The sequence below is a fragment of the Salmo salar genome, chromosome ssa06 (genome assembly GCF_905237065.1).
Source record: "Salmo salar chromosome ssa06, Ssal_v3.1, whole genome shotgun sequence".
NCBI classification, from domain to species: domain Eukaryota; kingdom Metazoa; phylum Chordata; class Actinopteri; order Salmoniformes; family Salmonidae; genus Salmo; species Salmo salar.
The window spans coordinates 43,209,801-43,331,577 of record NC_059447.1 but is presented as its reverse complement, the minus strand read 5'-3'; the positions used below and the strand labels follow the sequence as shown (position 1 = coordinate 43,331,577).

General features: G+C 41.0%; 2 protein-coding genes and 1 pseudogene across 3 annotated transcripts; 2 read left to right on the top strand and 1 right to left on the bottom strand.

The window, feature by feature from the left end:
- Positions 1-5,541: 5,541 nt before the first annotated feature.
- LOC106607504 (zinc finger protein 648) lies at positions 5,542-19,343 on the bottom strand. Of its 2 annotated transcripts, XR_001329216.2 has the most exons (5): positions 18,764-19,343; positions 14,795-15,100; positions 11,918-12,238; positions 10,446-11,613; positions 5,542-8,673 (listed from the first exon to the last, which is right to left on the bottom strand). XR_001329216.2 is itself a non-coding variant. In XM_014204510.2 (4 exons), the coding sequence occupies exons 1-4, from the start codon at positions 19,110-19,112 to the stop codon at positions 11,120-11,122; spliced, it is 1,470 nt and encodes a 489-aa protein (XP_014059985.1). In that variant the 5' UTR covers positions 19,113-19,343; the 3' UTR covers positions 9,484-11,119. The 2 variants fall into 2 exon arrangements, 1 of the variants encoding a protein (XP_014059985.1); XM_014204510.2 differs by lacking the exon at positions 5,542-8,673 and having other exon boundaries at positions 9,484-11,613.
- A 38,287-nt stretch (positions 19,344-57,630) lies between these two features.
- LOC106607416 (perforin-1-like) lies at positions 57,631-62,353 on the top strand (annotated as a pseudogene).
- A 3,002-nt stretch (positions 62,354-65,355) lies between these two features.
- On the top strand, positions 65,356-120,000 carry stx1b (syntaxin 1B). Its single transcript, NM_001141022.1, has 10 exons — positions 65,356-65,533; positions 94,320-94,394; positions 96,718-96,817; positions 101,231-101,305; positions 109,273-109,346; positions 115,690-115,798; positions 117,150-117,223; positions 117,495-117,632; positions 119,125-119,235; positions 119,804-120,000. Exons 1-10 carry the CDS (start codon positions 65,504-65,506, stop codon positions 119,882-119,884), a joined length of 867 nt encoding a protein of 288 aa, NP_001134494.1. The 5' UTR covers positions 65,356-65,503; the 3' UTR covers positions 119,885-120,000.
- Positions 120,001-121,777: the final 1,777 nt, after the last annotated feature.

Below are 121,777 nucleotides of genomic sequence, written 5' to 3'. Positions count from 1 at the left end.
GCCTCCTTCATTCATGCTACCAAACATACCCTCGTAAAACTGACTATCCTACCTATCCTTGACTTTGGCGATGTAATTTACAAAATAGCCTCCAACACTCTACTCAGCAAACTGGATGTAGTCTATCACAGTGCCATCCGTTTTGTCACCAAAGCCCCATATACTACCCACCACTGCGACCTGTATGCTCTCATTGGCTGGCCCTCACTACATATTCGTCGCCAAACCCACTGGCTCCAGGTTATCTATAAGTCTCTGCTAGGTAAAGCCCCGCCTTATCTCAGCTCATTGGCCACGATAACACCCACCCGTAGCATGCGCTCCAGCAGGTATATCTCACTGGTCATCCCCAAAGCCAACACCTCGTTTGGCCGCCTTCCAGTTCTCTGCTGCCAATGACTGGAATGAATTGCAAAAATCACTGAAGCTGGAGACTTATATTTCCCTCACTAACTTTAAACATCAGCCATCCGAGCAGCTAACCGATCGCTGCAGCTGTACTTAGCCCATCTGTAAATAGCCCATCCAATCTACCTACCCCATCCCCATATTGTTTTTATTTACTTTTCTGCTCTTTTGCACACCAGTATTTCTACTTGAACATCATCTGCATCTATCACTCCAGTGTTAATTTGCTAAATTACTTGCTACTATGGCCTATTTATTGCCTTACCTCCTCACGCCATTTGGACACACTGTATATAGCCTTTTTTCTATTGTGTTATTGATTGTATGCTTGTTTATTCCATGTGTTGCTTTGCTTTATCTTGGCCAGGTCGCCGTTGTAAATGAGTACTTGTTCTCAACTAGCCTATCTGGTTAAATAAAAAAAGTTATAATAATTATGTGGACTGTAGGAACCTTCCATCTTCCAGACTGATTCAATGAGCTCATCAATCTTGTCACACTGGCTGTGTAAACACAGTGAGACCTTTACGGTTGTCACTGGCGATCTACTCAGGTCGATGCTGATCCTGAGGATCTCTGGTCGAGGTTAGCCTGAGGTGGGAACCCGGTGAATTAGCAACCAATGAAAAGGCTGAGGCTCTGTCCTCTATTCTGCCAATCAGCCTGGGTGGTGCCTGGGACTGGTGATAAGTTGTTGAAAGGGAAGAAGTCCACTTTGATTGCTGTATATCCCGTCTCTTGTGCTCAAGAAAACCCTTGAGCTGCTCTCCCTCGTAGGAGTCATGTGTGGTAGTCTGTGCCTTGACTCGTAGTCATCGCCGTAATTGTTGAGATATTGTGGCAGGTGAGCTGGTTGGCTCGGACGGACCACAGCTTGGGGATAATCTTCTCTGTTAACTGGCATCCTTGGGCTGTAGCAGTTACTCGATTCAGCTCGAAGGACCATGAAAAATAAGGGTAGGGTTGAAGAGAATCGAAGGACCATGAATGCAATAAGAAATCTTAGGTGTTGGCTTAAGGCCGGTAGCAACCACTACAGAATGTTCGATCAGAACAAGGATGAGGCAGATGTCCAGGTTAGGGGGAGTTTACACACACATCTGACCACTCATGGTTCACATAACTGAGAATCATGTAAAGTGAGAACTGACATTAACTATGGTTCTTTAAATAAAATTCACCTTTATTTAACTAGGCAAGTCCATTAAGAACAAATTCTTATTTACAATGACAGCCTGGGAACAGTGGGTTAACTGCCTTGTTCAGGGGTAGAACAACGGATTATTTTACCTTGTCAGCTCAGGGATTCGATCTAGCAACCTTTCGGTTACTGACCCAACACTCTAACCACTAGGCTACCTGCCGCCCCAATCACCATCGCCAGTACTTACCTGATGGACACTGCCAGTGGTCACCTGACCGTCTCAGCCAGTCCCTCAACAGTTCTCTCCTCTTACAACTGAAAGACGTCTTAGGGGGGGGATAACAGGCACCTGTGCCACCAAGCTGCCCAATAAGTTGATGACATCATCTCAGAGATCGTCATGCAACAGATACTACACCAGAAGTGCCAGAATGAGGTTCTGCGGCGCCAGCTCAACCAGCTCATTGATGCCCGATGTCAGAAGAGGCTTGAGATGCAGCGCCATTCTTAATCAGCTTCAACATTAGTCCCGGTCTCCGATCTGACCCCAGCTGTGGAGACCCTCATAGCTGTGCTACAGCTTTCTCCAGGGCCAGAGCTCACACTGGCGGAGCACCCTACCTCCGTGCTCCATCCGACCCCAGCCGTGCAGATCCAGCCTGTTCCAACAACAGAGAGCAGGTTAGTAGTGGGGCCTACTACACCGGCTCCTGCCATGGAGCTTCAGCTCGCCACTCCCACAGCTGTGCTTCAACCAGCTCCTGTCGCAGAGTCTCAACTGGTTCCCACAGTTGTGCCATCTCCAGTGACAGAGGTTCTGCCGACCCCTCTTCTGGACCCAATATTTATCCTTACCTCCCTGCCTATTTTCGAGCAGGAAGACCGTCAGCTGTCTTCAGGGACGGGGGAGAACCATTCTCATACTCCAACTGACACCTGTGGATGTCAGTTGGTCCATAATGCGGTAGCCCTGTGTGTAGCTGCTCTAGGCACCATGTCCAGCCCTGCCACTCAGACCTCTCTGGTCCCTGTCTGGTGGGATCTGCCTACTCCTACCTTTGACGTCTGGCCTACTGCTGTCCAAAGACATCTCCCTGCTCCTCCCTGGGAGCCCCCTCCAGTCTCTGCTGCAATGGCTCGGTCCGTATCTGCTGTCCTGGCCCTGTAAATCCCTGCCTGGTGGAACCTGCCGGTCTCAGCCCTGGGGTTCTTACTAGCCTCTCCGAACTGTTTCCCGCATGTTTCAGCCTTGGCAGACCCTCCTGACTGAGGTGTTCATTGTCCTGTTGTAGGAGACACCACACCTTTTGCCCTACTAGTTCTTCAGTCTATAGCCCCAGTAGGTCCAGAGTATCTTAGCCCTGAGTTCCCTGATTCCCTAGTGGCTTTACAGTTTCCCGCTATGCTGGGTCCCCAGTTTCCTATCCCAGTAGGCCCAGAGCTTTCTGTCCTGATAGATCTAACATCCCCTATCTCAGTCTGTAGCCCAGTCAGGCCCTAAGTCACTAGTTCTGTCAGACCCCAAGTCTACAGCTCTGGACACTCAGTTTCTCCTGGACCCAAGGTCCAGCTCTCTCCCACCTTTGGGTATTTTTCTCCTTCTCTTTCAGGTGGGCAGCCATCTCCTGTCCTGAGATCTTCGCCTGTTGCTACTGTGGGGATTCAGCTCTGGTCCCAGAGCCCCCTCCATTCGCTGATGTGGTGGTCCAGCCGTCTACTGTCCTGAGATCTCTGTCCATTGCTGCTGTGGAGATCCAGCCGACCACAACTCCTGTACATGGGGCCTCTCCTGTTGTCGATGGGGTGGCCTCGCCATCTGGAGTCCAGAGACCCTCATTGAGCTCTGCTGCTGCGGACCTGTGGTCTCTAGTCCTGAGAGCTTTGTCGAGAACCTGCGGACAAACCTCAACCATCTACCGTGCTGAGACCATCATCGAGCTCTGCTGCTGTGGCCCAACCTCCTGATCGGGTCCCTCTGCCTGGGTCCGGCCTGTCCGGTGGCCACCACCCATTGCTGCTTCGTGGCTCTAGCAGCCCAAGTATCCAGTCCCAGGGTTCTCTGCGATCTCTGCTGCTGCAGCCCTGCGGTCTCCAGTCCTGAGACCCTCTTTGAGCTCTGCCGCTGTGGCCTTGCAGTCTCCAGTCCTGGTGTCCTCAGCTGACACCTTTCCAGGGGTCAATAGGACTCCTGCTCCTCCCCTGGCTATGTTACAAGCCCTCACCATTGAGGTATTCCTGTTGCCTGTTCCTGGGCAAAGGGGGCAGTCATCACCGGATCCACCACCACATCTTGTTGGCTCCCCTCTTCCAGAATTGCTTCACAGCTTGCACCTGCCCCTACAGTATCAATCGCCCTTGTCTGGTGACCTCAAGCACCTTTGTGACGGGGCGGCCAGATGCATCAAAAGACAGGCCTTCTGTTGGACCAGTCGCCCGTCTGATCTACATTTGCCTCTCTGGATGACCACAAGTATTCACGTCATTCCTCTCAGTGACTGTCTGCCCTTGCTGCCCTTTGTTGTTGTTTTCAAATATGTACAACACATTTGGGGGCGGCTGTTAAAACGGCCAGCTTCAGTCAGCTGATTCTAGCCATCCTTTATGGTTAGCTCTAGTCGGGCAGCTTATTCAGACGACCCCCACTTTTGTTAGTGTCTAATTGGTCAAGGTCATGCCAAATACTTATCACCACATCACGTTCAGCCTATCAGCAGCATTAATTCCCAGGACTTCAGTTTCAGTTGGTTTATGACCCAACCACGCTGTGGTCAGAAACGTGCTTTCCCCAACCTGATTAGCATTTTCTATTCTATATCACTCATGCTCATTGTATTGTATTTTATATTATGTATACGTTTCAACCTTACTGTAATGTTTAATTTTAGAGTTTAGGATGCTTAGTCTATTGCCATGTGACTAGGCCTTATGCCTGCTGTAGTGTATAGCCCTTTCTGTTATATATTTACCTGTGCTAGCTTATACATCCATGTCATTCATACTAAAGCAGTGTTATATAGCCTAACTTTTCTTTCTCCACTTTCCTTTCAGAACCATAGTTAATGTCAGTTCTCACTGGACATGATTCTCAGTTATCTGAACCATGCAGTGGTCAGGTGTGTGATTTGTGAATGTGGACTTTTTCTTCCATTAAACTCCCCCTAACCTGGACATCTGCCTCATCCTTGTTCTGACCGGACATTCCGTAGTGGTTGCTACCAGCCTTAAACCAGCACCTAAGATTTCTTATTGCATTCATGGTCCTTCGATTCTCTACAACCCTACCCCTATTTTTCACCTGGGTTCATCATAACCACGTGTGTACACCACCTAACAGTTATGTCCCAGAGCATATATTGGCGTTCCAAACAGGAAGCGATGGGACGGCGCAGAGTTCGCCCAAATATAACAGATTCCTATTTTCTGTCTTCTCTTGTCCTGAGCGGCTTTCACGTGCACCGCCGACCGCTCCGCTTGGATAGAATTCCGACCACTGCCTAGCTCCATTGAATATAAATGCTAAACTCTGCTACGCTTCCTGACTAAACACAATCCCAGAATATTACTTGATTTTCAGGTTTACCATAAGTTGTATGAGAAATTGTCTCCCATCCCACATTTAGATAGTAATTACTTGGAAGTTAAAATCTCATTGGATTACATCCAAGTTTCAATTATCTTTTGAGATTACTTTACCACCCCATGGCAAAATGAATAGAATTGTATGAAATTAGTAATACAATTGCAAAATCTTCTCTCCGTCCCATGGCAAAAATGTGAAGAATTGCAGTGAACTTGCTTTAAACTGCAACATTTTCTCTGTTAAAATGTTTTGCTTGCAAGGTGGGGGGCTCAACAAAATGTCCCCCCAAAAGTGTGTAAATATAAAGACTGGTAGGCCACTGTGGCCCCTCATGAGTTCAGATTTTTTGTGGACTCCACTCCCATCAAAGTTGCCAATCCCTGACCTAAATAATAGGGAAAACAAAAGGTTGAATGTTAACATTTTATTGATTTATTTTTCTTACACTAAGTACCCAGTTATTTTCTAATATGTATAACACAACGTCCCATTGCCTACATAATATAATTATCTTGGCAGAGTTGATTTGGCATGAATGGCATTTCAGAAGTGCTCTCGTTTTTAAGAAATACAGAAACCAAACTACTCTACAATTTGGCAAAATCTAGTTTCAGCATGCCAAATTAAAGGGAATACAGATGTAGGATCTTCATTTGATCACCCTGTTGCAGAACTTTATTGCAATGCAGGACATTTAAAACATGTAAAAAGGCATCTGAAGTTTAATTTCCACTTTGAAATTTGACTTGATTTCCCTTACAAAAAATGTATCAACCCCTACAAAAATGTCCATTTAATTATAATCCACATAATTCTACTTTCCTGTTGCTGCAGCAAACTGGCTCAAATTAATATCTTACGATCTTGTGATCGCTTGTATGTCCTACAATCGATCACATCTTATCAGAATATAATTGAGTGAAGAACTAAAACAATTTAACAATATCACAAATGGAACATAAAATAAATAAAATCCTTATGAATTTATTTTATTTGGATATCAATTTGAAATCTGCACATGTTCCCTGGATTACAAACATAATTCTAATACTTCTAAGAAAAAACAACCAAAATCATGAATTCTAAAAAAGATGTCTACTCCATTTAATTCCTTCTTTCAAAATGTAGCATCACAATTCAGTTGAAATCACTTTAATAATTTTGCACCTCCACGTTTAGTTCAAATGAGGATGAGGCTTTTACTCAGTTCATTACTTCTAAAAGGGAACCATTCAACCACTTTTCAGGAAATAGCCTAAATGAATGTCTAGAAGCGGACACAACATTTCTTTACAATAATGCAATGCTCGATTGAATGCACTTCTTAATGACAAATCTGTGTGCATGCTCTTAGTAGGTTATAACTATATCCCTCTGTTACGTGCATAAGGATAATAGTTGACTCTGTGACGTGTGATATTAAATGTCCTATATTTCTGCAGAGAGCCATCTTTGCCAGGTAACTAAATAACATTTGTGTGGGTCCCATCAATGTTTGCAACCTTACAAACAGGTAACTGCCAAAATAAAGAAAACACCAACAGAAAGTGTCTTAATAGGGTGTTGGACCACCACGACCCAGAACTGCTTCAATGCACCTTGGCATAGATTCTACAAGTGTCTGGAACTCTCAGAGGGTTGAGACACCATTCTTCCATGAGAAATAATTGTTCAATTGGGTTGAGATCTGGTGACTGAGACAGCCATGGCATATGGTTTACATCATTTTCATGCTCTTCAAAACATTAAGTGACCACTCGTGCCCTGTGGATGGGGGCATAACCATGGTAACCAAAATAATGGCCTGCCCAGCATTTTTATACATGACCCTAAGCATGATGGGTTGTGAATTACCTGCTTTCAATATACTTTGTATCCCTCATTTACTCAAGTGTTTCCATTATTGTGGCAGCTATCTGTATGCCCATGTGACAAAGGAAGAGAATATGGCTTAATATTGAACTGTTTTGGTAGGAATCCTTAAGGTTGTGCTAGTTAATGCCAATGAAACACTATTGTCATGCAGACAAACATTAATATTTGTGATAGTATTGTAATAATATTGAGGTAATGGTGTTTCAAATAACCAATTTGCTGTGTTTACTCTTTTCTGATATTCAAAATGAGGTATGGAGGTCTTGTAAAGTAACAGCAAAAATAACAAAGTGCTATAAATTAGAAGAATACGTGTCAGAATAGGCATTTGAAGAAAAGTGGTTTGGTGATTCATTAGCAAAAGCAAAAACAACAAAATGAGGCATTTGAACACAGTCGTCACAACTCTTTCAAGAGGTGTGTTAAGTCTTGATTACACTTGTCGGGCATTAGGAGACAACATCAATGCGAGAGCAAAGTGCTAGATAGGAGAAAGACGGGGTCAGGGTATGGCTAACATTGAAAAGTAAAACAAAGCAGATGTGTCAAGTTTACAGTTCCAATTAATGGAGTTCAGACAAAACAAAAGCTTAAATACTGATACATCACACCAATCTTCTTGAAATTTGCAATTCAGCACTGTTCAAGGTTAGCTTACTGCGGAGCACAAACGTGTTTTGAGTGGTGATGTGTCTACACAACACTGCTTTTAGTGGGAATGAAGTGCACTGTGTGAGTTCTAGATTGGCCTATGCTTTGTCCTATCATCAATCATTCCCACGGGGGGCCAGCACAGAAAAAAAAAAATGTATGAAATGTATGCATTCACTACTGTAAGTCGCTCTGGATAAGAGCGTCTGCTAAATGACTAAAATGTAAATGTAAAAAAAAAATAGCAAGTCATTAATTGCAAGTGTGCAGCACTGGCTGCAGATACAATCAGCAACATACATTTTCTACCACTTAAAGCCTTTAAGGGTTTCTACAATGTTTCAGTCTTAGGCTGTGTTTACATAGGAAAGGCCAATTATATTTTCCCAATAATCAGTTCAGCTCTTTGGCCAATAATGCTCTTTTGCATTAGAAACCAGTGTTAAAACACTTTAAAATCATCAATTTGCACATTGGTTACAACCCTGAAGTCAAGGAGGGAAATTCTCTCTCCATACATTGTATCTTATGAAAATGTGAATACGTTGCATGCAATTTCTTTAAATTGGTAACAGTTGAAGATGCGAGAGGTTGTGTACCAAACCATTTTTAAATTGTGCCCATGTAAACTTTGATGTTGGTTTGACCTGAATAAAAAAAAACATATCTTTTGTAATATATTGTCTTCTCAGATTCCGATAGAAATAGAATTAGAACATATGGTCCTGATGGTTTCTGATACATAGTAATTCATCTACACTTATGTCAAGGACTTACATGAGTTAAAGCACAAGGGAGTGTAAACTAAGATGTAATCTGTGGCTACAATTAAGCAAAATATGAAAAGGTAGCACAGGAGCACAAATTCAGAAGAGCGCTAGTACGACTACTTTAACAGAAAGTCAGTGGGCACGTGAGTACGACTACAATGGATTGGGACGTTGCCGTGGGTTTCCCGCTCTGGTGTAGAAGCCGGACTGATGCCTTGGAAACAGAGCCACAGAAACAACCTTCCCTGAGGAAGACAAAACAAATCCAGTGGATTACGGAAGACATTTGAGTATTTATTTTCATCGATTGTTGTTTGAAGTGCATGTACATCTTCAACAATAGGTTACTGGCTTCGCCGCGAATATGTAACATTACCATGGTCTCAATGGTACTGAGTATTGCTTGCTATTACATTCATGCTTTGTGCTGAGGGATTAACCATCATTTCAGTTATTTTTCAGTTTGTAAACAACTAATTGACCGATGGTAAAATTACTTGAATTCCATTTTGTTCGTTTTGTTTTTTACTGTGAGCTCAATGTGCACATTGCAACATTTCTCTAGAGAGAAATCATATCAAGCCTAAACTGTGCAATATAGTAGGGAGTTGCAGTTTACAACAGGCCAAAATACTACATTGTTTGGCGCAGAAAACGTGGTAATTAACTACTATGACCATAATCCATTGCGTGCCTACTTGTTCCGCCTGTGTGTTTCTTTTACGCCTGCTACGTTAGGTTAGTGTGGGGCAGAGAGAGAAAGAGAGAATGTGCTCTCAAGAGGGATAGAGAGCAGTTGCTTCACGAGGCATCTCTACCTGAAAATACATGATCTAAGTCATTGATAGTTGGTATTCAGCAGTCATAAAAGTATGCGTTATTTACTTTGAAGAACTACTAAAATAGTAATTGTCAGACAGAATGGGCAGCAGCTCTATAGAGATTTGAGATGACTTGGAATTAAATAATAAAGCCATCAAATAAAACAAATGTAATATACACAACTTAAACTAAAGTCGTGAATAAATGGTTAATAAGTGATAAGCAGTATCATGTGACTTTAATTGTTTTATTCTGTGTTACAGCATTCAACCCACAATGCATTTAATGTTGTTTTCTTTAAAACCGAACCCGACCTCAAAAAGGACTTATCGCTCAGCACTACAAGCTGCAGACACATCTACAAGAGACAAAGCACAATCAAAATGGGAAGACACTACGATACTTAAGGAATCTCGCAGAGGGGCTTAAACAGTGTTTGCCTCCCAAGATATCTGTAGAAAAGCAAAGAGCAATCCTGCAAACACAAATCTATACAACCCTGCCCCTCAACCCCCCCACCCATCCCTTATTAGAATGCCCCTCCCTTCAATATTTTATGTTCCAACAAAGTATTCTGTTAGGCATGGCGATATGAGCAGAAACAATATTCCCGATGTCCAATCAGATGCTCCACATCCATTTGACTCATCCGGAGGTCAAACAAAACAAATAAAACAAACCAAAAAGTGTGTTTCATCAATGTGGTATTTCTCTACATCCCATGACACTTGAAAACACAGCCTCCACAATCAGCACAAGGGCGAGATTCCATTCTTTCCCTCACTTTATCTTCATAGACTTGTGTCAGGAATGGTCCTTCTAGGGCAGACATAGATAGGATGTAGAAAAGCCCAAGAGGAACCACTGTGCCATGTCATCGTCACAAAGCTTGTGCTAGTCATCAACTAGAGGTCTGCAGACTTGTGATTCAGGAGTAAATTGCACGATGTTCTGAATTGTTCTGAATCTGTGGTTCTTTATAAAAACTAAAAGGGCTACCAATGTAACAATACCTTTATCAAACGTATATTATTTGACTGTTTAAAGGAGGTATTTATGTTGAGTGAAAAAATAAAAATACTGTCAAGTGAGGACTGTAAATAGTGAATTGCATGAAGAAGGTAAAGAGAAATACCAGGTTCTTTCCACCTGTACAGAGATTCACATTCAGAGGTAAGCAAAACAAAGGTATTACCTCTGCTATTGACTCCAGCAGTCCGTCTCTCTCCCCCTTTACCCTGGGCACATACGCCCTTTGAAATTGAGTCACTGCTTGTAGCACCGGGAAAAAGATGAGACAACGCTTCTGCCACTGAAAGATACAACTCTCACAAATCAGTGTAATGTTTGTTGAAGTTGTAGTCCACAAAAGTCAAGATTATGGACTCCGGTATAGCAAATAACCTTGATGTGAAATAATAAAGCAAAGAGACCAGTTTGATATTCCAAAAATTTAGAAAAGTATATTGCGAAAAGTAAAAAGATCACTTAAAAATGTAACTTCATTGTTTGTTGTGAGCGCCACTGTCCCATGCTATAGAGAATGTACAATGGCGATACATACTAACCACAACTACCAGCGAGATCCAATCCCAAATGATTACAAAGTATTTACCTTGTCGCCACATGTAGGAAATCAAAATGGTGGTAACAATTAAGAAACAGCAGTCAGCAAATCTGTACCTGGAAAAAATGCCACCGATTCCCGACTTAAGGTACTTAAAAGTGAACTCAAATGTATGAACTCGAGAACCGGTGACCATCCTGCTACTGATATGGCTATATGTGAGATATGGACTGATAATCGACTTTGATTCCAATTCTCCTTTTTTTTTTTGCTTCAATCTTCCAATTCCCTTTTCCATCTGCTCAAGACTTTTTCCCAGTGTGTGTTCGTAGGTGCGCCTGTAGCCGGGATGCCTGGGAGAAGCGTTTCCCGCACTCGGAACAGCAGATTGCTGTCGTCTTCGCCAGTGCTGTGCTGATATGAGTCTGCTGGTGAGCTTTCAGGAGCGGCGCTCGGCTGAACTTCTTGCCGCATTCTTTACACTCGTAACCCTTCCTGCCTTTGAGAGGCACGGTCTTCACCTTTGAGTCCAGCGTCGTTGTCCCTTTGTCTTCCTTCTCTTCGTCTTCCTCCTCCTCCTCCTCCTCCTCCTGTGAAACAGCAACCTTTTTCTTGGGAGGAGATGGGCAGGTCTGGTTAGGTGATTCTGTGTTTTGACGGCGCACAGCTGCTCTGCCAGGTGAAGCGTCGGGGAGCAGGGGGATGGTTTCCATGGTGTTCTCGTCTTCCTCTAGGAGCTGAGCGGGGAGTGTGAGGAGCCGGTGAAGCATCGACGGAGACCTGAGGGACTCCTCAACTGAAACACAGACGGAGGGATAGAAATAGAGACAAAGAAAATAGCGAGTGAAATGAAGATTATAGGCAATAAAGGGTGACAGTTTTTAATAATAGGGGAAGGAAATCCAATTGTTCCAAGAGGAAGTGACAATGAAGCTAGAGCCGTCTTGTTTTGTACAAGACTCAGAGAATACACATTAAGGAGAACAGATAGATGAATATAATACAAAATGAAGCATAAAGAGTCATGGGACTTAAGAGTAAGTGTGCACACAACTGGCCATGTCACGTAGGGACATCATTTCAGTAGTTCCCATGCTCACCTGTGGTGCTTATGGTAGCAGGAGGGTCTTGCGGAGTGTCCAAGGTCGAGGAGAGGACCTCCATGTCCTCCAGAGGCATCCACTGGGGGTCTTGCAGGGGGCTGGTGGGGGAGGGCTCCAGGTTTTCACGGATCAGGGCGTTCAGACTGGGGAAGGAGCCCACAATCCCCAGCCCAGATCCCCCGGTCCGCTCCTCACCCCCCTTCCCTGAAGCCAGCTCTTTGATTTGCCACAGGTCGCTGCACCACTTCTGCCCAAAGACCTTGTCCAGGATGGGGACCCAGTCCTGGGCTACGGTCAGGACAGCTTGCTTGTCACTGTCTACACACAGAGGGGGGGAGAGAGCGACAACACTGAGAACAAGACAAATCTGAACTGGAAAACAAATACAATTCATACGGGCTTCTTGTCACTGTCTGCACTGAGAGAGGGGGAGAAAGAGACGAAACAAACTTGAACAAGACAACTGAACTGGAATAAAAGTGCAAAACCTATCCATGATGTGGATACAAACACTGACAAATATTTATAAAAAACAGCACGTGTGCACGTTTGTGTTTGTACATCATTGCACCTGAAGAAGCAGTTAACACATTGTGATTATTTCAATCACTATAGAAGTCATTTCTAATGTCGTACATTTTAATATTGATCAATTTTACAAAAATGCTTACATTACCCAAGACAATATACACATATTAAGTGTTTGAACCAGCTTAATAATATCTAAGCAGTATTACCAGCACAAGTATAAGACTGGACTCTTAGAGTAGAGGGAAACCTATATCTGCTGTACATGGCATGACGCCATATATACTGTAACAGATTGCAGGGCCTTAACTGGAGCAACTATTTGGCACTGACACGGTTAATAGTTAACTATAAGAGGTGAGCTTCAGCTCCCATTTTGACAATTACTAAATAGATCAATTGACCAGTTCAACCGAGACTGGTGTTGTGTGCAAGGCATGGCTTATAACATGGTTATGAAACACATTAACATTTTTATTTAGAAAATGGGGCCTCAGAGCTCTGGTTAGTCCATATTGACTCCTATTCAAAATGTTTTTTTGGTGTGTGTTTTACAGTCTGACTACTTGGCCACAAGCTTATTTTCAGCAGTAGAAATTAAGAACACTTGATTTGTTTCAACTAATACTCGCCAAGTCTTTACTCAGACATAACATGGTCATTATGTGTACTTTCTGGCAATTCAAAGAATTCAACACAATTGGTAACTAACTGGTATGTACCGGCACTTGTTTCAATGTAGAATGACTCCCAAAATAACCTTCATTATTAGGTCATTACCAATTTATCAATCAAGCAAAAAGAGCAGCTTGTAAAATAAAGTGTACCTGAGATTAACAATACCCTTGTATTCATCTTAATATGTTGTGTAAATCCATTCGAATTCAAATCACTTTTTTTTGACCGCACCCCTTTTAATTGAAACAAAACCTTCCACACACACGTTTGCCCATGGACGAAGTGGTCAGAAAGTGCCTTTTTGGACCTGGATGCAAAAGCATTCAGGAGAGAAAGGTCCTCAAAGTTGACCCATTTTTCATACAATGAGACATCCATGTTTTCATCACTGGAAAAGATAAATGGTTGAGCTTGATAGAATTTAAAAGCATAGAAAAACAGGGTTGTCTATTTTATAAGTTCTTGAAAACAAATGTAAAATAAATAAATAAACAAATGTAAAATAAAATATATATACATACACACACACACATATACAAAACAATTATTTTTCTTCATATTAGCATATGTTGTAGCTCAGACCCTACTTTACATTATCTGAGGTTTTTATGTTGTGCCCGCCCCCAGATGCTCTTAAATACAGGTTGGGTGTACTTTCAATCATAGAATTTTTCTATGATTGAAATTATACCCAACCTGTATTTAAGAGCATGTTGTGTTAAGTCATAGAATGGACATATCCCTTCAGATCACTGCAATTTAGCTGCTACACCATTGAAATTTAAATGAAATGTTTTACTTCTAATTAGTACCATAAAAAGGTGGCCACCGGTCCATCCACTGTCGAATGTCAACTTAAAATGGTCATGTCTATTATCTATATTTCAAATTGGTTTCATATGGAGGATTGATAGTATAATTTAAAAACAGATATTCCCATTCATGTCAACATTGTCTGATGTGTGGACCTCCAACCATCTTTGTGGTACCATTTGAATGTAGAAATGTCCATTTTATTCCAGTTATCAGCTAAAACATGACAGCTGATGGTGGGCACACTACAAAAACCTCAGATTATGTAAAATAGGGTCTACGATAGAACACGCGAATATGAAAAACTACGTATTTATAGATAATTGACGTTTAAGGTAAAAAAATATATTTTTTTAAATTACAAATTCAAGACATTTTACAATTGATTGACAACCCTGTTTGTAAGTTTTTAAATGCAACTCAACCGTTTATCTTTTCCAGTGATGAAGACATGGATGCCTCATGGTATTTTCTGAGCACATCTACAACAGGCAAATATGTATAGAAGGTTTCGTTCAAATCAAAAGGGGTGCTGTCAAAAAGTGATTGAATTCAACTGGATTTACCCTGTGGCATTGCAAGATGCAACTTGAAACCATATGAACAGGAACTTACTGGCCTCTCATGAGTAATTTAATGTATAGGCACGGGAGGTGCCGAGCCCTGGCCGTACTGTGGTACTTTCCATCCCTACATTTTCCATAACAAAGCATAACCTCCAGTGCTGTGGGATTTGACTGGTATCATAGCAAGCGTCCCTTTTATGTGTGTGTATGTCACATTTGGGACTGTAAATAAAGCATGCAGTTGATTGTCATGTTGACTAGAACATAATTTTAATGTTAAAACACAGACCATTTGTTGTCTCCGTTTGCTCCCTTTGTCCTCTGACAATTTTGACTGTGACGTTTCTGGATTCCTGCCTAGTGTCCTCTGAGCCGCTGGGAAATGCTGTGTTGTTTTCTGACCCACACCTCCTTGACACCCCACCCTTCCCGTTCTCCCGGTGAGCCACACGGCGTAACTGCTCCTCCAGAGCGCTGTGCTCCCGCTCTTTCTTGGTCATCTCCAGGAGCAGGTCATCGAAACTGGCCTCCACGATTTTGGTCAGCTCGCACACAGCAAACTCCAGCACATGCTCCATGACCATCTTTAGCTGACCTGCAGAGAAGGAAACAGAGACAAAATACTTATAATGAAAGACAGTAGGCTAATTCTGCTAAGGAAATAGATCAGTAAATAATGGAGAGGGAAGTAGAAATAAAAACCTGTTGTGAGTTAAGAGGAAATGATTAGGCATAGATCAATGGCTGGTATGTTTGTAGATAGTGACATTTGAAAGTTGGCACTGATTAAGGTAAAAAAATATATATATATTTGGTAAATCACGTTGCGCACAATGCTCTCATTCTAGGATATTTGTTGAACACAGTAGGCAAAAACAACTTCTCTCCAAAACGACTCTTTTTACTATGTAGATGACTAGGGTTGCAATTATTTGTGTAGAGGATTTAATCAAATAACCCAAAAATGCATTCTACAATGAAATCACAAGCCACACCATTTCCAAACTTTGTTTGGAAAAAAATGGTGTCTCATCCATTTAAAATGTTAAGGTCTATTTTTGGCTCAGCCATTAGAATTGGAAAAATAACAGCCATTGAGTCCTTTTGAATCCAGTCCATCCCTTCTTTATACACATTAGCCTTGACACCCCTTGCTTGTAAAGCATTGTTATCAGAAGCATCAAAAACAGTTTAAATGTGAGGCAGGTTTTATTGGGCATTTCATCCATGGTGGCAATGACAATAAATTAGTTATATTCAATATGAGTGAATTACTATAATTCAATCTCATACTTTTATAGAGCAGTAAAATATTGAAGGGAAACCTTTATAATACTATGAGAAGGCTTCATTGCTCAGATAGCTCGGTCACGTCCCCCTTTGCAATAGGTATACTTTGGGAGCGGTAAACATTCCCCTGACGTAATCAAGGAAGTTCACAGATCCCATAATGGATGAAGCTAAATCAAATTACTACACTTGATATTTTCAAACATATCCAATCACAGAGAGAATACGCTTTTCATTGCATACACTGTAGTGCCAATATCTGAAATGAGCTAGACTACTCTTTCCAAGAATTAACAACTGTGTAATAGAAAGCCCAGGCCTAGCCGACATGCTGAATCATACAATGGCCTACACACACACACACACACGATGACTCTCACCCTCTGTTCTTATTCACAAGTTGTAAATGTAAAACAAGTTGTGCAAAACATGGTGAGAAAACATTTTACATATCCATCACCACACATCGACGGCGTTAGGTCTTAGTTACAGATAAAGCTGAGAAGGAACTGAAGTACTTAGTCATTGATCACGGTTTCATGCACACAATAATAAGATTGTGGATAGTCAGATTAATAGAATAGATTGTTTAAAGATGCACTATGCAGAAATCGCTCCGCCATTTCCTGGGTGCTAAAATTCTAATAGTTAACCTTATTTCAGTTTGTGACAAAACAAGCAAACATAGTGTTGAGAACAATTGTACCATCCCAACTGCTGTGAAAGATATTTTCCATGAAGCTGGTGTACAAAACCGAAAGTAAAAGACGCAAAAACTAAACGTAAGAATGTGAATCATAGAAATAACGCACATTGAACAGATCTACCGCCTCTTAGACTTGACAGATATATAAAACTCACATTTCTATGTGAATTTGGTCAGACCGCCCAAAAAGTTAAATATTGCAGCTTTAAAATGTTTACATGCTTTGCAAGAATAACAATTTCACTAATAATCTTATTTACATGGACATCTGAAATCAGGCTTCTGATGGGACCTTTGATAGATGCAGAAAAATCGGCAATCAAAATAAACATTCTACCACAGTGACCATGTTATTTTTGCGAATAATATTTTGTTCTGAGGTTGGACATAGAACGTGTGTATGTGAAAACTATTTCTAAGATGCATACTTTCAGTTTTTCCAAACTCAATTCACTTGTGCATAAAAGGAGGCTTGCACTACCGGTGCTAGCAAATGAGTAGACTAAATACACTGCTGGAATGCCGATTAAGTTGTTTACATGTCCTAAATATTTTAAAGATTGCTCAGCGTATGCTTACTTCGATTATGACCTTACACCGATTAAGATAAGCAAGGTGTTTACATTATTAATGCCATACTCAGCCTTCTGCCATAATCAGTTTCATATAAAATTATTAGTGTGCATGTAAACATACTTATTGATGTAATTTGACTAAAGTAGGAGTGGGATGGCAACTGCTTTAAAGCTGTGGTGAGCAGCAGAGCACCAAGCTGCTGCAAACAATGACAGCATAGGCCTAGTTGGTTTCTGGCAACCTTAGATCATCTACAATGCCACTTGACAAAGCAAACAGGGTTTTACACACACGGATTTACATAACTAGAAAAGAGAATGGATTACATGCCCAAAACCCTGAGGAAGAAAACAAATCAAGTTGGAAATCAAGTGTGAAAACTGTGTGGAGATTTTGTGCAGTATGGTCTCTACAATTACCCCTTTTTGTTAAAACCACAGGATATAAATAGTAATTGAGCTGAGTCAGAGAGGAAGAAGCCTACTAGCCTAATTGTTATTGTTGCATTGTGTAAGTATGACATCATGCACTGTATGAGGAGCTACCTGTGTGGGTGTCTGAAGGATGAATGTTGCTGCCAGGTTTCATTTACCTACAACATCAAAATGGCCTCCCTGGCCGTCACAACCTAAATATCCTAAAAAGTGGCGAGATACAGCTCCAGCCTCAGCTTTGTCCAAAATGTGCAAATTGAGTTGAAGGTCTGCCAATGGCCTCAGCATTTTGGGGCACGATGACACACAGCTTGCTCAGTGTCTCCTCCACCCGCCATTTAATATCTTACACCCCTCTCCCTAAATGTATCCCCTCTGAGAACTGAGTGGGTGTGGTTTGCGCTTGTGACTCTCATTGGAGAATTATTGGAGGGGGGAAAGGCATCCTATCCTTTGCTGCCACTGCCAAGTAAAGGCTCAACAACAATAACGTCACTGCCTTGCCAACCACTGATAGTCCTCTCATCCCAACCCATCTTCAATTACAGAGAAGAATGTAGGAAGGGATGTATGTTGCAGTAGTCAATAAGTAGGCCTATCATTTTCACTGATAGGAAAAATGAATGGGGATGGATGTGCAGCCTTTCAGTGAACCGTTTGCTTGACACAACTAGTGACAAGGTTGGTGATGTCACTGGTTCTCAACCTACAACTAACTGTACATTGTAACAATCTCAATGGCAACAATGTCAACGCAGATGACAAATTGGCCTCGACACATAATTATTGTTAAGTGTACACTTCGAGACAAAAGACCATTGTAAGCGTTCACAAGGACACATGCCTGAGTCAAATAAAACCCAAGTGAAACAAAGAAACCAAGGTAATAGAACCACATTGAAAACGACCGTTTTTCATATCCTGAAGATTTTACCACACATGTTATTGATTCTCAGTGTGCTGTAGGCTGCTACTGCACGTCATATTTACATATCAACTCTGGTTATTATTATCAAGTTTCTTCTGCTCTATGCGGATACTGTGCTTTGTCCTGTTGTTGTTGACTTCGCCACTATATGTTAACGGAGTGTGTGGATACGTTGTGCCACAGAAACATAAACAAACAGTCAGCGGTCAAACAGACTGTAGGGCTACAGAATGGAGTTATTGCCTTGTTTCAAATGTATAAACATCTAGGTTCCTTGGTAGTAACCTTGCCTAACTAGTAACCTTGCCTAACTCGTAACCTTACCCACTACTCGTCCTTTTTGATCCAGTCTTTGAGTGTTTGCGTGCACGCCGCGCTCTGTGCAGTGGCTGGGGGTGTGTGTCTCGGGCTTTGTTCGATCCGTGGCCGCGTTGTCTTCCATGCCACCGTTGAACGCGGCTCCATTTTCTACCCCATTACATTCAAACTCCAGTGATTGAAGCTTTAACTTAAGTCGTTGGTTTTCTTGTTCTTTGACGGCCGTTTTCATTAACACGGAATTCAAGCTTGACCCAACAGTCTTGGTTATTTCCTGGACTGCGAGTTGCACTACTTGCTCTAGTGCAGATTCCAGCTGACCTTGAAAAAACGAAATGTATACGGCGCCGTTCATGATTTCGTCCGTTTTGGCGGAAGACCTCTTTCATTCTTTCCCCCACACCCCCAAAATATAAAATAGAAGTCAGCGCACAACTGATTTACACAGAGAACTAGCTGCCTCTATCAACGCATCATGTGTGTACACCCCTTGGATGCTACCGTAGTATCACTAGTGCAAACGCAATAACGTTTCCCCGATCTCATTCATAACAATTGTGTTTCCAGTCCGGAGAGGGTATAGGGACACGCCTGCTGCCCACATTTATGTCGTAGGATATGTCGTGCACCTGAGAGCGCAGTGTGTTTAGACGAATCGATTCGGTTAAGTCAATCGTGCTGATAAGCCCTTTTCAGCTAGTTTATGCTGCATGCTGGCAACAACAGCAGCATGCAACTATACTGAACAAAAATATAAACGCAAACATAACAATTGTTAGTGCCATGTTTCATGAGCTGAAATAAAACATCCCAGAAATGTTCCATATGCACAAAAAGCTTATTTCTCTCAAATGTTGTGCACAAAGTTGTTTACAACCCTGTTAGTAAGCATTTCTCCTTTGCCAAGATAATACATCCACCTGACAGGTGTGGCATATAAAGAAGCTGATTAAACAGCATGATAATTAAACAGGTGCACCTTGTGCTGGGGACAATAAAAGGCCACTAAAATGTGCAGTTTTGACACACAACACAATGCCACAGATGTCAAGTTTTGAGGGACTGTGTAATTGGCATGATGACTACAGGAATGTCCACCAGAGCTGTTGCCATAGAATTGAATGTTCATTTCTGTACCATAAGCTGCCTCCAACATCATTTTAGAGAATTTGGCAGTACGTTCAACCAGCCTCACAACCTCAGACATTGTGTAATCATGCCAGCCCAGGACCTCCACATCCGGCTTCTTCACCTATAGGATCGTCTGAGACCAGCCACCCGGACAGCTGATGAAACAGAAGTATTTCTGTCTGGCTGGGCCTGCGTGAGTGGGCCTATGCCCTCTCAGGCCCAACCATGGCTGTGCCCCTCCTCAGTCAGATGAAATCCAGGACCATTAGGGTCTAATGAATGTATTTCAATTGACTGATTTCCTTATATGAGCTGTAACAGTAAAATCGTTGAAATTGTTGCATGTTGCGTTCATATTTTTGTTCAGTATAGTTAAGAAACTAAAAGAAAGTTATGTTTATTTCGATGGGCAAGGAGAAATAACATGTAGAAACGTCACCATCTCCAATTTGGTCCATCCCACTTGATTTTACTTCGAGTAGAAGGATAGCAGCCTACACGACAAATAACTTGTAATATTGGTAGTAACCATTTGGATGCCACCGTCATACAGTCTACACTGCTCAAATGGGAGAGTTTGCATCATAAACCGACAGACAACACAACTACACCGGGCACACTTCGCTCCCGCAGTAAGGAGAGGGAAGTAGCTAGATGGTGTAGCCAATATCAGGCCAGGGTGACGGCTGAACCACATTTATTGTTGTGATTTTCATCGAAAATATACAACGGCAGCATTAACGTCTAATGTTACATTTTTGTAATAAAAAAAAAAAATGACTCCGATATTAAATGAATGATTCAGAACACTCCCACGTGCCAACTTTGGCTGAGTAAAACATTATCCCTGAAGTTTCTAGCCACAAGCAGAAACTAGAAGGGTTCATCAAAACTAAGTACACTCATAACACCTGAAGCATTACGAAGCTTCTATTCGATCAAATAAACCTCACGTTGCAAATAAACCATTCATTTATTTGTTGACCTAATTCCACACTCAATGACCTCCATACAAAACTCCTTGCTTGGTGGGCGAAACAACGAAAAAACGCCACCTGCTGGAAAGGGAGACAGATTTCCCGCCGAGTTGGGCCTCTCTTCTGACTGAACTAACTGAACCAAATGCGTTTGTCTCGGCTCGACTCTGGCTGTGCGACAAACGTCATCAATTTGGGCACCAGGCGTATCCATATAGCCTTTCCCTTTACGGTCGGCCACGTGTGCACGCCATTTTGCTTAAGTAGACTCAGAGACAATCGATGTCTTAATAAACAGTACATACCATGACATTTCCCACTATTGAAAATTGTAGATTTAAAAATATGTAAAAAATGTAATAAAAACAAGTCTACGTTAATGAACTAAAAATAAACAAAAATGTTTTTGTTGTTGATCATAATAAAGTTATACTATTAAAACTATTATTTTCACATTAACCCCTTCTTTACATTGTTTGCTATGCTTGACCGGGGTTCCCCCTCAGCTTTGCAAAAAAAATTTTTTTTACATTTTCTAGAATGCATATATAATAATGCAGACCCAAAGTGGGTCGCGAGGTGTCAGAGTACATTTCTAATTATTTAATTAATTACTGGAATTGATTTTGGCCAAGTGCAACTACACTCTCCCTCTGTTCAGTGCACTCTCTGCTTAGCAGCGATGTCGCTGCTCAGTTTGGCAGCTGCATGACTAGTGGAAGGAGATGCCCGTGTGCTTCGCGGTTTAACAGATATTTTTTCGGCAGTTTTCTTGAAGATCACTCCGCGACCCACACGGGGCAGTGCTGTAGTTCAGCAGCAGATGATGCGCTGTCAGCCACTGGCTTGTAATTCCCACTCGCCATCACTCACCGCTGTCATCGAATGGACTCAAGCTATCCACAAATTCTGACTGAGTTCAATTGTCATTAAACGCAAATACAGCGATGAGTTTCTCTCTCTTGGTTTCATACACACTTTGAGAAATAACGAGGAGCGCCATAATGTGTTTTGTGCAGGGAAGTGCTTAGTAATGAGTCTTTCAAAACGAACAAATTAAAAAGACAGGTCCTGACCAAACATCCATAGCATTTAAAAAAAATACTTTATTTAACAAAGCAAGTTAGTTAAGAACACATTCTTATTTACAATGACTTTCTAGGAACAGTGGGTTAACTGCCTTGTTCAGGGGCAGAACGACAGATTTTTATCTTGTCAGCTGGGGGATTCGATCTAGCCCAACGCTCTAACCACTAGACTACCTGCCGCCCCATGATGGTAAACCCAGGGAGTTCTTTCAGAACAGGGCAGAATACTTCCGGAAGCTGTGCTTTGACAGTGGAAAAGTAAGTCAGCTAGCAAGGCATTGTTGTAATTGTATAACAAGTGATGATAAGCAGAAATAAGGGAGTACTAACTCTCATAGTAGTAGATGTGAGTTTCTCATTCAAACAATCCCCTGGCTTTGTATACAGGTAATAGCTAACATTAGCCAAAGCACGCTATCTAGCTACGGAGAGTGCAACCCTAGTAACAGTACAGATGGAAGATGGAAAGAAAACTGTTGCTGTTAAAATACAAGCAATCATTTTTATTCTGAACTGGAATACACTGAAAAACGCATGATGCTTTTTGAGGCTGACAAACTGACTGAGAAAGCAGTAGATGTTCTGATCCAGTTTGGCACCACATACCTGTGTGAGTCAGGGTTCTCAACTGTCAAAAACTGAGCCCAGAATAGACCTGCTTGTTGAAAACTTCAACCAGTCACACACCTACCATTAGGACTGCGTGTGTGTGTTTTATGGTCTACACCTGTGTGATCAATCAGTTTATTCCAATTCAGAATAAAAATGATTTATTGTATTTTAACAGCAACAGGTCCAACCTAGACACATATTTAATAGTGTTTTAATGGTGAAAAATAAACATGGATAGCTATTTATATGGGTATTTCATTTAATTGTTATTTGTCTATGTTGCATTTGTTAATGGGCATAAGGTCAATGAAATGTAACAATATTTACATATAGTTGCATGTTGTTGTAAACTTGGGTCCCAGGAAAACACAGAATTTCTCATTTGGGTCCCAGGCTTAAAAAGTTTAAGAACCCCTGATATAATGCATTGACACAAACAAAGTAAACATAAATTACTACAGTAGCAAAGTGCACACTGCTGTTTTATTATGACTTAGTGGGATTTGGGAGTCAGCTGTAAGGACTGTCTGCAATTTTGAGCATCGTAGAAGTAATTGTTTTATTAGAAATCTCATAAACTTAGGCTTATTCTGTAAGATCTGGGCAATTTTACTCAGGGCTCCAATAAATAAACGTCATGTATCTTGACCCGGTGTCTGGCCTCTCCTTCAGGAAATCCTCACATCAGCTAAAATGTTATTTTGTCATCTAATGTGTTGATGTCTGGTAGGAGGGAACAGTGTTTGCAGGTGGTTGGCCGATTTATTGAACTACCACATTGTAGTCTCCATGCATGACTTAATGTACATATTACCACAACTAACAATGTCCTTTCTAATGTCCTTTGCAATGTCCTTTGTCTTTTGTGTTGTCTGTTACATTTTATATAAAGTATTGAAATATAGGTCTATCCTTTGACTTACAAATACTTGAAATAGCAATATATTTCATATTTACAGGGACTTTAAATATTGTTATTGTTTAAGCCTACTTTTTCTACCTATGAGAACCAAATAGAGCAGTGGTTAGAGCACTGGGCCAGAAACCGAAAAATTGCTGGATTAAATCCTGAGCTGACAAGGTAAACGTCTGTTGTTCTGCCCCTGAACAAGGCAGTTAACCCACTGTTTCTTGATAGGCTGTCATTGTAAATATGAATTTGTTCTTAACTGGCATGCCTAGTTAAAAAAGGTAAAATAAAAAATAGATAATAGATAATAAATCTAGAAGACTGCTCTTTGTACAGGCCTACTGCCACAAAGTAAGCTGGTCTGGCTAGTCTGTAAGTAAACAAGCCACTTTCCATCTTAAAATAATGTAAAATTGAACTTAATTTATATGCTTTCACATATATATCATAGATGTTATGATAGATAACCTTTAACTTCATTCCTTGTTCCTATGCCTAACACAATAACTCAATAATGCTTTAAATCAGTGAAGAAGATATATGCTTACAGCCTATGTTGCTACGATAATAATATCATTGTATATTATAATTATATAATGTCTACACTTAATGATTCCCTTTTTCTTAGTTGTATTATAGATTCCTCATTACCATTACGGGTTACATGGCATTTAATGTGCTAAACTATGGGGATTTTGTAATTAGCCTAAACGATCTGTGGTTGCGTTACATAACTGCGCGCCGCACCCCCTTAAAACTAAAACATTTCGCGCTCTTCTCTCTACACTACGGTAAAAAAAAAAAAACGACCATTCACAACACAAGCGGAAAACAGGGCAAGGATCATGGTAGGTAGGTCGTTACACTCCCTCGTCTTGGTTTCAATAGGATCTGGCTCCAGCAGATCCCTTCTCACGCCACAGACGCTGTTGACATACTAGGTGAGACAGGATGTCGAATGGTGCACGGGTGGTGAAATTACATTCATCATTAGAAGCTAGTGTACTTGCGCTGCACAGTCAACTGTGGTTAACATAACGTCCTGGACCAGAGCAAATGCGCCGATAGGTATGTGCATAGCACACTAACTAACGCCCTGGAACAAAGCTACAGACTCACTCGATACAGGAGATTGAAACGTTTAGATGTTGCGTGCGCACATACCGTCTGAGACGCATGCGTATTGCAGACCGCACAACCTCAGAACAGACTCTGTAGCTGGATGCTTCTCCTTTAAAGGCGCTGCATGGTCAATCCAACCTCTGCGTTGGCCGTGCAGCATTTATGGTGATATGGCCTCCGCAGAAGTCAGGGCATTTCATACATTCTGTTCTTTGTTGAGCAGAGCTGTTGTCAATGAAGTGTGTGTTTATACAGGACCTCCTGCCCCCACCTACCGTCAACCAATCATGTCAATGCGAAGCTTTACGAGCTATATGGAGCACTCCGCATTGTTATACAAGTTGGGAGGCGCATGGCGATGCAGTACGGTACGGAGCTCAATTTGGCATCTGTATGCCTCTGGAGGCTTCGCAATTGCGTCACACCCTCCATACCGAGCCTCCGACCACATTTTCGGATCAAGAATAATTGGCTTTTAGCCTTTACGAGTTGAGCTGGCCATGTTCAATTACTGTTGACTGCAGAGATATAGGAAGTCGCTCAGTTGCACACGTTTGCTGCGTGCTGGTAGCTGAACTAAATTGCCAACTAAATAGTGTAAACGCACTAGACTAATTAGCTCATGCAGCCACGTCTGTTCAGACTTCCTTTTGTGATACATTGTTGCCGGAAAGCATGTCTACCGCGCGTGGTATTATGACAAAATAACAAGTCACCCTTCATGAGTCAAATCGGTTCGAAGGAGGGGCCAAACTTTCATGCTAGTCTAAGAACAAAATCTTGGTTCTTGCAAAAAGTAGGCATTTCACGTAATATTGAAGTATGTATATTGAAGTATGTGATATTGAAGTTTGTTGGTTTGGCACATTTGAATGAATTTATTTAGGTTTTAAAAGTGTGTGTTCACACTTTTTGCAATTTCAAATAAAATCTAAATGTATTGGTCACATACACGTGTTTAGCAGATATTATTGCTGGTGTATTGAAATGCTTATACATTTATGTGGTAGTAACTGTATGCTCGTTTGCAACGCCAGCATGGTGTGTGCAACACCAGGGTTGTGGGTTCGATTTCCACGGGGGGCCAGTACACAAAAAAATATATATATATGCTTGAAATGAAATGTTTGCATTCACTACTGTAAGTCGCTCTGGATAAGAGCATCTGATAAATGACAAAAAAAAAAAAAAAAGTGGTCGAGGAGAGTTTACAAAGATGATTTATTATCTATTGTGATCTATTATAATTGAGTGACCGCTCTAAGGGCTCAGACACACCAATAGCATTTGCTGGCCTAGAGAACTTAGCACCTCTGAACAAAATTTGCGAACCAAGTGTGTGTAACAGTGTAGGTTCCGTCCCTCTCTTCGCCCCAACCTGGGCTCGAACCAGGGACCCTTGCACACATCAACAACTGACACCCACGAAGCATCGTTACCCATCGCGCCGCAATAGCCTCGGCCCTTGCAACGCAAGGGGAACAACCACTTCAGGTCTCAGAGCGAGTGACGTCAGTGATTGAAACGCTATTAGCGCGCACCACCGCTAACTAACTAACCATTTCACATCGGTTACATGTGCACCGCGCTGAACGATCGGCAGATGAACGCTAGATCCACATCCGGTGCGATGTGTGAGCCTTAACAATGGAAATACATGTCCTCAAAGATGGGAGGAATGCAAGATCAGATGGGACCATTCTAGCCAATGACAGAGCATATACGCGTGTGAACAACAGGCACAACTCCGATATCAAGTTTTTTTGTAGTTGCCAAAATGACGCGTTCATCCACGTATCAGTGAATTCATAACAACATAGCCATTACGAAACTTCTATTTGATAAAATAAGCCTCACGTAGCAAATTAGCAACTACATTTTTTGTTTTGACCGAATTCGATACTCTCATTGACAATACAAACATTTCTCACTTTGTGGTCATATTCTGATAATTTTCTTCTCACTTCATGTACAGATTTTGGGCGTTGTAAACCATCAGCTTTGCCAAATCCTCTCTGGTGTAAATGTGTTAGTAGGTGGACAGAAGAGTGTCCTCCCCAATAGCCACCTTTTATCAAGGATAGTCATGTATATCCTACCTGAGACCTTTGTGAAAGAATTTAGATGTTTTCTCAGAGGAGAAAAGCTGGCATACATTTTAAAACGATATGCTACTTAACCTATCCTTTTATCTATAAAATGTCTTGCACAACTAGCTAAATTAGTTTTATAATTGTACACATTTATTTTGGGATTCCACCCCTGTAAATGTCATTTGCCTGATGACACGTGAGTGAAGAGGAGTGTCATTTCATACAAGTGCATTTTCATCCAGGTTTCTTTTAATCGCCGACTCTCCTCGATTACCTTTGACCTTTTTCAAAAGGAGGCGAGAGATGACGCAGGAGTTGAGCAAACCAATAGAGAAAAGGCCAGGCCATTGTTTTTATCCCTCAACATGCCTTATGTACCATAACTTTCATTCAATCAACTTCACTTTAACATTTTGCCTGCCTGTATACAGTTTGTTTTCAAGAGAAGAAACTGTGTTAGGTTGCAGAGTGCATGTAGGCCTACCCTACACAAAAACATTTGTGCAGATGTGTTTGGCTACTCCCCAGAAATGTCACAGTTTATGTATGATATATATATATATATATATGGTACAGCACCCCCTTAGCTATACATTTGAAAGTGCCTGAGCAATTAACTATCCAATACAGACTATATGGGAGTGGTGTAAACACCAATAATTGTGCAATAGCTTATTTCTTGTTGATTACCAACACTGCAGTGAACTGATAAATAGCTAAATCAATACCAGTGTTGGGGAGTAGTGAACTACATCATTTAACTACTTCTTGCAGTAGCTTGGTCGTAGTTTAACTAAATTCAAATATTGGTAGTGTTTTCACTAACTACTGGAACTACACATTACTTTATTTACAAAAATAAAATAATGGGGGAAGTAGGCAAGAATTTCTTACTTGAAACAGTTTTTATGTTTAGTAGGCAAAATTACACATTCTGTTAACATCTGACTCCAGAGTGATCAGTTATTCCAATTTTTAGTCTATGACATTTCAGATTTAGATATGATAATTTAATCACAAGGTAGTTTGGATGTAGTGAACTACTTTTTCAGAAATAACATTAGTTAAGTAAACTGTATTTTTCTAAGGGTAGCTTTACAAGGTGTCGAATGGCCCATGTTGACTCCAATGCTTCGCACAGTTGTGTCAAGTTGGTTGGATGTCCTTTGGGTGGTGGACCATTCTTGATACGCAGGGTAAACTGTTGAGCATGAAAATCCCAGCAGCTTTGCAGTTCTTGACACACTCAAACTGATGCGCCTGGCACATACTACCATACCCCATTCAAAGGCACTTCAATCTTTTGTCTTGCCCGTTCACCCTCTGAATGGCACAAATACACAATCCATGTCTTAATTGTCTCTAGGCTTAAAAATCCTCTTTAACCTGTCTACTCCCCTTCATTTACACTGATTGAAGTGGATTTAACAAGAGACATCAATAAGGGATCATAGCTTTAGCCAGGATTCACCTTGTCAGTCTATGTCAGGGAAAGAGCGTTTTGTACACTCAGTGTATATTTTCAAAGTAGCTTCCCCAACACTGATCAATACAAACTCGAATATTTTTCAATTCTCCATTATTAACTAGAATGAAACAAGTGTACAATACCTTCAGAAAGTATTCAGACCCCTTCACTTTTTCCACATTTTGTTACATTACAGTCTTATTCTAAAATTTATTAAATGTTGTTTTTCCCTCATGAATCTAAACACAATACCCCATAATGACAAAGCAAAAACAGGTTTAGACATTTTTGCAAATGTATAAAGAAAACAACCAGACGTGATGCTTGGCATTCAGGCCAAAGAGTTGAATCTTGGTTTCATCAGACCAGAGAATCTTGTTTGCCTTTTGGCAAACTCCAAGCGGGCTGTCATGTTCCTTTTACTGAGGAGTGGCTTCCGTATGGCCACTCTACCATAAAGGGATGATTGGTGGAGTGCTGCAGAGATGGTTGTCCATCTGGAATGTTCTCCCATCTCCACAGAGGAACTCTAGAGCTCTTTCAGAGTGACCATCGTGTTCTTGGTCAATTCCCTGACCAAAGCCCTTCTCCCCGATTGCTCAATTTGGCCGGGTGGCCAGCTCTAGGAAGAGTCTTGGTGATTCCAAACTTCTTCCATTTAAGAATGATGGAGGCCACTGTGTTCTTGGGGACCTTCAATGCTGCAGAAATGTTTTGGTACCTTTCCCCAGATCTGTGCCTCAACAAAATCCTGGCTTGGTTTTTGCTCTGACATGCACTGTCAACTATGGGCCCTTATATAGACACGTGTGTGCCTTTCCAAATCATGTCCAATCAATTGAATTTACCACAAGTGGACTCAAAGATGATCAATGGAAACAGGATGTACCTGAGCTCAATTTCGAGTCTCATAGCAAAGGGTCTGAATACTTATGTAAATAAGGTATTTCTGTTAGTTTTTTCAATAGATTTGCTAACATTTCTAAAAACCTGTTTTCGTATTTTGTGTAGATTGCCGAGAAAAACATAATATTTAATTCATTTTAGAATAAGGCTGTAATGCAACAAAAATGTGGAAAAAGTCAAGGGGTTTGAATACTTTCCGAAGGCACTGTATATGACTGACATGCAGTAGTGCTTAACTGTTGAATATGCCATTTGTCTGTACAGAGTAGTCTATAACTTTATACGTTTGTGTAATTTTATTTGATCAAATCTGTCATTTATGAAATTAGGAGACACATCTAATGCAGATCCTATAAATATTCAAATGGTCAACTAGATTTATATTTAATAGCAGATTTTTTTTCAATCAGGCTTGGGGAATGTATCTTTGACATACTATGGCAACTCCCCTGTTTCCTCTTTTAATTAAAAGGTTATTACAGCCCCTCGTGCAATATACTCATTTCCAATCTGGTATCTTTTGTCTCTGTGGTGGACAGATGGTATTTGGCATTAAAAAGTCTCAGGAGGCTCAGTGAGAGCAGTGGAGTGACTGCTAAAAAACAATCTGTGACTCAGTGGAGGTCAGAGGAGGAATACCCATTAATATAGTCAGAACAGGTTTCCTCCTTTATGATAAACCACATATTTTAATTTGATGTTTCCTCGAAAACCCAATTCAAACACTGAGTAACTTTTTTTCATCATGTATTTTAATGTGATTGTAATGTTTTTTTTCCCCACCAGAAGACATGACCCACTTAGTATTTAGTATTTTATTAGGGTCCCCATTAGCTGTTGCCAAGGCAGCAGCTACTCGTCCTGGGGTCCAAACAGAGATAAAAACATGTAAACAAACAAAGCAATGTGCATTATACAAATTTACATTGCTCCATTATAATATTACAATCGCCACATTATTCATGTCTAGATTTAGATCAGGTTTAAGATGTAGCGAATGATTTGTCCCATGTACAATGGTTTTAGTTTTTGATATATTTAGGTATATCATATTACTAGCCACCTATTATAAAACTGACTGCAGCTCTTTGTTAAGGGTTGCAGGGATTTCACTTGCTGTGGTAGCTGATGTGTACAATGTTGAGTCATCAGCGTACATACAGTGAGGGAAAAAAGTATTTGATCGCCTGCTGATTTTGTACGTTTGCCCACTGACAAAGAAATGATCAGTCTAGAATTTTAATGGTAGGTTTATTTGAACAGTGAGAGACAGAATAACAACAAAACAAATCCAGAAAAACGCATGTCAAAAATGTTAGAAATTGATTTGCATTTTAATGTTCAAATAAACCTACCATTAAAATTATAGACTGATAATTTCTTTGTCAGTGGGCAAACGTACAAAATCAGCAGGGGATCAAATACTTTTTTCCCTCACTGTAGACACACAGGCTTTATTCAAGGCTAGTGGTAGGTCATTAGTAAAAAAAAAAAAAAAGAGAACCGTATAGGTCCAAGGCAGCTGCCTTGGCCCTATACGGGTATACCACACTCTACCTGGTTTACGTTAGAGAGGCTACCATTAAAGAAACCCCTCTCTGTTCTATTAGGTAGGTAGCTCTCAATCCCTAATATGGCAGAGGATGTAAATCCATGACGTATACATTTTGTTCAGCAACAGATTATGATCGATAGTATCAAAAGCTGCACTGAATGGTCGGCTGTTTGAACCGGTAAAGGGTGCTTTGCTACACTTATGTACACTTATGTAATATAAGTGCAAAAAATGCAAAAAGACTAAAGGAATAAGATAACATCCGGCTCCGACACTCGACGCATGTGGTCAAAATCTATTACGAATTATAAAGGAAAAACCCAGCCATGAGCTGCCCAATGATGCCAGTCTACCAGACAAACTTAATGCCTTTTAAGCATGCTTCGGCGACAAAACACAGTGCCTTGCATAAACGGATGACTGGGTGATCTTGCTGATGTGAGTAAGCCCTTTAACACTCATAAGGCTGCTGGGCCAAATGAAAAACCAGGGTACGACCTCAGGGCATGAGTAGACCAGCTGGCAGGCGTCTTTATGAACATTTTCCACCTCTCCCAGTCCCAGTGCATAATCCCCACATGCTTCAAGCAGATCACCATCATTCCTGTTCCCAAGAACTCTAAGGTAACCTGCAACAATGAATATCGCCCTATAGCACTCACATCTGTAACAATGAGACGCTTAGAAAGCCTGGTCAGGGCACACATCAACTCCGTCATCCCTAACACCTTAGACCCACTCCAGTTGTCATACCGCCCCCAACAGATTCACAGACTATACAATCTATAACAAACAAACAAAATGCAACATGCAACAATTTTAAAGATTTTACTGAGTTACAGTTCATATAAGGAAATCAGTCAATTTAAATCAATTCATTAGGCCCTAATCTATGGATTTCACATGACTGGGATTACAGTTATGCATCTGTTGGTCACAGATACCTTAAAAAAGGGTAAGGGCATGGATCAGAAAACCAGTCCGTATCTGGTGTGACCACCATTTGTCTCATGCAGTGCAACACATCTCCTTCGCATAGAGTTGATCAGGCTGTTGATTGTGGCCAGTGGAATGTTGTCCCACTCCTCTTCAATGGCTGTGCTAAATTGCTGGATATTGGTTGGAACTGGAACACGCTGTCATACACATCGATCAAGAGCATCCCAAACGTGCGCAATGGGTGACATTTTTGTTGAGTATGCAGGTCATGGAAGAACTGGGACATTTTCAGCTTCCAGGAATTGTTTGCAGACATTGCGACATGGGGTCGTGCATTATAATGCTGAAACATGAGGTGATGGCGGCAGATTAATGGCATGACAATGGGCCTCAGGATCTCATCACACTATCTCTGTGCATTCAAATTGCCATCGATAAAATGCAATTGTGTTCGTTGTCCTTAGCTTATGCCTGCCCTTAACAAAACCCTACCGCCACCATGGGGCACTCTGTTCACAATGTTGACATCAGCAAACTGCTCGCCCTCATGGCGCCATACACATGGTCTGCGGTTGTGAGGCCGGTTGGATGTACTGCCAAATTATCTAAATCGACGTTAGAGGTGGCTTATGATAGAGAAATTAACATTCAATTATCTGGCAACAGCTCTGGTGTACATTCCTGCAGTCAGCATGCCAATTCCACACTCCCTCAAAACTTGACATCTGTGGCATTGTGTTGTGTGAAAAAACTGCACATTTTAGAGTGGACTTTTATTGTCCCCAGCACAAGGTGCACCTGTAATTATCATGTTGTTTAATCCGTTTCTTGATATTCCACACATGTCAGGTGGATGGATTATCTTGGCAAAGGAGAAATGCTCACTACCAGGGATGTAAACAACTTTTGTGCACCAAATTTCTGGGATCTTTTATTTCAGCTCATGAAACCAGCACTTTACGTGTTGCGTTTATATTTTTGTTCAGTAAAGTTGCATGCTGCTGTATTCACCCCCTTGGCATTTTTCTTATTTTGTTGCCTTCCAACCTGGAATTAAAATACATTCTGAGGGGTTTGTATCGTTTGATTTACACAAAATGCCAACCACTTTGAAGATGCAAAATATTTTTTTGTGTGAGATAAACAAGAAATAAGACCAAAAAAACAGAACTTGAGCGTGCATAACTATCCCCCCCAACCCCCCAAAGTCAATACTTTTGTAGCAATTACAGCTGCAAGTCTCTTGGGGTATGTCTCTATAAGCTTGGCACATTTGGCCACTGAAATTTTACCCATTCTTCAAGGCAAAACTGCTCCAGCTCCTTCAAGTTGGATGGGTTCCGCTGGTGTACAGCAATCTTTAAGTCATACAACAGATTCTCAATTGGTTTGAGGTCTGGGCGTTGATTAGACCATTCCAAGACATTTAAATGTTTCCCCTTAAACCGCTCAAGTGTTGCTTTAGCAGTATGCTTAGGGTCATTGTCCCTGCTGGAAGGTGAACCTCCGTCCCAGTCTCAAATCTCTGGAAGACTGAAACAGGTTTCCCTCGAGAATTTCCCTGTATATAGCGCCATCCATCATTCCTTCAATTCTGACCAGCTTCAAAGTCCCTGCCGATGGAAAAACATCCTCACAGCATGATGCTTCCACCACCACCATGCTTCACTGTGGGGATGGTGTCTCGGGGTGATGAGAGGTGTTGGGTTTGCGCCAGACATAGCATTTTCCTAGTTGGCCAAAAAGCTAAATTTTTGTCTGACCAGAGTACCTTCTTCCATATGTTGGGGAGTCTCCAAACGTGAATACCAAACGTGTTTGATTATTTTTTTCTTTAAGCAATGGCTTTTTTCTGGCCACTCTTCATAGCAAAGGGGGTGAATACATATGCACACACACCACTTTTCTTTTTTTTTAAATAATTTTTTGGAACAAGTTATTTTTTTTCATTTCACTTCACCAATTTGGACTATTTTGTGTATGTCCATTACATGAAATCCAAATAAAAATCAATTTAAATTATAGGTTGTAATGCAGCAAAATAGGAAAAACGCCAAGGGGGTGAATACTTTTGCAAGGCACTGTACCTACAGTTGAAATCGGAAGTTTACATACACCTTAGCCAAATACATTTAAACTCAGTTTTTCACAATTCCTGACATTTAATCCCAGTAAAAATTCCCTGTCTTAGGTCAGTTAGGATCACCACTTTATTTTACGAATGTGAAATGTCAGAATAATAGAGAGAATGATTTATTTCAGCTTTTATTTATTTCATCACATTCCCAGTGCCTTTGAATTGTTTAACTTGGGTCAAACATTTCAGGTAGCCTTCCACAAGCTTCCCACAATAAGTTGGGTGAATTTTGGCCCATTCCTTCTGACAGAGCTGGTGTAACGTAGTCAGGTTTGTAGGCCTCCTTGCTCACGCAAGCTTTTTCAGTTCTGCCCAGAAATGTTCTATGGGATTGAGGTCAGGGCTTTGTGATGGCCACTCCAATATCTTGACTTTGTTGTCCTTAAGCCATTTTGCCAAAACTTTGGAAGTATGCTTGGGGTCATTGTCCATTTGGAAGACCCATTTGCAACCAAGCTTTAACTTCCTGACTGATGTCTTGAGATGTTGCTACAATATATCCACAATCTTCCTCCTCATGATGCCATCTATTTTGTGAAGTGCACCAGTCCCTCCTGCAGCAAAGCACCCCCACAACATGATGCTGCCACCCCCGTGCTTCACGGCTGGGATGGTGTTCTTCGACTTGCCAGCCTCCCCCTTATTCCTCCAAACATAATGATGGTCATAATGGACAAACAGTTCTATTTTTGTTTCATCAGACCAGAGGACATTTCTCCCAAAAGTACGATCTTTGTCCCCATGTGCAGTTGCAAACCATAGTCTGGCTTTTTTGTGCTGGTTTTGGAGCAGTGGCTTCTTCCTTGCTGAGCTGCCTTTCAGGTTATGTCGATATAGGACTCGTTTTACTGTGGATATAGATACTTTTGCACCTGTTTCCTCCAGCATGTTCACAAGGTCCCTTGCTGTTGTTCTGGGATTGATTTGCACTTTTCGCACCAAAGTACGTTCATCTCTAGGAGACAGAATGCGTCTCCTTCCTGAGCGCTATGACAGCTGCGCAGTCCCATGGTGTATATACTCGTGTACTATTGTTTGTACAGATGAATGTGGTACCTTCAGGCGTTTGGAAATTGCTCCCAAGGATGAACCAGACTTGTGGAGGTCTACAATTTTTTTTCTGAGGTCTTGGCTGATTTCTTTAGATTTCTTCATGATGTCAAGCAAAGAGGCACTGAGTTTGAAGGTAGTCCTTGAAATACATCCACAGGTACACCTCCAATAGGCTAATTGACATCATTTGAGTCAATCAGAAGCTTCTAAAGCCATGACATAATTTTCAGGAATTTTCCAAGCTGTTTAAAGGCACAGTCAACTTAGTGTATGTAAACTTCTGACCCACTGGAATTGTGATACAGCTCAGCATTCAACACTATTGTCCCCTCCAAGCTCATCACCAAGCTTGGGACCCAGGGACTGAACACCTCCCTCTGCAACTGGATCCTGGACTACCTGATGGCCGCACCCAGCTGGTAAGGGTAGGTAACAACACCTCCGCCACGCTGACCAACAACACTTAGTTGTGTACTTAATGTGTACTTTCCCACCTGTACTCCCTGTTTACCCACGACTGCGTGGCCAACTCCATCATTAAGTTTGCTGATGACACGGCGGTGGTGGGCCTGATTACCGACAGTGATGAGACTGCCTACAGAGAGGAGGTCAGATACCTGGCAGTGTGGTGCCAGGACAGCAATCTCCACCTTAACTTCAGCAAGACCAAGGAGCTGATTGTGGAATGCAGGAAAAAAGTGGGGGTGCACACCACTCACACTAACAGAGTGGAGATGAGAGGGTCAAGCGCTTTAAGTTCCTCTGTGTCCCAACCACTGATATCTTAACATGGTCCTCTCACACCGGCACAGTCATGAAGAAGGCGTGACACCGCCTCTTCACCCTCAGAAGGCTAAAGAGATTTAGCAAGGCCCTTCAGATCTTCAAGAACTTCTACATATGCACCATTGAGAGCATCTTGACTGGCTGCATCATTTCCTGGTATGGCAACTGCACCGCCCTCGACCGCAAGGACCTACAGAGTGTGGTGCGGATGACCCAGCACATCACTGGGGACGAGCTCCGACCCATTCAGGACATACACACCAAGCAGTGTCTGATGAAGGCCTGAAGCATTACCAACAACTCCAGTCACCCCTGTCATAAACTGTTCTCTCTGCTTCCGTCCGGTAGGCGGTACCAAAGTATCAGGTCTCGGACCAACAGGCTCTGAGACAGCTTCTACCCCCATGCAATGAGACGTTTAAACAGATAGACAATTATTTATTTATTTATTTTTTATTTCACCTTTATTTAACCAGGTAGGCAAGTTGAGAACAAGTTCTCATTTACAACTGCGACCTGGCCAAGATAAAGCAAAGCAGTTCGACACATACAACAACACAGAGTTACACATGGAGTAAAACAAACATACAGTCAATAATACAGTAGAAAAATAAGTCTATATACAATGTGAGCAAATGAGGTGAGATAAGGGATGTAAAGGCAAAAAAGGCCAAGGTGGCAAAGTAAATACAATATAGCAAGTAAAACACTGGAATTGAAGATTTGTAGTGGAAGAAAGTGCAAAGTAGAAATAGAAATAATAGGGTGCAAAGGAGCAAAATAAATAAATAAATACAGTAGGGGAACAGGTAATTGTTTGGGCTAAATTATAGATGGGCTATGTACAGGTGCAGTGATATGTGAGCTGCTCTGACAGCTGGTGCTTAAAGCTAGTGAGGGAAATAAGTGTTTCCAGTTTATTTTTTAATTTTTTTCCAGATGCCCACCCCCACCAAGGACTATATGCACTGACTATATGCATACTCACAGGTCTCTACCCACACACACACCTACACTGACACTCTTGCACACACACACACACATTAACACCCACACTCATGTGCCTTCAGAAAGTATTCTGACCCCTTGACTTTTTCCACATTTTGTTGTTTTACAGCCTGAATTTTTATTTTATTTTTATGTAGCTTTTTGTAACTGTCCTACACACAATATCCCATATTGTCAAAGTGGAATGATGTTTTTGAAATGTAACAAATTCATAAAAAATGAAAAGCTTTAATGTATTGAGTCAGTAAGTATTCAACCTCTTTCTTAGGGCAAGCTAAATAAGTTCAGGAGTAACATTTTGCTCAACAAGTCACATAATAAGTTGCATCAACTCTGTGGGCAAAAATTGTGTTGAAACATGATTTTTGATTGAAACCTCATCTCTGTACCCCACACATACAATTATCTGTGAGGTCCCTCAGTCGAGCAGTGAATTTAAAACACAGATTCAACCACAAACACCAGGTAGGTTTTCCAATGCCTCGCAGAAAAGGGCACCTGTTGGTAGATGGGTAAAACTTCAAATAAATTGAATTGAATACATTGAATATCCCTTTGAGAATAGTGAAGTTATTCATTTCACTTTGGATAGTGTCTCAATACACCCAGTGTATAATGGAGGTAATAGGAGAAAACTGAGGATGGATCAACAGAATAAAAATATTCAAAAACGTTTATCCTGTTTGCCATAAGACACTAAAGTAAAACGGCAAGAAGTGTGGCAAAGAAATTAATACAAAGCGTTATGTTTGGGGCAAATCCAACACATTACTGAGTACTACTCTTCATATTTTCAAGCATAGTGGTTGCTGCATCGTGTTATAGGTATGCTTGGCAAGGACGAGGGAGTTTTTTTAGGATAAAAATAAACAGAATAGAGCTAAGCACAGGCAACATCCTAGAGGAAAACCTGGTTCAGTTTGCTTTCCAACAGACACTGGGAGACAAATTCACCTTTCAGCAGGACAATAACCTAAAACCGAAGGCCAAATATACACAGTCAGTTGTGTGACATAATGACGACCATGTGTAATGGGCTATTATAGCACGGCTTCAATCCTTTTGCACATGACCGCTCTACTCGCTTGTTTTGTCCTGTTTTAACCTACTAACCAATTGTAATTGCTTCATTTTCAGATCGGTGCAAATTTCAAAACATATAGTTGTTGTTACTTGGGATTGTACACCTTGGAAACTTTAAAGTCTCCCCCATTGTTTTAAAAAAAAAAGAGTGTTTGATCTGTTATCTGCAGCACAACTGTTTAGGGATCTGTTGTCTTCCCTGTGGCTCAGTTGGTAGAGCATGGTGTTTGCAACGCCAGCATGGTGTGTGCAACGCCAGGGTTGCGGGTTCGATTCCCATGGGTGGCCAGTACAAAAAAAATGCATGAAATTAAATGTATGTAAGTCACTCTGGATAAGAGCGTCTGCTAAATGACTAAAATGTAAATGTTGTGTACCCCTGCTGGCCCTCACAACTGATCTGTCATACACTTAGATGGGAGTGCCCGGCTCCACGTCAGGCCTCTATCACCGGGTCTGTCTCAACCTTCCATTGCCTGTCCCAGAATCCTTACCTAGGTAGTTGTTTGGTCTTGAACTTCAAGAACACATAAGGGATCATTCACAAAAATGAAAGTAATCTATTGTGGCAGTTAGTATATTAATGCTGTAACAACGCATTAGTGTTTAGTAATTGTTCTTTAGTTAACGAATGTTTTATGGACCATCTACGTCCATTTTTCAAGCATTTAAAAAAAAGTTTTATAAATGAGGCACATTCAATGCCTTGAGTGTTTTTCAGAGAGCGTGGAGGCCTGGTCACTGAGATCCATTACTTTGGGTGAAAGCAGAAAACTCGGCAAGTAAGTGAGACATGTGCCTTAATCCTCCAATGCTCATTCAATTAGCCAGCTACTCAATTTACAGTATGTCAAGTACTATGGGCCAGAGTACCACAGAGGTCCTGACCCCCAAATTAGGGGGGATAAAAGGAGGGGTTCAGCCAATGGCTTTGCTCAATATACAGGAGCAACGGCTTAGTTTACAGATAGATGTAGGATCGTAATTTGAGCTAGGTTGCTACAGCAAGAACAAAATTCTGCAGCAACAGGAATTGTATATTGTCATTAAAATGAATCTACATTTTTGGAGGGGTTGATACATTTTTCGTAATGGAAAATCAAGTCTGAAATTTCAAAGTGGAAATTACAAACCTCTACAAGTTTTACATTTCCTGCACTGCAAGAAAGTTGTCTGTAAAAGGGTGAACAAATTAAGATACCTGGATTAACCTGCATGACTCACACAACATGGTGGAATTTTTACCCTCTGTAAATGTAGTGTACATTCATTATGGCAATAAATAAGGAAGAATTAGTGTGTGATAGTCACACACTGCACAGGTATTGGTTTTATGTTACAGCCAACAGTACTTTGCTGCAATGTACTCAGGAAGGTAAATCAAGTATTAAGACTCATTTTTCGATTACAAACTCGAAGATAACAGGGCAAAGATACAGCAAGTTATGTATATTAGGAATGTTGAAAGGCTGCAGGGATTACTCTTTCTACCACACTCCTCTTTACAAGTGGTACCGAGTTCTCATGTCCCAAAATACGACATGTTCTCATTTCTCACCCAATTTGTCATCCCAATTGCAGTGCTATCTTGACAGTTTAGAATGTACTGAGGCCTGTGGGTTTGTAGAGAGCACTGTACTGCACACTGATATGCTGCGGCTTCCATCATTAATCCTTATATTGCCATACCCCAAAAGATCTAACCTCAAATATATGTTGATACAATTTTAAAATCTGATATCTATAGGAAATAACAGTTTCATTCTATTGAAATAAAAATCTATAAATTGAGGTAAATACAAATTTAAGAAAATCAAATGTAGAATAATCATTTATTGTCAGATATAAACAATAATATATTTATTTTGAAGATGATCTTATAAACATTTTTCTTCTACATATACCTCTACTCAGCTTAGTGATACTGTGCTAAAGGATTCGACCAGCAGGTGGTGCAGTTCGAAGGAATTTATTGTTGAAAGTTAATATTGTATGCATCCTGCATACAAAGCTCATTGGAATTGATCACCATGCACTGGATGACAGTGTTTTAGAGCAAAAAGTTACAGGGCGTTTGGGAAGTTTTCTTAGGGAAAGTTTGTTCTCCAACACAGATGCCACTGGAATTCCTTAGTTAATAAGGAGCTGACACACACGCCTGCACAAACACGGCTCTGTCTGTCTGTCTGTCTGTCTGTCTGTCTGTCTGTCTGTCTGTCTGTCTGTCTGTCTGTCTGTCTGTCTGTCTGTCTGTCTGTCTGTCTGTCTGTCTGTCTGTCTGTCTGTCTGTCTGTCTGTCTGTCTGTCTGTCTGTCTGTCTGTCTGTCTGTCTGTCTGTCTGTCTGTCTGTCTCGTCTGTCTGTCTGTCTGTCTGTCTGTCTGTCTGTCTGTCTGTCTGTCTGTCTGTCTGTCTGTCTGTCTGTCTGTCTGTCTGTCTGTCTGTCTGTCTGTCTGTCTGTCTGTCTGTCTGTCTGTCTGTCTGTCTGTCTGTCTGTCTGTCTGTCTGTCTGTCTGTCTCGTCTGTCTGTCTGTCTGTCTGTCTGTCTGTCTGTCTGTCTGTCTGTCTGTCTCGTCTGTCTGTCTGTCTGTCTGTCTGTCTGTCTGTCTGTCTGTCTGTCTGTCTGTCTGTCTGTCTGTCTGTCTGTCTGTCTGTCTGTCTGTCTGTCGACGGGAGTGATGTTTCAAAGTAAAGACCAGGCCTTTTCCTCAAGAGCCTGATCGAACGTCTTCATTGATCCAGACAGACAATGACGTCATTGGCCTTGGCAAGCTCCCTTACTGTACTCTGGGTCTGTTGTTGTACCTGCAGAGAGCCGAAGGGGACATGCACGCTTAATGACAGGGATCTTCTAAACATGTCTGTCTGAGCCTCAGGTCACCTTCACCAGAGACAAACATAATGCCTCCCCAAATAGAGTTGAATAAGGATTCAGTTGTATTAGAAGCCTACATTGCAACACTATTGGAATTGTATTGTATACTGTCTACCTTTGGAAACCTACTTTATAAACCTGAGCTCTTTAATAACTGACAATTGAGCAGTTAAGAGCTCCCATCTGATTAACCCAAGCGAAAAATACATTGAAGTATACTTAAATCATACTAAATTAATATATTTGAATATATTTAAGTAGGTGTGTGATAAATGTACTTAAGGATATTTAAAATGATCTAAATTGGAGCAATTTGAAATACATTTAAAACATTTAATGTCAATTTTATTTTATTAGCATTTTAAGTATATGAAATATACTGCTCAAAAAAATAAAGGGAACACTTAAACAACACATCCTAGATCTGAATGAAAGAAATAATGTTATTAAATACTTTTTTCTTTACATAGTTGAATGTGCCGACAACAAAATTACACAAAAATAATCAATGGAAATCCAATTTATCAACCCATGGAGGTCTGGATTTGGAGTCACACTCAAAATTAAAGTGGAAAACCACACTACAGGCTGATCCAACTTTGATATAATGTCCTTAAAACAAGTCAAAATGAGGCTCAGTAGTGTGTGTGGACTCCACGTGCCTGTATGACCTCCCTACAACGCCTGGGCATGCTCCTGATGAGGTGGCGGATGGTCTCCTGAGGGATCTCCTTCCAGACCTGGACTAAAGCATCCGCCAACTCCTGGACAGTCTGTGGTGCAACGTGGCGTTGGTGGATGGAGCGAGACATGATGTCCCAGATGTGCTCAATTGGATTCAGGTCTGGGGAACGGGCGGGCCAGTCCATAGCATCAATGCCTTCCTCTTGCAGGAACTGCTGACACACTCCAGCCACATGAGGTCTAGCATTGTCTTGCATTAGGAGGAACCCAGGGCCAACCGCACCAGCATATGGTCTCACAAGGGGTCTGAGGATCTCATCTCGGTACCTAATGGCAGTCAGGCTACCTCTGGCGAGCACATGGAGGGCTGTGCGGCCCCCCAAAGAAATGCCACCCCACACCATGACTGACCCACCGCCAAACCGGTCATGCTGGAGGATGTTGCAGGCAGCAGAACGTTCTCCACGGCGTCTCCAGACTCTGTAACGTCTGTCACGTGCTCAGTGTGAACCTGCTTTCATCTGTGAAGAGCACAGGGCGCCAGTGGCGAATTTGCCAATCTTGGTGTTCTCTGGCAAATGCCAAACGTCCTGCACGGTGTTGGGCTGTAAGCACAACCCCCACCTGTGGACGTCGGGCCCTCATACCACCCTCATGGAGTCTGTTTCTGACCGTTTGAGCAGACACATGCACATTTGTGGCCTGCTGGAGGTCATTTTGCAGGGCTCTGGCAGTGCTTCTCCTGCTCCTCCTTGCACAAAGGCGGAGGTAGCGGTCCTGCTGCTGGGTTGTTGCCCTCCCTACGGCCTCCTCCACGTCTCCTGATGTACTGGCATGTCTCCTGGTAGCGCCTCCATGCTCTGGACACTACGCTGACAGACACAGCAAACCTTCTTGCCACAGCTCGCATTGATGTGCCATCCTGGATGAGCTGCACTACCTGAGCCACTTGTGTGGGTTGTAGACTCCGTCTCATGCTACCACTAGAGTGAAAGCACCGCCAGCATTCAAAAGTGACCAAAACATCAGCCAGGAAGCATAGGAACTGAGAAGTGGTCTGTGGTCCCCACCTGCAGAACCACTCCTTTATTGGGGGTGTCTTGCTAATTGCCTATAATTTCCACCTGTTGTCTATTCTATTTGCACAACAGCATGTGAAATTTATTGTCAATCAGTGTTGCTTCCTAAGTGGACAGTTTGATTTCACAGAAGTGTGATTGACTTGGCGTTACATTGTGTTATTTAAGTGTTCCCTTTATTTTTTTGAGCAGTGTATATTTTAAATTATCTAAATTGGAGAGAAAAAAATTGTACTTAAGTATATTGTACTTACCTAGTATATCAGATAAAGAGCAAAATAAATATACATTGAATACACCGTAAGTACATTTTCTGTATATTTCTCATGAATTTGAAGTATATTGAAATTGTATTTGAATTAGAATTCCCGTGTTTCCTTTACAAATAAGGTGTTTTTATGTGTTTCAAGTATTATTTTACAAATAGACTACGCCAACCTGGTTAAATAAAGGTGAAATAAAAAAATTAACAACATTTGATATTGTAATTAGCCATGTAAAGGTTACCTTGGATTGACCAAGGGATCTTCTCAGCCAATATTAACATGTTATTTACAAAGCAGTTCTGGCTGCAGCAGCATTTGTCAGGTATTGCATTTGAAAACTGTGCACCACTGGCATTTCACACTTTAGTTGCTCACATTACGGTGATAAATTAACATTTAAATAAAATGTGTAATGTGTAATATGCCATGTGTAATTAAAAGTACATTATTCAGTTTGAAAATGAACATCAAAACATTTGAATAGGCTAAATATGAGGAAAAATATCACATTTTAAATCAACTTCAGCTGCAGAAAAGGATGCTAGGTAATATGCACATATTTGTGGCACATGTGTTTTTGAAAGTAGACTAAGTATATTTTGTGGACATTTAAGTTAAATATACTTTTTTGAAAATGCACTTAATTATATATTTTTGAAATATGAGTATACTCTCGGGAAGCATGTTCCTCAGCTGTGCATGTTTCCTTATGTTGAATAAACAATCTTATCATTGTCAATTCTCCCTGCACACTTCTGAACAGGAATTCAGAAAGTACTTAAAAACTCATTATTGGCACTGAAACTACAGTGCCTTGCAAAAGTATTCATACCACTTGGATTTCTTCAAATTGTATTGTTACAAAGTGGGATTAAAATGGATTACATTTTTGGTCAACAATCTACACAAATACTCTAATGTCAAAGTGTGTTTTAAAGATTTATAGAAATTAAATAACTAAAACAGTCATTGCGTAAGTATTCACCCCCTTGAATCAATGGATGTTAGAAACACCTTTGACACAGATTACACTGGTTTGTCTTCTTGGGTAAATCTATCTAAGAGCTTTACACACCTGGATTGTGCAATACAGTGCCTTGCGAAAGTATTCGGCCCCCTTGAACTTTGACCTTTTGCCACATTTCAGGCTTCAAACATAAAGATATAAAACTGTAATTTTTTGTGAAGAATCAACAACAAGTGGGACACAATCATGAAGTGGAACGAAATTTATTGGATATTTCAAACTTTAACAAATAAAAAACTGGAAAATTGGGCGTGCAAAATTATTCAGCCCCCTTAAGTTAATACTTTGTAGCGCCACCTTTTGCTGCGATTACAGCTGTAAGTCGCTTGGGGTATGTCTCTATCAGTTTTGCACATCGAGAGACTGAAATCTTTGCCCATTCCTCCTTGCAAAACAGCTCGAGCTCAGTGAGGTTGGATGGAGAGCGTTTGTGAACAGCAGTTTTCAGTTCTTTCCACAGATTCTCGATTGGATTCAGGTCTGGACTTTGACTTGGCCATTCTAACACCTGGATATGTTTATTTGTGAACCATTCCATTGTAGATTTTGCTTTATGTTTTGGATCATTGTCTTGTTGGAAGACAAATCTCCATCCCAGTCTCAGGTCTTTTGCAGACTCCATCAGGTTCTTCCAGAATGGTCCTGTATTTGGCTCCATCCATCTTCCCATCAATTTTAACCATCTTCCCTGCCCCTGCTGAAGAAAAGCAGGCCCAAACCATGATGCTGCCACCACCATGTTTGACAGTGGGGATGGTGTGTTCAGGGTGATGAGCTGTGTTGCTTTTACGCCAAACATAACGTTTTGCATTGTTGCCAAAAAGTTCGATTTTGGTTTCATCTGACCAAAGCACCTTCTTCCACATGTTTGGTGTGTCTCCCAGGTGGCTAGTGGCAAACTTTAAACTACACTTTTTATGGATATCTTTAAGAAATGGCTTTCTTCTTGCCACACTTCCATAAAGGCCAGATTTGTGCAGTATACGACTGATTGTTGTCCTATGGACAGAGTCTCCCACCTCAGCTGTAGATCTCTGCAGTTCATCCAGAGTGATCATGGGCCTCTTGGCTGCATCTCTGATCAGTCTTCTCCTTGTATGAGCTGAAAGTTTAGAGGGACGGCTGGGTCTTCGTAGATTTGCAGTGGTCTGATACTCATTCCATTTCAATATTATCGCTTGCACAGTGCTCCTTGGGATGTTTAAAGCTTGCGAAATCTTTTTGTATCCAAATCCGGCTTTAAACTTCTCCACAACAGTATCTCGGACCTGCCTGGTGTGTTCCTTGTTCTTCATGATGCTCTCTGCACTTTAAACGCACCTCTGAGACTATCACAGAGCAGGTGCATTTATACGGAGACTTGATTACACACAGGTGGATTCTATTTATCATCATTAGTCATTTAGGTCAACATTGGATCATTCAGAGATCCTCACTGAACTTCTGGAGAGAGTTTGCTGCACTGAAAGTAAAGGGGCTGAATAATTTTGCACGGCCAACTTTTCAGTTTTTTATTTGTTAAAAAAGTTAAATATCCAATAAATTTCGTTCGACTTCATAATTGTGTCCCACTTGTTGTTGATTCTTCACAAAAAATTAGTTTTATATCTTTATGTTTGAAGCCTGAAATGTGGCAAAAGGTCGAAAAGTTCAAGGGGGCCGAATACTTTCGCAAGGCACTGTATTAGCACCTTATTGTTTTCATAACTCTTCAAGCTCTGTCAAAATGTTGGGTATCATGGCTAGACAGCAATTTGAAATCTTGCCATAGATTCTCAAGCAGATTTAAGTCAAAGCTGTAACTTGGCCACTCAGGAACATTCACTGTCTTCTTGGTAGCGACCAGTGTAGATTTGGCCTTGTGTTATAGGTTACTGTCCTGCTGAAAGTTGAATTCCTCTCTCAGTGTCTGGTGTAAAGCAGACTGAAGCAGGTTTTCCTCTAGGATTTTGCCTGTGCTTAGCTCCATCACATTTTTTTTTTATCCTGAAAAACTCCCCAGTATTTGCCGATGTAAAGCATACCCATACCATGATGCAGCCACTACCATGCTTGAAAACAAGGAGGCAGTTCCTCAGTGATGTGTTGGATTTGCCCCAAACATAATTATTTGTTTTGCATAATTATTAACTTGACAATGCTTAAAGAGATATTCAATGTCTGATTTGATATTGTTACCCATCTACCAATCAATGCCCTTCTTTATGAGGCTTTGAAAGGCTCCCTGGTCTTTGTAGTTGAATCTGCGCTTGAAATTCAGTACTTGACTGAGGGACCTTATAGATGTTGTATGTACTGTATGGGGAACAGAAGACGTGTTAGTCATTTAAAAATCATGCCAAGCCCTATTATTTTTGTGCATCTAACATATGTGATTTGTTAAGCTAAATTCTTCTCCTGAACTAATTTAGGCTTGCCTAACCAAAGGGGCTGAAAACTAAAATATAGACATTGCATAAGTTATCAAATTTGTATTAATCTTTTTTTTTTTAAATCTTCTACTTTGAGGTAATAGTATTTTGAGTAAATTGTTGACAAAAAAATGACAATGAAATCAATTTTAACCCCACTTTTCAACACAATAAAATGTGAAGAAATCCAAGGGGTATTAATACTTTTACAAGGCACTGTATACTTAGTGTACTTGCAGTGTTTCATTAAAAAAATATGAATGATTCAACTTTAAAACAACTCCAAGTGTATTTTGATGACAATACTAAATGACAACTAAAGTGTTTGAAATGTAAGCACAATTTTAATGAGTGTGTAAGTTTAATGATAATGAACATAAAGTAAACTTAAAGACTGAAAAACAATTAATTTAAAAGTACACATTTAATAAGTGTATTGAAGGTTGATGATGGTATATTTATAGTATACTAAAAGACTGAAAAACAATGATTTAAAGTACACTTTTAACAAGTATATGGAAGGTTTATGATAGTATACCTACATTATACTTAAGTTATAATTTTCTAGTATATCATATATTTGTTGTATATTTAAGTATATTTGCAATATATTAAAATAAAATACAAAAATTGCTTGGGTAGCTATCGCCTCTTACTGGCAGAGGCAGGTTGCTTTACATATGTTCCTGAATCCTTAGAAAATGGATGTGAATGCGTGACCACAAGGTCAAATAATCACATTTGACTCCTTGTCATGCATAGAGGTTACTTTACATATTTAAACATTTGCATAATATTATCTACACAGTTGTCCTGTCAAGGGTGTTACAGAGCCTTCTTTGAAGTTCTACTTTTAGGCCGATTTGTTTTTGCAAGACTGTGAGGCTATTATTGTGATTTCCCTATTTTTGAAGCCAAATATAGTTTAATACTTCAACTTTATTATTTATAATTATTTCAGAGATGTAAAACTCACAACAAACAAATTATTGACCAAATGATACAGCTAATTATCTTGTTTAGAGCTGAGGAGGCTCCCTCCAGCCTATACATACTGTAGCCCTCAAGGAATTGATTTAGCTGTTCCTGTCGTACACTGTACTATAATTAGCTTCAGGCTTCACAGTTACAAAAACTCTGTAGGATGGCCTCCCTCGCATCCAAACATAATTATTTATCGCTGTTACCTACAAACACACCGTAAGCCAATGTGTCTTTAGTACAGTTATGTTGGGGGATTAAGTGCAGTGATGGATACACAAGCAGTACCATCACTGTAGCAGTGTTTTTCTAAATAGGCCCACTCTCTGTGTGAGTGAAAGAACATCGCCTACATACAGTACATTACCAAGCCTCTACCTCTGTTTTAGTTAGAGGATACAAAAAAGGACACAGCCAAAGACTGAGTGGTTTTTTTCTTTTTTCTTTTTCATTATCTCATATGCGCTGGATCATTCTGCTAAATGTAGCGCTGGCATCTCCTGGCTGGCATCAGTTAATCTTGTAACCTCAACAGGGAGAGACAGGGTCATCGCAGCAATCTAAGATCCTCCACATACCCGCGGTTTTGAAAACATTCACCTTTATAACATAACACTTGTAGATATTAGCATTATTAAACCAGAGGGGTTTGGTTAAATGCGGAAGACACTTCATTTCAGGCATTCAGTCGTACAACTGACTGACTTTCCCTTGATTTTGACAGAGAGGTCATGGTCTCATTTTCATATGAGCCCTGTGTAAATACATCAAAACATACAGTATATACAGTGCATTCGGAGAGTATTCAGACCACTTGACTTTTTCCACATTTTGTTACATTACAGCCTTATTCTAAAATTTATTAAGTAGTTTTTTTCCTCATCAATCTACAGACAATACCCCACAATGACAAAGCAAAATCATCAGATCCTCCTCTCCACCCTCTCCGAGTTGGGCATCTCCGGCGCGGCCCACGCTTGGATTGCGTCCTACCTGACAGGTCGCTCCTACCAGGTGGCGTGGCGAGAATCTGTCTCCGCACCATGCGCTCTCACCACTGGTGTCCCCCAGGGCTCTGTTCTAGGCCCTCTCCTATTCTCGCTATACACCAAGTCACTTGGCTCTGTCATATCCTCACATGGTCTCTCCTATCATTGCTATGCAGACGACACACAATTAATCTTCTCCTTTCCCCCTTCTGATAACCAGGCGGCGAATCGCATCTCTGCATGTCTGTCAGACATATCAGTGTGGATGACGGATCACCAGCTCAAGCTGAACCTCGGCAAGACGGAGCTGCTCTTCCTCCCGGGGAAGGACTGCCCGTTCCATGATCTCGCCATCACGGTTGACAACTCCCTTGTGTCCTCCTCCCAGAGTGCTAAGAACCTTGGCGTGATCCTGGACAACACCCTTTCGTTCTCCACTAACATCAAGGCGGTGACCCGATCCTGTAGGTTCATGCTCCACAACATTCGCAGAGTACGACCCTGCCTCACACAGGAAGCGGCGCAGGTCCTAATCCAGGCACTTGTCATCTCCCGTCTGGATTACTGCAACTCGCTGTTGGCTGGGCTCCCTGCCTGTGCCATTAAACCCCTACAACTCATCCAGAACGCCGCAGCCCGTCTGGTGTTCAACCTTCCCAAGTTCTCTCACGTCACCCCGCTCCTCCGCTCTCTCCACTGGCTTCCAGTTGAAGCTCGCATCCGCTACAAGACCATGGTGATTGCCTACGGAGCTGTGAAGGGAACGGCACCTCCATACCTTCAGGCTCTGATCAGGCCCTACACCCAAACAAGGGCACTGCGTTCATCCACCACTGGCCTGCTGGCCCCCCTACCTCTGAGGAAGCACAGTTCCCGCTCAGCTCAGTCAAAACTGTTCGCTGCTCTGGCACCCCAATGGTGGAATAAGCTCCCTCACGACGCCAGGACAGCGGAGTCAATCACCACCTTCCGGAGACACCTGAAACCCCACCTCTTTAAGGAATACCTAGGATAGGATTAAGTAATCCTTCTAACCCCCCCCCTTAAAATATTTAGATGCACTATTGTAAAGTGGTTGTTCCACTGGATATCATAAGGTGAATGCACCATTTTGTACGTCGCTCTGGATAAGAGCGTCTGCTAAATGACTTAAATGTAAATGTAAATGTAAAAACAGGTTTGTAGACATTTTTGCAAATGTGTTAAATAAAAAAACGGAAATATCACATTTACATAAGTATTCAGACCCTTTACTCAGTACTTTGTTGAAGCACCTTTGGTAGCGATTACAACCTTGAGTCTTCTTGGGTATGACGCTACAAGCATGGCACGCCTGTAATTTGGGAGTTTCTCACATTCTTCTCTGCAGATCTTCTGACGCTCTGTCAGGTTGGATGGGGAGCGTCGCTGCACAGTTATTTTCAGGTCTCTCCAGAGATGTTAGATCGGGTTCAAGTCCAGGCTCTGGCTGGGCCACTCAAGGACATTCAGAAACTTGTCCCGAGCGCTCTGGATCAGGTTGTCATCACGGATCTGGCTGTACTTTTCTCTGTTCATCTTTCCCTCAATCCTGACTAGTCTCCCAGTCCCTGCCACTGAAAACATCCCCACAGCATGATGCTGCCACCACCATGCGTCACCGTAGGGATGGTGCCAGGTTTCCTCCAGACTTGATGCTTGGCTTTCAGACCATTCTTGGTCACCTCACTAACCAAGGCCCTTCTCCCTCGATTGCTCAGTTTGGCTGGGCGCCCAGCTCTAAGAAGAGTCTTGGTGGTTCCAAACTTCTTCCATATAAAAAAAATATATATTGTATTTTTTATTTAACCTTTATTTAACCAGGTAGGCCAGCTGAGAACAAGTTCTCATTTACAACTGCAACCTAGCCAAGATAAAGCAAAGCAGTGCGACACAAACACAGAGTTACACATGGGATAAACAAACGTACAGTCAATAACACAATAGAAAAATCTATATACAGTGTGTGCAAATGTAGTAAGATTAGGAAGGTAAGGCAATAAATAGGCCATAATAATAATTACAATTTAGCAATTAAACACTGGAGTGATAGATGTGCAGAAGACGAATGTGCAAGTAGAGATACTGGGGTGCAAACGAAAAAATAATAAAAAATAACAATATGGGGATGAGGTAATTGGGTGGGCTATTTACAGATGGGCTGCTTACAGGTGCATTGATCGGTAAGCTGCTCTGACAGCTGATGCTTAAAGTTAGTGAGGGAGATATAAGACTCCAGCTTAAGAATGATGGAGGCCACTGTGTTCTTGGGGACCTTCAATGCTGCAGAATTTTTTGGTACTCTTCCCCCGATCTCTTCCTTGACACAACCCTGTCTTGAAGCTCTGCGGACAATTTCTTCGACCACATGTCTTGGTTTTTGTTCTGACATGCACTGTCAGCTGTGGGATCTTATATAGACAAGTGTGTGCCTTTCCAAATCAATTGGATTTACCGCAGGTGGACTCTAAATCAAGTTGAAGAAACATCTCAAGGATGCCTAGTTAAATAGAGGTTCAATAATATATGCTCAATGGAAACAGAATGCACCTGAGTCTCATAGCAAAGGTCTGAATACTTATGTAAATAAGGCATTTCTTTTTTTTATTTGTAATACATTTGCAAAAATGTCAAAAAACCTGTTTTCGATTTGTCATTAATGGGTATTGTGTGTAGATTGATGAGGAAAAACATTTCTTTAATCAATTTTAGAATAAGTCTGTAACGTAACAAATTGTGGAAAAAGGGAAGGGGTCTGAATATTTTCTGAATGCACTGTACAACATACAATAATACAAAATTACCAAACATATTAAGAAAAACTGACACATTTATCAGCATAGGTCTCTGATCATTTCTCTGAGCTGACCAAGGGGGACCAGAACATCTCATTTCAGAGATCCTTTATGAGTTGTTCCTCATAAAGGGGGAAAAAATTAAAACCAACTCTATGGAGACTGAAGGGGCCTCCTGTGTCATCCAAGCCGGTGACCGGGTTTGGTCATTTCTAAGTCTAAATTGAATTAATGATGATAGATACAAAGGACATTTCTGCATGAGTGCTTTGTAAATAAAACACAAGAGAATGCTGCTCTCTCCTTACATACAAAGAGGCCCAACCCACTTTTTGATAAGAACATATTGGTGAGTTCTATAAGCATTACCAGTAATAAACCTCAGGGCACAATGGAAAACAACATCTAGCGGTTTAAGTGCAGATGCTGCTGCATACATATAGATAATATCCCCATAATCAAAATTGACAATTTCCTTCCTTCTGTAAAATAAACCAACCTTGAACGTCACCTTCTTCACCAGCTCAGTGACATGTTTTGTTTTTAATTACAGTTCTCTCTCAAACCAGATAAAGACAATTTGTAGGAAGGAACTCGCTCAATTTGTGTAACGTTCAAACTAGTCATTACAAGTTCATTTAAATCTGGGTTATGGGACCTAGAAAAAAAACATGCATTTTGTTTTGTTTGCATTTAGCACTAACTTTAGGTCCAATAGTGACCACTGCAGTGCTAAAAAATCTGATTTCAAATTTGAAAAGGCTTATCCAACTGATGGAGCAATGGAATACAACACTGTATCATCTGCGTACAAATGAATAGATGTTGTTTTTACAGCATTACCAATGTTATTTATATCGTTTGTCAACAGTAGTGGGCCGAGGAAAGGGGCACCCCTTTATGTAATTCTAGGAACTCAGATTTGACCCCCATCTACCTTGATGGCCGGAGTTCTGTCATTGAGATAATTATCAAACCATCGGCAAGCATCAGTACCCAACCCTACCAGGGACGGCTTACTCAACAGAATAACATGGTCTACAGTATCAAAAGCTTTTGACAAGTCTACAAACATGGAGCCCAATTCTTTCTTTCATCTAAGGCATTTGCAATATCGTTTACCGTAGTGGTGCTATGTTCAGGTCTGAATCCGGATTGATTAACATTAAGAACACCATTTACAGACAGATAATAACGTAGCTGTTTGTTGACCAATGATTCTAGGAATTTCGCAAGACAAGGGAGCCTGGAAATGGGTCGATAATTATCGAGATCACTACGATCCCCACCCTTGTGGAGTTGAGTGGCAATACAAAAGCTTCTTTCCACACTTTTGGAATATTTCCTGATACTAAAGTTAAATAAAAAATGTGTGTTACTGAGCCAGCATACGTAAGCAAAGACGGGTCCAAATTGTCAGCCCCTAATGACTTCCTGGTGTCAATAGCTTTTAAGGAAGCAAGAACTTCTGTTTCTGTGAGTTGCCAAAAATAAAAACCCAGATAAAATGCCCTTGCTAATCAAACATGAGATGGACACCACAATTTCCATCTAAATTGGAAATCAAAAGTTTTAGTACATGGCTGAGCATGTCTTTGCCCTCTTTGGCCTCTAGGGGGAGCAGGGCCTGCAGCATTATGACTCAGTGGACTTTTGACTTGAAGGGCCGGAGGAGAGGAGGGATGGAAAGAATGACTGTGACCAAGGAGGCGTGCCAGGGAGCTGTAATGGGACAATATAACACCATTTCACCCACACATACAATTGTCCCAATGGTCAGTTAAGCGTAACATGTTGCAGTGCATTGTGGGTCCAGCTGGCCTGTAACTATACTGTGGAGAGGTGATAAGGGATTAGGCAAGTATGTTGAGGCCCTAATTTGGTGTTTACAATCACTAATTGTTAGCCGGATATAGGGCTTTAAAAAAAAAAAATCTTAAATTTCAGCTCATTCTTTTTGAGCCATTCACATGAGAAGTGTTATTTTCAAGGCAAAGGCAAGGCATTGTTCCGTCTTGCACTGTCACAAATGAACAGTTTTGAATTCTCCCATTCTCATCCCCTTTCTGAAGACGGCAATACAATTCTCCCTCGTCTCCTGGCTTGCTGTCTCATCGTTTTGGAAGAAATCCAACGAGACTAAGGTTTTTTTTTTTTATAGCATCCCATTTCTGCCATGACTATGTGAAATAGTACATCATCATAGCAGTATCAGGGATTTATCTGATCTGAACCCATGTTGAAGAACTAAGAATAAAAGTCTCATTCTGGACTTTTTCATTCAATTCCTGGTGTGTTTCATTGTCTTCGCAGCGTCTCGCGCAGAGTGCTGAGTTGTCAGTAAAGTACTGCAGTGGGCACCAGGCCCTGGCCTTTATTTTGGAATTCTGTGACATTGTTTGATGGCTTGGCTTCCGCCTGAAACTGAAACAGTAAATCTACATGTCTGTCATCAGTCCCCTTACGCCTCCACATCCTGCCGGTTAGACTGAACATAATTTGATCTCTCAGAGGCCTGCGTGCTTACATGTCAAATTCGGATCTCGGTTTAATCTGTAACCAAGTACAATTCCTCACATGAAACATCCTTTACCTTTAATTACAGCACATTTAACAAAAATATGTACGTTTATAAATATACATATTTATTGTAAATCTGCTGAGGTCGTATCTCAAGCCATCTAAGTATCTGTGATTTCCTCTAGCTGCTCAGACGGTTAGAGGATTCTCCTGTGTGAAAAATGTAGCGTTAATTAGTTCCATGACAAGTGCTGTGGTGCATATGTAGTTCGTATTTTGAATTGCTTACAACATTGTGGTCTGAAATTGAATTGAGCTTATATACTGTACATTTGGAAGTCTTTGAGGTCTTCAATCCTCAGTCTTGTATCATCATAGAACCTGACAAGCTTCCCCCCCCCAACTAAAGGGTTGAACAACCCATTTTACTAGGCTACATACGAATAACCACTACTGCAACAGACAGACTACAGTAGACGGACATGGAAACATGGAAACCCACACCCTCGTTCAAACCAGACCAAGCAGACAGTAACATGCAACACTTATTGCAGCATGCTCAGCAAAAACCATGCTGGCAGGCAATTTGTCCGTTGACCAACTTTTTGGGGTGAAGTGAGAAGTAAAGACAAGCAGATGAAGCTTATTTTGACTGAGTTGCTATAAAAAAGAAGGGAACTATGTTCCTCTTTGTGTTATAAGAGAATGTGCCGTCTCGGCAGAGCCATTTAAGAGGTGTGACTTTATCCAACTTTTCTGCTGAGTCATCTATTTGTCTTCTTTCCTTTCAACACCTCTGAGGCTGCTCTGTACACACACACATGCAAATTCTCACACACAGTTACACTCTTACAAATACAGTGAGGGGGAAAAGTATTTGATCCCCTGCTGATTTTGTATGTTTGCCCACTGACAAAGAAATGATCAGTCTATAATTTTAATGGTAGGTTTATTTGAACAGTGAGAGACAGAATAACAACAAAAGAATCCAAAAAAATGCATGTCAAAAATGTTATAAATTGATTTGCATTTTAATGAGGAAAATAAGTATTTGACCCCCTCTCAATCAGAAAGATTTCTGGCTCCCAGGTGTCTTTTATACAGGTAACGAGCTGAGATTAGGAGCACACTCTTAAAGGGAGTGCTCCTAATCTCAGTTTGTTACCTGTGTAAAAGACACCTGTCCACAGAAGCAAGCAATCAGATTCCAAACTCTCCACCATGGCCAAGACCAAAGAGCTCTCCAAGGATGTCAGGCACAAGATTGTAGACCTACACAAGGCTGGAATGGGCTACAAGACCATCGCCAAGCAGCTTGGTGAGAAGGTGACAACAGTTGGTGCGATTATTCGCAAATGGAAGAAACACAGAAGAACTGTCAATCTCCCTTGGCCTGGGGCTCCATGCAAGATCTCACCTCGTGGAGTTGCAATGATCATGAGAATGATGAGGAATCAGCCCAGAACTACACGGGAGGATCTTGTCAATGATCTCAAGGCAGCTGGGACCATAGTCACCAAGAAAACAATTGGTAACACACTACGCCGTGAAGGACTGAAATCCTGCAGCGCCCGCAAGGTCCCCCTGCTCAAGAAAGCACATATACATGCCCATCTGAAGTTTGCCAATGAACATCTGAATGATTCAGAGGACAACTGGGTGAAAGTGTTGTGGTCAGATGAGACCAAAATGGAGCTCTTTGGCATCAACTCAACTCGCCGTGTTTGGAGGAGGAGGAATGCTGCCTATGACCCCAAGAACACCACCCCCACCGTCAAACATGGAGGTGGAAACATTATGCTTTGGCGGTGTTTTTCTGCCAAGGGGACAGGACAACTTCACCGCATCAAAGGGACGATGGACGGGGCCATGTACCGTCAAATCTTGGGTGAGAACCTCCTTCCCTCAGCCAGGGCATTGAAAATGGGTCGTGGATGGGTATTCCAGCATGACAATGACCCAAAACACACGGCCAAGGCAACAAAGGTGTGGCTCAAGAAGAAGCAAATTAAGGTCCTGGAGTGGCCTAGCCAGTCTCCAGACCTTAATCCTTTAGAAAATCTGTGGAGGGAGCTGAAGGTTCGAGTTGCCAAACGTCAGCCTCGAAACCTTAATGACTTGGAGAAGATCTGCAAAGAGGAGTGGGACAAAATCCCTCCTGAGATGTGTGCAAACCTGGTGGCCAACTACAAGAAACGTCTGACCTCTGTGATTGCCAACAAGGGTTTTGCCACCAAGTACTAAGTCATGTTTTGCAGAGGGGTCAAATACTTATTTCCCCCATTAAAATGCAAATAATTTTATATTTTTTCTGGATTTTTTTGTTGTTATTCTGTCTCTCACTGTTCAAATAAACCTACCATTAAAATTATAGACTGATCATTTCTTTGTCAGTGGGCAAACGTACAAAATCAGCAGGGGATCAAATACTTTTTTCCCTCACTGTAGACACACAGGCTTTATTCAAAGCTAGTGGTAGGTCATTAGTAAAAAAAAAAAGAGAACCGTATAGGGCCAAGGCAGCTGTAGTCATTTCTACTACTAGTACAACTAATACTACCACTACTACTTCTACTACTACAACTACACAACTAGGCCTACTAAATAAACAAAACAACCATTTTGGAATCTAACAATAAAACTCCTATCTCTACTGTACCAGCATCACAGCTGCTATAATGAGCCGAGGGAAATGTTATTTCTCTGAAAACAAGTTGTACCCCATCACTAATGGTGCTTTTCCATTGAGACTTACCCCCACACCAGTGGACTGCCAGTGTTTTATGTTAATGTAGCGCTAGTGTTATTTTGGTTCCATCAGGAGTGTGATCCTTAAGACTTGTGGCGAGCAGAATCAACAACTGCATCACACAAGACTGTTGCTTTGTGAGAAGGTGTAAACGTTTGTCCTTTTTTATTTAACCTTTATTTAACTAGGCAAGTCAATTAAGAACAAATTCTTATTTACAATGACGGCCTACCCCGGCCAAACACTAACCCGGACGACGCTGGGCCATTTGTGCACCGCCCTATGGGACTCCCAATCACGGCCGGTTGTGATACAGTCTGGAATCAAACCAGGGTCTGTAGTGATGCCTCTAGCACAGAGATGCAGTGCCTTAGACTGCTGCGCCACTCGGGAGCCAGCTAAAAAGTAACCAGAGCCTTGCCTTGGCTCCAAGATAGAGCAGGTCCGCTGGAGCCATGGCCCAGTGAGACACGGGTGACATCACATGTAGATGGAAACAGAAAAGTCTGAGCCTTTTGGGTAAAACACTGGGGTAAATACTCATTGGGAAATGCACCAGGAGTGAAAATGACTCAAGGAATTATCTGCTGCTCAACAAACCCTGTTTCTGAAATCAATGTTGAGAGCCATATTCAATACATTTTCTGTATGTTAGTTGCGTAATTCATGTAACACATTTATAATAGTAACAGATTATAATAGTAACAGATTTTAATACAAAGTTGTATGACATGTTTGTGTGTGCGTACTAAACAATGTGCTGGAATACATTTGTCATACATACAGGACAATCTGTCTAAAATGTTTACAATATTTACCCAAGTTCACTTCAGACAACATTAAAGTGCCAATATGCAACTTTTTGTGCGACCTGACCAAATTCACATAGAAATGTGCTTTATAGATTTATCATTCTACTTGAAATCAAGTCTAAGAAGCGGTGGATCTGTTCTATATGCACTATTTCTATGCTGTTTTGTTTTTGTTACTTGTTTTGTACATCAGATTCAAACAGCTGAAATAATAATATTTTTGTTTACATTAAATATATTTCACAACGGTTTAGATGGTACAGTGATTCTCTACACTATACCAGCTTATTTTGTCACAAACTGAAATTTGGCGAACTACTAGAGTTTTAGCAACCAGGAAATGGTGGAGCGATAGTGCATAGTGCAATGGATTGGAAAATAACAGTTACTGATGTGCACACTACAAAGGTATCTTGAAAGATGCAACATTAATGTAAATTTGGCACATCTGGTTTTATACTTCTAAGCATTCATTTTTCATCAGATAAAAAACCGAGGGCCTGATCTAACTCTCAATGTTGAGGGCTGGGACTGTCATACAAATATGCAGTTGGAGGGAACAAGACAGAGTGTGTGTCAGAACTATTTTACTGGTCTGTTAATGGGAAATTGTCAAACTAAATAAGGCTAAATAAAGCAGTGAAGTGAACGTTTTTTTTTATTAAGTATGCCTGTCCCTTGTATTTGTGTATGGGTATATTTGGGTGTTAGAGAGGTTGTGAGAAAGTGTGTGTGAGAGAGAGTTTGTGCTTAGTTGGATGTTTGGTTTGTCACAGACTACTCCATAAATTGGTATATCTCTGTTAGCCACTCCCCATTTGACATACTGTATGTTGGAATGTAAAGATACGCATATGTTTACTGTTGTCCTATCCAACGTATTTCACCACAAAATACCAACGTCTCTGTGTAAGGTGAGTACAAATAATTTGATTGCATTCCTCTTGTAGAAAACTCACTATTGTTGTTTCCCTGCCACTCAATGTACATATTTTATGAATCATCACTTGATATAAAGAGCCTGCTGTTCATATTCGAAATGAAGTAACGTTATTCTGAATTTCAGTTCTATTTTCTTCATCTACATGATGGTCATATAGTCACTATTGTGAACCCATGAACTATTGTTAACTCACTTGACTATTTCCAACAGTCAGTAAGAGAACTACTCACAATCCAAAGAATTGAAAGAGCTCGATTGTCCAAAAGGACATACTGCCTAATATAAGGTTTAGTTATTTGGATTCTCAAAGACAGTTCAAATGAGAGAGCCATTCAGTCAGTGGAGTATGAATACTGTAAAAATTGTTGCACGGTATGGAGAAATTGAGAGATAGAAAACAATACTACTACTAAATCGTTATTTATTTTTTAGTAAAAAGTCCTCTTTAGGATATGATGGAGGCTCAGTAAATCAAATAATAATTCATTTGTTCCTCAAATTACTTTTTTTTTTATAAAGATATACTTAATCAAAATTATTCTCTCATATGTACAGCAAAATCTTCCCATTTGTAACAATCGTCTGACAGAGGGGACCAAGATGCAGCGTGGTAAGTGCTCATATTAACTTTAATGACACTTTAAATAAAACAAGAAAACGAAAGCCAACAGTTCTGCCAGGTGAACACACAAGACAGAAAACAACTACCCACAAAACCCCAAAGGAAAACAGGCTGCCTAAGTATGGCTCCCAATCAGTGACAACGATGTACAGCTGTCCCTGATTGAGAGCCATACCAGGCCAAAACAAAGAAATACAAAGCATAGAAAAAAGGACATAGAATGCCCACCCAAATCACACCCTGACCAAACTTAAATAGAGACATAAAAAGGCTCTCTCAGGTCAGGGCGTGACACCAGTAAATGTCAACCAGTTTTCTTTGCTTGGATTTAGATCTGAATCCAAGATGTTTGCATCAATAACTCCTCTTATATACAATGTATGATCTATGTTATATTGTTTTCCAATTCATTAACTTTAGTGACCTTTTCATGGCAATGTGGGAAATACAAATCTTGGAATGCCTGAACGAACTTCCATGTGGATTTCAGTGACCTAAGACGTTTTTTTATTTATTTCTGTCCTTTAATATTACACCCAAATGTAGTAAATATACCCATTGTTGTGATGTTGATGTGACGTCTTTGCCCATTGGGATGGCAATTGCAAAATCTTATAATAACTTTATTTTAAAAATCCCTCATTAAATTCTTTCTGTCTATCCCCTGCCTTTGTCATACCACATTTGTCAATTCTCTCTCTTCCCAGCACCTGCAATGACTGTCAACCTTTTACTCTTCCTCCTCCTCCTCCCTGTGTGTCACGGCTGCCACACTGGCTCCTTCACCGACTGCCAGAAGGCTCCGTTCGTCCCCGGTCACAACCTGGCTGGAGATGGTTTTGACATCGTCAAGATGCAGACCTCCGGCGCCTTTGTGGTGGATGTGCGGAAGTTCATGGTGGGTGGGCACGCCGGTAACTGCACCCTGTGCACCAACACTCTGATGGACAACCAGGTCCAGAAGTTACCGCTCTCCGTACTGGACTGGCGCATAAAGGTGACGTGTCGTCGGAGCCTCAGCAGCCAGATGTACGAGTCGAGCAGCTCCGTTCTGAAGGAGACCGCTAACTCTGCCAACGTCAGCTGGAAGGTTGGCCTGGGCATCAAGGGCATTGCCGGGGTTGCTGTTGGAGGTACACACTCCAAAACTGCCATGTCCGCCAGAGACCACTCCACCAAAGACAAGTTCTCTTTCACCAGCCATGAATTCAAATGCAAATATTAAAACGCGAGTCAAGATTTTGATTTTAGTGCCATAGCATGTAAATTAATGCAGTCTAAAGCAAAAAAAGCCAACAGCAATTTATATAGATTGCATACGGAAAACAACAGTGTTCTCCATGTTGTTGAAGTTGTTTTCATTCCACATACCTCTCTCCCTGTCCTTAGCTTCCGCCTCTGAACCCAACCTCCCCTGAACCAGGAGTTTCAGGACTCCCTAAAAAACCTCCCCAGCACGTACACTCACAAGACCGGCCCTGCCTACAGCCACTTCATCTCCATCTATGGCACCCACTACATCCGCAAGGTGAACTTGGGGGGCCGGGTGCACTCCACCACAGCCATACGCACCTGTGAGATGGCCATGAGCAGCCTCTCCCTCCATTCTGTCAGCAACTGTCTGGGGGTGGAAGCCAGTGGCACCATCAAGGGTGTCACGATCAGCGCCGAGACCAATTACTGCAAGTCCCAGAGCAAAAAACTGAAGACAGGCCATAGCTTCGGAGCCACCTTCTCGGACCGCGTCACCGAAGTGCAGGGCGGCAACGTTGAGGTTGTGGACATCCTCTTCAACCCTGACATTAAGTCTGGCTATAAAACCTGGCTGAAGTCCCTGAAGAAGGTCCCTGGTGGGGTCTCTTACCAGCTCAGCTCCTTGCACTTCCTGGCCAGAGACAACCCCATCCTTAAGGCCAACCTGCGCAATGCCATCAGAGACTACATCCAGAAGTACGCTGTGTCCACCTCCTGCCCTTCTGCTTGCAAGACGGGGAGACGCAACAAAGACTGCATCTGTAAGTGTAGCGGTCACAGGAACGTGGACTCCAACTGCTGCCCCGGTAAACCGGGCGTGGCCAGGATGAATGTGACGGTGGTCCGAGCTACGGGGCTCTGGGGCGACAACTTATCTAAGACAGATGGCTACGTCAAGGTCTTCTACGGAAAGCAAGGCGGTTCCACTCCTGTGATCTGGAACAATGACTTCCCCTACTGGAACTACAGGATTCAGTATGGAACGGTGGATTTGAAAAGTAGACAGTGAGTTTTTTTTCAATTTTTATGTTAAATAGTCATATCCGTCTCTTGAGGGTTACTATGTATAGGCTTCCTGTACAAAGGAATAAGTGGAGCAGCAAGACATATGTTAAGGGTGTTTTGGGCTCTCTGTGTCTTTGTCGGTGGGATCTCCAGGGTAGTTTCCAGTTTGGTAATTATGCTGCCTAATTCTATAAAACCTTGTAAGAGTAAAAAAAAAAAATACATTTAGAAAAAAAATACATTTAGCGAGCATTGTGAATATTTTGTGTATTACCACTGCTCTTACTTAGAGTGCTCTCTCTCATTCACCCACTCTCTGTGTTCCCTAACAGAGCCTTGAACTTTGAGGTGTGGGACCATGACCACAGATGGAACGATGACCTGCTAGGAAAGGGCTCCATAATCCCTCAAAGGGGCATGAACGTCAACCAAAGTTTCAAGTTGAAACACGGTACGATTTATGTGTCCCTGTCTGTGGTTTGCGGCCCCAGCCTTAAAGGAGCCTTCTGTGATCAGTATGCCCCCTCGCCTGGGTCCCAGGGTAGGCTGAGTTATGTCCATGACTGGGACAGAAAGACAGAGATGCTTACCCACCCTCTTCCAGGGTTCTCACAGTAAACGGAACAGGACCGGTGCCCTTCATGTTAAATGAGTTACTTAATTATAATATAATAATATGCCATTTAGCAGATGCTTTTATCCAAAAGGACTTACAGTACAGTGCATATATTTCAGAGTATGTGACCTCCAGCGGGAATCAAACCCACAACCCTCTAACCAATGCTCTTGACATCTGAGCCACATAGGACTATTTACTCCTCTTCACTCCCTGTGGAGCATAAGGCCGCAACAACACATGACAAGCCAGACGGTCCTTTGCAGTTTTCTCTTTGCTTCACCTTTGTTACATGAGGCTAATGGTAAATCAGTTCAAAAATATTCATTAAATCTATAGGTCAACCAATTAGCTTGCGTTGAGAAGCTCGGTCTTTCCTTTCCAAGGCAATAAAATGATTCATTGCTTCAGGGTTGCCACTACATTCGTATCGTTTTTCTTTCTGTCAGAAAACTAAATAATTTCTCAATATTGACCTATTTTTTTTTTTTACAATCTATGTAATGTCTGATACATCCAAATAGTTGGGGTTTCAGTATTACTCGTATAACTGTGACACATGAAAAAAAACTTCTTCGAAGTAATGTGAAAGGAGGGATTTTAGCTCTACTTGAGGCTTGCTTGAAGGGGAACATTACGCAAATGCTTTTGCTGATTCATTACCACCCAGATGAAGTGGGTGAGACCACTGACTCTGGATGCATCACTCTGGATGGTTGCAAATGGCATCCTATTCCATTTATAGTGCATTACCTTAGACCAGGGCCCATAGGGCTCTGGTCAAAAGTAGTGCACTATATAGGGAATAGGGTGCCATTTGGGACCCATCCTCTGCATTAGACGAAGGTAACAGAAATATGACCACATTCCCCAACTGACATGACACTTGGCAACAGCTGAGAAAGCAAATGTGCCTTACATGTCACTTACATTTAGTTTTCACTGTATTTATTCTTTTTTTGGTGTAATTATGTTACTTTCCTTTCACATGTTTAAACTTTGTTAATGAAAATTACATTTGATAATTGAATTTTCTATTTTCTGCTTGTACTGTCATTCAATAAACTGAGTAGGCCTATCATGGTGCCAGGGATTATTTATCTACTGAATAATTAGATACTTTGGGGCTGAATCCTACCTGTGGGCTGAATTTACACGTGTTAACCCAGACTTTCATGTAAACCATGTTATTGGGGTCAATGGTAGACATGAGAATTCAAGTTATTCATGAATATCAAGTTACAGTAGGATTTGGCCCTGTATTCCTTTACAGAGAAACAAAAATATTTCACACATGTACAATCACATGATTTCACATGAAATGTCACGTGAAATCATGTGAAAACATGTTTTTGGAACACTTCACATGTGATCACGTTTTCACATGTGCAGCTTCATGTTATCACATGTTGCTTTACATGTTGCCACATATTATCATATTAACTCCACATAAGATCATGCGTTCACATGAAATTCAAGGGTTGGGTGATGACAGTTTAGAATTCTAATTATAATGGCTGATTATTTGGAAAAGGATAATCACCTCTCAAGATTAATTCCTGGAGTTAAAATGTTTTTATGACTTTTTGAAGGGAGCACTTGTGGTGTATACGACATGTATAATCTCTGACTTACCTACCTCTTGTAACGATCGTCTGAAAGAGGGGACCAAGATGCAGCGTGGTAAGTGGTCATAATTTATTATAAATGACGAAACACTTAAACAAAAACGAAAGCCAACAGTTCTGTCAGGTGAAAAACACAAGATAGAAAACAACTACCCACAAAACCCCAAAGGAAAACAGGCTGCCTAAGTATGGCTCCCAATCAGCGACAACGATGTACAGCTGTCCCTGATTTAGAGCCATACCAGGCCAAAACAAAGAAATACAAAAACATAGAAAAAAGGACATAGAATGCCCACCCAAATCACACCCTGACCAAACCTAAATAGAGACATAAAAAGGATCTCTCAGGTCAGGGCGTGACACCTCTAGATCATGTATTTTTTATTTCAATTGTAGGCCTTAACTCCGAGTCCTTTTCAGCAGGCCTGGTTTTGTGAAGACAGCTGGGAACTTCTAAGAAGTGATAAGAACAGGTTACCCAGATGGCATCAGTTAAAACAAGCAATGTGCACAATGGGATTTCATTACTGTATCTATTTCACACTACTCAGCCAAACTGAGCTGAGCCAAACTGTGCCGAGTCAAGCCGCACTGGGCTGAACTGGTTACGCATCCACCATAGTTACTGTAACGCTGCAGAACAATGTGAAAAGAAATGGTCAGAGCCAGCAGGGTATAGTTCAGGTCAGCCCTATAGTGTGAATCAGGCATACAGTATGTATCATGTAATGACTATCAGGGTCTCCTTCAGGATATACCCCCTTTTCAGTGAGGTGAACCCCCCACTCTATCGGCTGTGTTTTAACCCTGCCTCATCGCTGCTTTTTTTCTTTCTACTCTATGCTAGCTAAATGGAAGACATCAAGGTGGGTTATACAGTACAAGACTGTTGCTTCATCACTGGGCATGCTGCCATTTCCAAGGAAATTAGAGTAGAGCGTGAGTTCATCACAATCATAAAATCCTTATTTGAAATGACTCTGCACCTCGGCCCAATTTATTAGCGATCTTACTGTATATATGACGGCACTGCATGACATAGGTACTGATTAATTGGTAGATAGTATATGTTTATCCTTTTGAATTTCTCCCATTTTAATATTGGTAGCCTGACAACTTCAGTCTAACCTCAGTACCGGTTACTGTACATTGGTTGTAGAGTTAAAACAGAAGTATTACAGATCGTACTGGACCATACCAAGCGACAGGTTGGGTCGTCTGGGCTAGACTAATGATTCCAGTGAATGAGGATATAACGTGCATTATTAGGACATGAAGTCCATACATTTCCTTGGATACAGGCATTGAATAATGTTAGGAGCTATTATTGATTATTCATTACAGTAGGCTATGCTCAAACAGTCAGGGGCCATTCAGGGATACTGTCAATATGGAATGTGAGTGCACAACTCTGATCAATTGAGTCATCATGTGAGGAAATGGAGACAATATTAATGTTGTGTTTAGTAATATGACTCCTCCTGTTGGTTTGGGGGGAAAGGCACCTGAATACAGTATACAACAAGATAACTTTGAATCAAGATGTAAACTTATAAAGCAATCTAACATGGTAGCCTATTCTAATTTAATTAAACAAAAATATCTGAAATGTTGAAACAATTTTGATGGCATTTGCCTCGGGTTATAGGCTATTATAATGCAGGTCTAGATGTATTACAATCTAATAACTGTAAAAAAAAAAATTATATATATATATATATACAACTATGTTAAGGTTTTCAAAATCTAGGCCTGTCAGTAAAACAGTCTGCTGTAGCCTAATATTAAAGCAGAAAGTCAAGTCTGATATTGAGTTCTCTAAATCATTAGGCTACATTGCCTTTTAACCTACAGCTGACTTCTTTCTATTCCAGTCATTATGATGGCGTTTGCAGGATTGTGGTGGACAGCTCATACACAGAGCTCTTGTGCATTGAAGTGGGTGGCTTCCGATAAAAAAAAACGTGTTTAATGGGGGTAACATCACCTCATCCTCTGATTATCTCACTCCCTTCTGCCTGCCACTATAGACCACCCTGAGCCCCTTGTGGAAACCGCTCCTTTGGGAAGGGGGGCTGGGGTTTCCGTTGCCCTACCCAGTCTCTGCTTGTGGACTGAATTTCACCAAATTATTTTAATTCACCTAAAACAAACTACAGTTCACTGTATTGGCATGGGGCGCTGACCGATTACGCGCTGCGGATAGACACCGAAGGGAAAAAAGGGCGGAGGGGGAGGGGTAGCAGGTAAAGTGATAGAGATGAAGACCACGCGTGCGCACAGAGTTCCATCCCTCTGCATCGCTTCTTTTTTCATTCTTTTTTTTTTGCAGCATCAGTACCGCGCTCGTATCGCATTCGTTTGCTGGAGTCGGAGCGCGCTGCGGGGCGACACTGCACCGCCAAGGAGGACGCACAAGCACGGTAGAGGGGGGACTAGAGAAAGGGAAAAAAGACAGAGAAGGTAGCGCACAGGGGAGACTCAGAGCCTACCCCCTCATTTGAATACTGGAAGAAAATATAACATTGTCGGACCTTTAGACATAAGAAGACAACGAGGCGGAACAACCCAGGCGATTATATTTTAGCCAGCACGGCGGGGAAACAATGAAGGATCGTACACAAGAACTACGAAGTGTAAGCTTATATATTTCTACCATTCCTGCCCTCCTCTCTTGGTCCCACTCTCTCCTCCCTTCCGAATCCTCACCGCAATCGGGCGTCAGCGTCTGACATCTCCTTGCTGAGCGCTAGCTCACGGCAAACATAACAAATATGTGCACTGAGGTTTCGGTTCTTACCAAAAATACAGAGGCTGATATCTTTAGGCTATTAATTTATATTTTACGCATTCGAATGTGTCTTCCCATCAGTGTCAATAGCCTAGTGGTGCCCGCATGCGTGCACTGATGATCATACACGTAATGTGAGCATGATAAAAATATGACTTCTCTATTAAAGGTCCGTTAAAATGCATTGATTTGAGAAAATAGTATAGGGCTATTAGCATTGCAGGCAGGCAAGCATATAAAACAAACTCATCTACCATAGATAGTCTACTGCTAGAAATAACCCAAATCAATATAAGCGTATGACTGCTTATTGGATGGACAGCTACCCAGAACAGTGGTAAAATACTGTGGATGAAAGCTATCCTAGCCCATAGTGCGCCTAGCCTAGCAATCCCTGCAAACACTGTTAAGGATTTTTATTCAACCCTTGGTAGAACTAAATATTTGTTCAGAATTGCCTCAGCCCATCGGATGTATCTTTTTCTAGATAGTTGATGGAGAGAGCGTTTTATACGAGTGGGACGGGGCCAACTACGGTGGGGGTGGGGGGTCATATTTTGAGATTGTACATTTTGTTATAACTGGCCTCTATAATAAGGTATAGCTTACATGATTGCTTGTATTAGACCCAAATTCGATCAAGGAGGACAGAATTCTAGCTCTCTCCCAACTATGCGTCTATAGGGTTCAATTGGGTTCGCTTTGGCGACACCATGCTATGGCAGGATCTGCACCAGGGTTTAATTTTTCCCTGCATTGGAAAACCACATTCATACTGGTTTACAACACATTCAGTGACTAGATATATGCCATAAGGATAGCCACTGTCATATATTTGTGCAATTTGTCTGTCTAGGTTTAATTGAAAAACAAATGTCTCCTATCCTCAAGGCAATCAAATCAAAATGAGGCCCCGAAGCATGCATGGCTTTTTTTGGCGTAGCCCAACCTCCAACGTCTGGAGATCAATAAAATATCCGAGGAAACGCCTGGACTCACTGCCGCTCTGCACCTATATCTATAGCGTGTGTGTGTGTGCGTGCGTGCGTGCCTGTGTGTGATTATTATATCAAAATGTGGAGCCAATACAGGCTATACAGGCTGTGAACATTATAGCACATGATTGTGATTGTGCCACCGTTCCTGAGATAGCCCCTGGTCAGCGGATTCACCTTGCATGAATTCTGTGCCTCCTGTGCCTTCCCACTGAAACGCTGAACACAGCAAGATCCATACTCAGTCAGACACTAGGCACTTGCCTCACTGCCCACTGCAGATTCAAGGAGACTAGGCTACAAAAATATCTCGGTTATGATGCTTTCGCGTCCAAACGAACCATAAGAGCGTTTATTAGACGTGCTCATTTTTGTAGATTATCTTGCTCTCTGAGACGGATTTTCGTTCTTTCTTTACCTGTAATTTATGGTTTTGTATCCCCAACCCAAGCCCCTCACGTTCCCGATATAATCTATGCCATCTGCAGTGAAATGGATAAATAATCGCTACCGTCAGTCTAAACTCTATGGAAATAATATTGTTAATGTTATATTATAATGATAGAATATCACGTAATTCTGGCAACAGATGTTATATGATTGGGTAATAATTACGTTTTATGTAATCATCAACATCACAGTGACGTATACGTGGCGCGCTACATCGTCCTACTCTGAGCAAGCCGTGTCTGCACGGGTTTTACCGAATGTGCTACGTGTGATTGAGCGAAAGATTGGCCGGCTATATTTACCATGTCTATACCGACTATTCCCGTGTAAGCCAAAGAATCGGCTGATAGACCTTCGGTTGAGGGTGCGCGCGTGCGTTGCTGCACAATATATGTTCCAATGTTATTGATTATAAACTGGGGTAGGGGTTGCTGAGAAGGGACATAATTGGGGTAGGGGTTGCTGAGAAGGGACACATTCTGGGGGTTGAAAAGGCACAGTTTCTTATTCAAAAACATATTTCTAAGCATTATAGGCTACAGAGATATCACTGGAATTCCTTACTCATAAAATTAATATTGCTCTCTATCATTGACACACACAGACACACACACACACACACACAGACACACACACACACACACACACACACACACGTTATTGATTTCTTCTCCCAAGACCAAAAGCTTTCACTCACTCAATGTCCTTAACATTTCTGTAAATGCACTAGCATTCTGCATGACACAATACATTTATTCAGAGAAAAAATGTGTGGGCTTTTTTTTTTTTTTTATTGGTTTTATGACTGCATTCTTTTTTTTTTTACCACTTATTGGTCCTCTGACCAATCACATCATATATTTTCATATCAGAGCTTTCTCCGAGCTGATATGATTGGTCAAAAGACCAATTAGTGAAATATCAGAATTGGGTTGCCTGTCTAAATGCAGACAGTGTGTCATTTTAGTTGCAAAGTGGATACTCTTCTGGACTGTTTTATGTATAGGCCTATCGCATTGCCAACCTCTCATATTAGTAGTCTATAGAACATTATGTAATTTATACTGTCTTGAATATCAGTACCATTACTTGTGTCCTTGACTGGCAGAGCCATAAATGCAATACATGAATCCAATTTGGACCTACTTGGTAAGGTAGTGACTTTATTTATACAGGTTTATAACATATCCAGTGACATCTTTGTGTCCAATGCAGAATTAGCAAAACATTCTGTTATTCCAGTTACTGTATATTTTCTGTCATTTTGCTTAAAGCTTTGTGTCTCGATTCCCTGTGTTGCTTTATTTAGCCCCACATGTATTTAGCATTCATAGTCATGTATGCCATGACGGAAGTTTATTAAGAGTGAGAAAAACAGCATTCACCGCCCTACCATGCAATGTGTCCCACATAAACAGGGATTTTAGTAAGACACAAGCTGGAACTCCCTGATTGCGTCAGAGGAAATGAGTGTTTGACTTCCGTCTCCGACCTAGACAGCACACCTTTATTTACATTGACAGGCTTTTTCCTGTACTGTAGAGTTCTGTGGTAATGTATATAAAGTGCCTTCAGAAAGTATTCACTCCGCTTTACTTTTTCCACATTTAGTTGTTTTACAGCCTAAATGTAAAATTGATTAAATTTAGATTTTGTGTCACTGATCTACACACAATACCCCATAATGTGAAAGTGGAATTTAGTTTGTAGAACATTTTACATATGTATAAAAAAAAATGAAAAGCTGAAATGTCTTGAGTCAATAAGTATTCCCACATACAATTATCTGTAAGGTCCTTCAATCGAGAAGTGAATTTCAAGCACAGATTCAACCACAAAGGCCAGGGAGGTTTTTCAATGCCTTGCAAAGAAGGGCACCGAATGGTAGTGTAAAAAGAAAAATATCTGAGCTGAATATCCCTTTGAGTATGGTAAATTAATTAATTAGGCTTTGGATGGTGTATCAATACACCCAGTCACTACAAAGATATAGGCGTGTTTCCTAACTCAGTTGCCGGAGAGGAATAAAATGGCTCAGGGATTTCACCATGAGGCCAATGGTGATTTTAAAACAGTTACAGCATTTAATGGTTATGATATGAGAAAAACGAGGATGGATCAAAAACATTGTTGTTACTGTACTCCACAATACTAACCTAAATGACAGAATGAAAAGAAGGAAGCCTGTATAGAATAAAAATATTCAAAAACATGCATAGTTTGCAACAAGGTTGTTAAGTAATACTGCAAAAAATGAAATTAACTTTTTGTCCTGAATTCAAATTCAACACAACACATCACTGAGTACCATTCTTCATATTTTCAAGCATGATGGTGGCTGCATCATGTTATGGGTATGCTTGTCATCGGCAAGGACTACAGAGTTTTTTAGGATAAACATAAACGGAATACAGCTGAGCACAGGCAATATCTTAGAGGAAAACCTGGTTCAGTTTTCTTTCCAACAGACAATGGGAGACAAACCCACCTTTCAGTAGGACAATTACCTAATTTAGCACAAGGCCAAATCTACACTGGAGTTGTTTACCAAGATGACATTGAATGTTCCTGAGTGGCCTAGTTACAATTTTGACTTAAATCGGCTTGACAATCTATAGCAAGACTTGAAAATGGCTTTCTAGCAATGATCAACAACCAACTTGACAGAGCTTGAAGAATTAAAAAAATTATCATGTGCAAATATTGTACAAATCAGGTGTGCAAATATTTTAGAGACCCCAAAAGACTCACACTGTAAGTGGTGTTTCTAACATGTATTGTCTCAGGAGGGTGAATACTTATCTAATTCAGATATATTCATGTTTTATTTTTCATAAATGTTAGAATTTTTCTTCTACTTTGACACTACAGAGTATTTTGTGTAGATCATTAACCAAAAATGACAATCAAATACATTTTAATCCCACTTTTTAATGCACCAAACGCAAAAAGTCAAGGGAGGAGTGAATACTTTTTGAAACATTCACCTGTACTAACAAGTCCCACACATCTCCGTTAGCAACACGGTTAGCTCAGCTTATACACTACCATACTTAAATGTTGCAAAACATTGTTATTGCAATGTAATAACAATGAAACAACTTTAAGATGACATTGTTCATATTTTTATCAATGCTGTTGAGAATTAGGCTGGAATAGGATACATTTATAGCCACCTATTCTGAATCAAAAGCCTTTGTTTTTTAACAATTCATCATCGAAATGGGTACAATCAAACACAGATAGCAGCTGATGAATGAGTGAACCTTCTATAACCTTTTGACCTTTGATAACAAGGGTTAATCAAGGCTCCCTCAGCACAAATGATACTAAAGCTAATAGGGCTAACGTGTTGTAATGATAGTAGAATACACATGATAGCAAAGAACAATTTGCCAGCTGTAATAAAGATTATGCCACATGAAAGTTGCGATATATCTTGGCTCTATTGTGCCTTAAGCTGTCCTTGAGTCATTGAAGGGCATGGCACAAACCACCACTTAAAAAACGCAGAGCAGAACTGTGTACAGGGGAGTGGATATACACGCTGAATTTGGTCAAAGTGGTTTGGTCAAAGTGTATGACTGAATTCTGCTGGATGTATTTCAGAAATGATCGTATTTAGGAAAACAACTGCATGTTAAAATCTGTATGAGGGAAGTTCTGTCTCAATGGCACAGCCTAGCAGTTCTGCTGAACTGAATGCATTTGACATATTTGCATCTGTTTGTAGCGGCTTTTGTAATTTTATTGGCATATTTGAAGTTGAAATGTTCATCTACTTTTATGTTGTCTTTTATTTGAAGTATGCATCTTTTATGGTACACAATTCCATATTAGGACATTTCTGTCAAGTTTCTAGGAGACAGTAATCCTTCCTGACCCTAAAATGTCATCATGCTCACTGCTAAACAAATTATATCAGAGACCACAGTGGCGATTTGCATTTGATGCAGTTAGTAGATGTATAGGCTGTCATTACTGAAAGGATTCTTATCCTAAAGTGGATTTTTTTCAAAAAGGAAGGGGGTCGCAAAATGTGTAGCAGAGCATCTCCATTTGATGGCCCTCCAATAGTCACTCCCCATGAGTGATTACCGCAGCTAGTAATACATTATGTATGAGCACCACCCCTGACTACATGCCACATCAATGTAATAGCAGATTGCACCAGAGAATTCTGGTCGCTCTGTTTTGAGTATTTTCCTTAAGGCATGATGTTTCGTGGATGGAGAATAGATTCCAGGAGAGGTCAAGGATGTGCATTATCTATTCTAAAGATGTGTTTGTATCAAGCGGTGAGTCATAACGGCAGCCATGTTGGAAATGAATAACCCAGGAAAAGCCACAGTTTCCTGGTTTAGCCCTAAAGTCTAGCGCGTCTGTGGTAGAGTGGGGGATGATGGGGGACGGGCGCAGTGTTCTGTGAGGTCATATGCAACCAAGGGCAAAGACAGCCACTATATTTAAAATCACAGTGGTTTTCAGTGGTACACACAATACAAACACAAACCTAGAACTACCGGTAGATAAGTCCTACATTTGATCTATTTCCCAATAAACAATGTTGCGCAGACCCAAGCTGAATGAGTGATGTGTGTTTTGAGTCCTCCTCCACAAAGTCATTTAAGCGGAGGGATCTTCCTTTGCACTCTGTCAACCCAAAACGTAATTAAGCCTGTAACTGTAGTCGTAGAGACACAGAAGTTCAACAATGAAGTAAAAAAAATGCTAATCAGGATTAAATAGCAGGAGGGAATGTGACGCATTTATTGCAGCAAGACGTCTTTCATCTGACCGAGGGATCTGTTTGCCCACTGGTACTTACAGACTGGTACACGTGCCCTTGACGTGGTGGACACATTATACAGTAAAAATAGCCCTCTACGGCATGTTTTAGCATCTATAGTCCTCTCAATGGCAATGAACTGAACAATGGAAGGAAAGTCACTTGAGGTGGACAATAAATAGCCTTTGTTTCGAGTGTAGTATGTATTTTGTGTGGATTGGGTTTGGGGGTATGGTTAAAAGCTGACTAGTCTAGTAGGCCTAGGGTACTCAGGAACAGTCTCTGTCTCTGTCTTTGAGTCTTACTCACCTCACACTGCTGAATCTGTCACATGTTGTTTATCCCCACATATTTGGACTGAAGGATTTTTTTATTAAATAGAAACTACCTCGATGTCTGCCCTGCTTTTTTGATATAGTTAAGTTTACCTCAATACAGCGAGTCATTTCTCCTCGGGGTTATACCTTCAAATGAGTTCTAGAAAGTCCAAAAACCATCTAATAATTCCTACTCCACTTTTACTCAATTGTTTTTACTATGTGCTATATAAAGAATAGCTTGCATTTTTTAAATGTCAACGTAGGGTAAAGAAAGACATGCTGACTGGCCATTCCAGGCCGGACCACTTTCTTCTGTCAACAATTTTAGCCACTAAATTAACACGCTGAACAATCACTTTCACTCTGGTGACCATCCTACTTTTCTGAGGATTCTGTGCCCGACTGTGCCCATACAAGTCAGAGAGGAGCGGGTTGATCAGTCAGATTAGATCAGGTGGCTGTCCAGCGGAATTCTGTTTCTTAGCCTACCTCACATCCCCTTTCACTCAGACTGAGCTAAACAAAGGTGAAGCAGTCGTCACCATCGTCTCAGGATGCCGTACAGTTGGGATTTATTGTGACTCACACTGCTTTAAGTAATAAGATGTTCCAATGACTATCATTCTATCTTTCAAGCTCTGTAGAATCGAAATCTCTTTGATATTGAATGCCCATGATCATTGAAGTCCGTTTTTGTACGTTTTGAAACACGGAATCCGAAGTGTTGGGTATGCCATCTCTTTGCCACAAATTCAGACTTTTATTTAACCCTTTACACTCGTGAAAATGGACCTATATGGATAGGGCTACATTGAAATGTTAATAACGGAAGAAATATGAAAACATATGCATAAGCATGGTAGCAATTGAAACGGTTTGGAAAATGTCATTATGGTGAAATTATTAGACCAAAGTTTAGGACACAACAGTTCCTTTGACACAAGACTGAATCCAAACACTACACTGTGGATTTCATGTGATTTAACATTAAATCCGAAAATACATTCAGTAACATGATAAGAATATTCTTGGAGAATGTGGGGTAGGTGCAACATAAGACAAACACATTACAAGGGTTTGAGTGAGAGAACTAACTGGTGTATTCAAGTGGCCGCACACCTCTTCAAAGTGTGCACAGTTACTAAGTCATTTCAATGCACTTTAATGACTCAAAGAAGAGTCGTCAACTACAAGGTGCTTTTCTAAGCTCTCCTAGCTGTGCCGTTGAGGAGCTAGAGCAAGTACAGTTGTAGGTGTTTTGTTTGGAACACAACCCTGCATCCCAGCCATCACACAATTACTGTTGCTTACACAATCCAAAAACAGACCATTATAAATCACAATCAGGGTCAGGTGGGCATCATTTGAAGCTTGTTCTATTGCCAAGCTAGACTAGATAAGTTATAAAATACTATCTTACCGTGTAGGGCTTTCATAAAGTAATTCAGAGAAACAGACCATACTTTTGGTGCACGTATGCTCTTAGAAAAAAAGGGTTATTCGGTTGTCTCCATTGGAGACCTTTTGAAGATCCCTTTTGGTTCCAGGTAGAACCCTACTGGGTTCCATGGAGAATACTTTCCCCAGAGGGTTCTACATGGAACCCAAAATAGTTCTACATAGAACCAAAAAGGGTTCTACCTGGAACCAAATAGGGTTCTCCTACGGGGATAGCCAAATAACCCTTTTGGAACCTTTTTTTCTAAGAGTGTAGAAAGGACTCATGAGTGCAGTCAGGTGCGTGTTCCACGGCAATTTTATTCTCACAATAGACAAACATAGGCTCATTCTGTTCAGAACAACACAGGGTATAACATCATGTCATCTGGTAACTGTACATCAAACATAGTGATCAAAAACGTTGACATTGTATATGAATTGAGTTTGATGATTATGGAAATGTGAAGTGCACAGGTGTTTGGCTTGCTTGTATGACATCAAAGCGGTATTTATTATAATCCTCAATGTCTCATCTTTCAAAACACACAGAGTCCTTTTAATATAAAGCATTTCCCTTACTCAGACAACAAAACATTCGCAAAACTTTCAATTAGCAGGAGGGATTGGGGCGACTTCTTGTCGCGTGCTGTGCTCAAGTTCAGAACGGCTGTCAGTCAGCGCTGTGAAGATTAGAGCCTGAGCTCTGATGTAATTTATAGCAGGTTACTGTACAGCTACTTTGTTCCAATTTAGGTGCTTATCAGTGCCCAAATCTGCCATTTTCAATCCCGGGTATGACTGTAAAGGACTACGTCACGTGATATGGTTTTAATCTAACGTCTTTAAATGACTCAGCACAATGATAGGACAAAGGAAGGAAAAGAGTTCAGCAGCAACATGTCCCTTAAGGACCACTATGTTGGGGAGATGTTATTGAAGTTTGATTGTCACCTGCTCTCTCAGTTTGCATGATCACCATGTTATCGGTGCGGAATATTATTTCGGAAATTGCTAGTTGGGGAAATTGTCTTGGAAACAATCTAGGAATGTCAGATGGTCTGATTGTGTTGTATGATCTTTTAGAGGTAAAAGTTTTGCCATTTTTTGGGGGCGAGGAGATACAATGTCTTTTTGTGATTGTAAAGGGTAAATGTCAGATCCATTTACTACACTGTGAAGAAATCATACACCCTGATGAGAAACACATTTAAAAGGTGTTCCCAGATATATCAATCCAACCACTAAAGTGAGTGAAATAGTTTTACAACAGAAGGAAAAAACATTATATGATGACCGATTTAGATTGATGTACTGTATATTTGAGATCCTCAAGAACCCATGCCTGCAGGTAGCCTAACTATTGATAAAGCTACAGACGTATGACCCCAACAAGTAATCAATATCTCTCTCTACTACAGTACATTAATAAGTTAAGCACTTAAAGCATTTTGATGGGTGAGAAGCTACTTATGGCTGATGTAAAGTCCTCAGAAAGTTGCAAAGAGGGATGACCCTTCTGTAGTACTACCCTTTACATAGAAACTATACTATAACAATATAGTAATTGCTGACAATTAAAAAATCAAACAACAATTGAATCCTGCATTTAGGGAGGAAATCCAGGTTAGAGAGTACCATTATAACTGTACAATCAAATCCTGATACTAGAAACAGCTTTGCATGTATTTGTCCCATGCTGTCACTTTCATTCCGAATATCCATCCTCCTTTGTGTATCTATTTTTCTAAAAGATGGCATCACTGGTGCTATCGGCACAATGCCCCTCGCATCCTTAAATGACCTAGTTTACCAGTATTGCTGATCTCACATTGGTATGGTGGTAGTAGCAGTAGTTGCACACTTTGAATATCCCACATTACATAATAAGTTGTAGCCGTTGAATTTTAGTCTGGACATAAGTAAGTAAATTACAATGAAACAGCATTCAGATGCAATACTTAAGTGAGTAAGCTCGTTTACATATAGTTCAGACTGTTCTTTTTTGTGTAAGTTGAATATGTAATCGATCACCCCACTTCCTGTTTCATTCATGAGGCAAGGGATGGAAGGAGGGAGGGGAGGTGAAGAAATATGCAGCTCACTGCTCCCTATAATGTCTTCTGCAAGGGGATTTGGCAAGGCAACAGAAAACAATCAATCAATAAGTCAATACAGCTTAATCTTCCTAATTGGGTATTTGCTTTTAACACAAGGAGAAAAAATTGGTAATACTTTACTGTAGGTATCCTTATGTATGCATTCATAAAGCCTTTATAACTATATAACACATTATAACATTTGTCATAAGCTGTTATAAGTCATTTTAAATAATTATAAGTAACGAAATAAGATGTTATAAAATTTGTTATAATGGGTGTCATGTTCTGTTCATCCAGCTGTCATATGCTCTTATGTCACTGTTAATAACAACTGCTATTACACAGTCTGCGTGACAACTTATGTCATATGTTATTACATACTACATAAGAGTCTACATACCAGATGATATTACAGGGTGTTCTCATTTCCCAACCTCTGTGTCACATTATTGAACGGAATGATGGGTGTCATAACCATGTCATATGCCGTTATAGTGTGTACAGACACCTTACGTAACGTGACATTAATTTGAGGTCTTATAAAACAGTTATGAATGTGCTTATACCACAGGATGAGTTGAGAGTATCACAACATTGTACCATTCAAAGGATTAAAAAAAAACATGTGCAAATGGGAGCACAGATGTACTTAGGATTTCTTTTATTTGGAGTTGTACAAATTGGACCACATCAAGATATCAAAAAGGACACATTATAATACCAACAACTTGCCAAACACAACTAAGTAGTTGATGGTGCAATTGCAACATGTAGCTCTCCAGGAACTGTAACGGCTGTCGTAGGAGAGAGAGGACCAAGGCGCAACGGGTTGCGTGCTCATCATTATTATTATTTATTAAAATGTGAACACGGAAAAAACAATAAACAAAGAAATGACAGGAACAGTTTTACAGGCTATAATCACAAGCAATGCAAAATCAACTACCCACAAATCCCCAGGTGAAAACACGCAACTAATATATGACTCCCAATCAGGAACAACTCCCTGATCGGGAGCCACACAGACCACACAGAAATAAACAAACTAGAAAACCAACCTAGAATACAAAACCCAGAACATACACCAAAACCCCGTAATACATAAATAAAACACCCTCTACAATACACATAACCCCCGAACCACATAAAACAAATACCCTCTGCCACGTCCTGACCAACCTACAAATACAAATAACCCCTATACTGGTCAGGACGTGACAGGAATAGATTTGGAGAGCCATGCTTCTCACAATCCAAATATCGCCTGTAGCTAGGTAGCCACAGCTGTAGGGCCATGACATGAGCACAAGCAGCCCCACTGTGCCCCCATTTATGCATAGCTAGATAGTTAGCTAGCTAGCTTGCTAGCTACCGGAGGAATTTCGAATTATAAAGCACATTTTGCAGCACATCACACAATACATTCTCTTTCAGTACACTTTAAACACAATTACTTTTTAATTTCATTGTTTCTCATGTGTTGTTGTTCTGTTGTTAAGTCCCACCCTTCGTCTTCAGATTTCAGCGATATGATTCACTGACACAAGAGCTCTAGCTAAATAACTTTATAGGATCTGCAAACTGTCTTCTTCTTCTTCATGTGGTTTTCCGTCTGACTAGACGCTTTGTTGCGTATTGCTGCTTTTCACAGTTCAGAAAGTGCATTGACCATTTGTTCACAAAAAAAGGAAATGAGGAAAAAAAGAAATTGCACCACCATCTACCCCTACATACATACCACTATCCCCACCACACCTTTCCACTACTTTTGCCCTAACAAATCATACACCAGGCCGTTGGCCTGGGAGGCTGGAACCCCTTCTCTCAAAACCCCCTGTAGTTCTTCTGCACTAAAATCTATGACACCCAAAAAACTTCTCTGCTCCTGCTACTACCAATTCAATGTTCTGGGATTTCCTTTCCATCTGTACGGTACAATTAATGACCACAGCAATAAACGCCACGAAGCCAACCTTACTAACGCAAAAATTGTTTGGGTAACTCTGTACTGGCCTACTACCTAATCCTCTCAGGCTCCCTCACCCTTTGCCCACAATCCTCTACTTTCCTCACTGCCTCAGCATATGACACTTTCTGCACTGCCCTCACCCTGGAAATTTAAAATCAGTCTCACCAGCACAGGACATTTCTGATCCCCAGCTACATGGCCACCCCCACAATTGAAACACTCCACTTTGTCCCATGTCCACCTGCACAATTCTCACACCTCGGAATCTCCCTCCTACATACTGCTGCATCATGACCATAAACTTGGCACCTGAAACACTGTAGTGTGTTCAGAACAAAAGCTCTCATGGGATAACTTTTATACACTAGCATGACTTTATTCGGCAAACACTCTGCATCATAACTCAGAAAAACAGACAAGGTCTCCTCAGTCTCGTGCTCGCTATCGGGTCTGCGTTTTACCAAACGGTGTTCATCGCAGACACAGGGGATCCTCAACTTAAGTAGATCTACCTCAACACTCACGTAGATCACTCCTTTCAGTGGCGCTCTGTTCCGGAGAGCAAAGCAGGACACAGCTATGAAATGCGTAGCACCCTCTCCCTCTGGGCAGCAAACACACAAAAAGTCAACACAAGTCCACTTCTGGATGTTTTGACCGAATTGACAGAACCAAACTCCTTCTTCACCCAGCCTGATACCACAAATAGATCAGCCAAAAGGCATGGATCCACTTTCTCCACGAATTGTACTCCCACTGGGCCAGAGTCATCTTGGGCATTTTTCTGATCATTGGGGTGAGGCTCGGAAGCCTTCACCTCACGTGTTGGCGCATGTTTGTCCTCTTTCCTTCTGTCAGGTTACATTTCTGAGTTCACTATTCGTCGACTGCTCAGGGTTTTAAAAAGCATAACATGTCATTATCTCCTCTGTACTTCACTCAAAGGAGAAAATACTCAGCTTGAATTTCACAGATATTGGTTTGGGTTTGAACCTCGCGCCCTTTTTTCTGCCTGGCGTCATCTCACCATCTGCCATCTTCCAACCTTCTCCACTGCAAAGCGCTGCCTGCAAACATTTCTACAAATTATACAGTATACCTGAAATGTCATGGAGAGATTGGAGACCCAATGAAAAGTTATTTAGAGTTCTTGTGTCAGCGAATCCTGAAATTGGAAGAAGAAGAAGGGTGGGACTAAGTAAAAGAATGGGAGAAGACAGATGTCGGCTCATGTGGCAAATCCAATTACTGTAAAAAGAATGGCCAAAGCCATCAATCACATGACACCATTCATTCCTATGTGAAGACTCAATAGCACATTTGAAGACCAGGAAGCTTGCGAAGATGGTGCCTCATGGAGACATAACATGCGCAGTTTGACCTACTCAGGAAACCTACTCATTGAGTAACACAAGTTGAAGGCTGACCGGGGTACTGCAAGCTGCCATTAGCAACAAAACTATCATTATAACGTCTTCTGTGTGCAATTTTTAAATAATCGGTTCAATGACATACATATGGTGTGTTAGAAGCAATTATTAGTAACATGACTGTCTTCGCAAAAAAGAAATTTTTACACGAAGATTGGCCACGAATATTTACATTTTTTAATCGGCCTTAAACTTCCGTGGTTTCAAGGAGATGGGGCAGTAGTTCTCTCTTGGGCAAATCCAATGATTTATATACACTCTAGATGACTGACAGGGGGCACTGTTTTGAAGCCCCACGCCTCCATCTTGGCAATCCCCCACCATTGTAAAGATATTTTGGAAGCTGTAGAAATGCATTTATTAATGTCTACATTTGGGCAGCTATCTAAGGCACTGTATTTCAGTGCTAGAGGCATCCCTACAGACCCTGATTTGATTCCAGCCTGTATCACAACCGGCCGTGATTGGGAGTCCCATAGAGTGGCACACAATTGGCCCAGAGTCATCCAGGTTAGGTCTTGGCCGGGGTAGGCCGTCATTGTAAATAAGAATTTGTTCTTAACTGACTCTCCTAAATAAAGATAAATAAAACATGTCAAAAATCCATGTCTATTCTATTACAGACTTTTAAATGATATTATGTGAGCTAAACATACAAATTTAAACTGAAAAAATATATGGATTTGTTTCCGTTAAAATAAAATGTTTTGAAAGTTACTAATTTACTGTCCCCACTACAGCAAAATAAATCTTAAATACTTGTAATTTTGTTCTTGAAATATTTAACTGAAATACCTTATGACCAACCGGTGGCTTCAAATTCTCTCATTGGCCAAAACATACACTATACAAAAGTATGTGGACACCCAATGCTGACAGGTATATAAAATTGAGCACACGGCCACGGAACATCCATAGACAAACATTGGCAGTAGCTAATGGTAACAATAGCTAATGACATTAATTCGATTGTGTAAAATAATGTGTATTAAGATGCATTTAAAGTGTGAAAGAGGGTGTTAATGTGCAATGTGCTACAGAGTATGTTTTGTATTTCCACCAGTAGCTAGTGTAGTTAACTAGCTAGTGCTAGCAGATTGCTAGATAGTAAGCTAGTTAGCCATCGGTGGGTCAACGAAATGTTGCAGTTGCAACATCAACTAATTATCTAGCGAGCTAGATACCTGACTAACTAGCCATTGTTACTGTAGCCTGCACATCTTCCTTTTTTCACAGCTGTCACAAATCCTGGTATGCTCCAGAAACCTTTATGTTGTAAAATTCTATTTGCTTCCGTTTTATTAGGACATTTTTCTGTTTTGGCAAGTTGTTGGTATTATAATGTTTCATTTTTATATCTGGAGTGCAGTTTTTCCAAAAATGTACAATCTTAAATACATCTGTGCTCCCATTTGCCACAGTTTCTTGGAGATCCTTTGAATGGTAACGTTTTGTGATTCTCAACTCATCCTGTTGAACAACCACATGCGTAACTGTTTAATAACACCTCAAATGAAGCTCACTTTACTTCAGGTGTCTGTGCCTTCTCTATAACGGCATATGACATGGTTATGACACCCGTCATTCCATTCAATGTAATAATGTGACACAGAGGTTAGTAAATGACATAACACCCTGCAATATCATCTGGTATGTAGACTCTTATGAAGCATGTAATAACATATGACAGAAGTGGTCATGCAGTTGTTATGAACAGTTGACATTAGAGCATATGACAACAGGATGAAGAATAATCTAGGTAGACACTAGTTGTAAGATGGAACACTCCTATAGGTTCCTAGGCTACGTGATGCAAGATATTTTAAAACACGCAATCATAGATTTGTTAAACCCTCCCATCATTCACCATTTTATATATTGATTACATGACTCATTGAATTCTGGGAATTGGTCATGTACAATGCCCCAAAAATGTCTTGGCAGCCTCACGAACCTGTCTCCATTTCTCAGCTGTAATCCCCTGAGGGAGACCACAGACTTGGTTAATCAGTGATGAAGTGAATTTAAGTAAGTCTAAATGTATTTTGGGGGCTTTGCATGCAGTTCAGAGAAGGTCTAAATTGAGTTTGAACTTAGCACCGTGCCACATGTTTCCAAAAACACCTCTGGCAATATTTCTACTCCTCTTATCATACTTGTTGATGACACACAAACTTCTGATAAAAACTGATAGTGATAGTCATTAAGTTTTTATTAATTCATTTAAAGGGGAATTAGAAGATTGTCATTTTGTGTTAGGGTTTTGGAGATATGGCTCAGCCGACACGCAACCTTTCGATTAGCCCTCTTTCATTAGTTACTTTAACCTCTAACCCATTCCACAGTGTAAATTATAAACTGGGTGGTTCGAGCCCTGTATGCTGATTGGCTGACAGCCAAGGTATATCAGACCGTATACCACGGGTATGACAAAACATGTATTTTTACTGCTCTAATTACGTTGGTAACCAGTTTATACTAGCAATAAGGCACCTTGGGGGTTTGTGGTACACTACATGACCAACAGTATGTGGACACATGCTTGTCGAACATCTCATTCCAAAATAATGGGCATTAATACAGAGTTGGTCCCCACTTTGCTGCTATAACAGCCTCCACTCTTCTGGGAAGGCTTTCTACTAGATGTTTGAACATTGCTGCAGGGACTTGATTCCATTCAGCCACAGTATTAGTGAGGTTGGGCACTGATGTTGGGCGATTAGGCCTGGCTTGCAGTTGGCGTTCCAATTTATCCCAAAGGTGTTCAATGGGGATGATGAGGTCAGGACAGTCAAGTTATTCCACACCGATCTCAACAAACCATTTCTGTATGGACCTCGCTTTGTGCACGGGGGCATTGTCATGGTGAAACAGGAAAGGGGCTTCCCCAAACTGTTGCCGCAAAGTTGGAAGTACAGAATCGTCTAGTATTTCATTGTATACAGTAGAGTTAAGATTTCCCTTCACTGGAACTAAGGGGCCTAGCCCGAAACCATGAAAAACAGCCACCGACCATTATTCCTCCTCCACCAAACTTTACAGTTGGCACTGTAGCGTTCACAGGGCAGGTAGCGTTCACCTGGTATCCGCCAAACCCAGATTCGTCCGTCGGACTGCCAGATGGTGAAGCTTGATACACCACTCCAGCCAACGCTTTGCATTGCACATGATGATCTTAGGCTTGTGTGCGGCTGCTCGGCCATGGAAACCCATTTCATGAAGCTCCCAACTAACAGTTATTGTGCTAACATTGCTTCCAGATGCAGTTTGGAATTCTAGGGTGAGTGGTGCCAACCAAGGACAGACAATTTTGATGCTCTATGTGCTTCAGCACTCGCCGGTCCCATTCTGCATAAGAACAGCCATTAGCCATGATATATTGGCCTGTCACGTCCTGACCAGTAAGGGGTTATTTGTTATTATAGTTTGGTCAGGACGTGGCAGGGGATATTTGTTTTATATGGTTCGGGGTGTGTGTTTATGTAGAGGGGTGTTTGATTTATGTATTCCGGGGTTTGGTTTAGTTCTATATTGTATATTTCTATGTCGAGTCTAGGGTGTTTATTTCTATGTTTAGGTATTTGGGATTGGGGCCTTCAATTGGAGGCAGCTGGTTATCGTTGCCTCTGATTGAAGGTCCTATAATTAGGAGTATGTTTGTTTTGGGAATTGTGGGAGGTTGTTCTTTGCACTGCTGTATTTAGCCTGCAAGACTGTTAGTTTGTTTCTTGTTTTGTTTATTTAAGTGTTCACAAATAAAGTTAAGATGAGCACTCGACCCGCTGCGCCTTGGTCCACTTACTACGACGACCGTGACATGGCCATATACCATACCCCCTCAGGCCTTATTACTTAAATATAAGATTAATACATTTCCATTTCTCACTAATTATATTTCTGGATTTTTTGGGGATGCTCAGTGCAGTGCAGTGGATGAGTATCATACAGTGTAAAATACTCTGGGAAGAGCGGTTGATATGACTGTGCATCGTATTGATGAATAAGTGAAGTGCGTCCCGATTCTCCACACTTCTCCCAGCATATGCACTTCCTCTCATGGATTTAAAAGCATTGGAGTGGTGCAAGCGTATACTGGAGGGAGTTTCCACCATGGTGAGTGTGCAAGTGCACACTTCGGGAGAAGGGAGAAGAATCGGGTCGAAACCTGTGTCTCTACTGGAGCCTAGCCTCCCTTTCTCTCTCTGTGAGCCTGTGGGTGCTGCCTGTAGCCCAGGTTTGGCAGCCAGTGCAGCTCGCTCATCACATCCTTAAACTTGTTTGTTACTACACTTAAGACACTCCCGTGAGTTTTTCGCTGAGTCAGTGTGGAAGCCACAGCATCTATTTCTATCTAAACATCCCCTCCTCCATCCTCCATCCATCCCGCGTTCATTATGAGTCATAAAAAAGATGGCTCGCTTCCATTTTCTCCCTTGGCCCCCTTAATGCATCAGAATGACGGCTGATAAAGGAACATAGACACTGACAATCAATGCTTTTCATAGCCCTGAATGTGGAAAAGCGAACATGGATTGACAAAAGATGGACATGAAGTGGATGATGGTTGACCTGTGTATACATTAGGACTCTTTATTTAATCTCTCCCCTCTCCATGCCCTCTACCTCTGCTGCCACCCCTCAACCTCCCCAAGTCTAACCCTAACCCCTATGTACTACATTGGGACATTAGTTAATGTTGTTACCAGGCCCCAAAGACATGGGCAGTAATGGGGGACAGGGTGTCTCTCTCGCTCTCCGATGGCTTCTTCCACTCCCAGCACAGATGGACTAAGGGTTGGGCAAGGCGCTCATGACATTTGTATTCACCCTCACACCTGAGGTCACCTAGGCTTATGTAACTCTCCCTGACAGAGAGTTGTGTGGCGTGGATTCAGAGGGATGGCGTTGGGGGTGGGGTGACATATGGAATGGGCGACCCCTGGTTGGGTCACAATGGCTGTTTGATCCACTGTGCTGGGAGCAATGAGATTTTTTGTAGGTGGTAACAGATGCTGTTTAAACTGCATCATGTGTGTTAGCTAGCTACAGACTCTCTCCTCTTCCCCTCCCCCACCCTTTTCCAATTTCTCTCCCTCCCTCTCTCCATCTCTGTCTCCCTCTCCTTCGCTCTCTCCATGGATCTCACCCTCCCTCTTCCTCCCATCCCCCACTCTCTCTCTGTCTCTCTCTCTCTCTCTCTCTCTCTTGCTCTCCTCTGTCCCCTCCTCCACAGCCGCTCTCTTTTTTCTCTTGACCCTTTCTCTCTATCTCTCTCTCACATTCTGCCTCACTCTATCTCTCTCATCCCATCCCCTCTGCTCCTCCTCCTCCTCCACACTCACCATAGCTCCATCTTTGCCGCAGGGCTTTAGCTGTCAAAGTGCAGTCAGTCAAATTAATCCAATTAATATGCACATAAACACACTCATATACACATGTGTATACATTTGCACAAATAGGTTTATAAGCTGTATGACCAAGCAGCTGCACATACATGGGCCCTATCAATCCATCCATCCTCCCAGCAGCACATTTGTTATAGCATCAGCAGCAGGGATCGCAGCAGTATGCATCCGTCCTCTGTGGTTGAACTGGTACACTGTTTGTTAGCTGTCTGGATGCTACTCACATTATTCCTGGTGGATCCAATGCTGTCCGCAGGCTAGCAGGCGATCACGGATGCTGTTTGCTGCAATATCTCCCATAAAACCTCAACTGCGTCTCAGTTGTTGGTTTTTAAGCTGCTGAATGGATCAAATTTAATATGATTTACTCAATATGATCATTTTACGAGCCTTCAGTTTCAAATGGTTTTCAAGAACGTTGCAAGAATATAATTCTGCATTTCAAATGTGCTTTGGCTGTTTTCTCTAGGGTGTGTGTTTTTAGGAGATAATCAATACTTGTGTGTTTAGGCAATCTCAGAGATCCAGACTAGAGTTTTGTGAATAACACTTCATAAGATACACATCCACACACATCCACATAAATGTACACTTCCAAGGCTACACATACACACACATACACACACACACATAATACTCACATTCTATGCATCCATAATCTCTTCCCCCATCCATCCACTCATCCATCCACTCATCCATCCGCTCACAAAAGCAAAGCAGTGGGACATGTTATATTTTATGTAGACATTTTTACTGCAGGGCCAATGTCATAGCTTCATGTGATTCCATGGACAACAGCATTGTAACTTCCCTTCTCCTCCACCAATAAAACAATATATATAGAGGGAAGCTCCCTGCCACTAGATCCAAAACAGCTGGTTAGGCTGTCAACGGCTTGATGAATAAGCGATAAATGAAATATTTGCTTATGTAATAGCGAGTGAGATGGTGTACATTTTTCAGCGTTTATGTACGGCCCAAATTTGTAGTGTTGTTCTAATGAGGCGAGGATCATTTAGTACACAGAAGTGTTGGAGGTAATTCATTGTACTGTTTTAAAATGTTTTAGTGTACATTTCAGATGATTTGCCTTTAGTATCATTATAGTGCTCCATAAGGGTAACATTGCCTGTAGTATAACATACTGTACAGTACATAGTCCTCTCTCTGGTGTGAGGGATAAGCCTATTGAAGGTTTTTAAATTACTACATTTTCATTGAAGGCTAGCTTTTTCTTTTTTACACGACATCCAGAGATACAACTTTAGAATGCATGCTTCCTTCCTAGCATTGTATCTCCATGAATATAATGAATGAACTACTTAAAAAGGTGTGTTACAGTCTGCGAGCAGATAACCCCACGGCTAGCTTTGTGGTCGTTAAGAGTTTCATTGTGTTGCGAGTCTCTGGCATGCATCTGGACGGGGCTGGCTACTTAAAGGGGGTGAGTGGGACACAGACAGGGCTTCTTCATGTGGGTTACCCAGTTGAAATGCGATGATGTATGTCTTTGGATCACATGCAGAGTACACACACTTTTAACTAGGGCGACTTTTTAGATCCCTAAACAGTTTATAACCGTGTACTGTTCTATATTCTATAGCCAGAATTACTGAGACTCACATGGCAGGTGTATTAGGCCTGCCCTACATTGCTCAGAGCGACACAGCAGCATTTCCCTGTGGTGCCCTCAAGAGGCCTATCTCCCAGATGTGCAATGCTTTATGTGCTGCTCTGAACACTATGAGGTCGCATTCACACCTAGCAATGAATGTGTTTTTGAATGTTCTGGTATATCTGAAGGGAGGGGAATGGTGGAAGTACTGTGCCTCCATTACGTTACTGTCAAGTCCTTTTTGCTGCTTGTTGTAACTCAGAATAGTGTGTACAGTGAAGAGTAGGTTGTCTGGAGTTAGTTTTAGCTATAAGCTCTACATTAGATATAGTCCCTACTTAACATTAGATTAAATATGACTTGGTTCGAGCCCTGATTAGCCAGTCTAGCAATTTAGCCTGTCCAGTGTAACCTGAATGCTAGTGTGATGTTTTGTTTAGTCCAGCTGTTACAACAATTCATTGCCACAAGCAAGTGAGCGGTACACTAGGTAGGTACATTGGTGATGCTAAACTGTGTATGACTGCATTTCTGTGGATTGTTCTGCAACCCCATCTGATTCCACCAACCACGTCCAACCGTATTCAACCATATCTTATCCCACAGCATCTTTTGATGTCTATTCTCTGCTAAATAATTAGCATTTCATTTCCTCAGTGTCTACATTGTACCATTGTTGTCCATATGAATTTTAATACTAGATTCATCTATCTGGTACCAGTTGTAACACAATCTAAAGATTTGAATTCTGATGTTACTGCAGCAAACCTTTCTCAAGCCTTATCTCTGCAGCCCAGACATGTTATGCACTATTGTAGTCACATTCCTATCGTCAGTTGAATTCCACCTAAACCCCATTCCATTAAACATAGTCCTAACAGATTTACCTGCTCATATATGCATCTATTCATACCTACCTACGTACATGCTCTCTCTCCTCACGGATATCTGTTGTCATGGAATGTTTTGCCCCTTGGCCCCTTTTCATTAGTATACACATGCCTCTCATATGGAAGACATGAGCTGTAAACTAGCTTATTTGCCCATTGGCAAGCAAGGGCTAGAGAGGCTGCCATTTCCCCGTCGGGTGAAACCGGATGCAGGTGGAGTGCTGGCAGGGCCTGGGAGGTGTAAAGGAAGAAAACAGCCAAATATAGCTACAGTGAGTAGACAACACACATGGAAATGTAAAAATGCTGACCAGTTCAAGATGAGATAGCTGTAGCCTAGCCGACATAGCTGCAGCTTGTGATGAGGATCCCCTCAGAGGCATCTGGCAACAGAGCTAGCGATGAGTTAGCATTAGCCCCGCTGCTCGTTTCACTACACATTTTAATTCACATGTTGGGTGCTTTCTGTCTGACTTTAGGTAGGCGCCAAAAGTAGTGATTGCAGATTATATCTACCTTGTAGTGACACCAGGGGATGAATGAGGTACATATGCTACTCACATCGTAACATAATACTTCTGCATAACATTTGCCATATTTAATTAATAATTGTTACGGGTTCAAAAAGAGGTGCTGCCTGACTTTGAGTCATGAAGGGCTGCAATGGCTGCTGGTTTTCATTCTTGCTTTTTTAAATCAGTGGCTGATTTAGACCTGTGTTGCTAGGTGTGTGGACTCTCTGGGCAATCAGTGACATTAACTGATCAATTATGGGCAAGGGCAAAATAGAAAACCTGCAGCACTGCAGTCCTAGAGGACTGTTCTACACCCCTGGGTGAAAAGCATGATTGGTATCCTCCTCTTTTCTTGACTAAACACATAGTATAAAGCCACCACGTATGCATGCACACATACTCAAACAATGCATAGTGGTGTAGGGTGATAGCTAGCAAACAAATGTAGCTATTCAAGCGTAGCTATTTATAGCTGTATTGATTTAGAAGGGGTCTGTGTTAGTGTGTAGGTAAGTGTGCTATTGTGATAAGAGATCCAAATTGTAATACAACACTAACACAGACCCCTATTACTCCAAATTGTAATACAACACTGACATTGTGAAATATGAGAAGACATTGCCTCTCTGAAGAGGTCAGTTATTTTTTATTTACATTTTTTTTATTTCACCTTTATTTAACCAGGTAGGCTAGTTGAGAACAAGTTCTCATTTGCAACTGCGATCTGGCCAAGATAAAGCATAGCAATTCGACACATACAACAACACAGAGTTACACATGGAATAAACAAAAACATACAGTCAATAATACAGTAGAACAAAAGAAAACAAAAAGTCTATATACAGTGAGTGCAAATGAGGTAAGTTAAGACAATAAATAGGCCATGGTGGCAAAGTAATTACAATATAGCAATTATCTTGGATATTCTGAATATCTTTGTTGTTACCTGACTCTTTTACAATCAAAGCTACTTGTCATATTAGATTTTTCTACGATCACAATTTATATTTTTAAAGTCCGGAAATATCTATTTCTCACTTAATCTCTGTCACATATCAGGATGAAGGTGCATTTATCCATTTATGTGCACTTGCCTTTTCAAATAAAGCCAACATGCTTTTGTGTGATACTACAACTGTGTGTGTGCTTATGCATATTTGTTTGTGGCTTACCATCTACAGTGCATTCGGAAAGTATTCAGACCCCTTCCCTTTTTCCACATTTTGTTTTGTTATAGCCTTATTCTACATTTTATTAAATAACCATTTTCCCTCATCAATCTACTCAGAATAAGTAAAAACAGGTTTTTAGAAACTGTGGACGCTAAAATGAAAAACAGAAATTCATTATTTACATACGTATTCAGACCCTTTGCTATGAGACTCAAAATGTATCTCTTGTGCATCCTGTTTCCATTGATCATCCTTGAGATGTTTCTACAACTTCATTGGAGTCCACCTGTGGTAAATTCAATTGATTGGACATGATTTGGAAAGGCACACGCCTGTCTATTTAAGGTCCCACAGTTGACAGTACAGGTCAGAGCAAAAACCAAGCCATGAGGTTGAAGTAATTGTCCATACAGCTCCGAGACAGGATTGTGTCGAGGCACAGATCTGGGGAAGGGTACCAAAATATTTCTGAAGCATTGAAGGTTCCCAAGAACGCAGTGGCCTCCATCATTCTAAAATTGAAGAAGTTCGGAACCACCAAGACTCTTCCTAGAGCTGGCCAAACTGAGCAATCGGGGGAGAAGAGCCATGGTCAGCGAGATGACCAAGAACCTGATGGTCACTCTGACAGAGCTCTTGAGATCCTCTGTGGAGATGGAAGAACCTTCCAGAAGGACAACCATCTCCGCAGCACTCCACCAATCAGGCCTTTATGGTAGAGTGGCCAGACAGAAGCCATTCCTCAGTAAATGCACATGACAGTCTGCTTGGAGTTTGCCAAAAGGCACCTAAAGAACTCTCAGGCCATGAGAAACAAGATTCTCTGGTCTGATGAAACCAAGATTGAACTCTTTGACCTGAATGCCAAGCGTTGCTTCTGGAGGAAATCTGGCACCATTCCTATAGTGAAGCATGGTGGTGGCAGCATCATGCTGTGGGGATGTTTCTGGGAGACTAGTCAGGATCGAGGGAAAGATGAACGGAGCAAAGTAAAGAGCGATCCTTGATGAAAACCTGCTCCAGAGCACTCAGGACCTCAGACTGGGTCGAAGGTTCATCTTCCAACAGGACAATGACCCTAAGCACACAGCCAAGACAACAAGTTTCTGAATGTCCTTGAGTGGCCCAGTCAGGCCTGACTTGAGCCCGAACGAACATCTCATCCAACCTGACAGAGCTTGAGAGGATCTGTAGGGATGAATGGGAGTAACTCCCCAAATACAGGTGTGCCAAGCTTGTAGAGGCATACCCAAGAAGACTTAAGGCTGTAATCACTGCCAAAGTTGCTTCAACAAAGTAGTGAGTAAAGAATCTGAATACTTATGTAAATGTAATATTTCAATTTATTTTATATATTTTAAAACATTTCTTAAAACCTGTTTTTCTTTGTCATTATAGGGTATTTTGTGTAGATTGATGAGAGAAAAAATACAATTTAATCAATTTTAGAAGAAGTGTCACGGCTGTCTTCGTCTTCTGACGATATAGCGAAATCGTCGTCTGAAAATGTAGACCAATACGCAGCGGATGTCGTGTTCATCTTTGAATTTAATTAATCGCTCACGTGAACACTATACAAAAACAATAAACAATGACAGTGCAACAGTTTTGCAGGCTATCCTAACACAGTGCAAAAACAATCTCCCACAACAGACAAACACAAACACACCCTCATATATGGGACTCTCAATCAAAGGCAAATAGACAACACCTGCCTTCAATTGAGAGTCCCAACCCCAATGAACCCAAACATAGAAACAGACACACTAGACTCAACATAGAATTACATAAACATAGATCATAAACCAAAACCCGGAAATACTAAATCAAACGCCCTTTTACCAAAACACCACCCCGAACCACATAAAACAAATACCCTCTGCCACGTCCTGACCAAACTAAAATGACAATTAACCCTTATACTGGCCAGGACGTGACAATAAGGCTGTAATGTAACAAAATGTGGAAAAAGTCAAGGGGTCCGAATACTTTCCGAATGCACTGAACAAGAAATGGCACATTTTGTTTAGTTTAAAAACATTCACCTTTTGTGCAATACGTAGGTGTAGGCTAAATGCTTAGAATTTGACATACATTGATACCTCTTACAACATCATGATCTATATCAAATAAGCCCAGCTAAGATTGTGTGCATCTGTGCAGTGTAACAGTCAGGCAGCCATGGAGATGGTGGGCTGGGTAATATGCAGCAGAAGCTAGTTCCATCATTCTATGAATAATACATAGACAATTGACAGAATATTTCAGCTCTGGGAAGGAGGAAATCTGAGCAGTTGATCGTGAACAAACCATTGGGGGTTCCCTGAAAGTAATGGTAAAGCTTTTGGTAGTTTCAACATGGATTAAAATGTTTAATCTGCGTCAGTTATCTTAATTGGAAAGTATCTAGGAATAGGCCACTATCTCTTATCAAATTCATGATTTACTTGCAGCACTGCAGTTATATCGCAAGCATAGTATATTACTATGTCTGCTATATGGTTTTTACTTGCTACTTTACACCTATGAAAACATCTACCACATTATCCAGATTGGTGGTATCTGCATGCCTATTATAATCAATACTTTGATTGATTGTCTGTTGTAACCACACCCTTTTTATCATGTTTCAGGTAAGACTCAAATGCAGACTGTGTTGAAGTAAAAATGTTTATTACAGCAACAGGGGCAGGCAAATGACAGGTCAAGGCAGTCAGGGGTCGATAATCCAGAGTTGTGGGGGAACGGTACAGGACGGCAGGCAGGCTCAGGGTCAGGGGGAGGCAGAGTGATCAGGCAGGCGGGCTCCGAGTCAGGACAGGCAAGGGTCAAAACCAGGAGGGCGAGAAAAAGAGAGACTGGGGAAAAGCAGGAGCTGAGACAAAACGCTGGTTGACTTGACAAACAAGACGAACTGGCAACAGACAAACAGAGAACACGGGTATAAGTACCCAGTGGATAATGGGGAAGATGGGTGACACCTGGAGGGGGGTAGAGACAAGCACAAGGACAGGTGAAACAGATCAGGGTGTGACACTTTTACAATGAAAGCTTGGAGGACAACACAATACATGTATGACCACAGTCACTTGATTGTACACAATCAGTCGTGTTCATATCTTACTCCAACATGCTCCAGTCCAAGGCCTTTTGAATGAAACGGACCACATAGATGAACCACAGTTCCAGATCTGTAGCCTTTGATAAAAACCAAGGGAACCTAAACTGATTCAGGCGAGTCTGTCAGAATCGCTGTTCTCTGTGGAAGCCTGTCGGTTGTTTATTCTGATTGAACATTCTATATATCTTTCTCTTTGATGATCATGTGTAGAGGTGAAACCAATTACTCATTAACCCAAATTTGAGCAACATGTCATTTAATCAAATAATCACAGCATTTTTTTTTGCATAGCTATGGCCATTTAAATGGAGCTGGTACTAAATGCTTCAGAAAATAATTGCTAGAAATTGATACGAATATGATAGGTCATTGATATTGCCTGTGTGAATGTTAGCACAAATGTGAGTCACCGCTCATTAGCCTGAAAGCTACTGTGAAAACTCAACACATTATATTCTCTATTATGTGCTTAAATGGAGCAAAAAAATTAACAAAATGGCATGTCATGACATGTTTTTCAGAAAAGCATTTAAATGACAAAAAATGTATACAACGAGGTAAGAGAAAAAAACATAACAACAGCAAAGTGGCTAAATGGTGCCATGTCCTCCAAGAACTGCAGTGTGTATCAATATCAAAGCTCCTTGCACTGAAGCCATATTAATCCTTTGTCACACACCCCATATACACTAGCGTCACATTACATTGGACAGTGAGTGATCCAACCAGGAACCGTCTCTCATCATACCATACAAGGCAGAGTGGGTGACTGTCATCTGAGGGCACACAGGGCAGGAACATGAACTTGCACAGCCTCGAGGTGGAGCTAGCTAGTTAGAGGTGAGGACTGGAGGGAAATGTTTCAAACCCTAACCAAGGCAAAGCCAGCCCCAACAGCTGGAGACATAGTTAACTGTCCGTTACAATCAGGGAGCCAGCGCTCAAGTTCAACACTCAGCAACTCGACTAGGCCTTCCAACGTATCCAGCCTCTCCCTTGGAGCTATTTTTCCCTCCCATATGCGCCTATGAAAAAACGTTGCTGCTGTATGTTTTGGCATGAGATGCGATTTAGAGGACTTAACTCTCCTGTCTTTTTCTGGCCAGAAGACATACAGGAAGCAATGGAGAGTGAAGGGAAAAGGTTAACTAGAGTGTGCCCAAGTATAGGGCTGCCATTTTGTAGATTTCTCTGTTTGGCAACAGTTATAGATAGCTGTCCACTAGCTGTGTTTATGACTAAGCTGTTCAGCAATGACTGTTCTTCTGTTGTGGACTTCTGTAGAGGTCTTGTCGGTTTGTTGTTTTTCCCCAGGTGAAATGGATTTGTCAACCCTTCTCCCCCTCACAATGTGATTCAACATGGCTACCATTAGGTCACAAAACACTTTAGGGGCTCGTTTCAATCCATATCGCTGAGGTTCAGCGTTATAGTGTAATTGAAATGTATAGGTCATTTCCGATTGAGCCGACATATGTAGCGTTTACTGTGAATGCAGTCTCCGCTAACGCGGGAACATTGCCTTTAAATGTCTATCGCGCTATAGCACAGCTCTTCAGCACTACGGATTAAATAGAGCCCTAGATCTAACTGCCGCTTGCTGTTATTGCTTGTCTGTTTATTGAACATAAATACTATGCCCTTCTCTGGCGCAAATAGGCAAAATACCCATCAAGCTGTTGCCTAAACAGTTCATCAATTTGATCATACACGGTGATCTCTGGCCTATCTATTGCCTTTTTGTTGGGTGTATAATTTCTAGTGCCCCTAATATCAGCAACAGAATGAGCAGTGTGCTGCCCTATGGCAGACGGCCCACGCTCCACCTTGCCAACACTACACACCTCAGGCCCTCTCCATGGGCCTCTGGCAATTCATCAACGCTAAGCGCGACAAGAAGCCGAGGACACGTCTTTATTATTTTAGCGCAAATGTAAGGTGTTCCATCGATTCTCCTGCCATTTTCAACACCTTCGTATACAGCCTCTCTTTCTCACTGTGTCTTAGTCCTTGACCCTGTTGAGGTCAGTTTAAATAGCCCGCATCGCTCTAAGCCGAGGAGGGTTTGTGTAAGACGCTGAGGGTCACTCCCTTCACTCCCTTCAAGGGTCATTCCCTTCATATCATGAACTGTTTGAAGTGACAGCGCAAATATAACACACATATTTCAAAGCCTTTTTTGTGGCTTTATCTAAAATGGCTGCCATGCATGTCACCTAAGCAGTATGGATACAAGGGTTTTCCTTTTTTATTCTCTAACTCTTACCCTTCCATCCTTACTCCTTACCCTTCCAACAGTTAGGAGAGATCTATAGCCAAGTGTCGTACTGTGTTATCTGCGGTTTGCACAGGTCACAAATACACAATCAACAATAAATAGCAATATGCCACTGATGTTGTTTTTCACTTGTTCTGTTTCAGGCTAAGGACAGCGATGATGATGAAGAAGTTGTCCAGGTTGACCGGGATCATTTCATGGATGAGTTCTTTGAACAGGTCAGTGCAACAAAACAACTGTAATACATGCCATTGAATGGCATGAGAAATATCCTAATAACCATTATTACATATATAACTTAACCTGGTAGTTTCTTGTATCCACATGTCTGCAGGTCATATTTAATAAAAGGGGGCAAAATGACTAATTAAGGTCTATGCATAATGCCATAAGGTCATAATTGGCAGTTAACTGTTGGTAAATGCCTTATAAGTGCCATATCTCTAAAGTTAAGGTGTTACTGTTTTACGTGTTACCCATTTACTAGTGTTTCCAAGTGCAGTGTTATTAATGCCATATTATAATGGGGGCCATCCGGCCCCATAATGTAAAAACAAGAAAAGAAAATAGGCCTACTGGCTACATTACCTCCAGGTCATGTTCCCTTCAGCTTTATCTTTCAAAATTGAAAGTGCTTAAGCATAATTTCTTCACACATTCATCCTATGCAACAAGGAACATGCTATGAGAGGAAAAGGAGAAGGGGCAGGATATGCAAATAGAGCAATATTATGTTTGGTGTGTTCAACCACAATAAATTGGAATGATTTGCATACTAATTGACGATCCAATGGCGGGGGAAAGCCAAAATTGAGTGAACTTACTCTTCTTCCTACCATAATAAGACTGCAGTGAATCCATCAACTCTATCAGTGGAGGTATATTTCATACTTGGGAGATGCTGCCAGAACTCTTTATCGCTGAGTGTTAAGTCTTAACGAAGACATTAACATCCTGGATGTCTGACAAGATGTCTACAGAATGTCCCAGCATTTATGGGAGTACAGACAATCTGTGGCTTAACATTTCCAGTAGTTTATTTTTTGTGTAAGACCCCTCCATTTTTTACACAGAGGAATTGTTTTCTCTCTTTGGAAAGGCTTTTAAAGCAAAAACCTTGAACAGATACCCAGTTATCTGCAATACAGCACCATGAATCGCAAACAAAATCCCCAACTCTGGTCCTTGTCTTTTGATAGGCATCTTATCAAGCCTGGAAGACCAGGTAGACACTGTTAATGGGGCCCTGAGGGGCTAGCTGGGATTGAGGACACCTGCCTTTGAAGAGCTCTGCTGCTGCTGCAGGCTGGGTGCAGTCATATAGCCTGGCTTAGCTGTGCTCCTCACTACCTTATGGGCTGTGGCTCAACTCCTCTGTCCTAATGAAAATGAATCTTTACCAGCTTTACAAAGCTTTCCTCTAAAACTATTAAGTGAACACTATAGGGGAAGGGGAATTGGCTCAATCTGGGCTAAACAATGATTCACTATAAAGCATGAGTTTATTCGGTATGCCTTAGCTTCGTTGAGGAAGTAGCTCACAAGCCGTTGTCATTGAACTCTCTGTCCCATAGAAAGAACAATAGGAAGAGCTATTAATAATGGAGAAGAGAATGAATAGGAATGCAGAGCACATAGATGCTCATATCCATACAGTCATTGCAAAAGTATCCGCATATCCACAAACAGTACCAAGAATAGGGGGACTTTGACACATCTGTATCTGCCTTTGACACGTCTGTATTGGGAATTGGATTACACAACCCATTCAGATGGAGAGATGGAATGAATACAGAATGTGTGGTTAGGCTGCTGAGTCTGACTTTGCACAGGATTTCAGGGGATAGTCAGAAGTTCTTGGATATGTATTATCTGCAGGCGCCTCTGCACATTCTGTGGGGTTGGAGGAGTTTGAACACCCACCATTAAAACAGCAACCGTCTTGTATCATACAAATGTTAGATAGAGATATTGATCCCCAACGTGTGACGATATATAGCTAATACTGTAATAAGGTATTACAAATCAAATTGTATTTGTCACATGCAGATGTTATTGCCGGTGTATGTATGTATGTATGTATGTATGTATGTATGTATGTAAACAGGTTTCGCTGTGATGTCTCAGTGTGCAAACCATTTAGACCAAATAACCTTCCTAAATTCCCCCAACGATGGCTAAGAATCAAGCCTCCAAACCCTAAACCAGCAGAGATTATAATTACCAGTCAGTAATTGACTTATGTGGTCTTATGGAGATTCCCCTGCTCTCCCACCCACCAGAAAGTGCTTCCATTGGGTTGTCATGGCAGTCAATGATTGAGTGTGTGAGGTAATCCTGTCCATGATGAGGTTCAGAGGCCTCAGCACTCCCACGCTATACACACATCCTCTCCATGGGTGGCTGTGGTTTGTCAATTCCATAGAAATAGAATTACTAGAACGGAAAAGCCCCTTAGACCATGGCCATTTGACAGTACACTCATTTAAAGAGTATAAGAATTAAGCCCTCATGTATGTTGCCTTCTCACTCCCTGTGCAGGTGGAAGAGATCCGAGTCTGTATAGATAAGCTGTCAGAAGATGTGGAGCAGGTCAAGAAGCAGCATAGCGCCATCCTGGCAGCGCCCAACCCTGATGAAAGTAAGTCTCGGTGGCCACGAGCCACATCCATGAGCCGGAATGGATACTTTTAAGACGGGGCCCCAATTCCATACCAGTTCCATACTGCTTTCCCTCAGTCCTCATGGACTCCATCTTGCAGCACTGACAGGACTGGATAGGTAGAAGTGATATGCCAGAAAATTCAATATTGCTTTCCAGTTTAGTATTGGTGTCAAATCCTTTCAGGTCTGTGTGAGGGGGAGTAAGTAAGGGCCTGAGGATAGCAGAGACAGATTGGTTTAAGTGTGTGTGTGACCCTGGCTATATACCTGTGGGAGATACTCCACCCACGCACTCAGTGAATGTGACCCCACCCACTCATCTCTTACTGAGTCACACCCGGCCCACGCACTCACAACCGGCCAACACACACGACTCAACAAATTAATTTTCAAGGGTGGGACTCTACCCACTGGTTGACGAGGGTTCACCACCACACTCACCGAATACTCAATGAAAAGTGTTTTTGTGTTTATTGTGACAATATTGTCATTATTATGACACATTATAATCTTACTGTCAATGAAGACAACACATACATTTGCCCTAACATGAAATGAAGTTGTTTGGAGGCAGGCTTCAAGAAAAAAGAAGAGCCCTAACTATTACCATGCATAACACTTATGAGTATGGTATAAAACAGACATGAAGATGTGTGTAAATATTTAAATACTATTGTATTTTCTCCAATAATTTGATTGAAATCCAATCCTGTTAACCTTCAACCACTGCTTTTAGGCCCTTATGACACAATCAATCAGTCGAGAACGTACAGTGAAAGACGTTTCAGAAAATGGCCCCTTCATTGTTGCCGTGCTGCTGTAGGGCCGTGCTTGTTGTTAGGAGATGAGTGTAGCATGTTCTTTAGAGTTCACAGTGACCCAGGCTGCTAGTGACTCAACTGGAGTGAATGAATGTTTCATTGCTAATGTTAGGCCTTGTCAGACAACCTCTAGTCTGGGTTAACCCAGAGTTTCAGGGCAGGCAGTGGCACAATACCTACTGTACCGTCATCACGGAATCCTTCTGATTTCACTTCCTTTTCTCACACGTTCACATCCCTTTTATTGCCCAATCACTTTTATTGTAGCTTCTCAATGTGTTTTTGCGTACGATTACTTTTGTCTTATGATTTCAATTTCTACACAAGCATGTTTTATCTTATGTAATGTTGTTGGACTGTTTCTGTCTTTCTGTCTGTCTTTCCTTCCTTTTCCCCCCATTTCCCCTCCTTTTTTTTCTTGTGATGCATGCTTCATGAAGGACTTGCTCCAGGGGACTAGTTGTTGGAGTTCAGTTTTTGTGAGTGAGCTAACTGGTTACTAGTTATCTACCCAGGTGGTTTAACTAGTAAGTATGTGGTTGCTATGCTATGTGTGTGTATGTTGTCTGATTTCTTTATGTGATAAATGTGGGGAATCTGGTCATTTGGAACATTTCTTTGTGACTAAAGCGTCTAAGTAGGAAGATCATTGCTTACATATATTCACATAAACATAATATCTTCAGATTCACTGTTATTATTGATTATATTAAATATTCCAACTCAGACCGTATGTATGTTGTCCCTACAGAATTGCCGGCATATTTCTGTTTCTGTTCTGTTTTTTATTATATTCATGTATGCTAGCTTAATCTTACATTTATGTCCTCAAAATGAACCAAAAGCTTAAATTTGACCTCTCCCTATGTCAAGCCATTCCAAATAATGTTTGGTAGTCAAGCCATTCCAAATAATGTTTAGTAGTCAGTGGATGATACAAAATGCATTCCAGTGTACTTCCTTGAATAATGCATGCTGGGAAGTGTAGTTGCTTACTGAAGAAATCTGTGTAGAAAATTCATCTTCAGTTATCAGTTATCTTCACGCTGTAGCCTGTAGTTATTCAGATTGCACTGTCACACTTTGCTATTTTCAAATGAATTGTGAATCGTACAAGGAACAATCATTCTTGGACTTAGCAACGGAACATGTTTAAATCTCATGCCTCTCTCCAATCATGGCCGAAGGGCATCTCCATAATGTATAGTGAAATCCTGAGGAATCACTCCATTTGACTTAGCACAGAATTCACTTATCACGTCACACACAGGGTGAACACAAGGACAGGGAGGACCCGTTAACAGAAGGCAATACACGGCAGCCAACTTATTTAGTAAGCTATTTAGTTGTAGTCTATATGCAGTTACACTTACACATATAAAATCCCTTATCAGTAAAGGCTTTATAGGAAAGGGCCTTTCAGCTAAGGGTCTTAAAGGTAAGGGTCTTAAAGGTAAGGGTCTTAAAGGTAAAGGTCTTATAGGTAAGGGTTCAGGGGCCAAAAGCTAAATCTTTCAACTGAAATGGCTTTGTGTTGTAGCCAGCTCTTGTGTCTTGAAATATAGATCACGTATGCTAGCCCCAGACAGCAGTACTGACCCACAAGGAGGTGTTGTTATGTGCTGATATGAGTTTCCAGTTCAGTTTCATAGGACCCTTTTTGCTTTCGGATAATCGATAGACAGGTCAAATGCAGAGGCATGGAGTAGCTACAGGACACCTTAAATACACTAACATTTAGACATAATCTCAGAAAAAACAGCACAGTATTCAAAACACAACACAACCCAACAATCAAGGCATCCAGTGTTAGCCTATTAAGTACCAGACAGGAGCTTGTTAGCATCTGATTGGTTTGTTGATAGCACCTAAAATGTGCCCAGTGATTACAGGTTAATTTGCACTAATTGACTCTAAATATACCCCAAACAAATATCACAAAACTACAATGGCTTTCCTTGCTGATACAGTACTTTGAAAGGTAATTGACCTATCTGTGTTGTCTGTATGCAAATGACTGGTTATCCTAATGTTCCTGTAAATATATCATTGACTTACTTGTGATGGACAGAACAGTCCCTACATTTCAATGCATATAATAACGCCGTAGAGCAGTGGTAGAATACTGTATCATTGTAGTAGCTTACTGTTGTAAATTATGAATATCCTTTTCTACCACAAAATTAGATTCTAAATGATATTATTTTAGTGTGTTGAATGATTTATTTTAAACCTTTCCAGCTCTCAATATTGCTAAACTACACTCTTATAAAAAAGGGTTTCAAAACGGTTCTTCAGCTCTCCCCATAGGAGAACCCTTTTGGTTACAGGTAGAACCCTTTTTGGTTACAGGTAGAACCCTTTTGGGTTCAATGTCGAGCCCTCTACATAGAACCAAAATGTTTCTACCTAGAACCAAAAAAGAGTTCTTCAAAGGGTTCTCCTATGGGGACAGCTGAAGAACCCGTTTAGGTTCTAGATAGCACCTTTTTTTCTAAGAGTGTACTTCCTAGCGTCACAGAATTAGATATGTTGTGTCTTTATGATTCATGAAGTACGAGTCTACAAGGCACATGTTTTACGATTAACCAGCGGATGTAGGTGCTGCACTCTTGTGAAAACTCTTATCTTAGGTAAAGCACAAACTATCTTAATGAGCAGACAGCCAAATTACAACGCGAGAGAAACATGCCGGCAATTAACTCATTAGTTATCTATAATCATGGGTAGACGTTATACATTTGTTGTAGATAAACAAATTATGCATATGAGATTTCTATTACCAGTTAATGATGTGTTAGGAGATAGTCCTCTTGTTAGTGGAGTGCTCTGGAAAACAGACTTTTGGACTAGACTAGATGAGAGTGTTGGGATGTTTGCGGAGGTGGTCGAGAGAGAAGGGAGGGATTGAGGGAATTACAGGTGCGAAGGAAGGAGAGGATGATGTAGGAAGTGAAGTATGTGGGTGGGAGGGAGGGAGGGAGGGAGGGAGGGAGGGAGGGAGGGAGGGAGGGAGGGAGGGAGGGAGGGAGGGAGGGAGGAGGAGAGGAAGAGAGGAGAGGAAGAGAGGAGAGATAGAAAGGGCTGAGCTGGTTTCCAGTGACTGAATGAATGGCACTGCAGCGGTAATAAATCAGCCCAAACACTGCAGCTGAGTCCCACACAAACACACTCGCACGCACACAGTGTGCACCGTTTCATGCATGAGTACGTTTTCATATAGACGCAAACACACACACAGGCTTAAACACTGTCACACACACTCATCCACTCCAACCTCCACAATCCCATATTCTTTGTCTAGACAATAAACTGATGAATAAACTGATTTTCACATACAATACCACTTTTCATTCACCCACTAGTATGTTTGCACACTGTTATACATACATGAGAACATTTGCAATATCACTCGCATACAATACACTGACAACCTAAGTTGTTTTATCAGTGGTATTGTGATTGACACAGGTTGGGAATTGTGATAACTGAATATTGTTGCCATAATGGTATAATATGGAACACAATGTTGAGCATGGCATAATTCTGTCTCTCTTTCTGTATCTCAGAGACCAAGCAGGAGTTGGAGGACCTCACAGCTGACATCAAGAAGACAGCCAATAAAGTTCGCTCAAAATTAAAAGGTAATATAAAATGAAAATGGAAAATGTTGTGTGAAACACTGGAAAACACAGTGCCTGAAAAACACCATGCCAACCATTACAGCACGGAGTTAAGTTGTCCACGCTAGATGTTGAACACAAGATTAGAACCTCTTGGCTATGAAGGAAATTATGTCAAACCTACCCTATTTATCTTTTCCATTTTCATACTGAACTCGCTACTTAAACACTTTCTCAGAGCCAGAACACTTGCTTCATTAGATTACCTGACTAGAACACTGATGGTCAGATAAAGCCAATGAAGCCATTTATGTAAAGGCAACACAGCAGACTTCTATAGCGCAAATAAAAACACAAGACAATGTTTAGTCTATCAGCCCCTTAAATCAGAGAGTGTTTGTCCTCAAGGAAGTCCCCATGATTTCAGGCCCATCATCCTAAAACAAAATGGTTACGATGGACAAACATGACGATATTTGCTACGTCTAGTGGCCCCCTGCAATAACGTCAAATGAGCATCTCAGGGACTTTTGTTAATAAGGACAAGAGTCAATTGGGGTCAGAGTATCATCTACAACAATTGTATTTTTAACGAGGGGAGAATTATAGCTAAGAGCAAAGCTGAGGCGGCTAATGTTAACTGGATTGACAGTTAACAATTCAAGCCATGATAGTTCAAGGACATTGCTGCATGAATGTGTGATGGTCGAGCAGTGAATTCATCTATCTGGGAGTTCCATCCAACCATTCGCCCCAACACACATCCCATTCACACTCGCATATGCAAATGCACATGCACACTGAAAACAGCTTTGATGGTAGGTATCGGTCTATAATTGCAATCCCCACAAGGTCTGTCTGTTTTTGACCTTTAAGAACATGGATCTGCTTTTCATGTTTTAATTTTCCATCCGTATCTCGAACATACAGACAAATATTTGCATACGTTGAATATACAGACCATACTGCAGTCTTGCAAGTGTGTGTTTGTTTGAAACGAATCCGTGATATCGTTTGTTAATACAATAGTCTCTCTCATGTGGTAGATTTATAATACAATTGAGTAGGAAGTAAAGATAAAAACAGAGAGCATACAAAAATCTTGGGTACTCTTTGATTCGACGTTATACAGAAAAAAAACTGCAGAATTTCTCAGTTGACTCTCAAATTGTATATTTTTTTACAGTAGCATTACTATACATTTCAACCCTACCCACTGTGAACACATGAATATATGCAAATCATTTAAATCAGCTCGTCAGCTGCCTAGTTATGTGTACAGTAGAGAACAGAGAATATACTTCTGGGGGTTTTGCTGTAGAAAATAGGTTGTCTCTGGTGATCCCCCCAAGGGGCATATTGTAAAAAACAAAGCCGCAATGGAGCTGACATCACTCTTGTCATCCAAACGCCTTCTTCCTCCAGCCTCTGCCCTCAGACTGGCAGCATGCCAGGTCGCATATCAGTTGACGCCTGGATCTAGGTGCAATATGTTGCTTTGCTCACCATTTCCTAATAACTAATAAAGTGAGAATTGAAAAATGTCCTTTAAAAACTGTAATAGGACTTGATGGTGTAGCAATTTCTATGTTAGGCTTTGCGTTCTTCTTAGGAATACCCTCTTGTGCCTCATATGATTCAATAGCATTTTATTGAAAATTGTTATTTTACAATGTAAGAACTACCATTTACAGTTGCTCGCCAGTCTAGTTTGTAAACTAGGAAGCAACCTCTTCAGACTCCCAATACACTGAATAGTGCATTAAACCAGCATCAGTACAGAAAAGGTAATAACATTCAGATGAATTGAATGCTAAGTGCATTATACACTGCGCTCCAAAAATGCAACATTTTCCATCAGACCTCGTGTGAAAGATCGCCTCAGGTTTACAGGCGACCGCTACGCTACGCTACGTTATGCTACTAGTCTGCTTCCTTGTACAGTATGTCATGCGGTAGCTTTGCAGTCCAGGAGAGAGAAGCAGCTCCTGTCTCATCCAGTCAGACAAAGTGTTTAAGCAACAGAACAACAATGGTCAATGACCTTTCAACCAGCCATATAGTGTTGATATTTACTGAAAGACAGGTAAACCCCTTGTTTAAGACCACATTAAGGAGACCCCCCTTGGCCTTATTATGCAAATCAGCTGAGTCATGACACAGTGAAAAATGAAAAGGCAGTAGGCAGCAAGCCAGAGGAAGTGCCTCACCAGGGAGCGCTGCTATACTGTAGCTAGGTAGCCGACCAACCGTAGATCCACCACTATAGATACAGTTGAAGTCGGAAGTTTACATACACCTTAGCCAAATACATTTAAACTCAGTTTTTCACAGTTCCTGACAATTAATCCTAGTAAAAATTCCCTGTCTTAGGTCAGTTAGGATCATCACTTTATTTTAAGAATGTGAAATGTCAGATAGTAGAGAGAATGATTTATTTCAGCTTTTATTTCTTTCATCACATTCCCAGTGGGTCAGAAGTTTACGTACACTCAATTAGTATTTGGTAGCATTGCCTTTAAATTGTTTAACTTGGGTCAAACGTTTCGGGTAGCCTTCCACAACCTTCCCACAATAAGTTGGGTGAATTTTGGCCCATTCCTCCTGACAGAGCTGGTGTAACGGAGTCAGGTTTGTAGGCCTCCTTGCTCGCACACGCGTTTTCAGTTCTGCACACAAATTTTCTACAGGATTGAGGTCAGGGCTTTGTGATGGCCACTCCAATACCTTAACTTTGTTGTCCTTAAGCCATTTTGCCACAACTTTGGAAGTATGCTTGGGGTCATTGTCCATTTGGAAGACCCATTTGCGACCAAGCTTTAACTTCCTGACTGATGTCTTGAGATGTTGCTTCAATATATCCACATAATTTTCCTCCCTCATGATGCCATCTATTTTGTGAAGTGCACCAGTCCCTCCTGCAGTAAAGCACCCCCACAACATGATGCTGCCACCCCCGTGCTTAACGGTTGGGATGGTGTTCTTCAGCTTGCAAGCCTCCCCCTTTTTCCTCCAAACATAACAATGGTCATTATGGCCAAACAGTTCTATTTTTGTTTCATCAGACCAGAGGACATTTCTCCAAAAAGTACGATCTTTGTCCCAATGTGCAGTTGCAAACCGTAGTCTGGCTTTTTTATGGCGGTTTTGGAGCAGTGGCTTCTTCCTTTCTGAGCGGCCTTTCAGGTTATGTCGATATAGGACTCGTTTTACTGTGGATATAGATGCTTTTGTACCTGTTTCCTCCAGCATCTTCACAAGGTCCTTTGCTGTTGTTCTGGGATTGATTTGCACTTTTCACACCAAAGTATGTTCATCTCTAGGAGACAGAACGCGTCTCCATCCTGAGTGGTATAATGGCTGCGTGGTCCCATGGTATTTATACTTGCGTACTATTGTTTGTACAGATGAATGTGATACCTTCAGGCATTTGGAAATTGCTGCCATGCATGAACCAGACTTGTGGAGGTCTACAATTGTTTTTCTGAGGTCTTGGATGATTTCTTTAGATTTTACTTTTGACCCACTGGAACTGTGATAAATAATCTGTCTGTCAACAATTGTTGGAAAAATGACTTGTGTCATGCACAAAGTAGATGTCCTAACTGACTTGCTAAAAAAAACTATAGTTTGTTAACAAGAAATTTGTGGAGTGGTTGAAAAACGAGTTTTAATGACTCCAACCTAAGTGTATGTAAACTTCCAACTTCAACTGTAGATACTCAACTGTACGGTAGATTCTCTAGATTGATCAGGATGTTATGCAACGATAGGGAAACCATCATGGATAGATATTGTATGACCTCACAGATGCTGTGGGTAAATACGCTATAGATTCCCTGCATTATCCACATTACCACAGGTGCACTACCCAAGATACAAGACCGAAGATAGGTCAAGAATACATAACATAAAATCGATCATTTCAGAGGCACAAACTAAAACAAATCATACTTATTATATGTAGTTGATATGAAAATACCTGAAGCACCACGAGGCAAACATCTCAAACATCTCAGTGTCCAACCCACTCGCTGCTGATAGACCACCACTAAGATACTATACAAATGTGCACAAGAGGTCTGATTTTGGGGCATGAATTCAAATACCAGTAGGAATTTTAGACTAATCTCCTTTGAAGTATAAGCTCCCTCTGAAACCAGATAGGAAACCACTCACTCAATGTCGCTGAGTCGCATTCCTCTAACTTCGTTCTTTATTATAGTCCAATAATCTAGAAAACTCCCACTTATCTGGTTGTTTCCTCTAAATTGCATCACAAAAGACTTTGATGCTGAGAGAGAGCTTCCTCTATCAAAGGTAATGAACAGTGATGGGACATTGGCGTCTGGGCACCATGCAGCAGCAACAAAGCATCCAATCAGCAATATGGAAATCTCCTTTGTTATTGATCTAAGGTGGGTTCAAAGTGGGCCTAGCTTATAGAGACACCAGCGGAGCACTGTGTCTTTGACCAGGGCGCACAGTAGTCATAAAGAAAAATTACAGGAAGAGTATGCGCCATATAGTTAGACAATTAATCTGGAATATTTATTTTAATTTTATTTATTTAACCTTTATTTAACTAGGCAAGTCAGTTAAGAACAAATTCTTATTTTACAATGACGGCCTACCCCGGCCAAACCCTCCCCTAACCCGAACGATGCTAGACCAATTGTGCACCGCCCTATGGGACTCCTGATCACGGCCAGTTATGATACAGCCCGGGATCGAATCAGGGTCTGTAGTGACGCCTCTAGCACTGAGATGCAGTGCCTTAAACCGCTGCGCCACTCGGGAGCCTAAAAGAGGTTAAGAGGTGGGAGATATTGTGAGAAGGGGTTGCGCAGTTACATTGACAATCTTATGAAGCTTAATGAAGCCCTTATAAAGCCTACATAGATGATTCACAAATGCAAATGTTATACTATGGGTGACATAATAGGTCCTTACATCTGGTGCTTTCGTTTGACATTCTTTATTGTTCTCTGAAATGCTCTTGGGGAAGGTCACACAGAGAGAGAAAACCAATGTAAAACGATGAATAATCACATACAGTACACAATAGATTATATTGGGAATCACATTATCTCGTAGTTGTGAGAAACCCAACATTTGTCCATAAGTATGTATCAGGAATTACGTTTTTTTTTCAAAAGCTTTTTAAGGACATTACCTCTATTTAAAAGGGGCTTGGCAGAATACCCCAAATGTGTTGTTTTTGATCAATGTTTTATAGTTTTGGGAACATTGCATTTGTTCAAAAGGAGATGGTATGTCATAAGCTGACAATTTGACATCCGAAAATCCTGCTATTTCTCTGTTTTGTCGATCCAAATCAAATGCACCGAGGCATTTTACACCGTTGCATCAAATTTAGAACACAACTGGAAAATAATGTTTGGTTTGTGGTCAGCAATACACTATGGATTCATACTTAGGAAATCTTTTGATTTAAAAAGTGACTGCCCCTAAAAAGCAACTTCTCGTTTTGAAAATGGCCTACAGTGCCTTCAGAAAGTATTCACACCCCTTGAATTTTTCCACATTTTGTTGTGTTTACAGCCTGAATTTGAAATGGACTACATTCAGATTTTGTGTCACTGATCTACACACAATACCCATAATGTCAAAGTGGAATGATGTTTTTAGAAATGTTTACAAATTAATAAAATTAAAAGCGCAAATGTCTTGAGTCAATAAGCATTCAAACCTTTTGTTATGGCAAGTCTAAGTAAGTTCAGGACAAAAAAATGTGCTTAACAAGTCACATAAAATGATTTTTAAAGGACTACCCCATCTCTGTACCCCACACATACAATTATTTGTAAGGGCCCTAAGTCGAGTAGTGAATTCCAAGCACAGATTCAACCACAAAGAGCAGGGAGGTTTTCCTATGGTTCGCAAAGAAGGGCACATATTGGTAGATGGGTAAAAAAAAGCAGACATTCCAGCATGGTGCAGTTATACATTTTTACACTTTGGATGGTGTTTCAATATACCCACTCACTGCAAAGATAAAGGTACCCTTCCTAAATCAGTTGCCAGAGAGGGAGGAAACCGCTCACGGATTTCACCATGAAGCCAATGGTGATTTGAAAACAGTTACAGAGTTTAATTGCTGTGATAGGAGAACTGATGATGGATCAACGGCATTGTAGTTACTCCACAATACTAACATAAATGACAGAGTGAAAAGAAGGAAGCCTGTACAGAACAAAAATATTCCAAAACATGCATCCTGTTTGCAATAAGGTACTAAAGTAATCCTGAAAAAAATGTGCCAAAGAAATGTACTTTTTGTCCTGAATACAAAGTATTATGTTTAGGGAAAATCTGAGTACACTACCACTTCATATTTTCAAGAATGGTGGTGGCTGCATCACGTTATGGGTATGCTTGTCATCTACAAGGACTAGGGATTTTTTTGGGATAAAAAGAAACAGAATAGAGCTAAGCACATGCAAAATCATTGAGGAAACCTAGTTCAGTCTGCTTTCCAACACCACTGTCAGATAAATTCACCTTAGAGCAGGATAATAACATAAAACATAAGGCCAAATACATACTGGAGTTGCTTACCAAGAGGCCCTTATGGGAAAACCACATGCATTTCACGTGAACATAAGTGAAGTGCTACAAAAACACATTTTCATGTGATCATATGTGATCTTATGTCAAGTTAATGTGATAACGTGACAACATGTAAAGGAACCTGTGATAACATGAAACTACACGTGAAAATGTGATCACAGGTGAAGTGTTCCATGAACACAGGCTTTCACATGATTTCACATATGAAATTTCACGTGAACTCATGTGATTTTCCACATGTGAAATCATGTGTTTTTTTCTGTAAGGGCGACATTGAATGTTCCTCAGTTGCCTAGTTACAGTTTTGACTTAAATCGGCTTGAAAATCTATGGCAAGACGTGAAAATGGTTGTATAGCAATGATCAACAACCAATCTGACAGAGCTTGAAGAACTTTGAAAAGAATAATGTGCTAATATTGCACAATTCAGCTGTGGAAAGCTCTTAGAGACTTACCCAAAGGTGGTTCTACAAAGTATTGACTCAGCAGTGTGAATACTTATGTAAATGAGATATTTCATTATTTAATTTTAAATAAATTAGCAAAAATGTCTAAAAACATGATTTCACTTCATGTTTTCACTTCATTATGGGTATTGTGTGTATTCAGGCTTGTAACACAACAAAATGTGGAATAATTCAAGGGGTGTAAATACTTTCTTAAGGCACTGTATATTTATAATCCCCTTATCCAAACTGATTATTAATTTACCTAGGTCTTATCAATAGCTTTTATACGTTTCTAAATGATAGTGCATGGAGATTGGTGTTATTTCTATCGTAAAGTAGATATTTTTTGGAACTGACAGTTTGCTCGACCTTATTAATGATTTTCTCGTGCGTGAAGGTGGTGGAATTATGAGGGAATTAAGTCAAGATCAGAATACAGCGTATCAGTAGGCACACCTCTGCCACACCTCCAGTTCTATGATCTCCACCCCAAACAAATAGCTGGCTGGCACATACTTTACCTCATGCTTAAGTTCAAGGTCACGATAACGCCTAGAGAGAAAAGTGCATAAAAAGGGAATTAAGTTCCATTTACGCGCATAACTCGGGTCTGACTTCCCCCTATCGGGTTTGGTACTGTATGATGACTCATTAAGTAAAATGCCTTTTTTACAAATCTGTTGTAAAATTGTAGAATTGTAGAATTGTATCATTAGGCCTGGGCCTATTTGTAATTGTAGCATTAGCACATTGCACATGACATACAGTACTCGTTGCTCCACCCAAGATGGCATAATGTTAGCATATTAGCATGCTAGCTATAGTAGTACCAGACTCTGATGGAGAGGTAACTGACTGAAGTTCAGTGGAAGATGGGGAATCTCCTTTCTGTTTGTTTGGTGGTTCCGTTGTTTATTTCTCACCATTTCTTGCCTCTTTCGCAGCAATCGAACAGAGCATTGAGCAGGAGGAGGGGCTGAACAGATCATCTGCAGACCTGCGAATTCGTAAGACACAGGTGAGTCCTCTATCTTCTGCACATCCACTGAGGAGATGCCAAGTACCAAAAAGGTGTTGATCAAACATAAAGCTGCTGGTGTATCATAAAGAAGGAGAATACACGGCTTCACCACTACTTTAGCCTTCTGCCAACTACACTTTTGCAGACTTGGCTTTGAAAAAGAAATGAAAACAAATACTATTTGAATACAGATCTGGATTTAAAGCTATATTGTTATTGTACCATGTGGTCTGATGCCTACCCAGAATACCACCAATTAGGCCTAGAGTATAAATCTTCATATAGTAGGAGACTTAAGGGATACCCCTATGAAGCGGGAATTCCTAAGGCCTTCATGACCATGGACCGTCATGCACCGTTGAATGTAAAAGCTCATTGACGTCCATTTATCTTTTGACATGATAGAAAATGTGTTAATTGATCATGTCATTTCAAGGATGAAGTAAGTAATTATGTAGCACCTAAGAAGGGCCCTATGAAAGATATATTCAAATGTACCTTTAAGATTAAACAACTTGGCATATATCAAGAGTTTTAGAAAAGCCATGTGAGAAATGTGTTTAAAAAACGAACGATTAAAGATTAGGATAAATGTTCCGCTGGATTGGGGTAGGTCCTCCCCCTTGGGTTGTAACCTGTTCTCAAATTAACCGGTGATGGTGAATGAAGCTTCATTCTCAAATAAAGATTCATTAGGTTATGACGTCTGTATGAGGACTAATTATCTTTCACATGGGACCACATTTAAAAGCCTTGGTTAACTTTAGAGTAACACAAAAACCAAAGGTATGTTCTTTGAATATGGAGTGAAATTATGACGGCACCACATTCTCTGAATGGAAATGTGAAAGATTGTCAATCTGCTCAATTGCAAACAGTTTTACTGCGGTGGGCTGAATCAGGGTTACACAGAGTGTTTCTTGGTAATTTAAACAAATCTACTTTGAAACCAAAGTATACACCTCACACACACATGGTTATGGGCTTTAAAAATGAAGACACCTGTACCATGTCAGATATAGAGTTGAAATGTATTACATTTTGAATTTGCACCCCAATATTACACTTTATATACAGTTGAAGTTGGAAGTTTACATACACTTAGGTTGGAGTCATTAAAACTCATTTTTCAACTACTCCACAAATTTCTTGTTAACAAACTATAGTTTTGGCAAGTCGGTTAGGACATCTACTTTGTGCATGACACAAGTACTTTTTCCAGCAATTGTTTGCAGACAGATTATTTGACTTATTATTCACTGTTCCAATGGGTCAGAAGTTTACATACACTAAGTTGACTGTGCCTTTAAACAGCTTGGAAAATTCCAGAAAATTATGTAATGGCTTTAGAAGCTTCTGATAGGCTAATTGACATAATTTGAGTCAATTGGTGTACCTGTGAATGTATTTCAAGGCCTACCTTCAAACTCAGTGCCTCTTTGCTTGACATCATGGAAAATCTAAAGAAATCAGCCAAGACCTCAGAAAACAAATTGTAGACCTCCACAAGTCTGGTTCATCCTTGGGAGCAATTTCCAAATGCCCGAAGGTATCACATTCATCTGTAACAAACAATAGTACACAAGTTTAAACACCATGGGACCGCTCCGGAAGGAAACACGTTCTGTCTCCTTGAGATGAACGTACTTTGGTGCGAAAAGTGCAAATCAATCTCAGAACAACAGCAAAGGACCTTGTGAAGATGCTGAAGGAAACAGGTGCAAAGGTATCTATATCCACAGTAAAACGAGTCCTATATCAACATAATCTGAAAGGCAGCTCAGCAAGGAAGAAGCCACCGCTCCAAAACCGCCATAAAAAGCCAGACTACGGTTTGCAACTGCACATGGGGACAAAGATCGTACTTTTTGGAGAAATGTCCTCTGGTCTGATGAAACAAAAATAGAACTGTTTGGCCATAATGACCATCATTATGTTTGGAGGAAAAAGGGGGAGGCTTGCAAGCCGAAGAACACCATCCCAACCGTGAAGCACGGGGGTGGCAGCATCATGTTGTGGGGGTGCTTTGCTGCAGGAGGGACTGGTGCACTTCACAAAATAGATGGCATCATGAGGGAGGAAAATTATGTGGATATATTGAAGCAACATCTCAAGACATCAGTCAGGAAGTTAAAGCTTGGTCGCAAATGGGTCTTCCAAATGGACAAGCATACTTCCAAAGTTGTGGCAAAATGGCTTAAGGACAATAAAGTCAAGGTATTGGAGTGGCCATCACAAAGCCCTGACCTCAATCCTGTAGAAAATGTGTGGGCAGAACTGAAAGTGTGTGCGAGCAAGGAGGCCTACAAACCTGACTCAGTTACAGCAGCTCTGTCAGGAGGAATGGGCCAAAATTCACCCAACTTATTGTGGGAAGGTTGTGGAAGGCTACCCGAAACGTTTGACCCAAGTTAAACAATTTAATGGCAATGCTACCAAATACTAATTGAGTGTACGTAAACTTCTGACCCACTGGGAATGTGATGAAAGGAATTAAAGCTGAAATAAATAATTCTCTCTACTATTATTCTGACATTTCACATTCTTAAAATAAAGTGGGGATCCTAACTGTGGGGATCCTACATTTCTACGAGGATGAAATGTCAGGAATTGTGAAAAACTGAGTTTAAATATATTTGGCTAAGGTGTATGTAAACTTCCGACTTCAGCTGTGTATATACTAATCAAAAATATAAACACAACATGCAACCATTTCAATAAAGTTGCTGAGTTACAGTTCATATAAGGAAATCAGTCAATTGAAATAAATAAATTAGGCCCTAATCTATGAATGGGCAGGGGCACAGCCATTGGTGGGCCTGGGAGGCCCACCCAATGGTCAGCCAGGCCCAGCCAATCAGAATTTGTTTTTTCCTACAAAAGGGATTTATCACAGACAAAAATACTCCTCAGCACCCATGCCCCTCCCCTCAGACGATCCCGCTTGTGAAGGACCCGAATGTGGAGATCCTGGGCTGGCGTGGTTACACGTGGTCTGCAGTTGAGGCCTGTTAGACATACTGCCAAATTCTCTAAAACAACGTGGTAGAGAAATGAACATTGAATTCTCTAGGAACAGCTCTGGTGAACATTCCTGCAGTGTATCATGACAATTGCACGCTCCCTCAAAACTATCTGTGGCATTGTGTTGTGTGAATAAACTGCCCATTTTAGAGTGGCCTTTTATTGTCTTGTGTAATGTGTAATGATCATGCTGTTTAATCAGCTTCTTGATATGCCACAACTGTCAGGTGGATGGATTATCTTGACAAATGCTATAATGCTCACCAACAGGGGTGTAAAAAAAATGTATGCATAACATTTGAGAAAAATACGTTTTTTGCGCATATGGAACATTTCTGGGACGTTTGATTTCAGCTCATGAAACACGGAACCAACACTTTACATGTTGCGTTTATATTTTTGTTCAGTGTACATCACAGAAGACTGAAAAATAACAAAACCATTTGACGTAGAAACACCAGATTTTCAGTAGCTTTAAAAAAATATTTGTTTAGGAATTATGAATAAATTAAAAATATGAATAACATTTCACCCATGAGGCCACTAGTAATTTGACTGCAGGAAAGGGCTATGAGACCTTTAAATAAGCTGAGCCACTGCCCTGCAGTATGAAAAGGAGGTGGTATAAAAAGGAGTGACACAGCAACACTACCAACATTATTCACATACAGTGGGGTGTGAAATTATTGACACCCTTGATAAAGATGAGCAATAATGACTGTATAAAATGTATAATTCAAACACTAAGCTATACTGTATGCTCAAAATTGGGAAAATATATTATTTTATACTAATACAATTGCTCTAAAAGGTAGGGATTAAAATGATTGACACCCCTAAAGATTCTTATAAATAAAGTAGTCAAAAGTTTAGTATTTGGTCCAATATTCCTAGCACGTGTAATGAGCACGATGGGAGACTGAGAGCTGATTTCAAGTGCAGGGTGCAGCAGGTGTTTATTGTAAAGGACCACAGGAGGAGGCAGGTAGCTGGGTCCAGGGGCATGCAGAAGGTCATACACAGGGGGGTCCAACAAGGCAACAGTACAGGAAGGGAAACGGCTAATAACATCATCCGGGAGATCAGGCAATAGGTTGATAACAGGAAATCCGGTAGGCTAAGGTACAGGCAGGGAATAGGCAAGAGGCGGCGTTAGTGAGGCAGGCAAAAACAATCATACACTGGAGGATTCAATTACGGGAAAACCAGAGCTCTGAATAGAAGTGTGTCACAAAACAAACAATACCTCACAATGATTGGGTGCAAAGAACTGAACTAAATAGTGTGTGATCATGACATACAGGTGATCAGAATTCAGGTGATTGTTGATCTGGAGAGTGAGCTGCGTTCAGGGGATCTACGTCTTTGAGAGTGTGAGTTGGAAGCAGACGTTACAGCACGTAATAACTACATCAAACTTGTGACTCTACAAACTTGTTGGATGCATTTGCAGTTCCTTTAGGTTGTGTTTCAGATAATTTTGTGCCCAATAGAAATGAATGGTAAATCATGTATCGTGTCATTTTGGACTCACTTATATTTTAAATAAGAATAGAGCATGTTTCTAAACACTTCTTCATTAATGTGGATGCTACCGTGATTATGGATAACCCTGAATGAATTGTGAATCATGATGAGTGAGAAAGTTACAGAGGGTCAAACGTCATACCCCCAAGACATACTATACTCCCCTGTTATTGGTAATGGTGAGAGGTCTTGGGGGTATGAATGATTTTTGACCCTCTGTGACTTTCTCACTCATCATTATTCATGATTCATTCAGGATTATCCATAGTGTAGTCATTGCGTGCTAGGAATATGGGACCAAATACTACACTTTTGATTACTATATTTCTAAGAATCTTTAGGGGTGTCAATAATTTTGACCCTTGCCTTTTTGAGAAAAAAAATATTACTTGTTAAACAAAATCATCTCTTTCTCTGAGCAATTGTATTAGTATAAAATAATATAATTCCCCCTATTTTTGAGCATATAATATAGCTCAGTATTTGAATTATTATCAAGGGTGTCAATCATTTCAGAACCCACAGTATACCAATACAAGTACAATGGGAAAGGTGACATTTCCCATATCATATCACATGAACAACTCTAGATACTCACTATAGCCCACCTAAACATTCAATCAAGCTGTGCACTGAATTGTGCCTTTTTCAAAATGACACTGTTTTCTTTTAAACCACCCAAATGTTTATTCATTTGAAATTCAGATCATCTCACTGTGAACCAATGTTCTTCAGAGGTGGCCAGAAAGGACATCTGTCATTTTAGGCTCTTGACTCTCTCAACCACCTGATCCTCTGACTCACTGCCACTAACCCAGCCTTTCTTCCATCCTCACCGTAGCTACACTTAGAAAAAACGGGTTCCAAAAAGGATCTTCGGCTGTCCCCTTAAGATAACACTTTTTGGTTTGAGGTAGAACCTTTTTTTTGTTCCAGGAAATTATAGTCACTGCTGATGCAGTGTGGAGTCTTCATTTGCACTGCAGATTAATTAACATATAAAAATGTGTTGTACAAAAGTAATAACAAATAAATTCAAAATAGTATAATTTTAAGACAGCGGTTCTTACTTTGGATCAAGTAGTTTAAAACCTCTGTATTGGTCCCCACCATGACCAGGTAATATGCAGAGTCATTGATAGCAAACATAACTATTTTGGGTTCCTTGTAGAACCATCTGTGTAAAGGGTTCTACATGGAACTTAAGTGTTCTACCTGGAACCAAAAAGGGCTCTTCAGAGGGTTCTCCTGTGGGGACTGCCAAAATAACCATTTTAAGTTCTAGATGGCACTTTTCTAGATAGCACTTTTCTAAGAGTGTACCTCTCTCTTATTCTCTGCCCTGCATCGTTAATGGGTTATTCAGGCAAGCTGAGCAGGAGACACAGCTGGGCTGAATATCAGGCCTTCCCTCCAGGACACAGAATTGAGCCACCCTTGCTTTGACCCCTGCCTGTATTATTTTCGGCAGTAATTCAATGCACAAGGCTCAGTGATACTCAATGATCCCCTCTGGTGGACGGAACGTTCAACTGCCACTGTCATTGACTTTGCAGCATCAGCAAAATCTCTAATGCAGCAGCCACTATTTGAATTCAGGTGCATGTGTGCATACATATGAAGGCGTTTCTGCCATTTTCATCAAGGCTATGATTGATGTGCACTGCAAATGGCCAATTAGGCATCATCACATTATCAGATGGTGTTGATCGACCTAATTTATGATTTTCTTTGCGCCAGTGGCCACTCCCTAACCCCCCATCTGATCTCCCTGTGTCTGTCCTTTTAGCACTCGACGCTGTCACGCAAGTTTGTAGAGGTGATGACCGAGTACAACACCACGCAGTCCAAATACAGGGACCGCTGCAAGGACCGTATCCAGAGACAGCTGGAGATCAGTGAGTATCTGTAGCCCACCACCATCATAGGGCACAGTTAATACACCACTGACATTCGATACTATACTCTATATCATGGATCATTGGGTGGCCAAATTAAAAATATTGGGAGGCCAAATGATTCCACCCGCGGGCCAAATTCGGTCCATGGGCCACCAGTTGGGGAACCCTGCTCTATGTAGTATCTATGTATGGCGATACTTTACAAGTATAGTACAGTTCGTAGGGCATAGAACCATACAGTACACAGACATTGCAGTATATTGACATTATCAACCAAGATTCTCTCTTTTAGGGTGGGTTAGGCCCAGACTTTGTTTAGCGTTCTTTGTCAATTACTTTGTTAAAATGGCTGCACAAATACAATCCAATTGATTGATTGGTTGATTGATTTTGTGATTGGAAATAAATCAGCAAGACTAATGCCATGCATACACATTTTCACAGCAGACAGGGTTACACCGACTGACAAGGAGGTACGTTAGTATCTTACACAAGAAATAGCCAGAGTTCTTACTAAATATACACTGATACCCAACAGCGCAGACACAAAAATGGGTTTTGCAGACGTAAGGATATTTTCAAGGCAGCCCCACTGACCTTCATATGAGACAGACTGTAATTCACAGACAGTGAGTATCCTTTTAATACTGAAGTATTAGATAATACTGAAGTACACAGACACAGACACTGGCAAGCATTTCATACACAACTCACAGCCATAGTGACATCTGAGATCCAGACATCAACTAGTATTATGCACAGACACAGTATTTTTCAAAGACTGGGACAGACTAAGCAGAATAGATGCATTTTAAGTTTATTAAGACTATACTAAGTAGACAAGGGGGTTGAATGGCCACATATGACCACATATTAGCCAATGATAAGTTGTGTAGTCATAAAGTTTGCAAAAACAAAAGACTTTCGTTATAGTACAGTGGTAACTTGATTGTAATTCAGCTCGTACATTTAATTTAAAAGCTGTATTTTCTTTCATTTTCTTTCATTTTGAATAATATTTTTAGGATACCTTCGAGCTTTAAATTGATCTAGATTATTCTAGACATCTGGTTAGAGATACATGCTCTTTTTTAATTACTGCCCAGAATCTGTGCTGTGCCTCAAATTGGCACTAAAACCGTGGAAATGTGTTGATTTAAATAACTAAACTTTAAGTGCATCGGGCAAAGCATTATGATCATTTGTTGGCAATATATTTCATTGTGTGTGTGTGTGTGTGTGTGTGTGTGTGTGTGTGTGTGTGTGTGTGTGTGTGTGTGTGTGTGTGTGTGTGTGTGTGTGTGTGTGTGTGTGTGCGTGCGTGCGTGTGCCTGTGTGTGCTCGGCAGCTGGGAGAACAACCACCAACGAGGAGCTGGAGGATATGCTGGAGAGTGGCAAGCTTGCCATTTTCACCGATGATGTGAGTACAACACCTGAGCCTGGCCATTCCCCACGGCAGACATATATCCACGGTGAAGGCATGGGGACCACAGATGCTAATAACCTGTGTGGCTAGTTATAGCTAACTCGCTACATCTGTCACGTTTGCTTTCAATAAACTACCGCTATGTCCTGATATGATTTTTAACAGAAGAAGAATGTTGATTATTACAGGGGGTAAAATAACACATCAAATCCTCTTCTATCCTCATCCTCGGTCTCCTTCTCAACCCTCTGTTTTGGGTCCTTAGATCAAGATGGACTCTCAGATAGACAAGCAGGCCCTGAATGAGATTGAGACCCGACACACCGAGATCATCAAGCTGGAGAACAGCATCCGTGAGCTGCACGACATGTTTGTAGACATGGCCATGCTGGTCGAGAGCCAGGTAAACTTTTGTTTTTATTTGAAATGTTTTTAAAAGATGAATGAATTAATGAAAGCCCAGTTTTATGCCATTAGCCTTATCTTGAGCACAGAATAGATTACAATCGGGCCTACTCACGCCAATATCAAGGGTGTGGCTTAATTCTGCACCAATGGCATCAGAGTCATTTTGTGATGTTGAAATGGAAACATTGGAGCATTTATGTATCTTCGGACTGTGCCTTACATCTTCCATAATGAAATCTGTCCAACTGTGATTTCGTTTTTGACACAGTTGACTGAGAACAGGGCAGATATTTGGAGCTGAACGTATGAATGTATGACATTTAGCCTCGGGCGTGTGGGTTCACAGGCATATATGAGTAATTGTGCTTTGACACTAGAGAAATGTTGCATGCGGTATCCTGTTATCATTCTATGTTTAGATTGAGACTGTGAGTAAACACACTGTTGCCTAAACTAGTTCCACACCAATGAGCAATGCTGTGTAGCCATTCAGAAAAGCTCAGGCTACAACTGTAGCCTTTTTTACATCCTGGTTTCATCCGTGTAGCCGGCTCTCTGTTGCTAGGGTTCAGTTATCTTAATTAACGAAGGGTTCTTACAGTATGTTCAGGGTTGTGGCTTTGTGGTTGCACTTAAATTGAAATGGTATAGCAAATACTTGCACCTTATAAATGCATGACAAATCACCTCACTTAAATACTGTATGATATTCTAGAATTTTTGTCTTAAATGTGTTGGTAACATACTACAGTTTATTCCCAAAACGTAACTTAATTAAGTTACATGATCAAATATTTTCATATTTACAGAACATTTATTAATATTACATAGCATCTCTATACATTATGTGAGATACAATATGAGAATACTATGTTGCCAATTTCGATTCTCACTGTTGACATCCATTAAGAGCCTATGAATCTCATCAGGATGACCTAAATTAGGAAATTGCTTCTGGGTAACAGGGAAATATGGTTTCTAAGTTTAGCTCATGCACTATAAACCGTTTGTGAGTGGGGGCTTTGGATTATTTCATCCAAAGTACAATAGGGGGGAAAAAATGCTTTTGAGTGACAATTCTTCTCTTTCTCTGAGGGCTTTTCCTCATGGACAATATGCAATTGTGTGTGATGAATAAACATAGGTACTTAGCTAAGCTCATCTCATTTATGTATCCATACTGTTGTTAATATAAAAAAATCCATCCTTTAGATGGAAGACAACATTTAGATGCTAAGTGGCGTCATCAATATCACTTACAGTACTTTATAACTGGAATAAAAATGAATAGAAACAGCTTATATTTGTGCTAGAAGCTTTGTTTGGATTTGAAAGACCAGAAATACAATACCACACATGAGCCTTAAAAAATATGGGGCGGAAACATATGCATACAATGTGGTTGAGGCTGACTTTAAGTGATAATAGACAAGGTATTCTCCTCAGTCCGCTTGCATTTTGATGACGGTGCTTTTTGCTGTTTACAGGGAGAGATGATTGACAGAATTGAGTACAACGTGGAGCACTCCGTGGACTTTGTGGAGCGGGCGGTGTCTGACACCAAGAAGGCTGTCAAATACCAGAGCCAGGCTCGCAAGGTAAGTCACAGGCTCTCCGTAGAGCAGGGCTAACGCATATATTGTGCATACTCATGTTTTATCACTGTTACTTTGCTGTAATCCACATCCCCCACCTACATGAGGATATATACATACTGTACATTCTAATATACATACTATACGTATGACATCATATAAACAAACACAGGCACACATACTAAAATAGGCACAGCATCCTCCTACAGTCAATCACACCACAAAAGGTTAATGCCCACCACCCCCTCATACTATATTATTAAAGAGTACACACACACACACACACTCACGCACACACTCTAATAATAATAATATCCACCACCTCTTCATGTACAGTGCATTTCCTCTTGGGCATTCCACCCTCATTCACACAGTACCTTAGTGATTACCAAGCGACCAACATCCACAGGCGTGATAGCTTTGGACATAATGTACACAGTAATGTGTTGTATAGATAAATGATATTGTCCCTTACCGTAAAACTGTCCCGTAGCATGTATGCAATCACATCCCTGTGTCTTGCTAACACCATCACCGCCTTGTCTCCCCCCCCCCCCACCCCCCCTTGCAGAAGAAGCTCATGATCATCGTCTGCTGTACTATTCTGGGAGTTGTCTTGGCGTCCACTATCGGCGGATACCTGGGCTTTTAATGATGACGACGACAACGATGAAGGACGGCCACAAGAGAAAAAAAACACACAGAGAGAAAAATATCATATACAATATCAGATAAGGAAAACGTTCTAAAAGGGATTGGGTGGGGTTGAAAAAACAAAGACAAAAAAAATACGACAATATAACTGACTAAATACATAACATACAAAAAAAGAGGGTACAAATAAACATAATATTTGCAATGTACATGTAAATGTATTGAACATAAGAAACAGCACATGGGTTAGCTACCTGGAAAGAAATATGACGTAAAACATATATTTTTTTTACGTTTCATTATTTTTTGGGGGATCTCCAGGACAGTGCCAATGACTGCTAAATTGTGTGTCGTTCCAGCAAAGGTAGTTTACTTGGAATGCGATTTTAGAACATAATGCACAAAACAGAAGAAGGGAATTGGGATGATCGGTGTAGCTTATTTCATAGATACAATAATCACGTTTCGTTGGGAGACACTGACTTTGGTTTTGGTCTTTTAGAGACTTCTCATGGGTTGATTATTCCTGTCAATCAGGTTAATCAGCCAGTCAAATTAGTGTAGTCAACTTGAGTAACCTGCCAATAGGCTAATCAAATCTCCTAGATAGGCATTCATTCGCAACAATGTCTTTACTTCGACCAATAGGGACAAGAGCTTACACCCATGGAGCTGTTACAACGGCAGATGAAAGGCGTGGCACTGCAGTAGCAGGTTTAAAGAACAACTTAACAGTTTGCAGGTGCTCCATCAAAGCCCTTCTCTGCTCTTATCCATATAGTAGGAGCATGGAGAGAGGAATGTCTCCGGGTCTTCAGTTAATTCGATATGTCTGTGGCAGAAACCAAATTCAGAGAGACAGATTAGAGAGATGGGGGGGGGGGTAAACCGATGGTCGAACTATGCAGTTTTGACAAAGAAAGCCGACCAGCTCGAGTTTTCCCAAGGATGTTAAAAGAGAACAGACAGAGAAGAAATACACCAGAGAGGGAAGGAAGAGAGAGAGAGGTGAAAGAAAGAGAGACCTATAGCCGTCATGCCTGTTCTACAGATTTTGCAAAAAATGTGGAACATATTAAAAAGTAAAGATGAAAATTGAACAACGGAATCTCAAAACTTGAAATGCTGGCTAGCCCTGGTGTAGAGTCTCATGTCTTACTTTGGAAGTGGTTAGTTCTACTGTGGTCGTATAGTGTGTGATGTGTCCTGTGACAAATAGTCTGGCCTCATATTTTCTTTATGGACCTTTAGCTATATTTTGCAGTTTGCTTTATTCTATTTTCAAAGATACAAAACATATAAGCAAATGGGTACTTTGAATGGAACAAGTTTGTGTGCCCCTCTTGTGAAATTTTATTTTTTACTAAGCAAAGATATAATCTTAAAAAACACGCAACTATAGAATCGATTCATAAAACATGTTAGGTATTGATAATCTATCAATCGGTAGGTCATGTTGAGTTTTAAGGGAACCTATTCAACCCTCTGCTTGAGTTGTTTGGGTGCCATTTCATAAAGATGGGTGTTTTCCTCTTAATATTCCATTGATGGTGCTGAACAATTACCAGTTCAGAATGACAAGGTCAGGAGAGAATACTGTGCTCTATGATTGCACAATCTACAAACCAATGCCATTTGAGTTCAGGCTAAGAACAGATATGAATGCTGCTACATTTATCTGAAGGAGACAACTCTACCTTGCCAAGGAAATATGCATGGCAACATGATACGGATGTCATAGTGACTCTGTTGAAGCCAGCACTATAACGTCGCAGATTAAGATCCAAATTGCGGGAATGACTGGATCAAAATCATGACTCGTGAGCCTCTTGCCCTCGAAGTCCCAATTCCCTGGCTTGCGTTGACGGTGTTGGCCCCGACTAGATGAACT

Coding starts and splice junctions, on each gene's coding strand:
- LOC106607504 (XM_014204510.2), bottom strand. CDS start 19,112: ATGAACGGCGCCGTATACATTTCGTTTTTTCAAGGTCAGCTGGAATCT. Junction 12,239..14,794: donor GCAAACGGAGACAACAAATG/GTCTGTGTTTTA, acceptor CTCTGTGTGTAG/ACAGTGACAAGCAAGCTGTC. Junction 11,614..11,917: donor TGCTACCATAAGCACCACAG/GTGAGCATGGGA, acceptor TCTGTGTTTCAG/TTGAGGAGTCCCTCAGGTCT.
- stx1b (NM_001141022.1), top strand. CDS start 65,504: ATGAAGGATCGTACACAAGAACTACGAAGT. Junction 94,395..96,717: donor TGGATGAGTTCTTTGAACAG/GTCAGTGCAACA, acceptor CTCCCTGTGCAG/GTGGAAGAGATCCGAGTCTG. Junction 96,818..101,230: donor AGCGCCCAACCCTGATGAAA/GTAAGTCTCGGT, acceptor TCTGTATCTCAG/AGACCAAGCAGGAGTTGGAG.